Source organism: Diceros bicornis, chromosome 11 (assembly GCF_020826845.1).
Source record: "Diceros bicornis minor isolate mBicDic1 chromosome 11, mDicBic1.mat.cur, whole genome shotgun sequence".
Lineage (NCBI taxonomy): Eukaryota > Metazoa > Chordata > Mammalia > Perissodactyla > Rhinocerotidae > Diceros > Diceros bicornis.
In genome coordinates, this window is record NC_080750.1 from 41,434,747 (window position 1) to 41,542,014 (window position 107,268).

Below are 107,268 nucleotides of genomic sequence, written 5' to 3' on the forward strand. Positions count from 1 at the left end.
AGTATAGTAAGTGAAATACGAATGTGCTATGGGATTCGGAGTAAGACATTATCCTCATCAAAGGGCCGCCATTGAGCTTCATAATCAGGAACAGGCAGGATTTGGACTGAGAAAGATGTAGAAAAGGCCACACCAGGCTCAGCAGGAACAGCCACCATGAAGGTAAGAAAGTGCCGTTTAGTTGAAACTTAGGGAGCCCATAGCAGAACACTGTGGAGTTTAACCTTATGGCATAGGAGGAGGTTAGGTTCTCAAATCAGCACTTAAAAAGAGAGTCACAGTGACTACACGGCCCTTGACTATCTGGACATATGGTCTTTCAATAATTCTGATACCACCAGTTTTCCCTCCAGTGTTGCAACAGATCACAGTTTCTTTGAGCACTAGATGAAGTAGTTGGCTGTGTTAGGGATCATGTTGAGAAAAAGACAGAGGGAGCGAGAGAAGAGAGGGAAGGACAGAGAGAGAAAGAAGAAGAAGGAGGAGGGGAAGGGAGGGAGGGAGAGAGAAGAAAATTAATCAACGAGAATATATCTCTAAAAACTAAGATCACTTTTGCCATGGCAGGATGCTCACACAAAGATAGCCTTGGGGGAACCAAGACTGACTGAGAGAATTGCAGATTCTTTCCGAGTTCCCCAAAGAGAAATGGACGAAGAACATCAACTGGCAACATAAAGGAAATATTAATGGAAATGATCATATGTAAAATGTCCCACAGCACTAGTGATCACATAAATACAAAATTTAAAAACAATTAGTTACTATTTCTCCTTATCAGATGGGCAAATTTTTTAAAATAACGTGGTTGATGAAGATGTGTGTCTCAATTGTATACATTGCTAATGGGAATGTAAACTGGTGCAACCTTTCTAGAAAGTAATTGTTTTACTCTTTTGAGAGCCCTAGAAATGTTAATGCACCTTGACTTGATAATTCCACTTACAGGAATCTAGGCTGAGAATATAGAGGTGTAGACAAAGATTTGTGGTTAGCAATTTCATTGACATTTTATTTATAATAATTGGAAAGGTAGAAACAATCTAAGTGTGAACACTATGGAAACTGGTTGCATAAATATCAATTAATGAAATATTCTTTAGCTGTTTAAACATATGTTTTCAAATAATTTTATTGATATAAAATGCATATTATATGTTTTTAAAAAGTAGATTCCAAAATTATATATATAGTAAAAATATGCACAAAGGAAAAATAGAGACAATAAATGGTGATGTTATTTATTCATTTATTCATATCACAAATGATCGTTAAGCATATTATATGTCTGGCAATGTATTTTTCTGCAGATAGTGGGTGCATAGATGATTTCTATTTTATTCTTTATACTTTGCTGGGTTTTACAAATTTTCTAGGGCTTCTAATTGTTTTTTATTTAAAATATGCATTTTAATACATCCTCTCCATCTTTTAGGGCCCAAGCCCACCCTTCTATAAAGTCTTTCATGGTTACTCTAATAAAAGGTGATCTCTCACTTTTCTGTAACTCTTTCAAATCAGTCTTATCATATATGGTCTTGAATTGCAACTGCTTGAATGCATGACTTTCATCTCAACTAGTTTGGGAGCTACTGGAGAGCAGGGATTATGGCTTAGAGGTCCCAAGTTTCTAAGCAAAAGCCTAGCTGTCCTTCCCCCCCTTCTCCATAAAGCTTCTCCTACTACTTGAAAAAGTGGGTGATTTCTTCTTCCCTGGAATCCTCAAAACAGTTTTTTATGCTTCTTTTGGGGGGGGTCCATTCCACTTTGGATTATAGTTCATTGTGCTTGTCTTGTCTTGACTCCCCTGTTAATCATCCAACTCATTATAGGAAACAAATCTTGGTCCTCTCTGTGCTCAGGGCAGCGTCTTGCATAAAGTGTGTGCTCAGTAAACACTGGGTGGATTTATGACTGAATAAACACAGGCTCTCTCCAGCTATTTCAAACAGGTGCCTTTCAGTTAGCCCCGAATCTGATTTCTGTACAGACACAGGAGTGAGGAGGTGGGATAAGAGACAGCCTACGAAGACTAAGGAGACCCAAAGCATTGAGTAGTGGCGGTCATGAAGCCTAATCCACCAGGAAAACCTGGCAAGAAATGCACTCACTTTAGACTTGTGACACCCCAAGTATACCCCTTTAGCTCCTCTCTGGGTCTTGAGAACTTCATCTGTGAAGCTTTACCTTCTTTCACCATTTCACAAACTCCTCCAGTTAATTCCCAAAAGAAATCCACTCTTCCAGTCATAAGTTGAACACCAGAGGTTTGCCCTGCAACCTAATTTCAGGCTCTAATCACCCAAATGTGACGAATAAGAAAAAAGTTTAAAGTCAAGGACTGCATAAATATTATTTTAGAATAAAAAAATAAAATTAAGGAAATAGGGCACAAGATTCAACTCAATTTAACATGCATTTATTGTGCTCCAAGTTTTTGCAAAGCCCTGTGCTGTGCACTGAGGATGATCCAAAGATTAAATAGGACATTGATCTCATTCATAAGATCCCTCATGGCTATGACAAAAAGACAGAGGAAAGGGAGGTGTGGAGTGGAAGGCGTCTAGAGAGAGGGTGATCATTGCACATGACTGTCAGAGTTCTGGGTTGGGACTGGATAGAGGTGGGAAATAAATTGGAGGGCTGCTGGTAGCTGTGCTCTTAATTGTGTTAGTGGTGGCCATTGATACTTTGGGTCTCTGCCCAGAAAATGTAAGATGTGAGTGGGATAGGAAAAGCTTTAGAAAAAAAAAAATTGAAGTTCTAAGGCAATATTGGGTAGAAGATGTGATATGAGACGTGTTGTTATAGAAAAAAAATAGAAAAGGATGGTATTTAACAGATCCCAGTGCATCTGTCAGTGTTCTTGGCTACTGACAACAGAAACTAGTTAGTTTGAACATAAAAGGAATTTATTAAAAAATATTAAGACACCATCAAGAAAGTGAAAGGACAACCTACAGAATGAGAGAAAATATTCTCCAATCACATATCTGATAGGGACTTGTATCTAGAATGTAAAAATTCAACAATGAAAGACAAATTTAAAAAGACAATTACAAAGTGGGCAAAGAATGATAGTTGCACAACAATGAGAATGTATTTAATGCCACTGAACAGTAAAATGGTTAAAATGGGAAATTTTGTTATATATATTTAACCACAGTTTTAAAAAATGGGTAAAGGATTTTAATAGACATTTCTTCAAAGATACACAAATGGTCAATAAACCTATGGAACGATACTCAACATTATTAGTCATTAGGGAAATGCAAATCAAAACCACAATGAAATACCACTTCGCACACACTAGGAAGTTAGAACCCTAATACATTGCTAGCAGTAGTATAAAATGATGTAACTACTTTGGAAAATAGTCTGGCAGTTCCTCAAAATGTTATACACAGAATTACCACATGACCCAGCAATTCTACTCCTAGATATATATCCAAGAGAAATGAAAATATATGTCCATACAAAAACTTGTACACAAATATTCATAGCAGCATTCTTCTTACTAGCCAAAAAGTGAAAACAATCTACGTGTCCATCAACCAATGAACAGATAAACAAAACGTAGTATATCCATACAATGGAATATTATTTAGCAATAAAAAGGAATGAAGTACTGATACATGCTACAATATAGATAAACCTTGAAAAAATGTTGCTAAGTGAGAGAAGCCAGACACAAAAGGCCACATATTGTATGGTTCCATTTATATGAAATGTCCAGAACAGGCAAATCCACAGAGACAGAAAGTAGATTGGTGGTTGCCAGGGACTGGAAGGAGGGGGAAATGGGGAGTGACCACTAGTGTCTAGGAAGTTTCATTTTGGCGTGATGAGAATGTTCTGGAATTAGATAGTGGTGATGTTTGCACAACTTTGTGAGTATACAAAAAACTACTGAACTGTAAAGTGTAAATGAATGAATTTTATAGTATGTGAACTATATCTCAATAACGCTGTTATTTAAAAAATAAATAAATAAATATTAAGTGGCTCAGAGAATCTCCAAGAAATCCAGATAATTAGTCTTGGAGGCTACCCAGCTGAGAACAACGCCTAAATTATACCACCTGATGGTTCCAGAATGAGCCCTAGTACTGCTGCTCCAGGCACAGGCACCACAGACACTCCACAGGTCTACTAGGACCTTGCCCCTGCTGGCCCTTTCACCAGGCCCCCCCACCTCTCAGAAAATGGCTTCTCTAGAGTGTGCTTTCTCATATTGCTTTCATCCAAACTGAAGTCTAGTGTCTGTCCATCCAATTGCCAGAGTCTAGGTCACAGTTTCAAGCCCTAACTGCAAGGGAGGCTGAGAAAGCAGGCTGTGACACGGAAGACAAGACTCAAACAAGTGTCTATTCCTACACCCCATTTCTCTCAATGAGTTTGCCTGGTCAATGGTTTTAAAGTCATAACAGGTTGAAGCTAAAAGGGCCCTTTGAAGTTCATCTACTCTTCTGACCATTTGGCCCAACAACCGTCACATTGCCAAAGGCAATGAGCAATTTCTAGCTTTATCTTGCCTGACCTTTTAAGCATTTGGCAATGTGAATCACTTCTCTCTCAAACATTTCTCTCTCTTGTTTGTGGGTCACCCTCTTGTACCTTTCTAATCATTTTTCTCTCAGTTGCCATCCAGAGCTGCTCTCTTTGTCCACTTAAAGCTGGTGTTTCTCCCCATCTCCGTATTTGGTCCTGCTCTTAATAACTCAGTTCACATCGTATGAATGTTACAGGTTGGATTCTGTCCCCCCAAAATTCATATGTTGAACTCCTAACTGCCATTACCTCAGAATGTGACTTTATATGGAAATAGGGTAATTTCCAAATAGGAGGTAGAAACAAGAGCAGATGTAATTAGTTAAAATGAAATCATACTGGAGTATGATCCAATCCAATATGACTGGTGTTTTTATAGAAAGGGTAAATTTGGACACAGACTCACACAGGGAGAAAGCCATGGGAAGATTGCAGTTATGCGACCACAAGCCAAGAAATTACCAGAAGCAAGGAGAGAGTCCTGGAACAGATCCTTCCCTAACGCTGTCAGAGGAAGCATGGCCCTGTTGACATATTGATCTTGGAAATCTAGCCTCCAGAACTTTGGAGACAATAAATCTCCAATAAATCTCTTAATAACACTGTGAGACAATAAATTTCTGTTGTTTAAGCGACACAGTTTGTGCTACTTTGTTACAGCAGCCCTAGCAAACGACCTGTATTTTTCTCTACTCCTGTATTTACCTTCTACCTATAAGTGGACAGTTGCCTAATTTGTATTGCTAGCCCATAATGCCCCACATACCTTACAGATCCATGTGGCTGTCTTGCCTGCTGTGACATTTGCATTTGGATATCCCACAGAAACCACAAACTCAACTTGTCTAAACTCGACGCATCATTTCTCTGGTTCCACTTGCTTCCTCGTCTTCATTTTTCTCTCTTGGTGAGTGGCACCCTCTACCTACTCTGTGCCCATGTTGGAACCTGGGTGATAGCCTACAACTCTGCACCTCTCCTTGTTACCAGGCATCAAAACCTAAAGGTTCTCCCTCTCTAAAATCTTGGGAGTCTTTCCCATCCATCCCAGTCCCACCTCCACTTCTGTCCTGGGCTGGCCTCTGCCATATCCCTTTCACAGTAATCTCTCTGAAACACAATCGAATCAAGTCACTCCTTTGCTCAAAGTCCTTCAGAGGGTCCCCATAGCTTCCAAACAAAGGTCAAATCCCCAAGCCTAGCAGATACGACTTTTGTGGACTGACTGCCTGCCACTCTGGATAACCTCATCTCGCACCTTCGCTCCCCTCCCCTGCTTTCTGCAGCCATACAGAAGTTCATATCTTCCCCCTGCCTCTCTCTTCATTCTACCTGATGCCTGCTCAGTCTTCAGAACTCAAAGGCAGCCTCCTCTAGGAAGCCTTCCTTAATTTAAAACCTGCTTCTATGTTCCGGTAACCCTCTGGGTGTACACTCTATCATAGCAACTTCAGGATGCACTGAAATTGTTGGTCTCCTCCCCCTCCCTCCCCCCACTAGCCTGTAAGGCACTTGAGAGTAGAAACTCCATACTTTTTCCAACTTTCAGTTCTCAGTCTAGTGCCTGGCACTTAAATGTTTCTAGAAGGAAAGGAGAGTTGAAAGGGGGAAGGGGCGGGGGTGGGGAGACTCCTTGCCCCAACCTGTTTTACAGAGCAAAAAATAAGACCCTGAGAGACAGTAACATCTCATCGTTTTCACTGCTGACTGTGTCGTCGTTGACTCATTTGTCGGAATTAAAGTAAACGCAGAGATTTTTTCCTTTCACATTCAGGAGTTGCGATTACTTTTAATCATGGATTGTCCTATAATGGAGGCTGGCCCTTTTCAGGTCTCTCAGCCCCTTCAAACTGAAGTCACTTCCCCTGAAGGGACGAAGTTTGCTTTTGTGTTTACAGGACTGGCGAGGAGGACGCGTTTTCAGGAGTAGACCTGCACACCGAGCCAATTCCCTTTTTTCGGCCCCCCCCCCCCCGTCCCCCTCGTGCTGCGATTGGCCCATCCCCGGAGGCTGGCCGCAAGAGCCTTTAGTCATCGCCCCGGGAAATCCTTCTGGAACTGGGCACCAACTCGTGTGTTGTTTTCATGCTTTTTGTGTGGGGATTAGCTCCGCGCGGGGTTTGGGAAGGCTGCGAGAGCTGGGCCACATGTAATCCAGGATTTGCCTCTGCCTCGCGGCTTATGGAAAACAGATGTCTCTCTGCTCTGGGCCCGAGCACAGAATGGAAATGAACAAGCAGAGAGCCTGTTGGAACGGAGGACCCCGAGTTAAGGCCCTTCCGAATCCAGCCAGGAGGCAGCTTGTCCTCCGCTGGTCTGTGGTTACTCCCGTGTCAGCCTCGCGCTCGGGGAGCGCCAGGCGATAAGGCAGTTCCACGTTCAGGTAACACCGCGCGCCAGGACCGCGGCCGCGGGGAGGACACGGAGGCGCCGAGCAGCGGCGCGGACTCGGGGTCGCCTGCCCGCCGCCGGGGGCCGGGAGCGAGCGGACCCCGGCCCTGCGGGGGGCGCAGCCGGGCCGGAGGCGGGGTCGCCGGCCGCCCCCTCCCGCGAGCGCGCCTCTTCTCCGCCGAGCCAGTCGCCGTCTCGCAGTAAGTCAGCGCTCGGGCTGGGCGCGCGCGGCTGCCGCCAGTGGGCCCGACCCCGCCCCACTGGAACTTTCCCCTCTGGGCAAGGTCCGGGTGGACCGAGGTGTGCGGGGAGCCTGCAAAGAATCCACTTCCGGATCCTCGCTGCGGTGGTTAGGGGCAGCCTGGAGCCAGTGGTGGGGAGCCGGGCGGCTGCAGGCGCTGTCGGCTGGGGCCGCGGAAGTGCTAAGCCCTTGACTTTGCATCTCTCCCAGGCCCGGCCTGCCCCAGTCCCCTGGGAGGAGGGACCCTCCGCCGTTCCTGAAATCCGTGCGCAGAGCTTCGGAAGTCAAGCTTTTAACGTCATTTTGCAGTGAGGAGAAAAACAAAAAAAGATATTCTGCACTTTTAAAGCAATAGCTTTAATAATTGTTGAAAAGATAGGCTTCCTCCTCTCTCTTTTTTTAAAAAAATTTTGGTCGTTTCCCTAAAGCTACTGAAATAGATTTTTTCCTATTAGCCTCTGCCCAAGTTCATAGTGCAGTTCTGGCTTACTAGAGGAGGGAGATGTTGATTTTTGAAGGTTTTCCGGGCTCTTTTTGATTGATGTATTTATTCTGAAAATACATGCCCCACGTTGAAAACTGCGTGCTGCTGACAAATTAGGTAAAAGGCTGGGGATGGGGAGGGAGGTGTGTCGCATGAAATGGCTGTCAGATCCAAAGCATTCTATGAACCCCAAATTCGTTCCCACCTGTAATCCAACCTCATAGAGCAACTGGTTCCTTCTTTACTCCTCCCCCCACCCCACCCCAAGAAATCACCAGCCTTAATTTATGAGACAGAGACAGCTTTAGATTTGGATGCTTTTAAAAAATTTAATTTTAATGCACTTCGAGTTCCAGCCATCCAAAGATGAGGTTAGCCCCTAGGGTGGAGAGGTTGTTGTTCCTGGGGCAGTATGCACACAAATGCCTTTTTTCACTAAACAGTTTTAGCCTATTTTCTTCTAACAATGGAGATTAACTTTTACATCAATATTTTTAGAATATAGTTGTGGATTTATTGCATGACAACTTGTATTTCCGGGATCCTGTACCAGGGGCTGGGAAGAGGTATTGTGTTCGGTTCACTACCTCCCAGCTCTACTTGACCTCCAGTCTCAGATTTCCACTTGATTTCATCCTTGGCAGCCCTAGTACCTGCCCTTCAGCTGAAAGAAACAAAAGAGCAGGAATGCTTCAGAGCCCTTTGACTATCACAGCCTTACCCAAAGAAGCAAAGTATTTGTTTGAATTCTTTATAATGCACATTACATTATATTTCCTTCCTCTTCAAATTTAGGTACATCTAGCAATTAAAGATTAATTAAAAAACCAAACAAAAACTCCACCTCCCTCCTCCCTTAAGGTAAATACCGATTTGGTTGAGTTGGCAGGGCCACCTACAGTAATGAAATGTCTTCATGGTGACATAGTCAATTGTGTTCTGGACTGGGTCCAGAAGGGTTAACACCAGATCTCCTCACTCACCCTCATATTTGCACGTTCTTTTCCCTGTAGCCTCCCTTTTCTTTCTACTCTTTTCTATGCTATTCCATTTAGGTACATACCTTGATTCTATTTTGGATCGTGGAATATAGGATCCCATTACCTATCAGTGTCAAGATTTGTTTAGATGACAGTGTCCCCTTATCAGTATTCTCAGAACATTTTTCCAAGTCCTGCCCTGATTTTCCTGGAAAATTCTATGTCTGTTAAGTCCTCCATTGGAAATTCCATTGTATCTTTCCAAAGTAAATGTGCACCTACATCTTGAATTATTTTTCTTGCATCATCATTTTAATGTTGACTTGCATGGTTTCCTGATTGTCTGGTCAGCTTGTCTGTTTTATATTGAAACACTAACTGAAAGGAACTTCTCATAAGACATTGAGTATAAATGGATTAGGGAGTCTCCCTGAGAATTAACAGCATACACTCTGACCTTTTCTGTGGTCTGCCTTTGGGCTGAATTCTGTCCATTGAATTTCTGTCCACTGACTACTCTAGAAAGAGGTTGGCTTTTTATCTTGGGGCTCAAGAGTGATCTGTTTATTTGGCCTTTTCTGAGCAGCAGTAACTCACCACCTCTCCAGCTACTGCTTGGTGAGAATTTGGCCTGCTCAATAGAGATAACCCAAATCTGGTTTTACAGCAATGTCCAAGGAACCTTTGAAAATGCAGTGCTGAAATCCTGAAATTTGGGGAGGTAGCATTATCAAAACTTTCTCCTCTCACCACTCACTAAAAAATGACAATGCTTGGTTTACACCAAATACATCTTGGATTATAAATTTCCAAAAGACAATTTTAGCTTGATTTGTACAAGTCTAAAAGTTTATGCCGGCAGGTGCTGGCAAGATGCTTTTGATGCTACTGCTAATGATGCAGATAGGAACAATGACAATTTTTCTTTTGGGTTTCATGAGAAAATATATTCCAGGGTGTCTGAGAGGCCTCTCTGAGACTGTCATCGTAAGAGCCTTGAGTCAAGGCTGAGGTGCTATCATACTCCGTCACCGACATTATTTCTTATACTCGCATATATTAGACCTTGAGACTGACCTGCTGAGTGGGCAGGTCTGAAAAAGTCCTTGCAAGTCGTCTGTGAGTTTAGTTTATGATCTTCTCTGGAAGACAATGGTAAGTCTTTGATATGCATAGTGTTTGGTCTTAGAGTTAGGAGAATTGGCAAGTGCAACCTTTGAGGTCAGTAGGTCGAGGGGAAATGAAGGGAAGTAAATCGAGTGACACTGAGTCAATTGTTTACTAGCCACTCAGCTTTTATGTGTTTTTTGAGAGTTTAGTGGAAATTCAACCTCAGAACCTGAGCTTTTGTTGGCATATATTCTGTCTTACTAATACTGGTTCCTTCCTACGTAAAACTATTATTCTTGCATATCCTGCCTTTGAATTTCATCTTAATCCTTGAATAGAAATATCCTCTCCCTAGAATTTTCAACACATTCTTCTTTTTCATAACGTACTGGATGTCTAGATGAAATTTATTTACGCAGAAGGACTGGCCAGGAAGATTAGGATGTGTCCTTGAGTCAAACAAAAACACTGTATCTGTCAGCATTTTTATTAACTTGTGACAGTTTAGAAGTGCTCAAATAGAAGCAGTGGATACAGGTGTGCTTCTGCCTTAACTGCACGAAAATGAATCTACCTAAGACTTGCAGACTTCTGGAACCAGAGCAATTTGTAAAAATAAGCTGGAGGCAGTTGGAGTTCTGGGAGGTGCTTAACCTTTTAAATCACCATCTCCTTATTGTAAATGTCTATCGAGTTTCAGAATGTCTGCTGTTTGAGAGATGTCTGTTTTTAGTTTAAATGTAGTCATTGATTTAAATCAAAATATCAAGAGAGGCATAAAGTCTTGCTGACCTGCTTATCTCCATTAGGATCAGGGCTAGCATTTTAGGACTCTCATTGCTGACTTTCAGGGATGATGATTTTGAGGACCAGGAAGCAAACAAAATGGAGAGTCTCTCAGATTAAGACTCCTGAAAAGAGAGATCTGACATAAGACCAAAAATGTGAAAGATTAGACCCAATTTTGTTTTAGATTGTTCTGTCCAATCAGGTAGAAGAAAAGAAAGATGTTTTCCAAGCCCAGTCTGTCAGCCAACAGGATTTATTGAACAAGCATTGTGTTTCAAGCCCCCTGCTTTATGATCTGAAAAGTACAATCGAGTAAGAGGCAGAGCATAAGCCTTGAAGGAATTTTCAAGCCTTGGTGGTACCTTTAGACATTAGCGAGCATCCTTTTCCCACCTTTTCACTGGTTTCCTCACCTGGGAAACCAGGGCTAGGGCTGTGTAGGACCCTCTTCTATAGTACAGTTATAGCCACTTCCTGAAGGAGTCAAGATGGCCCCTTGATGGGAGATTGGCTTCCTTTGGCAGTGAAAGGTGTGTTCTTGGCTCTTTCAACATGACCTGAGCAAAGTGACACTTGCTACCTAACCCCAAGACCCTTATTCAGTGCTTGGCTCTATTGCTATAATCTTCCTTCCCTAGCCACCAAGCGGTTCAGCAGTGACTGGACTAGCACCAAAATGACCCATAATGGGGGTATTGCTGGAGAGTAAATAATAGATATCCTTCAGTTTCACCTTAATTATGAGGATGACATCAGGTCTCCTTAAATCATGAAAATAGCCTCTCAGACTAAACAAAGACAGAACTGTCTCTCTTGCTGACCACGTGAAATTTATTTAAATTAGTTTTGCACGTTTAACAATTGTGTCAAAGCTATATGACAAAACCGCCTAAAAGGGTGAGTTTTTCTGGGCCTTTGCTTAGGGATAAAAAAAAGCATTAGCCACATTGAATGGGATTTGCATCTTGTTAGCTTGCCTGTGTGTCCTCAACTATTGGACACAATGGGAGGGTGTACATCTATCTCTTTAGCTGGGCAGCAGTCTGCCTTAGTATGACTCTGCTGGGAATTAACATAGTGAACTAGAGGCATAGGAGGGGGAAGGGAAAGGGCAGGAACTTGTAGGATACTGAAAAGAAGGAAAGCTTGGGATCAGGTCTGATCCCTCCCATTTTTTTTGTAATTCATGGTTAATGGTACAGTTTGACTTAGCGGCAGCAAAGACTATCTCAGTGCGTAGTGATCTCACGGTGTTGGTGCGTGGATTGTCTCCTTGCAGATTTGGGGCAGCTCGCACTCCATTATTGTTCAGCTTATGTCAGGGGCTTCCTGCATTTATCCCGTGCCTTGGATTCTGCTTATGGAAGGCAAAATAATTGCCATATTAGTCAAAGAAGGCGATTATAAAAGTGAACCTCTTATGAAATGTAAGCACATAATATGGATACCCCCTTATTTAGCATGGCCAATCAGTAGTCACACCAAGAAAGTGGATGTAAAGGTACTCAAATGGGCTGAATGTTTGCTTCTTGATTGCTGCAGAAAACAGACGGCAAAGATTAGATGTCTTTCACTTCTAAATCTTAGTCCATAATGAAGCCACTGATCAAAACCAAATTTAACAAACAGTTATAGAATGAGGTCTCTGGATTCCTGGTACCATTAGAAAGAATAGTTTTTTTTACAAAGCTATTTCCGTTTTAGAGAAGCAAGGCTTCTCAGTCTGTTGTGGCACACACTCCACAACAAATGAGCCTTAAATGATAAATGCTCTCTTTTGCCTCATGTCACGTGGAAGCCACACAGTCATGTTGTACAATGAAGTGATGTGACAGGGGGCTATTTGCTTAGAGGAAGGATGAGAAGGGGCTAACTGCAATCTTTTTGCTATTTTTCCCTATTTTCAGCCATCAAATAGCAATTATCCTTCGAGTGTCCTTCATCCCCTTCCTCCCCAAACATCTCTATCCAGAAACCTAAAGTACAAAGTAATTGATGCCTGAGGCTAAAAACCACTCGAAGCTGCCAAATCACCCACCGAAACAACATGGAAAGGTCCAGAAGCCTGAAAAGGGAAGGGGTGGGAAGGAAGGGTATAGGGGCCTTGTGAAAAGTGCTTCTTTTCCTTGTGACATTTACTCTCATACCTCCGCTTCAGCTACAGGCCCTGCAGAAGAAGGTGTGTTTTATTCATTTTTAACACAATGTCATTAAAAGAACAAAAAATTGGATTTCTCAGAGACTCCTCTATAAGGCTTTCACTTGTAGTCCACATAAATTGTTTTGCTTAAACAAAGCTTCTGAATTTTTAATAAGCATCTATTATAGATCAAATTCATACTACTTTCTAAAAATCCTTTACATATCAAGAATGGAAAATAGTTAAGAATTTGATTTGAATAGTTAAAGCAGTTTCTATAATGGGAGGAAGACAGATTTGTTGGGTTATGAAATTCTGAATTCCATCTGCATGGGAGCTGGTTTTCATTTGTAATGTAGTACAAAATATTCTTGGCATGTTTGGGGCTTATTCCACACAGGATGCTCCATGCTAAAACTAAATCTAGATAAAACTAAATAGATTCCTTTTCCTAGATTTTTTTCGTAAACCATTTTCTCTTCATCAAGTCATTCACCAAATGCATTCACCAAAGTGCTGCCAGGTGTCTCTACGTGTAGTTTAGTCTTCAGTCTTCATTATTTAGCCATTCAGCTAGGATCTGTTGATGGGTGGTCAGTGGGGACCAGAGGTCACCAGCAGAGCAGAGGGAGGCAGTCGTTCCAGGTGGAGGCACTCAGACGTCCTGCTTGTGTCCCAGACCTATGTTGCAGTCCCTCCAGACCGGAGGCCCAGCTGTCTGCATTTTACACATAACGACTGCTACAATACTTATACTCTTAATGTGCGTGCTGTATTTGGTGTACACAACTTAAGAATGATCACTTGATTCACTTGAAATCATTGGCCAGAGTATAAAGTCTGTGGAACAAATACCAAAGGTAAAGTAAAAGAAAAAGTTAATTTAATCCCTTTAAAATAGAAACACTTAAAAAACAACAAGTCTAAATTCGTGTGGCTGGTTTGTAGGGAAGGTTTGGTGGTTTGGGGATGAGAATACTTACCAAACCCGTCGACTCTTATGCTCCTAAAGCTCATCTTGATTGGAAGTTGGAGTGAGGTTTTGGCTCTTCCTTGACTCAATGTGCTCATGGGATGAACCGTATTGAGATTCTCAAGTGACAAAGGTTGACTTGCTTTTTGTATTGCAGGCATATTTAGCAATTCTTGGCTGCTTTCAATCTTAAAACCAGAAAAAAAAACACGCAAAAACCCAAACATTAAACCCTTGACTCAGGCATAATGTATTACCTTGTGATTTACTGCACCAGAGCTGATTATGTGGGGCACTGTCAGTTTTTTCTTCAGAGAGCCTGGGATACTGTGTGCTATCTGTCTTTTATTTATGAAGATAACCCTGCTGACCCACCAGGATGTGCTTTGCAGTTTTCTCCATCCCTCTTCCCACTCTTTATTAGTCATGAAATTTATTGGCCCCTGTGGCACCCATCTAGAAGAACCAGCTCACTTGGTTCCAGCCCATAATTTCATCAGCACAGCAGCTAACTAGCTGAGCTAACTTGGCACTGAGATGATAATGGTTTAATCTTACATTTGAGTAAATCTTTACCTTTTAAAAATTGCTTTCACATAAATTATTCCATCTTATCTTTACACTGACTCTGAGAGGTAACATTTAGAGGTAAGGAAACTAAGGCTCCAAGAAGTCCAGTGACTTTTCTGGTAAAGGGCTGGACTCACACCTAGGACGTCCTTCTCGCAAAACCAAAATGCTCATAATGCTTGACTGGATGACATTTGGTAAAATAATACAAGAATTGTGGGAAGCTCTAGATGAAAGGATCTTTTAGGAAGAAAACAAATCTAGGAAACTGTCTGGAAAAGTTTACAATAGATATTGGTCACTTAAAATTTAGTTATAGACCCAAGAATATCACACAAGAAACCATTAGGGAACTATGTGAATAAGACGTAATCGAGTGTCAGCTTGTATGACACAGACCTTAAGTACAGTGACAGTTCAGAGAAGAGAGAGAAAAATCAGGGACAGTATAATCGAGGAAGAGGGACTAAAGTTAGAGCTTAAAGAATGTGCAAGATTTAGATGGAAGAGAGAAGTGGGTAAGGCATAATAGGCTGTTGGGAACATCCCAAGCAGAGGTGGAGAGCATATTCCAGATGGGGATTAGCAGGGAGGCCTGTCTGATTGGAGGAGGGACTGACCAGAAGGTCTAGGTAGGGAAGTCGTAAGAATTAAGGTTGAATGGGGAGGATGGGGCCAAATCAAAGAGGATCTTTAGTGCCAGACAGAGAAACATGGACTGATGTTTAGGCTGTGTAAAGTGTGTGGGCAGGATTCATTCCTTCTGAGGGCTGTGAGGGAGAATCTGTTCTATGCCTCTCTTCTGGTTTTTGATAGCCTCCAGGCGTTCCTTGGCTTGTAGATGGTATTTTTCCTGTGTCTTCACATCGTCTTCCTTCTATGCACGTCTCTGTGTCCAAATTTCCCCTTTTTATAAGGACATCAGTTATATTGCATTAGGGCCCACCCCAATGACCTCATTTTCACTTGATTACTTATGTGAAGACCTATTTCTTTCTTTTTTTTTTTAATTCTTGTTGCTTTTTTTTTTTATAATTTTATTTATTTATTTTTCCCCCAAAGCCCCAGTAGATAGTTGTATGTCATAGCTGCACATCCTTCTAGTTACTATATGTGGGACGTGGCCTCAGCATGGCCAGACAAGCGGTGTGTCGGTGCGCGCCCGGGATCCAAACCCGGGCCGCCAGTGGCAGAGCGCGAGCACTTAACTGCTAAGCCACGGGGCCGGCCCTGAAGACCTATTTCTAAATAAGGTCATATTCTGAGGTACTGGGGGACTTCAACATGTCTTTTTTGGGGGGACAGAATTCAACCCATAGCAGGAGCCTTTAAAGAGTCTTGAGCAGCAGAGTGAGAAGGGAAAAGGTTGCTTTGGTAGAGGTGGACTGAAAACAGAATGCAGAATACACTGGAGGGAAGGGAGGGAGATGTAGGCTGGGAATGGAGGATGGAACAAAAATAGGAAAGATCTATAGACATTTCAAAGGAGTAGTTGAAAAGATTTAAGTAGTGGCAATGAGAATACGTGCGTCATAAGTCTAGAACATGACAGTTTACAGAGCATTTCTGCATGTGCTGCCTCCTTTGGTCTTGCTGACTGACTACAGGGATGACACAGAAGCTGAGTGTCTGGTGTCTTCAGGGTTCCTGGTCTGGGAGAAGTACCAATGGTGACGTCATCCACACCAGTGAGGGCGGTTGGCAAAGGCAGCTGCACATGCTGAATTTGAGGTAGTGACAGAGCCCAGTGGAGACGTCCACTGGGTCACTGGAAACCTGAGCCAGCTGTCCTCGCTCTAGACATAGATTTGGGCGTCAAACCATTCAAGCAGTCCTGTAATCCGTGAGAGTGGGTGAGATCTCTGAGGGAGCGAATTTAGAAGGAGAAAGCTGTGGGCTTGGTATTTTGGCAAATTCCAGAGTTAGAGGATTGGGAATCAGTCAAAGCAGCGTTTAAAGAGGTGGAGGAGAAACAATGAAGTTCTGAAGAAAGAGCGAGTTTCTAGTAGAAGTTTCAGTGCCAGGAGCCATAGGAAGGTGGGAGGAGAATAGGAAGAGAACTGGCTGGGGATCAACTGGCGGAAGACTTTGGTTTTAGCTAAAATGAAGCCACTGGAGAGAGAAAGTGTCAGGGAAAGGAAGGAAGGAAAGAGGATGGTAATCCCAGGGTGGGAGGATTGTGAAAAGGGTCCGGGTGTGGGGAGTTAAAGTCATGTTTTTTAAAGATATAGTTTACATGCAGTGAAATTCACCCTTTCTAGTGTTCAATTCTACAAGTTTTGACAACACGTACAGTTGTATAACCACTACCACCATCAAGATAGAGAACAGTTACATCATTCCCAGCATTCCTTTGAGCTGAGGGGCTTTTTGAGAGGAAACCAATATATATTTGAAGGCAGAAGGGAAGAAAGCCATGCTAAAGGAGAAAAAGATGGCACTGAAGAGGGAAGGAAGGGTTAAGTGAGGGAGTCAGACCCTGGAGGTGGTGAGGAGGCAGCCGGGCCACGCAGAAGGGGTTAATTCTAGTGAAAAGGAACATCTTCCCTCTTCCTATGAAGGGCAAGGAAGGACGAATACATGCATTCAAGATCTATGATATGTTTTGGAGGTGGGTTCCTGAGGTCCTGCCAGCAAAACCACTTCCTACTGAGCAAGATGTTAAATGTCATATTCCATAACTTCCGCCTTGGAGGTATTATTTCCTATTGCAATTACTGTCTGCAGGAATCACATCAAAGTGGAGGGCAGGCGCAGGGCTGATTTTCTTTGGGCTGTGTGCCCCAATTCTGCTGCCATGTGATACTGTAGCAATTTTAGAACTAACAACTTTAGAATTCTCCAAAGTTCAGTGCATCTGCATCCTTTCCTATACCATACAGTGGAAAAAGTTGGCAACAAAAATGGCCTCAATCCTCATAAATGCATGTGCCGGCCGTAAATGACTCACTGCTGAAGAGCTGGCTTCCACAGACATGTCCTCGGGCATGATTGGGCCGAAGAGATTCACTTCTCATCATGTTAGACTTTTAATTCAAAATCACCCTGAAATGAAGTTCCCTCCTAACGTTGATGATGTCCCTTACATCTCTCCTCATCTTTGCAGTCCCTCTGCCATCACTCGATTCAGGTGTGGGAGGCAGGAGGATGTTGAACAGTAATTCTCAGACTGTAGGTTTCATGAGTGGGGTGGGAATCAAGTTGTGGGTTGCAACCAGCCTATTTAAAAAATGAAATAGAAAACAGCAGAGGGCTAAGCATGATCTCATGCACCTTTTGTTTCAGTGAAATATATATGTCTGTACTTGACTGCAACATAAAATATGTTTCTAGTGTGGATCACAGTTATAAACACTCGGGAAATTCAGGTGTAAAAGTGTATGGATCCTCTACTAATAGCGTGATCCTAGGCAGGTTACTGAATGTCCTTGTGTCTTGGTTAGATCCATAGTCTGTAAAATGGGGATAACAACAGTATCTATTTCATATGGTTGTTGAAAGGGTTGAAGAGAAAATGCGTGAGAAGCATTATGGGCTGCACCTGGTTACCCGTCAATGCTTATTATTATGATTTCTTCTCCTGCCTAGATCTGCAGCTCAAATCTTTGTTTCTTACCCAGACGTTTCTTCTGAGCCTAGAATTGTGAACCCATCAGTGCGCTTGACATCTCCACATGGCTGTTGCACAAGCATCTCCAGCTCAATGTATCTAAACTTGAACTCAACTCATCACCACCTTCTCTCTCCAATCCTCACCCCTCCCACTACCCTGTCCCACCCCCAAGCACAGACCCCTCTGCTGCTCCTCTTGACTTCACTTTTCTTTGAGGAGTGTCACCATTCACCTCTCACCTAGGCAGCCTGAGCATCATCTTACTAATTCTTCTAGAAAGAGAATTCTAAGCCTGGGTCACCGTCATCACTCACTGGATTAGTGAAATTTTGCCCCCAGTCTTGCCCCATCATTCACTACGTCTCAGCTGAGTATGTCCATCCCTCCAGGCTTTTATGTTTATAAGTCTTCAATGGCTCTCATAGCTTCCCTTCTGTCTACATAGCTGGTTCCCTCATAGCCTGGCCTCTGATTGCCTCTCCACACTCATCTCTCCTGCCTCCAGCCTTGTACGTCATACTCTGGTAATTCCAACCTGCTTGTAGTTGGTCTTCCCCCTGCTGACACATGTATCTTCAGGTTTCCTCTACCTAGAATGCTTGTTCCACCTTTCGTTGTATGCCTAACTCTTACTTGTCCCTCAGGGCTCAGAATTGATCTTCAAGTCAGAGAGACTTAGGTTTGAATCCTTTAATCAATAGTTAATAGCTATGTGATTCTGAGAAGCGAATTTCTGAAGCACTTCAAGTCAGTTTGTGCGTCTGTAAAATGGGAATAGTAAAGCCTACCTCATAGAGTTGTGAGAATTAAATGAATGACCAGGTTCGGATCCCAGGTGCGCACCGACGCACCACTTCTCTGGCCATGCTGAGGCGGCGTCCCATATGCAGCAACTAGATGGATGTGCAACTATGACATACAACTATCTACTTGGGCTTTGGGGAAAAAAAAGGAGGAGGATTGGCAATAGATGTTAGCTCAGAGCCGGTCTTCCTCAGCGAAAAGAGGAGGATTAGCATGGATGTTAGCTCAGGGCTGATCTTCCTCACATACACACACAAAAAATAATCAATAAATGAATGACCATGTGTAAAGAGCAGCATGTGGCACATACTAACTACTTAAATAAAGGACCATGATTGTGATTTTAGTTGTAAGGATTATTTTTAATTTTTTAAAAAGGCTCAGTTCACCTCCTTCTAGACCAGAGCTTCTTGCAGACCTGAATATGTCAGATTGTTAAAGATCAGAGTCTTTGCACCAGCTGTTCCTCCTGACCTATTACCCTTCCCACTCTTCTTCCTTTGACCAATCTCTACCCTTCCCTCAAGATTCAACCTAAGTGGCACCTCCTCGGAGACCCTCCCCAACCCCCTGGGCTCCTGGGCTCACCTCCATCGGGGTTCTTGGCCGCCTGAACTGTGACGCCTTCTTTCTCTGTGGATTCTAAGTCTCCTGAGGGTTTCATGTGTCATTCATCACTGTATCCCAAGTTCCCTCAGTGCATGCAGGTGCCCGATATATAGTACATGATAAATAACTGTTTCCTTGATGAATGAATGAATGGATGAGCAAATAGTGGTAGTAACTTCCTTACTGATGTTCCTGCCTTCTCTGTTTCAGGAAATTCATCCTATTAATTACAACCAGGTTAGTTCTCCTAAAACAGAATTGTGTCACTCACCTGTGCTTCTCAAATTGCTCTGGTCAGTGCACTCTGCTAACATTGGCAGTTAGGACCATCCATAAGGTGGCTTCTATTTAGTGTTCCACTTCTATTTCGTTTTCTTCCACTTTTCCCTGTCTTGTACCTTGTACCAAGGAAAACTAAGCTGTTTTCATTCCCTGTGTGCCTATGCATGCTGGCTCTTTCTGCTTGGAAACACCTAGCACCTTAACTGCCTAATTTTCACCCACTTATCTTCACCTGTCACAGTCCCACAACCCCTTTGAAACCGTCTCAAATGCTACCACATGACATTCCAGAACCTCTTATGATCCATTTTTTAACAAACAAAAGTAGGTTTCCTCAATCCTCCTTTGCACCCTGTACCATCTGCTATGGACTCCTCTCATGGAGAAGATTGTCCTTTATCTACCAACTTATCTACATATTTGCTTTTGATGGCAAGTTCTTTGAGTCTGAGAATCGTGTTTTAAACTTCTTTGTAAACTCAACAGCATCTAGAACATTATGTTGCTTTTCATTTCTCATAAGTTAGGAAATGAACAGAAATGAAAGTCAGCTAGATCTGGTTCTCCTTTCTGCTTGCCAATTTAACTTTTGGGGGCTGGGGTAGGAGGGGTTAGAGTTTAACTCTTGCCCTTTGATCTTAAATATATCTCATTTAACTTTACATTGGCACCACGTTATAACCACATTGTACTAGGTATTCAATAAGCACATTTGATGAATTGATGATTAATTAGTGTTTTGGTTTCTTTCAGAACTCATATACCTTCAAGTCTGATGTTTATGGTTCTTAGTTACATAGGAGTGTGCATACTAATAAAACAAAATAAGTTAAGAGTCAGCATATATAAAATGTGAAAATGTGAATACACAAACACATCAGTGGTGGTATATATACATACATACTTGCTACATTATAGAGCAAAAAACCAGAGTATTAGGACAGTCTATGAATGGTCTTACCAATATTGAAACCTAATTCATCTCTTTTTCAAAGACTAGAAGGTCCATTGGTAGTCTGTTCTCCAACTCTATCCCTCTATGCCTACAACTTCCCCAGTTGTATGGAAGCTTGAGGTGTGTGGTGGGAGATCTGCCATGATGAGTAGCAGTGGAATGACCTCAGGAGCTAGTCCTGGGTCCAGGTAGACCGGAAGCTCAGTTTCTTTAGTCCACATGAAACTGAACCTACTTCCTCCAAGAAAAAGGGCCCAGGCAGTTGGACCTTCTCCTTTATTTGTCCTTCTGCTCCTCTACCCATCTAACCCCTGAGTAAGGGTGAGCCTTAGATGGTAGTGGCAGTAGCTTGTGTGGGTCTGAGTCTACCCTCCAAGCAATACTCAGAAACAAGTCAATAAACCAAATTAACACATAGTTTTTTGGGGAAGTTTGCCAGGTCTCAGTTGTTTACATGTTTTGATGGGTACTAACCTCCAAAATGAATAAGGCGTGACATGTGGCATAACACATTTCACAATATGTACCCAAGCAAATTTCATGGAAGTAAAGATAATGAATTTTCTGTTGAGAAATATCACATCTGCCCTTATTGGACACAGAAGAGACATGTGGAATCTATTGGTGATAACCAAAAAATGACTTCTGTGTACTTTTGATGTTGGTCCTGGGAGACCACAAAATTGGGACAATTAAAGATCAATTTATCTGGCCATCTAAACACCAGAAACATCCAAACAAAGGAATTATTTTTAAAGGATTTTTTCACCCAATTCTTAAAGAGCATGCCCATGTAATAATTGAAGAACATTTGCTCCAAGGAACAATGTGAGTGGTGATGCTCTGATCCACCAGCTACAAAGGACTTGTGGGTGGTATCGCAACAGCACAATCCACTGAATACAGACAGGGTAAACTGGATCATGGTGGACCACTCCACTAACGTCATGGCAGTCGTACTGTTAATGCCAAGTTGGGTGGCTCTTGGTCATTTATATGTTTTGGTAGGTACAAGCTGTGCTGAAATATTGAATTTCAATCATACACATAACACATATTACTTGCTAAAGCACCATTTTCAATCACTGTGCTCTTATAGAGTTAAGATAACTAAGCTCCAGAAATATTATTAATCTAAAATAAATCAGGTAGGTCCCTAGTCGTTTTGGATAAATGCCCTTCTCTTATTTCTAATAAGATGGTTCTTTAATCTCTGTTATATTCAAACCAATAATTCCTATCTTGTAAAGTTGTCTTGAGAATAAAATGGGGTATTTAGCACAGAACCTGGTACGTAGTAGGTGCTAAGTAAATGTGAGTTTCCTTTCTCTTCATGTGCCATGAACTAAAATGTGTATAGGGGAAAAGTAGTATTCACAGAATACATGACTGATATTTACTGAGCACTTACTTATATTTAGACCCTGCTCTAGCCAGGGACAAAAAGATGGGTAAGGCTCAGGTCAGGAGCTCACTCTCTAGTAGCAGAGGCAAACATTTAAACCAATAATTACTGCAAAGAGTGATAAGTATAGCAATAGAAGTACCAATGTACAAAGATTGACGGTAACTCAAAGGATTTGAGATGAATACCTAGCAAGGTTGAAAGGGATATCAAGAGAGTTTTCAGAATAGAGATCATGCATCAATTGAATCTCCAGCAAGAGAAGAAAAAGACTGGATTCCAGGTAGAGGGAAAGCAGGTATAAAGGCACAAAGGTTTATAAAACAGAGGGAGGGGAATAACTCAGGACTCTCTGGAGACCTAGAATGAATGCATTTTAAATCCTTTAAAGAAGACTTGATGGAGGGCAAGCCTGGAGCCAACGAATGTAGCAAGTCCAGCTCCCATTGCATGCATTAGAGCTGCTAGGATTACATGTCCCATGGTTGGTCGTAGGATCTCAGTGTGTCCAGTGACCTGAAGTGTTTGGATGCTCTAGTCCTGACAAGGCGGCCCAGGAGATGGGGTCACAGAGGCGGAAGAGGGCCAGACCCCCTTGTACAAAAACCTAAGGGCTCCCTATAATGGACTGAATGCTTGATATCCCCCAAATTCATATATTAAAGCTCTAGCCCCCAATGTGATGGTATTCAAAGATGAAGCTTTTGGGAGGTAGCTAGGGTTAGATGAGGTCATGAGCAGGGAGCCCTCATGATGGGATTAGTGTTCAGTCTCCCTAGTTAGAAAATAACTCTGGCTTTGATAGAATTGTTTTGGAGATTTCATCATAAAGCTATCTCTCTTTTTCTTTTGTCTTTCTGTTTTCTTATTCTCTTTTTATTCCCTTCTGATCGAGAAAGAAAGTTATCCTCTTATTTTTAGTCATCAAAGAATGCAATCACCATAATACAGCTTTGAATTCCTTCCAGTGCAAAACCACCTTGGGCCTAGTAAGCATTAATATCATTGTTGCATAAAAGTTGAATGAATGAATGAATGAATGCATGTCACAAATAAGAGGCCTGCGCCTCATCCTCTCTCTTCTTTTCTCTTCTCTTTACCTTCCTCTTTTCTCTTCAACAAACGACATGACTTTTATCAGGTAATATCTCCCTTGTTCATCTTTGGCTCAATTAGAAGCAAAATTTTAGAGCAGCATAAAATGTCCATGCATGAGAGCATCTGAACTTTCTGCAATAGATAGGATCACTAAATAGAAGCTGAATATCGTACCCATAATTCCTTATTTGGCTTAAATATAAAAGATTATTACTGCCAAACTGTGCATAAGGATTTCTAGGCTATTTTTGAAAATGTTTTCTTTTAATAATACTGCAAATACTTAAGGCCAAGCAATAAAAATAATGAGACAATATCTTATTTGGTGGTGTTTTCTTTCCACTATGGTTTTGAACTCCCTATTTGAAAGAAGAGGTTTTACAGTCTAGTTTGAACTAGGCTTTCAAAACTACATATTTGCATAAGCAATAACTGTTTTTCTCTTACTTAAAAAAAAGAATATCAAATAATTTTTAATAATTAGATTACCTTCACCCACTGTGGAAGAACTTAGTCTAGAAGTAAATGGTATCCTTTCCTATGTTGCTTTATCATCAATAGAAGGTTCCTACCTATGCCTCTAAGACTCTACGTGTTAAAAGCTCGCTAATTCAGAATACGTGAAAAAGCAAGAGTGAATTACGGAATATCTAAAAAGCTGTTTATTTTTATGACTCTCAGTATTTACACTTACCCAATAACCATATAAATGTGTTAGAAAGCATACCTTAATGACTGGATAAAAACATTTTTAGTAAGTAGTATGCAAATCTTTTCCTCTGGAGTACGTGTAACTCTTAAGCAGGTTATGCTGTCCTGATAATCTTGCTCACACTGTCAACCTAAGTAAAGAGGTAAACCAAGGCAAGCTCAAATTACCAGAAATTGAGTTTATTCAGGAATAGTAGAGGAATTGCAATGTGGGAAACGCATGCTGTAGCAAGCTACAGGCGAGTCCGTTGAAGGTTTGGGGTGGGCTGTATTTATGGGCAAGGAGGGCAAAGAGGGGGAAGTCCAGCCAGAGTCCAAGTGGTAAATTCATTGGCTTGAGGACGAGGAGAGATTCTTGGCAGATGTTCACAGGTCAGGAGATAAGTCTTGGTCTTCTGTCAATCAGGCACTTGTGGTAAATCAGTCTCTCAGTTCTTAAGTTCTCTTCTTCCAAGGACGCATGTGTGAGATTCTCCATTTTATATCCTCCAGCTTCATTTTAGATTGAAATCCTTTCACACACCATTTCCCTAACGGATCCCTTCTACAACTATAGCTCACAGGTATCTTTAGCTGAAATTCAGTCTTAACACGTATTTTGGAAGGTGTCTCACATGAGAACTTGGCTAGTGAGACTGTTCTCCAGAGGAGCGTTGGTTGCACAGCCCCGAGTAATGTCCAGGCAGGCTCTACCCTCATTCATTCTTCATCACACACTATCAGAAGCCATGTGCCAAGACTGTGTGTGTGCTGCATCATCACTGGAGTATCACCCTGTCCCCATGGAGTTTACAGGTTGGTAGAAGAAGCAGCTCTAACAAAGCAAGCCAATAGAATGTCATTACAAACTGTGACAATGGTCATGGAGGATTCAAACAGGGTGAAGTGTTTAATAAGAAAGGGGAATACCCACTTAGGATAGGGGGGTCAGGGAAGACCTCAGAAAGGAGGCACCATGTGGGCAGAGAGCTACGGGAGCAGGGGCAGCCTTGCAACTGGGGGGCTGGGAGCAGCAGGACCCCTGTGGGACACAGAGTGCTCTGAAAGGAGCTCCTGCCTCCTTCGTGAAGACCCAGTAATTTTGCCATTTACTAAGGAGAGGCAGCCTCTCTTTCTGGACGTAAGATCTCAGAATTTGCACTTGAGGTAATGGGTTGACGGATTCTTGAAAAGCCAGAACTGGAGAGAGAATGATAGAGAGAAGAGCAGAAGCCAGAGGCCACAGGAAGGGTGGGTAAAGGTCCCAGAATGCTGCTAGGAGAGCCCTGACTGTCAGAATAAATAGAAAAATAGAAATAAAACCTGTTTTTATAATGAATAAGCTTTATGGGCAAGTCTAAATTAAGACTGGGTTCTTCCATTTCAGCTTCTTGGGGCAAACAAACATGTGTTAATAGCTTTTTAAAAATAGAATGGAAATTGTACCGAGGCCCATCAGGGAACAGAGAAGAGAAAAGCGCAAACACACTGGCCACCTGAGTCCAACAACCGCGGGTGTTTTGAGTAAATCTGTGTGCTTTTATCACTTTACCCTATTCTCGAATTTGACTAGATTAAAAGATTTCATGCACAGTCTGTACAACTGCTAATGATTTGACTTCCACTCCTCTGTGTTTATTTTAGTGTCAGATTTTTATTGTCAAGGTCATTCTGAAGATATGCAGCTTCTTAACTATGCAAAGTCGGTAAATACCCTGGGTCTATTATGTCTTGTATCTTGTTATTTTTTTCCTTTCTATTCCCAGGAGTCTGCCTTCTCTGTGAATCCCCCTGCAACAGGATGTCGTGGTTTATTTTTTCCCTGCCCTTTGCCATGTGGATGGCGGAGTTTTAACCTTTCAGTGCTCTCATCCTTTGTGGTGGGTTCCTGTTTCTCTGCTATCTTGGGAACTCCTGCTGTTTGATGGAGGTGTTTGTATATTCATAAACTCTAAACCATTAACTCTTCAAGCAGACCAGCTGTGGTATTAGAGCTGTTTGTTATTCCTTAATATAGTTTTCTATTCTCACTTAGCAAGACCTGTGCTTGTATTTCCAGTTGTTTCTGTTGTGGAACAGTCTCCGTTGAAGTAATATAATCATAATGGAACCCAGGCAGCCTGCAAAGACCTCCAGCTCCATGAGTCTGCCTGTACAGAGAGGGCAGTGGGGCAGATGGAGAGAAGCACGCACTCAGCGTTAGACCCAAGTCTGTGGAGGCCTTTGCCACTTGCTAGTTATATGGCGTGGAGGGGAGTCACATCACCTCCCCAGACCTGCTTCTTTGTCTACATGATGGTAACCAGACTGGATACGGCCACAGAGCTCCAGGTGTTCTGAAGAGACGCATTGCCCCAGCAAAGTGAGAGAGGAGCATGTTGGCAGGGTCTCCAGGACCAGTTCTTCAGAGAAAGAATTTTGTGGTTGTAAAACCATGGGACTGTATCATCCCCACAGTCCTTTCCAACTTTAAGTATCTCTGATTCTGTGAAAGGATGAGAGTCTGTGCCTTCCTGCTTCCAGTCACTGGTGGAGAGGCTCTGCCGGGGCAAGGAGGGAAGTGGATTAGGAGCCAGGCCTGGGGCCAGGGTAGTGAACTGAGGCCCCCATGGGATTGGAAAGTGATGGAGTTTTTTCCTTTGATTCAGCTCGTTTAGTCTGAAGATCCATATGACACAGGGGTGGCTTATATGCCTTTAGAGAATATCAATGCCACACCAGATGGTAGGGTAAAGATGCAAGAAAATGGCAGGTTCTTTGATCTCCAGTTTGTGCTTCTTGATGGGTGGGGAAGGAGCATGGGGTGCAGTTGGGTACATTTTGTCTGAGGTTCCTTGTCAGATCCCAGCCCCTCACTTTTTCCTTTCTAAAGAAGCCTTGCTTTCTTTCTACATCTGATAGCAGTTAAAACAAAGAGGCAATTCTGTAGGGAGCCAGAAGGTTATCTGTGACTTGAACTATACATATGTCTGTGCGTGGGCCACGTTCTTCCCAGAGGAGAGTCTCCACCAAGTTAGAGGGCATTATTATGACGTCCGACCTTGAGACCACTCAACACTTCAAGCAGGCTGGATTAGCAGGTTCTTTATCTAGTAATGATAGCAGGACATGGATAACACATAGGTTTTTAAAGACATGCAAGAGCAGTTTTGATTCTTGGAATGGCTTTATAAGAAGGCCTTTGCATTTCCTTTGAGTCAAGGGAAACAAGTTTAATTATTGATTGCAATGTGTCTGGAATAGGGCCTTTTTATAGCATTAGAGAAAGAATTTCTGGCCTGTGGGGAATTTGATATGAACTAGAGAGTAAAAATCTTCCTAGATTGCAGTGGAAAGTAAAGCACAATGTCCTGTTTCCATCCACAGATACTTAAGAAGGTAGAGGAGGAGGCAAGGAAAGAAGGGAATTACATGGCATTCCTTGGGGTATCTGACTGTTTCACAGCTAATTTGCAATCTGATTTCCACAGTTTTGGGACTTGGCCTGTTTTCTGGCAGGTTCCTCCTCCCCTCCCTCATTTTCCCCAGCCTTCTTCACTCACCACACATCCTGTCATCTCTCATCCTCTGTGTGTAAAATTTAGGGGTGTTGTGACCCTCTGTGACATTTCTTATGGCTGGATTTCTCTGTGCACAGTGCTGAAAAGTAAAGTACACAGACAGTTGGGGCTGCCCCGGTGGCGCAAGCGGTTAAGTGCGCGCTCTCCGCTGCGGCAGCCCAGGGTTCGCCGGTTCGGATCCCGGGCGTGCACCGAGGCACAGCTTGTCGGGCCATGCTGTGGCAGCGTCCCATATAAAGTGGAGGAAGATGGGCATGGATATTAGCCCAGAGCCAGTCTTCCTCAGCAAAAAGAGGAGGATTGGCAGATGTTAGCTCAGGGCAGATCTTCCTCACAAAAAAATAAATAAAGTACAGGGCCAGCCCCGTGGCTTAGCGGTTAAGTGCACGCGCTTGGCTGCTGGCGGCCCGGGTTCAGATCCCGGGCGCGGCCCAACGCACCGCTTCTCCGGCCATGCTGAGGCTGCGTCCCACATACAGCAACTAGAAGGATGTGCAGCTATGACGTACAACTATCTACTGGGGCTTTGGGGGAAAAAAATTAAATAAATAAAATTATATAAAAATAAATAAATAAATAAAGTAGACACAGCCAATTCTTGCACCTGTGGGGAACAGCTTGCCCTCATCTACAAAACACAGAACGATTGTGCATCTAAGGAACTGATTGTCTTTTCCATTTCTTATCTTGTGCACAAGTAAATTGTAGGTATTGTTTACTTACTTATCTTTGCTTGTACACAAATAAATTGTAGGTATTCTTTTTCTTTTGTGAGATTTTTTGCTGTCCTTGGGTTGGTTTGGAACCTTGTTAAAGTTAGTTGAGCTTCTGTCTTAATATTCGGACACTGATTTAGGGTTTTATAGACCCACCAACTGGATTTTCTTTTGAAGCAAAATCCATGAAAGGAAGTGCCACCCATTTGATTGGGCTTGAGCAGGGCTGGGCAAACTACGGCCTGCGGGCCAAATCCGGCCCACCGCCTGTTTTTGTACAGCCTGTGAGTTAAGAATGGTTTTTACATTTTTAAATGCTTGGAGAAAAAAAATCAAAAGAAAAATATTCTGGTGACATGTGAAATTTATATAAAATATATAAATATATAATTATATAAAATTATATAAATTGGAACACAGCTAAGCTCCTTCTCTTATATATTGTCTGTGGCTGCTTTCACACCAGAACAACAGAGCTGAGTAGTTGTAACAGATACCGTGTGGCCTACTAAGTCTGAAGTGTTTACTATTGGTCCCTCTACAGAGAAAGCTTGCTGACCCCTAGGCTTGAGTAATTAAAACGATAGTTGACATCTTTTGATTCTTACTTTGTACCAGGCACTGTGCTGAGCATCTTTCAGGAATTATCAATCCTCATAACAACCCTATGAGATGTGACTCTTTTATCGCCATTTTACAGATGAGAAAAAGGAGGGTCAGAGAGGTTGTGTAATTTCCCCCAAGTCACACCACTGGTCAGTGTCTGAGCTGGGATTTGCATACACCTTTGTCTGATTCCAGAGTTCAGAATATCATCCACCACAGAAAGCTATCCCAGTTGGCTGGAGCAACACCCGTGAGCATCCTTGGCGGCTCTGAGGTAGAGGCTACAGATAAAAATCGTTTATTTGAGATTGAACTTATTTTTATTTTTATTAATTTAATTTATTGTTTAATTGAGATTTTATGTGTATTTCTCTCTTAAGAGTGCACAAGTTCCTTCAAGATAGTGACCGACTGTGGACCCTAGAGCAGTGCCCAGCACATAGTAGAAGCTAAATTAAAAGCGTGTTGAACGAAGGAAGTGGGTGGGGAGTAGGGAGACGGCAGGAGAAAAGGGCAAAAAGAGAGACAGGAAGAGGAAAGACATTATTAAGGAAGAGTCGGGTTGCCCCCAGCATTGGCCCCCAGGCCATGTATGGATGCACTTGGCACCAAGGTGGCTCATCCTGTACCAGGGCCCACAGGCCTGGGCAGGACACCCTGGGGCTGGCAGGCCCGACCTGACTGGTGTGCACACGCCCTCTGCTGTGGCCTAGCTGTTCCTGTTCTCCTGCCCCTGCTCCCCTCACCTCTGGTGGCACTGTGGCTTCTTGGCACCCAGCCCAGATGCACTGCCAATCCTTGAGGGAAAGACCTAGGCAAGTCAGTATTTGCTTTAGAGCATGTCCACTCAGAGGGGGACATAAAAATGAGGCCTCCCATTCTCATGTCCAGAGACAATGACTTGCATCAAAGGGGGAAACTTTGACTCTGGAAAGGTACCGAAAGGAAGCCTTTCTTTTCTTATCTTTCCAAGGAGACCCCTTACTCTAAAGGCGAGAAGCTGGCTGATGAGGACTCATTTCCACTGGCCACTGACCAGCACAAAGGACCAGGCCTCTCTCTCACAAAAACGAGGGGCAGGTGGGCTTGAGCAGAGACCCCCTTCCTTCCTGGGGCTGCCCTTTGGGAAAAGGAGTTAGTGTGAAGACTTACCAAGAGCAACAAAGTAACGCTCCAGCCTCTTACTCAACTGTGTCAAAGCCAGAGAGGAGACACCAGCACTAAGAGAGTGAGAAGGCCAAGGGAGGCTGTCTCCAGCCCAGTGTGATAAAAGTGTATAGATGTATCTTTTCCAATTTTGCATGATTCTGCCCATTCTCATATATTGATTTATTTGGCATAAGAAAAGAATTAATGGGAATAGTGTATTATTAGTCTATTCATTCATCCAAAAAATAAATGTTTATTTAACGCTTACATGAGCCAGCCTCTAAGACTACAAAAGTGAATCATGAGTCATTCCTAAAGGAACTCATATATGTAGTATGGCAATCCTGCTAGTACTACCACTCTGCTAATACGTGTATTGACTACTTACTATATATCAGGCACTGTGGTAGGTTCTCTTCATAGACTAAACCATTTAATTCTCACAATAACCTTATGAAGTAGGTTATTATCCCCATTATATAGATGAGGAAATTGAGGCACAGAAGGGTTAAATTACTTACTCAAAGTCATAAGCAGAGCCAGGATTCAAAGCCACCCTAGCACTAGGGCCCACATTCTCCACCACTATAGCACACAGCTTCTGATTAAAGTAACTTGAGGGGCCAGCCCCGTGGCATGGTGGTTAAGTTGGGTGCACTCCACTTCAGTGGGCTGGGTTTGGATCCAGGGCATGGACAGACACCACTCCCCAGCCATGCTATGGCAGTGACTCACATAAAAAATAGAGGAAGACTGGCCACTGGTGTTAGCTCAGGGTAAATCTTCCTCAGGCAAAAAGAGGAGGATTAGCAACAGATGTTAGCTCAGGGCAAGTCTTCCTCAGCAAAAAAAAAGAATGAATATAAAGTAACTTAAGACTTGCTGTGCATTAAGCACGGTGCTAAGGCACTTACTATACCATTTAACCATTTAATCATCATGACAGACTTCTGAGGTAATATTTTACAAATGAGCTTACAGATGCAATGAGCAGCCTGAATATAGAGCAAATACACACGTGTCTCCAGAGCCTGTGCCTTAACTACAGCTTCATGCTGATATTCTAGTATGATTCTAATATTAGGATATAAGTGACCAGTGTGGTGTGGTGCCACATATGCTGCTTAGGAAAAGACTCTCTCCTGATGACATGAACGGGGAGGCAGCTCCTGCGGGTGATGGCAAGTTCCGTTATCCTCAGATTCTCTCTCTCTGCCAAGGTGCCCAGACTCCTACTTTAGTAGCACCCTCCTGGGTTAAGCACTGAGCTCCAGAAGTCCTCAGAAAACTCAGGCATGTTGACGGGAGAAAGTCCCACCTTCACTCCGTAGCCATATGGTCACGTTAGCTCAGAAGTGGAAACCTTGTAGGGCTGGAAGGCAGGAGAGCTGCAGTCCCAGGAGAGGAGAGGGCGCCACAGTTGGAGCATCAGCATTGCTAGAAGGGTCAGGGCAGGGCGATCCCCGCTGCTCACAGCTTTTATTGTTGTCACCGCAGGCCTGTCACTCCCTCCCCTCCCTCGGCGCTCCCATCGCCACCGCTTGAATTAGTTATTTTACAGAGTGGTCCTGTGTCCCGGTGAGAAATAAGGTTAGAAAAGGAAACCTACAGAGACGGAAAAAAGAGAAAGATTCATAATAGAAGCAGAGCCGTGGACCTCTGTGCAGAAGGCCGCATTCTTTTCTTCAGCCAGAGAAGAGCGCGGGGGAGGAGCCCCCTCTCCCTCCTCGGGGGAGGAGCCTGTTGCCATGGAAACCGCCGCCCCGCGGCGTGCGGAGCGGTGAATGTTCTCTGCGCTCCGCTTGGCCTGGGAAGCTAGGGTTTTCTGAGGTTGGTCCATATCTGTGATTATTACGTTAGAATAGAGTCTTAGAAATGGGATTATTCGATCAACAGATTTGAACATTTGTAAAGTTCTCTCCTGTTGGTTTCAAAATAATCCACTTTATGGGACAGAGAGGAAGGAATGTGGGGAAGAGGAAGGAAGCGTCTGGTAAGGCATTACTAGCGGCGCACCCACCTCAGCCACCTCCTCGCTCCAGCGCCTGTCGGTCAGGGCTCCGCCCCGCCCAGCTCAGGTCTGGCCTCGGCCTCGGCCAGGTCGGTCACCAAGGGAAATTTGTTTTATAGAATCCCTGACTCTAAATCCCAACCTGGTAGTCAGAACCGCTGCACTGATTAATTAAACGAGGTAAACCGCTGAGGCAAGCAGGAACTTGACATCGTCTTGAATTTAATTGTCAAAATGAAAAGTGTGATCATAAAACTGCGGAAGAGATGAAAGACACTGGATACTGATGCGCTCGTCAGTGTGGACGTCAGTGTGATTAGGAATCCAGAGGTAGGACTGTGAGGTTGTCTTCCAGGCATACTCGGGCCAGAGAGAGCCAACTGAATTAGCCAGGCCAAGCAATGGCAAAACAAAAGAGGGTTTTGTTTGTTTGCTTTTCATTTTTATTTTTGTTATAGTCTGACCAAGACAAAGAATAAGGAAGGGGTAGCATGCTGCAGGGGCATTTGATGTATCAGCAGATGGCGGAGACTTGTGCTTTGCATCAGTCTTCTCTGTGAAGGACATCTTCAGACAGAGAAGGGGCTTCTGAAGGCTAATGAGAAGGAACTCAGACCAGGCAGCACAGCTTCGGTTGTGGGTTAAAGCTACCAGTCAGACTCACAAGATACAAATAGCCTTTATAATTTAACAATATGGTTAGTAAGCATTGGCAAAGGATACAAAGCAGGAGATACAGCACCTTCATCTTTTTGGGAGGCCCGGAAGCTTCCTTTGCCCCCTTACCCACTCAAGGTATGGACCAGGGATGAGAGCCATGATGCAGTGAAGTCATGGCCCCTTTTTCCCACCAATCTTTTGTGCCATCCTAGCTATGTAGCCACGTCACAGCTCCACTAATGCACACCATAAATGAGGCAGACATAACATTCCCCATTTATCTTAACTCTCCTGTTTTCCAGAGACAGTGCTATGGGAAAACCAGGTCATTCTCAGGAGGGCCTGCATCAGCCTAGGCCTCGTATTAACCTTTTGCGCATAGTAGGTGTTGTGGGTCGAATTGTGTCTCTCAAAAAGATATGTTGAAGACCCAAAACCCAGTACCTAAGAAGGTGACCTTGTTTGGAAATAGGGTCTTTGCTGATGTAATCAAGATGAGGTCATACTGTATGAGGGGGGGCCCTAATCCAATATGGCAGGTGTCCTTATAAGAAGAAGTAACAGAGGCACAGGGAGGGGAGTGGCATATGAAGACACAGAGATGCACAAGGAGAAGATAGCCATGTAATGATGGAGGCAGAGATGGGAGTGATGCACCTACAAGCCAAGGAATGCCCGGGGCTACCAGAAACTAGAAGAGCCAAGGAAGTCTTGAGGGGGAGATTGACCCTGCTGACACCTTGATTTTTGTACTTCTAGCCTCCAGAAGTGTGAAAGAATAAATTTCTGTTGTTCTAAGCCATCTCAGTCTGTGGCACTTTGTTACTGCAGCCCTAGGAAACGAATATAGTAGCTAAAAATGGAAAACTCAGTTGCTCTAAATAAATTTTAAGTCTCTGGCTTCAACAAACAGGTTTTTGAAAGAACACATAGCTAAGATTGCCAAATCATGGACCCTGATTTTTATTAGATCTTAGGAAAAAGATGAATTTCTTAAAGACTGGAGATAGGGAAATGCACTCTTCATTTATAAAGATCAAACTCACAAATTGTAGGCTAAGGAACTCTATCAAGCATAATTTTATAGAGGAATATTAATGGGATAGTTTACAAGCACCTAGAAAAGAAAGCATCCTGGGTTCCATAAGAATAAATTATACCAGACCAACTGGAATTCTTTTTTTGATAGGGTTAGTAGACATGAATTTTAGTTATCTGTTCAATATGATTCAACATGACAAAAGTGCCAAGAAAGATAAAATGAACTCAGAGGTCATTAATAAAAGGATAGGGCCTAGATCAAGGAAAGTGATGGTCTCGCTTTATTCTGTGCTGGGCAGACCCCACCTGGATTATGTCATTGGTATTGGGCAGCACCCTGTAGGAAACACACAGGCAATCTGGAGGGGATGCTAAGATACTGGACAGGGAGCCAGGGGTGCTTGATCTGGGTCACCTTTACTGCAAATACTCCGCCTGTCTGGGAAGGGCTGTCCTGACACCTGAAACCCAGTCAACATGGCTGTGACTTGGAGCCAGGAAACTCTATCCCCCGGAGTGATTTTGAGAGGTTCTGTTCAGGTCTCATTTTATTTTTGCATCATCAGTGCCTCGTACACCATCCAGCACATAATTATTTGTGAAATGTGTAACATTAAATGGTAATCCCAAGGCCAGGCCAGTTCTGGTGTGAGTTTTTGGGTTGCAACTGGGTCAGCGGGTTCCCTAGTTAATCCATTTCTATAACCCCGCTAGGTTAAGGCCAACTTGGACCTTCTCTTTTCTTAAGGACACTTAAAAGGAAGATCCTTTCTGCTTTATCACCATTATTTTCAAACAGTCCTGTGTTGGTCTAGGACCTCCCCACAGCCACTAAAGGAAGGCCCCTGACCCTCCAACATGGGTGACCTCCCCAGGGCCACTGGCAGTAGAGAAGAAGGAGCCTCTTTGAGTCCAAGCCACACCACTCACTCAGCTGCCTGTAGAGTCTGGACTGGCTGGAAGGAGCCTGGTTTTGAGGGGCCACACCTGGAGTGCTGACCTGTGCAATCCATCATAACAGTATTTCTTCCCCAGTCGTTCATGCCTAAACTGAAGGCTGGAAATAGTTGTTCCTTACCATTCCCTTTCAGAATACAATTGGGCAATAATTTTCATAAAGGTTTTTGAAAGCAAAGATAAGAAAAACTAAATAATGATTGCATTAGGCAGAGTTTATGGGCTCCTCATTTCAGGTTGCCTCCTTTGATTGTATTTCTCTCTCACTGAGACGCATCACGTCTCTCATCAACTGGCTTTGTTCCACTGTGGAATTTCCTGATGACTGTTCCTGCCTTTGCCCATCCTTGAGGGGCAGTGTGGCACACTGAAAGAGGAACTATGCCAGTCACAAGACCTGAACTTTGATTCACCCCTACTACATAGTGGCTACTCCACCCTGGGCTGGTCATGTAACCTTTCTGAACCTCAGTTTCCACTAAAATAATAATAATACCTGCTCTGTGTTTCTGGGTTTGCTTTGCTTTGTATTATGTGGGTGCTTCCTAAATTATAAATCACCAATCAGATATGAAGAATTGCCTCTCCTTAATTGTCTCTGATCCAACTATTTTCCAATTCTGAGATGAACATTTACCTTTACATCATGTTATGTCACTCGTTCATTTGTAGAAGGACTTTTGTCATTGCTAAAAAAGCAATGGTGGCATGTCTTAGGAACTCGAGTATGACTGAGGAGGAGAGAAAGTGGGAAAAAATGGTGACGGCAGAGGCCAGATCATAAATATTCATGTATGCTATGAATATTTGCCATATCCCTGTATGCCATCCTAAGGAGTTTACTTTCTAGAAATTTCCTTGATCAGAGATAGATCAGCTGTATATAAAGGGCTTTGGATTGAGCCTGGCATGTAATACATGAGCAATAAATTTCAGATCTCTTTCTCCCAGGATCCTGCCAAACCCAATTTAGTTACCACATGTTGTGTTCTTATGCATATGCGCTGTCTGTATACTTCCCAAGTGTACATCACAGTCAAACTGATCACATTTAACTCTCCAATGTCTATTCAAATGGAGGGAAAAGACACAGCTCCAAGAAGTCAGTAAGGTGGGCAGCGGACTCAATCCCAAGTATCTGGGGCTCTTTTCTGCTCTTGTGGCCCCACAGTCTAGCTACTTGAGGTCTCAGTACAAGCAAACTCCAACTCAGAAAGAAACTGAGCCATTATATACCAACAGCCACTGCCACCACCACCTACCTGTTGCCAGGGAGTGCCAAAGGGAAGATGCTGTGGCCTGCTAACACATCCTATGGTAACTCAAGGCCCAACTTACAAACAATTGTGTTCATTTGCCAAGACATGTACTAAAAATAAGGCTGCATTTTCCTATAAGAAGCAATGTTATGTTTGTTGGATTCCTGGCTGAGCCCTCTAAACCCACCTACTCATACAGTAGTTAAGCTATAATGATGAGATATGTGGAACCCAACTATTCTGTGTAATGCTGTTTCCAAGGAAGAGGTATTCCCAATTCCAGGTAAAAGATCAGAAACACATATGACCCCGCCATTTTCTCTACCTTACCCCAGGCTCCAGCCACACTGAACTACTGCTGTCAATTCCTGTGAGCCATCTCCTGCCTCCAAGCCTTTGCCTGTGCTGTGCTCCAGGCCTGAAATGCACACTACTCCTCCCTGCCCTGGCATGTCCCTCCTGTGCGTTCCCGGATCATCTACTTCCTCTTGCAGTCAAAGCACTTATCAGTCCGAGTTGGAATTGCCTGCTTACTAATCCATCTCCCACCCTAGATTGTGACCTTCCTGAGGGCTGAGAAACTGTAACTTTCTTCTCTGTATCCTCAATGCCTACTGAGCGCCTGGCACACACTAGACATTCAGTAAGGTTCATTGGAATGAATGCTTGAATGAGTAGGGGAACCTTCTCTGACTGCACGCCCAGCAACAAGACCAAGGATCTCTCCCACTTCTCCATCACCTTCTGAGAACAGACACTTGCTCCAGTTGTATGCCCCCGAGTTTGGATTGAGAGGGGAAGAGAAGGAGAGAGATCAGGAGAGAGGATGTGCTAAGGGAGGGGACAGCATTCAATGAATTTGGCTATGGGATCTGCTCAGCAGCACAAGTGGGAAGAGGAGACTTCTGTCATAGCAAGTCAGGCATCTTTGTGATGGCCTGCCTTAGGAAGAGGACATTGTAAAATGGAGTAGGGGTAGCCTGCCTGTAGTTTCAGGAGTTGGTTGTTATTAAATTGCAAACTTCTAAAACAGAACATGTGTCCACACAAACACCTCTACACGAATGTTTATAGAGGCATTATTCACAATAGCCAAAAAGTGGAAACAACCCACCTGTCCATCAACTCACAGATGGATAAACAAAATGTGCTATATCCATACAATGGAATATTTTTCAACCATGAAAATATATAAAATACTGATCCATGCTACAACATGGATAAACCTTGAAGACGTTATGCTAAACGAGAAAAGCCAGACACATAAGACCACATATTATATGATTCCATTCATGTGACAGATCAGAATAGGGAAATCTATACAGACAGAAAGTTGATTAATGGTTGCTTAGGACTGTGGAGGATGGGGAGGTAGGGGGTGATAGCTAAAGGGCACAGCGTTTCTTTTTGAGACAATGAAAATGTTCTAAAGTTGACTGGTGGTGGTTGCCCAGATCTGTGAAAATGTTAAAAGCTATTGAATTGTACATTTTAAATGGGTGAATTGTATGGCATGTGAATTACATCTCAATAAAGCCGTTAAAAAACAGAAAACTTCTAAAGCAGGGGCTTAACCTGGGCTTTTGAGAACTGTATACCGCCTGGAATAGCATACTAAAATTGGCATCCCGTATCTGTCGATTTCACTGGATTCTCTATGACTTTCTCTTTCACTGGATTCTCTATGACTTTCTCTTTCACTGGATTCTCTATGACCTTCTCGCTCCTACCTCCGCCAAAGGTAATCACTGCTCTCCAGAGCTAAGGGCCCCTTCACAGGGCTCAGTGCAGTGCCTGACTGCGTGGAAGGGATGTGATGAATATTAATGTAATCAAATATGAAAATTCACAGTTTTAGGATTTAAATAAAAATTATTAGTGTCCACTTTTAAACAAGTAACTAACGTAGGAATAGAATGCAATATGGTTCCCTGCCTCCATTGCTGTAGAAAAGGGAATGATTGTGAATTCCATTCTGACATGTAAGTTTTTTTTATTCTAAATTATTATTCGTAATAGGATGATCTAATCATTTTTATATGGCTACTTGCTGATCATTAGTATGTTATTAAAAGCTTTTAAAAAATAAGTTTAATGACTTCATAGGAAATCAAGTTATGTATATATGTAAAGTTTGTCGTTTCTCAACATTTAGCTGAAAACTTGTGCATCATCAGAAAAACATCAGGTTCTGTTCACCCCCTGAATCAAATAAATGTACTCTATGATTTTTCTCTGAATGATTAGGACCACAAAAAGCAGAGAAACGTCATTTGCATTATTTGACTTTGAGGAGCTGTGTTTTATAGACCCTTCTCTGGGTTAATACCAAGAGGGGAAAAGGTAGTAGAGGCTTGTTGAACTGGGCTGCATTGCATTTTTAAAAATTTGCATTTGTGTTTCAAGCTATTTGAAAAGTCTAAGAAAACAGATCATCTTTTTCTCTAACTCAAGGAAGTTAAGTGTGTGCTCTCACATTCACCCAAACTCTCCTCTAAATTTGCACTTTTCAAATTGAGGTACCGTATGCCTAGTTTTCTTTCTAGAATCTATTCTCACTGCATCCCCCTTTTGCTTATCAACACATCCTCCTTCCGATTTCTAACACGGTTCCTGTCCCGGCTGCGTTGCACCGGGAGACGGGCATAGGTTGCCTCTCCCTCGGTTAATCGTGCAGTCACATTCTGGTGAGGGACCTCAGCAGCCCAGCACCAGAGCATGGAAACAGCTGACTGCTGACTCAGAGGGGAAAGCAAGCCACCCACGAATCTCATTGCAGCTCGCTACTGCATCCCTATCCCATAATCCCTTGCTTGGTTTGCTGCAGTCTTTTCAACAGACGCTGAGTGAGAAAAAGATGTCCTGTGAGATAAAGATTGATGGGTTTGAATACCGAAGGGGGTCTCCCACTTGTTAATGACCCAGAAACATTCCTGCCGACTTTCCTGAGCCTTCTCTCCTTTCCTCCATTTTTCTCTTCCTCTGTTCTGTTCATGAACTGGCACATCACTACATAGAGCAGAAGATATGCTGGGCTTCTGATGATGGCTGCACTGCATGGTAGGGAATTTTAACCAGTCTCTTTGCATGGTGCTTCCACACTTGAGATGTTAGCTGAAATGTGCGTTGTTCTTTTGGATCGTCGCGGAGCTGCAGCGATAGGCTTGGGAGGGTTTAATTCTTTGCCTCGTTTATTAGTCTGTCTGCAGAAATGGGTAGGTCCTAAATGTTCGGATTGCTTAGTATTATGCCAGGTGGATAACTAATTTCTCATACTGTCTCTGTTCTGGCTTCCCCCCAGCCCCCAACCCCCATAGTGATGCTGTATGCTCTGTAACTATAAGATAGAGGGAGACCCACTCTTTGCTTAAACAAAGGCATCAAATTAACAAGAATAGGGAGAAAGTCATGCAAGATTTTCATATCAAGTTCCTAAAGTGATCTGATGACATTTTTATAATATGTATCTCGGCTTATTTTAAACAGGAAATTTTTTTCCCCTGCATCTCTCTGTTGGGTACAAAGATGAGGATGAACTATTTAATTTGCAGGATCCCTTCCTCCATATCTCAGGGCGGAGGAAAATGTGCAATTCAACCCTTCCCCCACCCCATCCTCTGTTAGAGAACCCTGGGGTTAAGTGCCAAGGTTCCCAGTTACCATTGGAAACCCATTCATTCATAATGCATGACTCGACCCCCTGAATTCTGAATGCCATTGATGATCAGCAAATATGCAGGAGATAATTTGGGGTTTTTTTTCTGACATTTTTTCCCTGCCTTTGAAGTAGACTCAAAGCTGGGTGGAGTTCAATGGTAGCATTACACAGAAAAAAAGAAATCCTTGGGTTGGACCTTAGGTTTGCTTCCTGAAACAGTGGGTATTATTTTTGTATCAGAGAGCTTTTGCTACAAGTATGCCCCACCCTGTCACTATTCCTTATTTTGGGGGATAGGAGAGCAAGTAGGAAGGCTATTTATTTTAAACTAAGAATTGAATGTTAGTAAGTGGATTTCTGAACCAAAAGGTAAAGTGATAGTTGTCTTAAGAAAAGATGGTTTCAATGTCATAGTTTTAAAGAACAGATCTAGAGTCAGAAGGAGGCATTTTAAAAATTGTTGGTTTGTTTCTCTGGCTTAGATCATATTAGGACAGTTTTATTCCTCATGAATAAATTATTAGAGGTTTTTTTTTTTTGTTAATTAGAATATGTAAGGAGAGCCATTTGTTTGCCCAGATTCTTAAACTGATTTCTTAAATATTAGGATTCTGGTGTGAACCTATTTTCGGGTGCCTTTCATTATTTCTCAGCAGGTGCTTTGGTAGCACTGTTCCTACCCCAGTGTCATGTTAAATAATGCACGCCCCTCCCAAGCAAACACACAATGAGAAGTTTCATGTGTGCTGTGCTATGAGAAAGCAGCTTTCTGCTGCAGAGATCTGAGTAGTGGCCTTTCTCAAACCTCTAAGTATTTCTTTCCCATTTTCTCCTAGAAAGACACAAGCAATTTGTACTGAAAGGTTAGGACCCGGCTGAATGTAAAAATGTTCTCTGATAGAATGTGCTGTTTCGAGAAATAAGAATGTAGCATATATAACCCACATATTTTAAAAATGGAGAATAAAATCTATACACATTTTTCACCATAGTTAATATTATAATCCTGAGATGACTTAATTTTTTAAATTTATATGATAACAAAAGCTTAGGTGATTTTGTTGCTTGTGAAATAAAGTAAAAATACTCATTCTTTGTCTTACTAAGAAATGAAAATGTCCTTCATTTGGATATCTTTAGAGATTAATTTCTCCAAATGTATGAGTTTCTTTTATCTATCTTTATTAAGTAGAAAAAAATTCTAAATATATAGCAATTTTTAAAAATTTAAGCTTAATTTTTAAGACTCCCTTGTGCTTTTTTTTTCATTGTCTCTCCCATAAAACTAAGACTTTAACCAAACATGTGTATGTATTAGTGAAATGTACAGAAGAGAAATACTTTCAAACATTAAAAAACTTGCTACCAAATCATTTGCTATCATAATTTTTTTTTCTTTCAAAACCGTGGCTGAATTACTTCTAATTCTGGCAAAATTATAATTTCCATTCACCTGTAGTTGCTTTTAAAAAAAAATATCTGTGATGCATCTGTGCCCCTTGATTACTTATATAAGGATTTTAGTGTAAGAGTAGAATTTGTGGTCTGTAGTGGAGTTGGCTATTAGGGTTCTCTGAATATTATTATTGTGTAGGTTGTCTGAATTTAACAGATCAGGTTTCCTCCTAGAATTTGGAGGCTTAAATTAGACCAGCTACTGAGGGGAAAATGAGCCCAGTATAGTTATTCAAATAGCATCATTGAAGGCAACATTTATTACTGCTTTTTGAGTGCTAGTCTTCCTACCTTCTTCTACTTTACCCTCCTCTGCCTTCATATTCCCAATCGTTTCCATTCCTCCATTAAGTACTTTTTTTTTTTATTCTTCTTGAAAACATGTTACTTTAAGTAAACATTTATTCTCATCCACAGCGGAATTAAATAATATGCTTCCTATCCACCAGTGACTGAAAGGGGTTTGCTGTTACATAGGCCCGCGTCTTTTGAAGTTCTGATGTAGAATAAATTCTCTTCCACCTTCTTGCTAATGTCGCCCAACTCCCAGAGCTTAGGGCCCTGGCTGCCCTCTGCCTTTTTTGTGGTCCCAGAATATTCAGCCTCTTTGTGTAGTCCCCAAGGAAAGCAAGGGAGGAGACTTGGCAGGATGATGGATGTGGGGAGAGGAGACCCCACTCATCTTGACTGTCCCAGGGTGCTGTAAGATGAATGTCAATTAGCCTGACCACTTAACACCCCATCACACAGACCCAGCCTTCAGGAACTTAGAAAAACCAAAGCAAATCTTAAGAATTGACTGCAAAAGGTGAGGACTTTTAGGAAGAGGGCAATGGCAGTTATTTATACTAAGGAAAGAGGTCGGGGAAATAGGCCTAAATATCATAAAGACAAGTTGGGGGTTTGGCTTAAAAATCAACTTTCATATGGTAAAACCCAGCAATCTATGGAAGCTGTCATACATCTGACCCTGGAAATAAGGATAACCCTTGGAAAGCTTGGGCACATCCTTGCCTGAAGACAGAAGTTAAAGTGGACAGTCTCATGTATGCCCCGCACCTCTGCCCCGCCACCGCACACTCACACACACGCACTCTCACACAAACTCAACCATAAACTGTCAGGAAAGATATTGCATCTGGCCTTCTAATTTACAAAATGGCCCATTTGGGGTAGCAGCTTGATTTAACTGAAAATAGGTCAACCTGTTTTAATTTCACTGAAGATTGTCCTCTTTACTTTCTTTCAGTTGAGTCCTCAGTAACAATGCAAATTCAGTTGCAGATGAATGATAATATGCTCATAAATTTTAAAAATTAAAAATACCTTGTTTCTTTAATCATGTTTTAACCTGTGCGTTGAGCTCCAGGAACCACCTGTCCTGGCAGGTAAAAGGTAGCATATTGTGAGTTATAGATAATCCTAATGGTTCAAGATTTCTTTTCTATAAATGGACCAGAAGATTTTTAACTTCTTGGGAAGCTGATTTTAGCATGTCCACACCATTGTCATTGGCCCAAGAACAATAAAAAATGTAACCATATTAATAAGTAAATTCAGTAAATGGAAACAAAGAGAAGTAGTAACCCAGGAATGCCATAAACTTAGAAATGGAATCTATGCTTTTAGGATGTGTAATCAAATATGCTACCTCTTACCCACAAATCACATGTTAAAATTTGATTTTCCAAAGGAATCTTGACGTGATTCCCACCCATGTTTTCTAGTCCAGCCAGACAAGTTTTCACCAGCTCTCTCCCCTTCTCAAGAAGAGTGCTTCCAGTCTGGCTTTTCCCTTCCATCCTCACTTCCTTCTCTTCCTCACTCTGGTGTCAGCAATTAAGAGTTTGGATAGTTTTCTGACCTAAATGTTATAACTTGGGGTGGGAAATATGGCCTTAACTTTAGAATTGTGGACGCAGGCATTTTTCTCTCATTTCATCTCCTCCTATCAAGTTCTTCATTCCCATTTGGTCATAATTTCCACCCAGTTTTAGGAGATTTGAGACAGTGAGCCTGGAAAAATATCAGAGATGACGTGAGGAAAGAAATGCTGGGACAGGATTTTTCTGTGCCCAAGGATTTTATTTGACTGTTGCATTGTTTTTACCCACGACAAGCTGTGTCTAATTGGCAAGCTCCCACTAATAAGGAATTTATGTGTTAACCTTCTTAGACTTTTTACTTCCGTGCATGTGTGTCCTCAGTAGTTCTCAGTTTCTTTTCCTGCATTTGTGAGTGTGTTAAAATATGTCACTAAATATCTCCCCTCTGGATGATGGCTTATGTTGCTAAGCATTAGACTGTCACATGGGGAGGCAAGTAATGGCTGATGTCAAGTGAAAACATTCACAAGGCTGATAATGACCATGCTCTTCATCATGTAATTCAGCAAATACAGCTCTTTTCTGCTACTGGGCCTGAGTCCATTCCCATGTTACACTGCATTTGTTCAGTTTATTTAAAAAAAATAATAATGAATGTCTGCTACGTACCAGTCACAGTTCTAGGTGCTGGGACTACTGCAGTGAGCCATCAGACAAAAATCTCTGCCCTCATGAATCTTACATGCTAGCGGGGTGGGAAAGGAGACAATATGCAACAAAAATACAGTCCTTCCTCCTTATCTGGGGGGGATTGGTTCCAGGATCCCCAAGGATACTAAAATCCACAGGTGCTCAAGTCTCTTATATAAAATTGCATTGTATTTGCTATAAGCAAATATGCATATCCTCCTGTACACTTTAAATCATCTCTAGATTACTTATAATACGTAATACAATGTAAATGCTATGTAAGTAGTTGTTATACTCCATTGTTTGGGGAATAATGACAACAAAAAAGGTCTGTACATGTTCAGAACATACAGACGGCAGCCATCGTAGGCCTTTCCATCCGAGGTTGGTTGAATTTGCGGATGTGGAACCTCGGATATGGAGGTTATATTATTACATACTATATTGGAAAGTGACCAGTGCTATGGAGAAAAATAGAGCAAGGACAGAGGGTAACAAGTGCTAGAGAACTGGGGGCAAGTTTCAGTTTTAAACAAAATGGTCAGATTGAGAAGGTGATGTTGAGCAGAGAGCTCGATAGAGGGAGAAGGGGAGAGAACCCCTCTCTGTAAGCAGTATTGCTGTTGGTTTTCCACCCACAAGAAACTTCAGCTAGTCTCCCCACATAAGAGCTCTCATAGCGGGTTAATGTCAATATTACACTCATGTTGGCTGTTTACGTAGTTTTAAAATGGCTCTTCCTGCCTTGGTTTCTCTATCATTTCCTTTCTATTGGCCTTTCGTCAATGTGTCTGGTGCTAGTTCCTACATGCAAAAGCTTTTGGGCTCCTTCAGAGACAAAGTTCCCCCAGGCATGTTTTCACTTGCGTCTCTCCAGAAATTAGTTTTGCTGATCACCAGAAGAATAATTCTATATTCTGATCTCCTTTATTATCTATCGTGCACTTATTTCTGCCGGTTGTTTGAGTGAGAAGGATTTTTGACACTTCAGAAACCAAGATGGGGAAAGGAGACCAGCCGAGACTCTAGATAAGTATTTTATTGCTGTTCTAATGAAAGAGACCAGACACTGTGGTAGTGCCCAAACACTTTGATTAAAGGCTGTCATATATTCTGTGTATATTCCTCAAGGCATATTCAGACTGGTGGAAGGTTTCCCACAGTGCTTATTAGCACATTCTGTACATCCATTTTTCTAAGCACATTATCCCTTTAGGAGTAGTTAAATTGTCTTTCTGTTGTGGATATCCAGTTATATTCCGGGAATGATCGTTATCCTGGCAAAGTCTCAATTTGGGGATCTTTTGGGGTTGAAAACCTTTTGTGTTGATTCTGGGAGTCCTGAAAATCCAGATGGCTTCAACAGGTCGCTTGTGACAAATCTGTAATATTGTCATGATTTTAAATTAGTGTTAATGAGTAAATTTAATTTACCATTTAAATTAACAATACTAACAAAGACTTACTTTCACCCACTACATAAAATTATGTCGTAAAATTAGAATGAAAATTGCAATGAAATGTTTTTATTTCAGCTTTGGAGAATAAAAATGTTGGCTCAGGAAATTTCATTTAGTCAACATATGTCATTTGATTAAAACAAATGCTTTTTCCTTGCCCCAAATCCAAAATTCTTAAGGTTAAAAAAAGCAAAATCCAATATGATGTTTTCTCTCTGCTTTTTTCAATACTCAGCATGACCGATTATTTCAAAGGATAATCTGAAAAATTTCAAAAGCTATTAAAAAAAATTATTTTAACTGAAAAGTTCAGTATAGTTTATTTTTACATAAGGAGCACTTCACGAATTTGCATGTCATCCTTGCTCAGGAGCCATGCCCATCTTCTGTACCATTTCAGTTTTACTGCTGCTAAAGTGAGCACTCTATCAATTTTATGTCACACACCCACACACACACACACCAGTAAAGTATTAAACTTGTGCAGGATTAGGTATCATTGACTTATCAGATAAGACAGAAAACTTGAAATCTGAGTTTTCTGACTCACTGATTTTACTGGTTGACCTTGGGCAAGTCGTTTAAATCCTCGGCTTTGGTTTCCTTAAGATAAAGACAGACAAAGCCATTCCTTCCCTGTTCTGATGTCATAGGGATGTGGTTAAAAAAAAGTGGAGGATATACCAACATTTTGAGCTCCTGAGAGATGAGCTACATTTAATCCAATCAATGAATATCATTCTCTACTCTAGTTCTTGAGGGAGACACTCTGACAGTCTAGCAGACAATGCTGGCTAATTAGATAAGTCACACCCACGCTGTTGAACTAAAGCAGTGAGTTCTGTTTGAACGTCACACCCTTGTACAGCAGGTGCTTCCACGAGGTTCTGTTTATTAATCATGCTCTTTAATGAACTTATCTAGAAGGCATAGAATTGGAAAATGGGTGTGTCATGTATGTAACTGTACTCAAATATGTGTAAATAGCATTTTCTTAATAAAAGTTGACATACTTTTAAAAAATTTGGTGATTTGGTGGGGAGAAAGAACTATCATTTATATTTGGAAAAGAGTGTTTCCTTTAGAAAGTGTAGAATTGTTAATTCTGTAAATATGGTGTATTTCCCAGCTTCACACACAGGTCCCAGTCCAAGTTAAAATGTTATGTATAAACCAAGTTTCCATAGTACAGCCTTCCTGAAACACAAGGTCAAGGGAGGTGTGGGGGTTTAAGGAGTGAAAAGGCCATGGGTTTTTGCATTCTGGATAACTTCTTGTGTGTGTGTGTGTGTGTGTGTGTATGTGTGTGTGTGTGTGTGAGAGGAAGATTAGCCCTGAGCTAACATCCATTGCCAATCCTCTTTTTGCTGAGGAAGATTGGCCCTGGGCCATCTTCCTCTACTGTATATGGGACACCGCCACAGCATGGCTTGACAAACAGTGCGTCAGTCCGAGCCCGGGATCCGAACCTGCGAAGCCTGTGTCCCCGAAGCAGAACGCACAAACTTAACCAGCACGCCACCCGGCCAGCCCCCTGGCTAACTTCTTAACTGAGCTCCGGTTTTTAAAAATCTATAGAATGAGAATACCACCTAGGGTCATATTGAAGATTAACTAGTTTTTTTTACAAAGAGTTTATCTACTGGGAATTGGAGGGCTGTGGACACCTTTGCAAATATTTAGAAAATTAGGAAGTGAATTTTAGCTCAGCCTTGGTTTACCCCTTTGGTATGGAAGCCAGAAATTCTTTAAAGTGGTAAATGAGCTGTGCTGTATGTTATAACTTTTCCCTCCTTTATTCTGTCATAGGCCCTCCACTTTCTTCTGTGTTGCCTCCCCCTTCTAATTCTCCTTTTCTGGCATGATCCTTCACATTTTGAAACCTCCCCTGAATTAATTCACTTCACGTCCAATGCCCACGTATGAATACCAACAGACATTTCTTAAAATAATAGGGACTCCCTCTAGCCTTTGTCCCTGCTCCATGGAAAATACACTTTAGTATGAAATCTATGAATCTTTAGTTCTGAGGAAAACACTGTGGACCACATACAAAGTTCCTAATTAAAAAATATTAACAGTATGTAGCAGAGGAAAAACCTTTCCCCTACACATTTAAGTTCTGTAACTGAAGCCTGTGAATTAAACCGACAAAAGACAGATTATCAGGAGAAAAAGGTGTGAAAACTTTATTGATATTTTATTTTTCCAGATAAAATATATATCATATTTTATTGAACTTTATTGATATCATATTTTTAATTTTACATGCATGGGGATTTCACAGATAAGAAGTGAAAACACGAAGAGGCAGTTAGACCTGGGAGCTTACATACTATTTTAACAAAGGATGACAAATTGTGGAGAAGTGACTGGACAAAGGAAAAAGGAGTTTGGACTCCAAGGGGCAGTAAACTGTGGGAAAAGGACCAGGAAATGCATGAGAGATAAGGGTTGTTTAGTAAGGTTTATGCAGACCCACCCCCCCCCGCAAACGGGAAATTTATGCCCTGCTTTTAGGCAGATGGAAGAGGGCAGAGAGCTCCTCCCCTGTCTGCTGTGTCTCAGTTGCCTTCTGCACAAAATAATCCTTATGTCAAAGTGACATATTTTGATCCCCCTTAAGTAAAATAGTTGGGAAAACATAGTCTATCTGAATAAGACTATTTAATATAGACTATAATAAGACTATATTTTAATAATACTGTAAATATATATTCAGATATAGTCATGGCTGAAGGCGTGAACAGGCGTACCTATATAAGTATTTATCCCGTCAGCTGCCGCTGCTTTGAAACCCAGCAAGCATACCTCTTTGTACAACACACCTTCTTCTAATTTGTTTTGTTGGCATGGCAAACATGTGATTATTTTATTGATTTACAAAACAAACAGGCAGCTCACAGCGATGAGGGTTGGTTATGGTCATTTTGAGGTCACTGACATGGAATTCTACCGTATTAATAACACAATGCCGATAGTGAATGAGCCAATGATTGATTTGCACTTACAGATTATTATATATTTTTCCATCTTGGTTTTTCTGTCTGACAGCAGCAGCGTGCAGCGTCAAAGACAGTCGGCCTCCCATGTCAGTGGTCTAGGATGGCCAGTGAAGCCACCAACATCCCAAGTCCTGTGGTGCGCCAGATCGACAAGCAGTTTCTGATTTGCAGTATATGCCTGGAACGGTACAAGAATCCCAAGGTTCTCCCCTGTCTGCACACTTTCTGCGAGAGGTAAGCCTCCTCTGTGCTCGGAGAGGGAGTTTCACAGACTGACCTCCTATAACCTACCACAGGGTTCTTTCCAGAGTTCTACAGTTACCTATGGGAGACAATAAATCTTTTGTGCTTCTGATAGACATCTAGAAACATAATCATGAGTTGCCAATACCTTACTTTGTTTCAAATAATTATAAGTGGGAGCAAGCAATCCAGTAGCTACTGATTCATTTCCACAGGAGATGGAGCATTAAATATTTTAAAATTTAAAAATTTTTAAAATTTTCCTTTGGTCTTAGTGAAACAATTGTTGCCAGCCACAGTCCCCTCACAGAGGATCTTTGATTAGGGCCAATTAAAAATATATCATTTCCTCCCATGTAAAAAAAAATCAGGTAAAATACCTGTGTGTATGAGGAGTTAGTTAAAAGGAGAGCGCTTCCTTCCAAAGATACTTCAGAAGACACATACGACTGGCACATTTGAACATTGTGATGTTTCAGATGAAGAAAAAATACTGTATCTATATATAAAATAATTATAAATTACCTTAATATGTAATTTGCTATATATATGAAAATATACTTTCTTATTTATCTTTCTTGAGTAGTTTTTTATGTTGAGTTAATCGGTTATCAGAATACACATTTACTCCCTTGTTTAACTTACCGTGTAAGCAGCAATTAAGCATAAAAAGGTTGTTAATAATTAGTTTATCTGTGGCCTAATTTAAGTATTTTCCTAGTAAGGTTATATGTTTTCCTTAAAACAAATATGGTAATTATGTTTTACAGCATTCTATTGAATGTATTTTCTATTATTATTTAATACACATAATTAAAATGCTTTGCTTCCTGTCATAGAAGAGAAAATTGGTATTTCCAATGGCTTCAAATCAATGCTAATTACATTTACCATCCAATTTAACATACATTTGTTGTCTGATTGAACTTGCTTTGAGTTGATTTACTTTGGAAGGTCTCAACTGCAACAGAATAACCACATCCTTGGTGTTGATGCATGGAGGGCGAAGGTGGATTTGTTCCTGGTAGTTGTGGTTTTTTGTTTTGCTTTCTTTGTTTTCGGTTGTTGTAGGGTTTGTGTGTGTGTGTGTGTGTGTGTGTGTGTGTAGAGTTTCTGTTTGTTTTAATGGTGGTATATAGGGCACCAATACTTTTTACTTTATTCATTTTATACTTTGGCTTAAGTACTTTGTAATTCATATTCCAAAATGGCTACATGGAGAGTGATTTTTCCTCCTCACTCACTGGGCATACCAGCTAACGTCCACGTGTCCCTGGGCTCCCATGTAAGATCATTATTTGATTTGCAGCAGTCGACATAGCCTGGCACTCTATGTACAACGCCGAGAACCACTCGGTCTGAGCTCCGCAGAGCTGCCCCACTCCCCAGTGTTCAGTGCCCGGTCAATCCGTGTTTGGTTCTCTTTTCCTTGCTCTGACAAATGAGAAGCATCACTTCTGGGCTGCCCTGGGTCCTCCCCCCGCCCTCTCTGTTAGGTCTAGCCCATCCCACTTCCATTCTCCTTCCAACAGCTAGTGGTGGAGATTTTCAAGATCCTACACAGCAAGTCTGTACGGAATGCTATGTGTTAACATTGTTTTAGCATCGTGTGCATTGAATTTCCTTTTGAAGGTGCTGGTGACTTTCTTTAAAATGGGGAAATTTTGTTTATGTAGAGACAAAACTTCATGGTTTTCTCACTGTCAAGAAAGTGAGCCCTGGGATCCCTTACCCTCAGCTTCTGCTGGGCATGCACACCAGCTGCTCAGTGAACATCTTCTCATGGTCACTCTCGTACTGTCACATCTTCCAAAATGCCATCAATGGGGTTTGGAAGGAGAGTCAAACCAGACACAGTCCCTGGGCTCAGGCAGCTTGCAGCCTAGTGGAGGAGCCAGTCATTAACTACCTAATCACTCAGATTAGTGTGAAATTAAACCAGTGACAAGTGCTACATATCAGAAATACACAGGCAACCACATAATAGGGGCATTTGCTCTAATCAAGGAAGGCTTCCCTGTAGAAGTGATGATTAAGCAGAAATACCAAGGATGAGTAAAAATTAATTAAAGACACTTTGGAAGAATTTAAATAAGTCCAGTGTAGCTGGTGTGCAGCAAATGAGGGGAAGGGACAGAAAATGTGTAGGTGCCAGATCATAAATAGGTGCGTTACCCATATTACCATACGTGGATTCTTGTCTTTGTTGTAAGAGCCACGGAAGCCATAGAAAGGTTTTCATCTTAGATGTGAGAGGAAGGAGATTTAAATGGTTAGTTTTGAGTTTTAAGAAGGTCATTCTGGTTGCAATATGGAGAAAGGTTAGATGGGTACAAGAGTGGGTGACAGTATACCAGGTAAAGCTAATGCAGAAATCTAAGAAAGGGTGGTGTAATGCAGAAGAAGAGAACTGGAGAGACTGGAAAGATATTCAGGAATTTCCAGGCTTTGGTGATGGGTTGGATGCAGAAAATGAAGGACAGCAAGGGAATTATTGTTTTAAGAATGACTCCTAGTTTCTTGTTTGCTTAGATGAAAGAATGGAGGTACTGTTCAGGACACAGTTTGGGAGAAGATCGTGGGTTTAGTTTTGGACATGTGAGTCTTAGGACCTGTGAGACATCTAAGAGGAGATGTGAAGAAAGCAGTCACTGCACAGATATGGGGCTCAGAGGAGATATCTGTGGGAAGAAATACAAATGTGAAGGTGTTATGTTTATAGTCACGCACATGAATAGAATATCCCAAGGAGAGATGAGGGCTTACGATGCAGCCTTGATTAACTCCAAACTGTGTTGTCTCGGTAGGAAAGACAGAGCAGACAGAAGGAGAGCCAGGTGAGTGTGGTGTCATGAGCCCAGGGAAGATAAAGTTTCAAAAAAGGTGGGGGAGCAGGCATAGGTAAAATTTGATGAAGGCTTCTGAGAAGTCTAGTAAGATGGAATTGAAAAATGTCTATTGGGTTTAGATGTCGTTAGTGACATTAGCAAGAGCTGTTTCATTTCTGGTATTGATTCAGCCCTATTTACTTCTGTGACATAGGAAAGGTCATTTAACCTCCTTGACGTCAGTTTCCTCATCTGCAAAGTAAGGGAAATGGGGCAAAATCAGAGGTTTTCAAATTCTGTTTGGCTGAGAAACTGGGAAACATTGTATAGTGTAGTTATTTAGAGGTTAGAGTCTGGTACCAAATTACCTTGGTTTGAATTCCTGCTCTGCCCCTGACCACTTAAGTCCCTTGTGCAAGTAACTTAAGCTTTCTCTGCCTGTGCTTCCCTGTATGTCTAAAGGTGATCACAAGAGTACCTACCTCATAGCGTTATTGGAAGTACTTTGAATTGAGTGAGCGGTATATATGTTAGTCATTATTAGTGATACATTTCACTAATCAAATGAATTACATTGATGCTCGTTGAGGAGAGGCCAGAAAAGATCATGTCAGTGACACTCTGGGTGTCCTATTCCACTTCAAACAAAACTTGACCACTTTGATGTGTTTTTTAACATCTGAGATCTGTTTATGATATTGTATATAAAAAGAGTTTCAATGCTAACAAAAAAGTTTGATATGTTTCTCCCAATCGTAAAAGTCCACAAATTCGTGAACACCATGCTAGATATTCTAGACCAATGCTTCTCAGCCTTTAATGTGTATACAACTTGCCAGGGGATCTGATTCATTAGGCCTGGAGCGGGACCTGAGATTCGGCATTTCTTCCAAGCTCCCCAGTAAGGCTGGTGCTGCTCATTGGTAGACGAAACTTTGTGGGGCAAGACTCTAGAAAACACTACCAAAAGTCAATGACATTATTGCTTTTCTTGAACATAATCATTTGCCTGATCAGTTGACAGGGCTTATGTGAGTACAGGTTACCTCTTGATTTCTGAAATATATTTTCCTAGTAAAGGAGGCTATGAAGGGAGTCTCTGCAAAGTAGCCGATGTAGTCGCTGAGAACATATGTGGTACCTTTGAGAAGTGGTGGCTCTGCTCTGTGAGCCCCACTGTGCTGACAGTCCTCCTGCTTCTGCTTCTGCAACAGGTGCCTGCAGAACTACATTCCCGCCCACAGTTTAACCCTCTCCTGCCCAGTGTGCCGCCAGACCTCCATCCTGCCCGAGAAGGGGGTGGCCGCGCTCCAGAACAACTTCTTCATCACGAACCTGATGGATGTGCTGCAGCGAACTCCAGGCAGCAACGTTGAGGAGTCCTCCATCCTCGAGACGGTCACCGCAGTGGCTGCGGGAAAGCCTCTCTCTTGCCCGAACCACGATGGGAATGTAAGTGGCAGTATGTGTGCTTTGATGTGGGTAGGCTTGGGGCAATCAGAGGTTACACACTGAAACAGAACTCCACCTGCAAAACGAGGAATTAAAAAAAGATTTTTACCAGTCCTCAGACTATGTTGCCTGCTTACTTTCTCTGACGAAATTTATTTAAATAATAAAATCAGTCTTCATTGTGTCTGCTTAGCACAAATTGTTGATTTCCCCAGGAGAGCAAACCTGTGACTATTCTCAAGCAGGGCATACTCTGACCCACATAAACATCTGTGTAATAAATTACGGATAAAGATTTAATAATAGATAAGTTCTGCAAAATTGAGAATGATTATTAAAATGTTAATTAATTACAATTCTTTATTTTTCTTGTGAGGGAAATTTTTCTCATGCTCCATTAGACCCTATTCTTGAATAATAAATAGAATTTGAAGATAGGTGATTCCCTGATAATAGATTATAGATTATGGATTCCAGACATATGTCCTGCTACCAGCAAGTGCAGTAACTGTTATAAACTCAGGAAGGCCCATGTGTATGGTCAAATAACTGAGTGACAATAGCCACGTAACTCGAAGAGGCCGCATTGGGTGGTGGCTAAGAGCGCTGGCTTTGGAGTCAGACTGCCTGATTCAAATCCTGCTCTTCAACGTAGTCCCTGTGTCAATTTTGGCAAGTTTATTAAACTCTCTGTGTCTCACTTCCTCATCTGTAAAAAGTAAGTAATCATAGTATTTAGTATAAAGGATTATTGGGAGAATTAAATGTTTAAGTCATATCAAACATATAGTAAGCTCTCAATAAATGTTAGCTATTAAAATTATTTCTAATTAATGACATTTCACTTTTTTCTTTATATAATGGCCACTTCCAAAGTGTTTGAAACTGCTTATAATATAAGGCCCAGGTGTAATACAACCACTAAGGCAACAGGAGGTTGTTAGAGCAAAGCAATAACTATCAGCCATAACTACTGTTTATTTACTTCTCATTCCACTTTCTTTGCCCTCCACGCTGCAGCTTCACTGGCCTCCTAGAACCTGCCAAGTGGTGTTCCACCTTGGGGCTGGGCTGTTCTCTGTTCCTTATGCCTAGAAGGCTCTTTGCTCCCTCTGTATGTGGCTAGCTCAGTCTCACCCTTCCTGTCTCAGCTCAGATTTCTCCTACACAGAACAGCCATCTCTAACTGCACTATCTTAGGCAGACCACCTCTGACACCCAGGTACTCGCCATCTCATCACTATCTTGATTTCCTTCATGGCATGCACCATGCTCTGCCTGCCTTCATCTGTGTATTTGTTGACTTATTGATCTCTGCCTTTCCTTTTAGAAAGTGAGCTCCAGGAAGGAGGGACCATGTTCATCACTATACCCCCAGCACTAAGCACAGTATCTTGTACATGAAACTGTAGAAATAAACAGAGACCAACCAAATAAGAACAAACAAAGGCTATTTATTCAGTGTTTGCTATAACAAGGAGGCAGCCACCATCACTTGTGTTTTGGCAGAGACTCAAAGGCAGGCAGAGGAGTGAGAAAGCTCCATAGTGGAAAAAAGGAAGACTTCAGGTATGCTCTGATTGGAGGCTGTTGACGTGGGGAAGCTGGAGGTGGGCTAGCTAGAAGTGGGGCATCCCGTGTGATTGGTCAGGGGTGTATATTTGGCTTTCTCTGGTTGGTCCTAAGTTGGAAACAGGGACAAAAATTAGTTATCAGTAATCAAATCCTAGCCATTTGGGGCCAATTGTTACAGAAGTTATTGTTTAACTTTTTGGATTGTTTCTAGAGAGAGCAGTCTGATTTCCTACAAGTCTGACTTAGAGCAGCCTGGCTTCCTGGGTTGTTAATTGTAAATAAAGGGGGTGGTTTCCTGGGCAGGTTGTGGGTCAGAGTTCTATTTTTTTTTTTTTTAAATGAAAAGACCAGTGTAGTTTATTTATTTTTTTTCCCCAAAGCCCCAGCAGATAGTTGTATGTCATAGCTGCACAGCCTTCCAGTCGCTGTATGTGGGACGAGGCCCCAGCATGGCCGGAGAAGCGGTGCATCGGTGGGCACCCGGGATCCGAACCCGGGCCGCCAGCAGCGGAGCGCACGCACTTAACCGCTAAGCCACGGGCCTGCCCCAGAGTTCTATTTTTATGTGTGGTCTGGCCATTGTACTGTTTTTATTTATTTATTTTTTTTGGTGAGGAAGATTGGCCCTGAGCTCTAACACCTATTGCCAATCTTCCTCTTTTTTTTTTTGGTGAGGAAGGTTGGCCCTGAGCTATCATCTCTGCCAGTCTTCCTCCACTTTATATGTGGGATGCCGCCACAGCATGGCTTGATGAGTGGTGCGTAGGTCTGCGCCCGAACCTGCAAACCCTGGGCCGCTGAAGCCGAGTCCGCGAACTTAACCACTTTACCACCAGGCTGACCCCTGGCCATTATACATTTTCATATTCAGTCTCTCGGAAGTCAGTCAGTACATATTTGTTGAATGAATGTGCCAGACACCATGCTTGGCTTCTCACCCACCACTCTGCAAAGTAGGTGTTGGTTACCTTCATTTTACAGATGAAGAAACTGAGACTTGAACAGTTTAAGTCACAGAGCTAACTGACACATCATAAAAGCTAGACAGAAGGAAATAGCATCCTGAGCTTTTCAGTAGCCAAAACAAGAGAGACATCGTGGATTATGTATGTTTAATTTTTTAATTGACAGCACACCAGGCTATCAATAACTACAGATTTTCCACACGTTGTACTCCAAGGGAGAGTTACCATGTAAGTTTTGTAAAAGGAACTTTGGTGCCTTCAAATGCAGTTCGAGCATTCTTCTTATGACCATTTCTCACACTGGCTCTTAGTAAACGCTAAGGCTGTCTTCTCCTGGAGCTCACATTCTAAACTAGTCTGGGGAGGCACTTCTATCAGGTACATGAGTCCTCTTAAAGTGTAGTCCAAGCACGGAGCTCTCTGCAGATCTGACTTGATAGGGGAGTAAAGTTTCAGAAACATTAGAAGATCTCCTGTAGACACTGGTCTAAATTTGGGATGTAAAGGACAATCATGTGGAGGGGGAAATAATGACAACTGGAAAGATTACATCAAAAAGTAAAGGTAAGAATGTCATGGAATTCAGGAAACGGCTTGTAGCTCAGTGCAGCTGGAGCGTGGAGACAGGGGCCGTGGAGGCGGGAACACAGGTGCGCTGGAGGGATGAGTCTGGAAAGATAGATGGGGAGAGACTGTGATGAGCTATGAATATCATTAAGAAAATGTATGACCTAAATTCCATAAGCAGAGGGGAAGCATTAAAACCTTTTAAACAGGAGATGGGTATTTTAGTGGCATTATGGAGGAATGGAGTAGCAGAGACTAGAGGCTGTGACACCAATTCTGAGTTTATTGAGCTGTGCACATGAGAGATAATAAAGGGTGGAATGAGACTACCATCAACGGACTTGAGAAGAGAGGATGAATTCCAGAGAAAAGAGTACTTTCACTTGAGAATCTGCCTCCCACAAATAAAAAGGCCTATGCTAAAATCTGTTCAACTAAGCTGTTAAGATTGTGAGAATATGAGCCATTAAAATTAGTCATATACTAGGCCACACAGAAAATCAGTGTATTTTCCCATTGCGTAGACCAAGTTCCTGTACCACAATGCAATAAAATTACATTAGTGACATATGTTATAGAAGACACCCCAAATCATTTTTAAAAGCTCATTATTATGTAATCAAAGAAAAAAAATAGCAAAATTAGACTATTTACAAAATATTGAAAGTGGAAACTTTATTAAGTGTATAGGATAAAGTCAAATCTGTACTCAGGAAATTTTATAGGTTTAAGTATTTTCCTTTGTTTAAAAAGAGATCATTTCAAGAAGTTAGGAAAAGAACAACAAAATAAATATATGGAACACAAAAAAAGAAAATAATAAAGACAAACTAAGAGAGTTTGAAAATAGTAAAACAATTGAGTTGAATAAATCAAAGAGCTGAATGTTTTTTTAAAAATTAATATAATAATCTGACATCTGATAAAGCAACAAAGGGAAAATATAAATAAATCAAATCAAGGCTAATAAAGAGGGCTGGCCCCACAGCTTAGCAGTTAGGTGCGCACGCTCAGCTACTGGCGGCCCGGGTTCGGATCCTGGACGCTCACCGATGCACCGCTTCTCTGGCCATGCTAAGGCCGCATCCCACATACAGCAACTAGAAGGATGTGCAACTATGACATACAACTATCTGAAAAAAAAAGGAGGAGGATTGGCAATAGATGTTATCTCAGAGCCGGTCTTCCTCAGCAAAAAGAGGAGGATTAGCACGGATGTTAGCTCAGGGCTGATCTTCCTCACACACACACACACAAAAAAGACTAATAAAGAGACATCAGGATAGATAAAAAGAAGATTTTAAACTGAGTAAATCAATGCTATATGCTAAAAGCTAATATATTCAAAGTCTGGATGAAATGGATGATTATCTAGGAAATTACAAATGATCAAGAAAACATGAGTAGACTGATAATATTAAAAGAAACTAAGTAAAAGTTAATTTAAAACTGAATTCCTTCAAACTTTCATAAAACAGATAGGATTCATAGCATATATACTTCTTGATCATAAGAAAAGATAAAAAGCTTCCCAATTGATTTATGAAATACTCATAACGTTGATACCAAACTCTAAGAAGAATGAAGACAGAACAAGAAGAAAAGTATTAATCATTCAGTTTATGAAAGTAGCTGTAAAATTCTTAATTATAATACCCCAGCTAATTCTTACCACATAAGAGAACTTACTTACAAATGAAGAAAAATAGGAACGTCTCAAAAGGAAACGGGCAAAGAACTTAGAAGAAAATTCACAGGGGAAATATAAATGGCTAATAATTGTATGAGAAAAAAATATGTTAAGCCTCATAAATAGTTAAATCTTTTCAAATTAGCTACAATTTTTAAAAAAGATAATAACCAGTGCTGATGAGGGTATGGTGAGACATTTTCATATGCTCTGGGGATTGTAAACTGCTCTTCAGAAAGTTTACGTCAATTTGGCAAAATGTAATGAGTGTTTTACACAACTTCTTATTTTTTAATCTAGTATTTCCACTAATACAATTATTTCTAAGGAAATTGCTAGAGATGGGAATAAAGATTTGATATAAGAATGTTAATTGAAAAGTTTATATTATAGTAAAAATTGGAAATAATCTAAATGTGCATCATGAGGGAAATGGTTAAATTATGGTAAGTCCATATAACTGATTGTTGGGTAGCCATTAAAACTGATACTTTGGAAACAGATGACACATGCCAGTATATTTGAATATGCTTGTATGTTTATAGAGTTTTGTTTGTTTTTTAATTAGTAGGAATGCAGTATACATGCAGTATAGAATGGAGAAGGTATTCTGTGCAGAAAGGACAAAATGGCAGAGAGAATGGAAAAGCAGAGAGACTGTCATTCTCTACATCAGCCCAGAGTTCCCAAGAGCCAGGAAGTGGTGGGTGATGGGCTAGAGAGGAAAAAGGGCCAGGTCTTGGAGGGCACTGGATGCCATTTTAAGGAACTTGAGTCTGTCCTAAGTCATGAGGAGCTATTAAAGGATGTCAAGCAATGGAATGCCCAGGTAAGATTTGCATTTAGCTCATTTCAAAGTAGCTAGAGATGTGATGGGGGAGGGAGGTAGATTCAAAGGGGATGAACCTGAGGCTGGGAAACGACTTGAGAGCCTGCTGGAATAATCCACAGAGGGGGCCTGATCCAGAGCAGCCAGAGCAAGACTGGAGAAGTGGGCAGTGTAAGAGTTGATTGGCTGGGTGGACAGGTGGGGAGAGGATGACTCCCAGGTGTCTAGCTTGGGTCCCTGAGGAAGCAGTGGTGCTACCAACTGAAATAGAGGGTGGCTTTTTAAAATTACTATGAATTTTGATTAAAAAAACCATCAATTTAGAGAATCTTTGGAAAGAGAAATCTATTGTCAGTGCCTGAAAGACAAATAGAAAAGAATTCCTAAAAGTATACTTCCTGAGCATCTCTGGGCAATAGAGACCCTTGGATGCCACACGCTGCTAAGCAGAAACACTCTTAGAGATGCTAATTCTAGCAAAGTTAAAGAAACCTTTAGGTTAAAGCTTTCCCTTGTAAACATATCACATCAAATAATATTAAAAATTAACTCTATCTAAAGAGTTTGATCCTCCTTGAGGTGAATGAAGCTGTTTAAAGTATGTTTTGAGCACTTTCTCTAGGCTGGGTCATTAAGATTCTTTGGAATCATAAAATTTATAAACCAGCAAGAGGCCTTGGAAAATTAGCAGCGTGTGTCTTGAATCCTTCTATTGTTTCATCATAGATTGTAGGAGTTCACGGCTGCTGCTTTGAAATGGGGATCCTCATTGCATATTCAAGCCAAATGCATGCAATATTACAGATAAATTGCTGCAGTTAATTGCCATGGGTAAATCTTTAAAAACAACTCAAGCGTCTGAAGGTTAATAAAATCGGGTAATTAACAATAAAGCAGGATGTTGCAGTCATAAACTGCCTGGTGCTGATTAGCACATGTGGATGAAAGCCTGTCATTTACTTTAAGTGCTGTGACACTGTCTTCTGATTAAACTGCCATGGCTGCATTGTCCAAATACAAAGAAAAATGGGAATAATGGTCAGTGATTTAAGAGGTTCTTTGCACTTAAAGCAGACATTTGAGCTCACCCTCGCAGTCCCAGAACACAAATGATCGTTAAACCCTGTTGTTGCTTGCTTAGGCGCCTTACTATTGAGGATGTTAAGAGGTGCAAAGGAGAGATCCTCATTAAGAATGCCCTGCCACTAACAAGTCCCCACTTCCAGAAGCCTCAGGGTTGGCTGCAAGGCCCTGACCATCCTTTTCAGCATGTTAGTAATGCGTATGGCACTGCCAGCTTCTCTTCTAATGAACACAAATGGTGACTACCTGTCAACAACAGTAAGCTCATCCTGGCCTCTGGCCCACCCTCCCCTGGGAACAGCAGCATCATCTCACTCAAGATGGATGAGCTCAGCTGAGTCGCACACCTCACACAATTAACTCTCAGCTTGAGTCAAAGCTGTCAGGACCGCAGCACAAGCATTTGAGAATGCCTAGTTGTTGACACTTCAAAATGATTTCACGGCCTTTACTTCCCAAGAAACACTTAGGATACTGAACCAGGGACAATTACCCAGGTGTGCTGCTGTCTCTTCAAAGCTTCAATCCATTTTTTTTTAATTGAGGTAAAATTCACTTAACATAAAATTCAACATTTTAAGCATTTTAAAGTGTACAATTCAGTGGCTTTTAGTATACTCAAGAGGTTGTGCAAACATCACCATCATCTAATTCCAGAACTTTTTCATTATCCCGAAAAGAAACTCTATACCCGTTAAGCAGCCACTCCTCATTCCCCCCTACCGTTGACCCCAGCAGCCACCAGACTAGGTTCTATCTCTGTGGATTTGTCCATTATGGACATTTGATATAAATGGAATCCTACAATACGTGGCCTTTTGAGTTTGGCTTCTATCACTTAGCATAATGTTTTCAAGGTTCATCTATATTATAGCGTAAATCAGAACTTCATTCCTTTTTTATAGCTAAATAATATTCTATTGTCTGGATATACCACAATTTGCTTATCCATTCCTCAGTTGATGGATATTTGAGTTGTTTCCACTTTTTGGCTATTATGAATAATGCTGCTATGAACATTTGTGTACAAGTATTTGTGTGGACATGTTTTGAGCTCTCTTGGGTGTATACCTAGGAGTGGAATTGCTGGGTCATATGGTAATTCAATGTTTAACTTTTGAGGAACCACCAACTGTTTTCACAGCAGCTACACCATTCCCACTATCAAAGTATGAGTTCCAATTTTTCCACATTCTTGCCAACACTTGTTATTATCTGACTTTTTTAAAAAAAAGTCTGACTTTTTGAGTCTAGCCATCCTAGTCAGTGTGAAGTAGTATCTCACTGTGGTTTTGATTTGCATTTTCCTAGTGACTAATGATACTGAGTATATTTCCTTGTACAAATTGGCCATTTGTGTATCTTCTTTGGAGAAATGTGTATTCAAGTCCTTTGCCGATTTTGAATTGGGTTCTTGAGTTGGAGGTTCTTTATATGTTCTGAATACTACATCCTTATCAGATATTTGGCTAGCAAACATTTTTCCCCTTCTTTTCACTTTCTGAGTAGTGTCCTTTGATGCACAAGTTTTTAATTTGATGAAGTCCAATTTATCTATTTTTTTCTTTTGTTGCTTGTGTTTTCGGTGTCATATCTAGAAATCCATTGCCAAATCCAAGGTCATGAAGATTTACCCCTATGTTTTTTCCTAGGAGTTTTATAGTTTTAGCTCTTACATTTAGGTCATTAATCTATTTTGAGTTAATTTTTGTGTAAGGAGTGAGGTAAGGGTTCAACTTCATTCTTTTACATGTGGATATCCAGTGGTCTTGGCATCATTTGTTGAAAAGACTATTTTTCCCCATTGAGTGGTCTTGGCACTCTTGTCAAGAATCATTGACCATAAATGTATGATCTTATTCTGGACTCTCAATTCTATTCAGCTGATCTCTGTGCCTGTCTTTATGCTGGCTAACACACTATTTTGATTACTCTAGTTTGGTAGTAAGTTTTGAAATTGGGAAGTATGAGTCTTCCAATTTTGTTCTTTTTCAAGATTGTTTTGGCTATTCAGGGTCCCAAGCAATTCCGTGAGTTTTAGGAACAGCTTGTTCACTTCTGTGAAAAAAGAAGTTGGAATTTTGACATACATATATTTTATTGAATCTGTAGATCTATTTGGGGAATGTTGCCCTCTTAACAACATTAAATCTTCCAATTCATGAACATGGGATATCTTTCCATTTATTTCCATTATTTAGGTATTCTTTATTTTTTACCAACAATGTTTTGTAGTTTTCAGTGTACAAATCTTACACCTTCTTGGTTAAATCTATTCTTTAAGTATTTAATGTTCTTTTTGATGCTATTATAAATGGAATTGTTTTCTTATTTCATTTTTGTATTGTTCATTACTAGTGTATAGAAATACAATGGATTTTTGTTTGTTGATCTTGTATCCTACAATTTTGCTGAATTCATTTTTTAATTCTAATAGTTCATGTGTATTTTTTAGTATTTTCTCTATATAAGATCTTGTCATCTCTGGATAGAGAAATTCTTACTTCTTCTTTTCCAATTTGGATGCATTTTATTTCTTTTTCTTGCCTAGATGCCCTGGCTAGAACTTTCAGTACATTGTTGAATAGAAGTGTCAAGAGTGGACATCCTTGTCTTGTTCCTGATCTTAGAGGGTCACCATTAAGTATAATGTTAGCCTTGGGTTTTTTGTTGATGCCCTTTATCAAGTTGAGGAAGTTTACTTCTATTTTTAGTTTGATAAGTGTTTTTATCATGAAAGGGTGTTGGATATTGTCAAATGCTTTTTCTGCATCAATTGAGATGATCATGTGGGGTTTTTTTTCCTTCATTCTATTAGTGTGGTGTATTATATATATTGATTTTTGTATGTGAACTACCCTTGCATTCCTGGGATAAATCCCACTTGGTCATAGTGTATAATCTTTTTAATATGCAGCTGGATTCAGTTTACTAATATTTTGTTAAGAATTCTTGCCTCTATATTCATAAGGGGTATTAGTCTGTAATTTCATTTCTTGTGATGTCTTTGGCTTTGGTGTCAGGGTATTACACACCTAATAGAATGAGTTAGGAAATGTTCCCTCTTCTTCTGTTTTTTGAATAGTTTGGAAGGATTGATGTTAATTCTTCTTTAAATGTTTTGTAAAATTCACAGTGAAGCCCTCCGTTCCTGGGCTTTTCTTTGTTGGGAGTTTCTTTAATATTGACTCATCTCTTTACTTATTATAGTTCTATTCAGATTTTCTGTTTCTTCTTTGAGTCAGTTTTGGTAGTTTGTGTGTTTCTAGGAATTTGTCCATTTTATGTAGGTTATTCAATTTGTTGGCATACAACTGTCCATGGTATTCTGTTCGTCAATTTTGTTGATCTTTACGAAGAACCAACTTTTGGTTTCATTGATTCTCTCTATTGTTTTTCTGTTCTCTATTTTATTTATCTCCACTCTAATCTTTATTTTCTTTCTTCTGCTTGCTTTAGGTTTAGCTTGTTCTTCTTTTTTAGTTCCTTAAGGTGGAAGCTTAGGTTATTGATTTGAGATCTTCCTTCTTTTTTTTGTTTTTGGTGAGGAAGATCAGCCCTGAGCTAACATCCATGCTAATCCTCCTCTTTTTTTTGCTGAGGAAGACCGGCTCTGACCTAACATCTATTGCCAATCCTCCTCCTTTTTTTCCCCCCAAAGCCCCAGTAGATAGTTGTATGTCATAGTTGCACATCCTTCTAGTTGCTGTATGTGGGGCGTGGCCTCAGCATGGCCAGAGAAGCGGTGCATCGGTGTGCGCCTGTGATCCGAACCAGGGCCGCCAGTAGCAGAGCGCCCGCACTTAACCGCTAAGCCACGGGGCCAGCCCCGAGATCTTCCTTCTTTTTAATGTAGGCATTTACAGCTGTAAATTTTGCTCTGAGCACTGTCTCTCATAAGTTTTGATATGCTGTGTTTTCATTGTTATTCATCTCAAAGTATTTTCTAATTTCCTTTGTGATTTCTTCTTTGATCCATTATGTTACTTAATTTCCACATATTTATTAATTTTCCAGATTTCCTTCTGTTATTGATTTATAATTTCATTCCATTGTAGCCAGAAAAGATACTTTGTATGACTTCAATCTTTTTAAATTTATTGAGACTTTTGTGACCTAATGTATGATCTATTCTGGAGAATGTTCCATGTGTACTTGACAAAAATGTGTATTCTATTATTGAATAGTGTGTTCTATATATGTCTGTTAGGTCTAGTTGGTTTATAATATTGTTCAAGTTCTCTCTTTCTTTATTGATTTTCCATCTAGTTGTTCTATCATTATTGAAAGTGGAGTATATGAATATATGAAATATATGAAATCTCCAACTATTATTGTTGAACTGTCCATTTCTTCCTTCAATTCTGTCAGTTTTTGCTTCATATATTTTGGGGCTCTGTTGTTGGCTACATATTTGTTTATAATTGTTATATCTTCTTGGTGGAGTGACCATTTTATCATTATATAATGTCCTTCTTTGTCTGTTATAACAACTTTTGTCTTGAAGTCTGTTTTGTCTGATATTAGAATAGGTACTCAAGCTCTCTTTTGGTTACTATTTGCATGGAATATCTTTTTCCATCCTTTTAGTTTCAACCTATTTGTGGCTTTGGATCTAAAGTGAGTCTCTTACAGACAGCATAGAGTTCACTCATTCAGCAGTGTTACGGAATACCTACTATGTGCAAGGAATTACCTAGGCTCTGGGTGAGAGTTCCTGTGCTCGGTAACTTAAAATCTTATAAATATTTCATAAATGAGGTAGGAATAAAATTTCTTTTGTGGGTGCATTCACTTTGTGAAAATCCATCAATTTCATGGATGTATTAGGATTTATGCCATTTTCTGCATGTGTGCTATACTTCAAGAAAAAGATCCACCCAAAAAGTTCTTTGGGAATTCAAAATTGGAAGAAGTTATTTCCAGCTGAGAGAATAAGGGGAATGCCTTCACAAGGAAACTAACTTTCAGGCTTTATGTTATATTGTTACTGAGAGTTCATCACAATCAGGAAAAGGTGGTTTTATTTCCAGGTAAGCATCCTCCTCCTCCTCCTCCTCACTGCTGCTACTTATTAAGAACTTACTATGTGCCAGTGCCAGGCATCATCTAAGTTCTTTGTGCATATTAATCTACTGAATCCTCATAGCAGCCCTGTGAAGTAGGTTACTATTATTGTTGTCTCCATTTGATAGAGAAAAATCGAGACACAGTGAGTTTACACAAGTGGTGGAACCAGGCTGCAAACTGCTCAGTCCAGCTCTTAACCGAATAGCAGCAGTTCTCAAAGTGTGGTCCAGAAACCCTCATGGGTCCCAAGATCCTTTCAGGGGAGGTTCGCAAAGTCAAAACTGTATTTATAATTGTACTAAAACATTATTGACCTTTTTCACTCTCATTCTCTCAAGAGTGTACAGTGGAATTTTCCAGAAACTATACGATGTGTGCTATCGAAACAGATTGAATGCAGAAGCAAATATAAGAATCCAGCTGTCTTCTATTAAGGCAGACACTGACAAGATTTACAAAATGGAAAACAATGCCATTCTTCTCACAAAATTTTTTGTTTTGAAAAACATAGTTATTTTTCATAAAATATATTGTTCACGTTCACATTTAATGGGCTTATTGCTTTTAATAAATTAATAAATATTTAAAATTTTTCTCAGTTTCAATTTTTAATATGATAAATATTTATAGATAGAACTCGCGCAAACAAAAGCACTTTGGAATCCTCAATAATTGATGAAGAGTGTAAAGGTTTGACTAAAAAGCTTGAGCACCACATCCCCACACTGTTCTGCCTGAGTGGAGTAGCCACAGAAAAGCTGGTTGTGTGGCCATAGCAGCAGCTTTGGAGTCCAATGCATCTCTGTTTGAGATCTGGCACATAAAAGTTGATCCTTCCTTTTCTCCTGTGAAACTGGACATAATATTGCCAACGTCCTGGGGAGGCTGTGAGAATTAAACGAGAGGATGCAAGTCAAGGCCAAGTAGATAGTGAGCAGTCACTGGCACCAAACCTGGAACTGTTCTTGTGTCACCCGCAGGTGATGGACTTTTACTGCCAGTCTTGTGAGACCGCCATGTGTCGGGAGTGCACTGAGGGGGAGCACGCGGAACACCCCACAGTCCCCCTCAAGGACGTGGTGGAGCAGCACAAGGCCTCACTCCAGGTCCAGCTGGATGCTGTCAACAAAAGGTGTGCACCCCTCCCCTAGACTCCCAACTGGCCACCTGTGCATGAGGCTTGGCCTCAGGGTCTCTTGTCTCATTGCGATTGTAGGTTCATGTCACCTAATAAATTCTCCTTTGATCATGGGTCTATAGTCATAAACCAATGAGTGATGACGGTTGTCCCCTGTCCCTTGACAAACTTCCAACCCCCTTATGTGGGCTACTATTTGAGGCTTTCTCTGAGATTGTTGACAATGGGTAAAACCTAAAGTTAACCAGACAGGGGATTTCAATGCCTCTAAAGATAAAGAAAAAAACAAAATAAAATGGGAAGTTTTTTTTTTTTCTTTTTGTTTTGTTGTATTTCTAATGTAGGAGAAAATGCAAACAGGTGTATTAAAATTATTTTTCAGCTGAAGGTTTCTGTCAGTCGAAGCAGTTACCATTGGCTTCTTTTTCCCTGGTCCAAAGCAGTCTTTTCTTGCATTGGCTTCTGAGAATGTATTTAGTCTTGAGTTGTATGAGTTGTAGCATTTTTGTGGTAGTCCGTTAGTATGACTAAATGAATAAAATGTACTCAAGGAAAAGACACTTGAGGAAAATACCCTCAGGGGATCTCTGAAATTCAGGATCTATGAACAGCCTTTCTTAGCTGCTGTTCTTGACATACTTATAGGCCCATTATGTCGACTGTGACTGGCTGCTCTCTGTTCGAGCCCAGGAAAATAGTTTTGAGCGGGGATCGCTCAATTTTCCTTATGTTTCTGGGCTCTTTCTTTGGCATGGAAATGAAGGAACAGAGTAGCTCCATGATGCATGAGAAAGACCGAAGAGAGGAAATAAGTAGCCAGCTGAAAATAAATCTCTTCACCAATAGCTATAGTGACATGTGTGGTTATTCTATACTAATTAAAAGAACTTGTAAACTTTCAAGAAGTTCCCAGGAAACTCCTGAGTTTGGGTAAGTTTTTCATGTGATTGGAAAAAGATACCGCTATACATTTAGAACAGTGATTCTCAGCCATAGAAAATTATACACACACACACACACACCAGGATATTCAGCAATGCCTGGAAACAATTTGGTGTCACAACTGTGTGTGTGTGGGGGTGCTATTGGGGTCCAGTAGAGGACAGGATGCTGTTAAACATCCTACAATGTACAGGACAGTGCCTTGCAATAAGGAATTATCTGGCCCACAATATCAATAGTGTCAAGTTTGAGAAAGCCTGCTTTAGTGTGTGAGGAGAAGCCATGCAGTTCAGAGAGCTTCAAGGCTTTGTACCATCAATTATTAAAACTAGATGATTGAAGTAGATTGAAATAGACATGGACCCTCAAAGTCTCTTCTCTTAAAGGCAGTAATTATGTCATGTCTTATTCATTTTCTACTTTAGTTATTACCTTTTAAAGATGATAAAAGGCACAGAAAATATTTTTTAACAAAATATAGTGTTTAGATAGATTTTTTTTTTTACTATTTCCGGGTTGATGTTAAATAAAAATGATCTTTAACAACTGTCCTCCAGGCTCCCAGAAATAGATTCTGCTCTTCAGTTCATCTCAGAAATCATTCATCAGTTAACCAACCAAAAAGCCAGCATTGTGGAGGACATCCATTCTACCTTTGATGAGCTCCAGAAGACGTTAAACGTGCGCAAGAGTGTGCTGCTTATGGAACTGGAGGTCAACTATGGCCTCAAACACAAAGTAAGATTCCAGCCTTCCTTATCCTGTAAGAGACATGATATCCAGGGCACTTCACTGCAGTAACTTACTGTGTTCTAACAGCAGCAAAGGGACTCAAATGCCTCCTTAAGTGTCACTGTTGTGAACAGTAGTTTTCATTTAATGGCATATCCAGCTATTTTTTTTCTTCCTGTTTTGAGCAAAACTCTATGATTTCAGCAAAACTCTATGATCCAATTTATAATTTGACTCAAGGCAAGGTTGAATATAAAGTAATGCTTTCAGGATTTAGGGTTAAACTGGATTGTTTTCCTTCCTTAATGTCTAATAGTTTTAATTGCTCTCTCACCCTCACCAACCTGTGAGTCAGCTTCAAGGTAAACCCTGACTGCAGCCTTTTACTCAGCACATCGAATCACAAAACCAGGCATGAAAAGCTTCTGATATTCGTGTGTGGAGAGTTTTCATTAGTCTGGTTTCTGTTCCTTTAGGTGGTGACAGGGGAGCTTGGGACATTAGGGAAAGATACTGAATAAGGAATATTTCAGATGTCAGGCATAGCAATCTGTCTGCCAAGCTCTTAGTGGTGATGTTTCTGCTTGCGCCTATCGCAAACACGTGACCCAAGGAATACGTGTGTGGGAGAGACAGGGCGAGCTGCAAGCGAAAGAGAAGGTAGTGGGAATGCAATTGACGATTATGCAGATTATGCACTAGAAGCCGGTGCACTGGGTTAAAATAAACACCGCTTGCTGAGAGCCACCCGCGTGCGCAGGCGCAGAGCCTGGTTCTCGCCCGCGGAGGGCACTGCCCCAGCACGTCGCCGCGCAGCGTCCAATAGGCTGAGCCTGCAGGAGGCGCTCACCCCGCCCCGGTTTTTCCCGCAGGTCCTTCAGTCGCAGCTGGATACGCTGCTCCAGGGGCAGGAGAGTATTAAGAGCTGCAGCAACTTCACTGCGCAGGCCCTCAACCATGGCACGGAGACCGAGGTACTGCTGGTGAAGAAGCAGATGAGCGAGAAGCTGAACGAGCTGGCTGACCAAGATTTCCCCCTGCACCCGCGGGAAAATGATCAGCTGGATTTCATCGTGGAGACCGAAGGGCTCAAGAAGTCCATCCACAACCTCGGGACGATTTTAACCACCAACGCCGTCGCCTCCGAGACGGTGGCCACGGGCGAAGGGCTGCGGCAGACCGTCATCGGGCAGCCCATGTCCGTTACCATAACAACCAAGGACAAAGACGGGGAGCTCTGCAAAACCGGCAATGCCTACATCACCGCGGAACTGAGCACGCCCGACGGCAGTGTGGCGGACGGAGAGATACTCGACAACAAAAACGGCACGTACGAGTTTTTGTACACGGTCCAGAAGGAAGGGGACTTTACCCTCTCTCTCAGGCTTTACGACCAGCACATCCGAGGCAGCCCTTTTAAGCTGAAAGTGATCCGCTCAGCCGACGTGTCCCCCACCACCGAGGGCGTGAAGAGGCGCGTGAAGTCCCCGGGCAGCGGCCACGTGAAGCAGAAAGCTGTGAAAAGACCCGCGAGCATGTACAGCACTGGAAAACGAAAAGAGAATCCCATCGAGGACGATTTGATCTTCCGAGTGGGTAAGGAGAAGGCGTCGCTGACCAGAAGAATGAGCGGTGCTTGGGTTAAGGGTACCTGGGAAAATGTGGTTGCAAATAGGAACATTGCAGGTCTACACTTCTCCCTGGAGGTGTTGGGTGTGTTTTGTTAGGTGAGCTTATGCGTTCTCTTTCTCTGGAGATTTTATGATTTATTTTCTCTTCCCCCTTTTCCCTCCGCCTTCTTCCCTTCCCTCTCGCTCCTCCTGCCTCCGTCTCCTCCTTCCCCTTCTTCCCCATCTCCCTCCTCTCTCCCCCCTCCTCCTCCTTTTTGACACAAATTGTAGAAAATTGGAAACTGAAAATAAGCAAAAAGAGAATTAGAAAAACCACAGCACTCATAATCTGGAAATTTTAAAGGAAATGTTGGCAATCCCCCCACCGCCCCATGGGACTGTCTTTAGAGTATTCCTGCCTAACGCGAAAGCAGAGAGATCCTTATATCAGATAACTTCATGTGTTTCTCTGAAATCTGCCAGCTCGGGCTGTCCAGTGGGCAGGGGAGTCTGATGCCTCCCTCTCATTGCTTTTACATTGTAAGGGCTGGGGATGAGGGACGTGGTGCATTGCAAGTTGTGGTCACCTCCAGTTGTGTATAGCTGGAGAGCAGCCCCAAAGAAGGGAGGTGGGTGGAAATCTGGAGAATGGAATGTGGTTGGGACAGAAGCGGGAAGGCGCAGGATGAGCCAAGAGATTTGGGAATGCAAATAGCCCTTCTTTTGTCCGATTTATTGCCTCTGATTTTTAAAAACGGTTTATTTGCTCGATAGAAAGCAAACTAAGTGTAAATATCAATAGACTTTGTAATTCTTAAGAAAAAAAAGTCTGCATTTTAGTTAAGTTTCTGAAAGTAGCTCCAGCCTACTTCTCTTTCTGCTTTAGTCCTATATGGCAGTATCTCTAAAAGGATGCTACATGGTATATTAACATGTAGGGAAACATGTTGAACTATGGTTCAAATAGATTGGGGAAACCTTAAGTGAAGGAAACAGATTTTTTTTTTACTGCAGAAACTTTAGAATCTGTTGATGTGCTTTGTAAGTCTCCAAGGCAGTGGAGGGATAACAGGCAACACTTCCAAACTTTCTGACCATAGAACTTTTTCCATGGAACTCCTTGGGAAACTAAAACTCCTTGGAACGTTCTTGGGCAAAAGCTGCTCTATGTTAAAACTTTAGGCTGAATCTTGTAAAGACTGTGATGTGATATGTAACTTGTCCATTCAGAGCATGGAGGCCCTGGTACATTCACTGGCCATTTGTGCACTGTGGGTGCGGAAGTTGTTGATACACCAGCCAAAGCAGAGTGGACGAGCTAGGGCGGGTGCAGGATTGGGAGCCTCCCAGGTCTGCTGCTCCTGTTCTTCCACTTACTTGAACCTTGGACAGTTTTCCTTGGCTTCAATTTCCATGTCCATAAAATGAAAATACATAAATATCTGCTTCTCAGATCTAAGTTTCAAGCTTAGTGCCTGGCGTGTAGGAGGAGCTAAATAAATGAAAGCCATTGTTTTCTACATGCAATTAAGGCTGTTGGATTTTCCCTGCTACCTTTTCTTCTCAAAAAATTTAACTTGCTGCTGCCCGTTGATCTCCTGCCTTAAGAACAAACACAGTCTCGAATTTAAAGCCTCCGCTCCCCCAGCCAAGTGACCCCAGTCTACTTCCCTGGGCAGTGTGCAGAGTAGAGAAAAGCACAGATCTGGGTCTCAATCCTAATTCTCTTCACCAGCGGGGCAACTAGCTTACCCTTTCTGAACCTGGTTTCTCCTCTATAAAGGGAATGAAATATTACCTAGCTATTAAGGTTGCTATGGAGGTGAAATGAGAGAAAATTCTTGTACTATGCTTGGCACTTGCCTATGTACAGTAAGTGCTCAATTAATGGTAGCTATTGTTTTACTATGGTTGTTACTTTTAATCATCGTCATCTCCGCCTGTGATTCTCACCTGAGGAAAGAGACATCTCTTAGGAGTGCTTCCCTCCGAAATACTGATTTTGAATTCCAGCTCCCACCCCGGAGGAAGGGGGTATACTCTTCTCCTCTTCTACCCATTGAGAAGTGCAGCCATAGTGATTCACTGGCACTGGTGGGAGGGTGTTTAAATGTTTAAACACTCATAAAGGGCTTAGAACAGTGCCCAGTATATAGCACTGTGTCCAAGTTTATTAATGAAGTAAAGATGGCATCTTAGTTTGCTAGAGCTGCCATAAAATACCACAGAGTGGGAGGCTTAAACAACAGGAATTTATTTTCTCACAGTTCTGGAGGCTGAAAGTCCAAGATCAAGGTGGCTGCAGGGTTGATTTCTTCTGAGGCCTCTCTTCTCGGCTTGTAGATGGCCGCCCTCTTGCTGCTTTGTCCTCACATGGTTGGCCCGCTGTGCATGCACACCCCTGGTGTCTCTCCCTCTTATAAGGACATCAATCATATTGGGTTGGAACCCCCCCAATGGCCTCATTTTAACTTAATCACCTCTTTAAAGACCTTATCTCCAAATACAGTTAAATTCTGAGGTACTGGAGGTTGAGACTTCAACATATGAATTTTGGGGGGAAACAGTTCAGCCCGTAACAGATGCTATACACCTAAGGTATATAGAGGCAGAAAGAAAGGCCCGTCTCACTGGCCTATTGCTCTTTAACTTTAACTTCTAATCCAGAGTCTAGCTGAAAGACACTACACACTATGCAATAATATAACTCAAAAAAACAAAACAAAATAAAACCATTTCTAGAGCATCTAGTGCCTGCCAGGCACTATGCTACATAATGGAAATAAAGAGATGAAAGAAATGAGATCTTCCTCAAGGAGCTTACAGTTTAGGGTGACAGATGTATGACCAACTAACTCTAATACTGTGGGTTAGGTGATGAAAAGCTATAGAAATGAGAAGGAATTGAAACTAGACGTGAACAATGAGTAGGATTTATCCAAGTTGACAAGTGGAAATGACATCCCGGGCAGAGAAACCAGTGTGAAGAGGAAAAGAAAGATGAAGAGGAGTGAACATGATTGATGTTGTAGGGGGACACATCCCACGAGATTTGCAGGATGAGCAAAGGTCAGAGGAATGCAAAGTGATGAGGGCACTGGCTGGAGATGAGGCTGGACAAGTAAGTGTTGGAGCCCACTGCTCCTTGAAGGCCCTCTGTACTTTCACACCTGGGCGCCTTTGCCCATGAATTCTTTCCCCAACTTTATCCTTCCCTCAAATACCACCTACTCTTTTAGAATCCACTGTGATTATTATTATTATTTATGGCTGGGTCTTATTTTCTGATAAGATTATAAATTACTTGAGGTCAAGGATGATGTCTTTAATCGTTTAGGAACCCCAACAATACCCAGAAGACTACTTTGCATAAGAACTTTGCCCGTTTGAATAGGATCAAGTTGTGACTTACTGCATGATTTAACTTCCTGCTCACCACTTTCTCTTCCCAGTTTTGAGGCCCAGGGATGCACAGACCAGGCAACAATGCAATAAGCTCAAGGTCAGTCATTCACATGTATTCCCACACATGCAACTGTGCTGGGAATATCAGACAGAAAGTGCTGGCCTCCTGAGAACTTGTCTTCTCAACATATGTGCTGTTGGCTACAAATGGGTAGAGCTTGTATTATTAATAATTAGAAGAGTTCAACTTTCTTTCACAGTTATACTTTTGTTTTAGAACTTTAAATTTCTCCATACAATCAGGCTATTAGGTGCATGGTAATAGAACATTCATGATTTGAACAGTCCCTTCATTCGTGTGTTAAAGCCTGCCACATGTAATGCAGAATTCATTGAAATTCAGCTACACATCTAAGGTGAGTCTGAGCCGTGATTCTGCCGTTCCCTCAACTGGTCTCACACCTACTGAGCTTCTTGTGGCACTGAGTTTGTGCTTAAAGATATATAGGTTTCATAATACATGTATTAGGGTTCGTTCAACAGCTCTGAATAATGTGTTAATTTTGTGTATTCATGAGAGTAAATCATCACTTTCTGGGTGATATAAAGGATGTTCAGGAGTAGATGTGACTCATATTTTCACCTTCCCCACCGATTATCCAGCCCCCTAGTTAGATGTGCTCTACTGTTTGAGCACCTACCATGTGCCAGACACTTGGCTAGGTCATGGTATAAAGAGAGGGATGAGATTCTGACTCTGCCCTAGAGGAGGCCACAGTCTAGAATGGGACAGACATGTAAAAAATGTACCTTCAGTACGAATCGAGGCACAGAAGTTGGGTGGCAGGAGAAGGAGGCTGGCAGGCAGTGAGGAGGTAAGAAAGGTCCCTAGAGATGACAGCTAAACCTAAGCTGGCTTTGAAAGAGAAAGAGTCTGTCCGATGGAAGGAGGAAAGGGCGTTTTAGATGAAGGGAGAGTAGGTGCAAAGGCAGGAAGGTGAGAAACTGAGCAGTTCAAGGAACTGTAAGTGATTCCATCATCCTGGAGCACCACATAAAGTGAGATGGAAGCAGAGAAAAGGTTGTGTGTCCTTGATAAGGAGCTGGGACTTTGTTCTGTATGCCTGTGTTTCTCAAAGTATAGGGCATAAACCACTTGAATTCCTTGGGGCGCTTGTTAAAAATGAGAATTCCTGGATTCCAAACTATATTTACAGAATCACAATCTCTGGGGAGAGGCCAGGAATCTGCATGATGTAAACTCTGGTGCTGCTTATGCACACTGAGGTCTGGAAACCATAGCTCTGTGAGTGATAGGGAGACATTGAACAGTGTAATGTAGTGTAATGACTTACTAAGATATTGATTTCCATAGAGCTGGGGCATTATAGGAGATGTGTTGGAAATGCCTCCAGAGAAGCAGGGAGCTGCTTCCTACTGCAGTAGTCCACACAAGCTATTAAAGTGCCAGAATTAAGAGTGATGTGATGGAGTAGAGAGGAAATGGAAGATTTATAAGATGCTTAGGAGGAAGAGGGCAGGACTTGGAGACTAAGTCCAATTTCTAGCTGTTTGACTTGAGTGCTGTAGGGATGTGAGGCAGCAGAATGAATGATGGTTAAGGTTGCAGACTCTGAAGCTAGGCTGCCCTGGGTTCCAGCCCCAACACTGCCACGTTCCTATCTGTGCAGTCTTGAGTAAGTTACTTAACCTCTCAGTGCCTCAGTTTCCTCCATAAAATGGGGATAAAAAGAGCCTACCTCGTAGAGCGTTGCAAGGATTAAATGAATTAATGTACAAAAGAGCTTAGGAGTGTGCCTGGCACTGAGTAATGTTCCATACATTTTAGAGAGGCAAAGTTGGTAATACTAGTTAACATATTATTCATAGCTGTAGCATAGAAGTAATAATTAATCTAAGTGGTTACGAACATAGCAAGTAAAAAGCTCAAAAGCCTGATTGCCTCAATTTGAATCCCAGCGTGCTATTTATTAACTGTATGATTTAGGGAAAATTATTTAACTTCTCTGTACTCAGTTTCTTTATCCATAAAATGGGGATGATCTTCACACTTACCTCCTGTGGTGAGGACTAAAATAATACATGTAGAGGCTGAGAACAGTGCAGGCACATAGTATGGACTCAAGAAATGTTGACCGTTGTTGTTGTTGTCATTATCAACCAAGATAAGGAGAGTTAAAGGCAGAGCAGGTGTGTTTCAGTTTTGATCATCCAGGTTGAAGTGTACCATAGGCAGTTTGGAGTATGGGTTTGGAGCTCATCAAAGAAGTCAGGGCTAAAGATCAGTTTGGAAGTGAAAAGTGTAGAGAGGTTACTTTAAATCGTGAGCGTCAATGAAATGTCAAAGATAGGAGTTGAGGTTGAGGGAGGAATCCATGGAGAAGGGAAGCAGGGGGAAGGAACAGATATTCTCTGAGCCAGGCCTTGTGCAGTTCTCTTCTCTATGTCATCTTAATTAAATCCTTAGTAAGTATATTACACTTCCAGTTCCTAACATCCACACAGTATAATATACCAACTACAGCATGATACATGGTGAGCTGGAGCCAGCTCTTACTGGCTTGTGCACAGTGACTTCATCTTGGTAGCTTGAAATCAGCCATGATGGGAGAATTTACACCATAGAAATGGGCAAATGCTACAAATCAGAGCTCCTCCCCCCAGCCCCACAGCCTCTGCCCCTCAAGAGCCAAATTACCATGACAACATATAATTATCTTCACCCTTGAAGGAACCCAAACTGTCTGTGACTCTGATGCCTGTGCCTTTTCAATTGCACGACGATTCCTCCTTGTCTAAAATGTCCCTTAACTACTGCGGTTTTCCAAAGTTTGAGATATTTGATACCTCCCATGTCTGAAAACTTAATTATATGCCCACTGTGAATGAGCTATTGTGTTACTCTAATATTGCATTGCAAAACAATCCTGAATGAGTTTAGAGAAGTAGTTTAGAGCATCTGTTGATGATGATTCCTTGAAACATGGGATTATTTTTCCCTGCACTGTCAGAGTTTGCTGATGAGAAGTCATGAGTTGGTTTTGTCAGCTACTAAAGAAAGTCATTGAACAAAGGGGAAGCCAGAAGGTGTGGGAGGGAGTGAAAGAATTACAGATGAATTGTTTCAAATTATATAATTCATACACCATACTTTAATGAATCCGTGAGAATTGTTGAATGAGACACTCATTCGTGCTCTAGAGCAGTGTGCTTTCTTGTAATATAACGTGGATATGTAAAATCACTTAGCATGAGTCCAGAGGCTTTACAGGAAGAAATGATATTATTTTATGCCCCTCTCCCCTGCCTCACCTCTGCGAACTATCACCTTCCCTCCCTAAAATCTCTGAGGAAGGAGACCGTGCTAATTTGGCATCTAAGGTCGTTATAGGAAGCTGGCGCCCACTCTTTGAGAATCTCACCCGTGGGAACTCTTCTTGCATTTCAAGCGGAAACGGATGCCACTGTTCTTTAGCGAGCGCTAGGCACTGTGCTGGGTTACAGGATGCTCCAGCCAACAAGACAGGTGTTAGCCTTGCCTTGGGGAGCTCACAGTTTAGTGAGAGAGACGGACAGTTAAACAGTTAAAATACTGTGTGATAAGGGATGGAGTTTTCTAAAAGATTTTATGGAGAAAGTATGATCCATACGAACCCAAAGGGTGATTATCCTCACCCTCAGAAACTTGGTAAAGTCCAATTAGAAAGAAGCAATGTGTGTATTAGAAAAAATAGGACATAAAAGGTCAGGAGAACCAGGTTTTATTCTTTCCTCTGTCTCTTTACTACCTTTGTGATGTGTCTAGCTTCAATTTCTCATCTATAAAATGGGATGATAATATTTATCCTGCTAACTTATGGGGTGTGTTACAGGGAGTGCATGAGAGAAGGTATATGAAAGTGCTGTATGTGTTCCTGAACGTTTCATTTCCCCATGACGTAATGTGGGTTGTAATTTACTCAGCCATTAATATTCATTCGGGTACTCATTCATTCAGCAAACATTTGTTAAGCACCTACTTAGTTGCAGATTCTCTGTTAGACTCTATATTTGGCTCAATTTCCTCCTCTTGCATTATCCCATTTTAAGTATCTAGATTTATTTAGTATTAATTTTCTTATTAAGTTGGAGTGGGGATGGGAGGAAGTTTGCAGTTATTGATCTCCTTGATCTCCTGTTTCAGTCCAGGGGTTCATTTCCTTACTTCTGTAATCTTCCTGGAGGCATGGGTAGAAGTGACCAGGAGGAGCATGGATGAGAAGCTGTTGGCTTAAAATTTCATTTTGTGCTTCAAGGCTAGTTTAAAATCTGGGGAAAACAAGTTTAATTATCTTATGGAATTGTTGCCAAATTGTTTATAAATACTTTTTTTTTTTTTTTTTGGTGAGGAAGATTAGCCCTGAGCTAACATCTGTTGCCAATCCTCCTCTTTTTGCTGAGGAAGATTGACCCTGGGCTAACATCTGTGCCCATCTTCCTCTGCTTTATATGTGGGACGCCTGCCACAGCGTGGCTTGATGAGTGGTGTATAGGTCCACACCCGGGATCCAAACCTGCGAACTCTGGGACGCCGAAGTGGAGCACACAAACTTAACCACTATGCCACCAGGCTGGCCCCTGTATACTTTTAAAACTCCCATTACTCATTTTACTAGCTAAAATGTAACCATCAAATGAAATCTTTTATGTCAAAGTAGACAGCAAAAGATTTTATAGGTACTTTATATATTTTGTGTTACATTTATATTCGTTATGAAAGAACTAGTTTTCATTATATATTTAGAATAGGACTTTTCTATAGACTAAATAGAATTTACTAAAAATCTTGAAGAGTAAAGCATGATCTCAAATTATTTCTTTTTTTTCTTTTAATTTTTTTTTTCTTTTTTTTTTGTGAGAGAGATCAGCCCTGAGCTAACATCCATGCTAAACCTCCTCTTTTTGCTGAGGAAGACCAGCTCTGAGCTAACATCTATTGCCAATCCTCCTCCTTTTTTCCTTCCCCAAAGCCCCTGTAGACAGTTGTACGTCATAGTTTCACATCTTTCTAGTTGCTGTATGTGGGACGCGGCCTCAGCATGGCCGGAGAAGCAGTGCGTGGGTGCGCACCCGGGATCCGAACCCGGGCCACCAGCAGTGGAGCATGCGCACTTAACCGCTAAGCCACCGGGCTGGCCCTTCAAATTATTTCTAACTTCTGGGATTTCTATTTATTTTATTTTGATCCTAAGATAGTTTATAAACACTTGAACTGTGGGACTTGCAGCCTAATGATGATATGCTGTAGTTCTGCATTATTACTCAACGTCAAGATTTTCCTAGTTTAACTGCTAGTAAAAATAGTCAGCATTAGTTGTCCCTCAAGAGTATGCTGGTGGTTTCTTTTAATACTCAGGAGTAACGCTGTGATCCTGCTGTGCTTAAGAAATACAAATAGAGTTTTTTAAAAAATGATAATCAGGGGCCGCCCCCGTGGCTTAGCGGTTAAGTGCGTGCACTCTGCTGCTGGCGGCACGGGTTCGGATCCCGGGCGCGCACCGACGCACCGCTTCTCCGGCCATGCTGAGGCCACGTCCCATATACAGCAACTAGAAGGATGTGCAACTATGACGTACAACTATCTACTGCGGCTTTGGGGAAAAAAAAAAGGAGGAGGATTGGCAATAGATGTTAGCTCAGAGCCGGTCTTCCTCAGCAAAAAGAGGAGGATTAGCACGGATGTTAGCTCAGGGCTGATCTCCTTCACAAAAAAAAAAAAAAAAAATGATGATCAATAACTCTGACAAGACAAAAGATGCTCATAAGAATCAGGGGATATTACCAGGAATGCCAACCTCGGCTATTTGGAAACTAAACCATGTGACTTAAAGAAAAAGATTTTTAAACAAGTATTACAAAATTAGAATGGCAGTGCCTGTTCCATCTAGCTCTTTTAAAAATACATAAGCAATCTCGGACTAACAGATGTGCCTCCAACCCTGTGATTTTATTTATATGTTGGGCAGCAGACTTAAGCTCTAATTAACTTGAGACCAAGAATACCAGCTGGGCCAACACAGGGCCCTGGAGCTTCCTAGAGGTTAGAGAACCTCTCTCAAGCAGTGTCATCCTTTGCAACATAGTTGCATTGCTCTCAGCACCCATTGTTGGCAGGTACCAGCATCTCACATTCATTTCAGAGTGGGCGTATAGAGTCTTTCTTCTCCTTGTTATAAATGGTATTGATATAGAGTCTAACTAAATGTCTTCCCAAGTATTAAAATTATACCCCCAAATACAATTATTTCCCACTTCTACTGACATTCAAAAATGTTTATTTCTGCAAAGAAAGAAAAAGTGTTAGTATTTTTTGCTCATATATTTTCCCTCCTTCAACATTGCTTGTATATTTTCAGAAGGAAAACTAAATCTTTTTGACTAAGGCACTCTAACTTCTACTAAAGCACTGTTCTCCCCATTTTTTCCTTCCTTTCAAACATCAACTGCTGCTGCCTGCAGAGCCTTCTGGGAGTCGAACAGGCTTCATCCTTAGCAGGATGGACAAAAGGCTAAATAAAAGAGGGCGGCAAGCGGGTTTTTGTCCCTATCTAGACCAGAAGGACAGCAAACCAATGTGCGTCTCCTCTGTTCAGGTGCTTCTCATTCCCCTCCCCATTTTCAGTATTTCTTTCCCCAACGTGTATGCCCTCTAAGCCACCAGTGCACTTCCAATTTTACTTAAGCAGGGACGTAGAACAGCCTGGGCTTTCTTTACAGAGTCACTTCTTTTGTTTCTGTTCCAATCTCAGCTGTGGGACTCTTGCTTTTTTATTATGTTTCTTTACTTGGTCCTCAGTTCCTCGTTGTGCTAACTTCCATGCTTTTGTTTATCAAAGTTTTTGATAAATTAAGTTTTTATTCTTGAGAGATCCTGGCCTTGCCCCCACTAACTTTTAAAAATTATTTATAAACTAAGCATTTTAGAAGAATTATTTCTTTTCCTGGTCCTGCGGTTTTGCTGTACGTGTTAACCAGCTGTTACTTAGAGATCAGAGGGAATGACCAAGAACTAATACCACATTGGCACATACCTCCTTCAAGGGCTGACCACCCCTGCTCCTGCCCCCCACCAACAGATACCAGCATCCCAATTTTAGAATGTTAACTGATACCGCGGACATGCATATTGTAGAGATTCTGTGCAGATCCAGTATAAAGATCATCTGTTCTGGTACATTTGAAATAAAATAGAACCCTTTCCTCCACAGCATGGAAGATGTTCTTTTCAGGATCTGGATCTCAAATTTTTCTTTTGAGTTAGAAAGAGATATAGAGGTAGAGCTGGTGACTAAACTTAATAGAGTCCAGGGTTTCAATAAAACAACTACCGGGACCGGCCCAGTGGCGCAAGCGGTTAAGTGCGTGTGCTCCACTGCAGCGGCCGGGGTTCGCCGGTTCGGATCCCGGGCGCGCACCGACGCCCTGCTTGGCAAGCCATGCTGTGGCGGCGTCCCATATAAAGTGGAGGAAGATGGGCACGGATGTTAGTTAGCCGAGTGCCCATCTTCCTCAGCAAAAAAAGAGGAGGATTGGCAGATGTTAGCACAGGGCTGATCTCCTCACAAAAAAAATAAAAATAAATAAAACAACTACCACGTGGGTCTGATGAGAACCAGGTGATCCAAGATGGTTCTGCCCAGCAGTTCTGTTGTTGATTTTATTCTTCGGTTAATTCTATCACCAGTTTCACTTCCTAAACCCAAAAATCTGTTTCAGAAGAGTCTAACTCTTCCTAAGCAGTCCCTAATGTATGTTTGACGTTAGCTACCGTCCGTGGGTTTTTGTCTGCTCTTTCCGAAGGCTCGGCCTTGATGTCTAAAAACAAAATATCAAACTGCTCTTTTGAATATAAATGAAATTATAAAACTGAGGCACAGTTTTATCTCTTTAACTATGAAAATTTAAACCTCCTTCCTGGTCATTTCTGAGCAAAGTTCATTTTGTTTCCATACATTATTATTATTATTATTTACATGGTCCTATTGAAATAAGTTATAAACACTTCTTTTGAAACAAAAACAGACATCTGTTAACCCATAGATGCCTTTGCTTTTTCTACTGCCTCTTCACTCTCATTTAAAAAAATCTAAGAGGATGAGACTATTACTTGGATTAATTCATTTTCTTTTGCCTTTCTTATGTATTGAATCTAGAAAGCACTCTGTCAGGATATCATTTACATTTTCAGCAAGAATATACAGCCTATGGAGATACAGAGTCTGTGAACATAATGCATAAGTAAATCCAGGATATGAAAATCAGCCTGCCCGTTTTATAACATTTGTGTCCTAATGATTTGTTATTAAATGTACTGAAAGTCAAGTGTTCAGGTTTCTTCTAAGAGCTGCTAAGTGAGAGGGTGAGATTTTGGCAGAACTCTAAAATAAGGCCCTCTCCTATTGCGTATTCCTGATTACAATACTAGTTTTTATTATTGTGTCTTTGTGGAATCTAAATATATTTTAATCATGTTAATATGCAGTACAACTTGATAAGAGAAGATTGGCATTTGCCTAAAAAAGTGATTTTGCAAAGACTTCATTGGTCTGGAAGAGAAGTTTAATAGTATATGATTTAGGTCAATGGCGGGGGGGTCTCTTTTAAGTGTAATTTTAAACAGTCCATTTTCAGGTTACCAGTGGAAGCCCAAATAATTCTCATGCTGAAATTGATAAATCTAATTTTCTATTGCTTAATTTCTGTGGTTTTATAATTTATTTTTAGGTACCAAAGGAAGAAATAAAGGAGAATTTACAAATCTGCAGGGGGTAGCCGCATCTACAAGTGGAAAGATATTAATTGCAGACAGTAACAACCAATGTGTGCAGGTATGACCCCAAATGGTACACCTTCAACTACTTCTATTGATAAAATAGCTACAGTTGCATCTTTTCCTACTTAAGCTACACTGCACAAGGAAAGAAAAGGAAGCTTATAATGTGTGTATATAGACTCTTCTTCACATAGAGTTTGCATGTTCTGACCTGCAGTACATATGACACATTTTCTCCTCGCTAATTTTTGTGCTAGTTCACATTCCAATAAATCTAATTTGTTTTACAGATATTTTCCAATGACGGCCAGTTCAAAAGTCGTTTTGGCATACGAGGACGCTCTCCCGGGCAGCTGCAGCGGCCCACAGGGGTAGCTGTGCATCCCAGTGGGGACATAATCATTGCAGATTATGATAATAAATGGGTTAGCATTTTTTCTTCAGATGGGAAGTTTAAGGTAAGATTAACTACCAATTGGCCACTAAACAGTAGAGAGCAGGAATAGGAAATACAAGATGAAATTATCTTTTTCTTTTTTTGAGATCCAATAAAATATTCAACAATTCTTTGTACACAAAGGCATCTTGACTTGGTTACATCTAAGTTTTATCAAGCAAGAGTAACAATGATATTGTCATAAATCTACTTACAGATATCCTGAATGTGGCTTCATTTTATAAAGCAATTAGATTGCTCAATTGCTTTTTTTTAAATATACCATCTGATGCAAAGGGAAACAGTTCCTGTTATCTCAATTCAGTGAAAAACAACAACCTTTAGAAAGGGTTATTAAGAAGTAGTTTATATTTCCCAAATTAACCTACAGCTTGTCATTTGTGAAGTGCCTTCTATTTTCTCAGGCCTGTGATAGGTAATATAGGAGAAACAGCATTGTAAGACATGGTACCTACCTTTTATAGATGTACAAGCCCATTGAGGAAAAATGACTAATACACAAAAATGACAGAAGACAATTCATGTCAGCCTTTAATCAGTCATAAATTGTTCGGTACAACCTGAAAACCTAGTGTTAAAGTGTATAATATAGGAACTGGGAGGAAAAAAAAATGAGGGCTGGCTTCATGGAGAAAATGTAAATTGAGCTATACTTTGAGGGATCCCATCAGTTGACCTGTTTGCTTTTACTCCCAACATCATCTTCTGTTTCTTCAGCAAGTCACTGAAGAGTAGAGAGCCTTTTGGGTAATAAGAGAAATCTCTCTTCTAAGGTGTCATCAAAGAATATTATCATCCAGCCCATTTTCTACATTTGTGCACAAGAAGATTATGAGACACACTGTCAAAGGTGTTTTTGAAGCCATATGCACTATGCCTTATATATTCCCCCGTCCAGCGTCCTAGAGGCTTCTTTTTCAGTTGACAACATGAACTTTAACTCAGATAGATCAACCCATTGGAATCCCAGCTCTGCAGCTTATTAACTGTTTGGCCTTTGGCAAATTATATAACTTCCTCAAGCCTTTATAGCCTCATCTTTCAAATTTGAATTTAAAAAACCTGTCTCGGGCCTGCCCAGTGGCGCAAGTGGTTAAGTGCGTGTGCTCTGCTTCGGCAGCCTGGGGTTCGCAGGTTCTGATCCCGGGCGTGCACCGGCGCACAGCTTGTCAAGCCGGGCTGTGGCAGCATCCCATATAAAGTAGAGGAAAATGGGCACGGATGTTAGCTCAGGGCCAATCTTCCTCAGCAAAAAAAGAGGAGGATTGGCATCGGATGTTAGCTCAGGGATGATCTTTCTCACAAAAAAAAAAAAAAACAACCTATCTCATAGGATTTGTAAAAGTCCCCCGCTATTATTGTGCTGCTGTCAATTTCTCCTTTTATGTCTGTTAATAATTGCTTTCTATATTTAGGTGCTCCTATGTTGAGTGCATAGATATTAACAAGTGTTGCATCCTCTTATTGGATTGTTCCCTTGATCATCATGTAGTGCCCTTCTTTGTCTCTTGTACAGTTTTTGTTTTAAAGTCTGTTTTGTCTGATATGAGTATTGCTACCCCAGCTTTCTTTGCATTACCATTTGCTTGGAGTATCTTTTTCCATCCCTTCACTTTCAGTTTGTGCGTGTCTTTAGGTCTGAAGTGTGTCTTTCATATGCAGCATATATATGGGTCTTGTTGTTTTATCCAGTCAGCCACTCTGTGTCTTTTGAGTGGAGCGTTTAGTCCATTGACATTTAAAGTAGCTGTTGATAAGTATGTACTTACTGCCATTTTGTTACTTTTTTCTGGGTGTTTTTGTAGTTCTTCTCAAAAGTAGTTCCTTTCTTCTCTTGCTGTCTTCCCTTGTGATTTGATGGCTTTCTTTGATATTATATTTGGGTTCCTTTCTCTTTATTTTTTGTGTATTTATTATAGGTTTCTCATTTGTGATTACCATGAGGTTCCTATATACTAACCTATGTAAACAGCAATCTATATTAAGTTGATGGTCTCTTAAGTTTGATCTCTTACTAAAACCCTACAATTTCACCCCCCACACACACGTTTTATGTTTTTGATATCATATTTAACCTCTTTTGTGTGTGTATCCCTTAATCTCTTATCATGGAGACAGATGATTTTAGTACTTTTGTCTTTTGACCTTCATACTAGCTTTATAGTTGGTTGATCCAGAACCTTCACTGTATATTTGCCTTTACCAGTGATTTTTTTCTTTGATAATTTTCTTATTCCTATTTGTGGTTGTGTCTTTTCCACTTAAATAAGTCCCTTTAACATTTCTTGTAAAGCTGGTTTATTGGTGATAAACTCCTGTAGTTTTTTCTTGTCTGGGAAACTATCTCTTCTGAATGAAACCTTACCAGGTAGGGTATTTTTGGCTGTAGGTTTTTTCCTTTCAGCACTTTAAATATATAGTGCCACTCCCTTCTAGCCTGTAAGGTTGCCGATAGCCTTATGCAGTTTCTTTTGTATGTAACTTACTGTCTTTCTCTTGCAGCTTTTAGGATTCTCTCTTTATCTTTAATTCTCAACATTTTAATTATAAGGTGTCTGGGTGTGGGCTTCTTTGGGTTCATCTTGTTTGGTGCTCTCTGTGCTTCCTGTAAGTGGATGTCTGTTTTCTTCACCAGGTTAGGGAAGTTTTCCGCCATTATTTCTTCAAATAAATTCTCTGCCCCTTTCTCTCTCTCTACTCCTTCTGGAACACCTATAACACGATGTTAGTGCACTTGATGTTGTCCCAGAGGTCCTTTAGACTATCCTTGTTCTTTTTAATTCTTTTTTCTTTTTTCTGTTAAGCTTGGGTGATTTCCTCTACTCTTTCATCCAGGTCACTGATCCATTCTTCTATGTAATCTACTCTGCTGTTGATTCCCTTTAGTGAACTTTTCATTTCCATTATTGTGTTCTTCAGTTCTGATTGGTTCTTTTTTATATTTTCTAATTCTTTGTTGAAGTTCTCACTGTGTTCATCTATTCTTCTCCCAAGATTAGTGAGCATCCTTATGACTATTAGTTTGTACTCTTTATCAGGTAGATTACTTATCTCTGTTTCATTTAGTTCTTCTGGAGATTTGTCCTGTTCCCTTATTTGGAAGATATTCCTTTGCCTCCTCATTTTGCCTACTTCTCTGTGCTTATGTCTATGTATTAGGTAGATCAGCTATGTTTCCCGGTCTTGGAAATGTGGCTTTATGTGAGAGATGCCTTATAGGGCCCAGCAATGTGCTTCCCTCTCATCACCTGTTCCAAATATTCCAGGAGTGTCTCATATGTGGGCTACGTGTGCTCTTCTGTTGTGGCAGGGTTACTGTTGCTGTGGGCGCATGGGTAGGCTAGGCTGGCCCCAGGGCCGGCTGGTTGTAAGGCTCAGTAGTGTGCAGCTGCTGTGGTTGCTTTATTGGGCAGGGTAAGCCCCAGCAGGGCTGGCTGCAAGATCTAATATCACACAACTACTGCTGTTTTACTGTTGAGCCAGTCAGACCCCCAGTGTGGCTGGTTGCTAGGCTCAAGGGCTCACAATTGCTGTAGGCCTCTAATGCACTTCCCTGCAGCATGCAACTGTTGTTGGCGCTCTCAGGAGTGCAGATGCTTGGGGCCGGCTCCAGGCATGGCAGCACACAATTGTTTCAGGCATTGGAATGCATGGCGGATCCCCTGTGTGGCTATTCGAGATGGCCAGTGGCACAAGTCTGCTACAGCCAACACGCCCCACTGCCCACAGGCCCACGCACCTTATCAGCGCAGGCCTGCCCTGTGCACACACCCCGCTGAGGCGAGGTGGACCCACCCCACTCCCCCCACTGCAGAGGTCCCACACACCCCGCCTACAGGGGCCCCACACACCCCCATCTACAGGGACCCACAAGTTCACTGCAGCCTTGCTGGTGGGCAGAGCCAGTCCCTCAGGTGGGCTACCTGCCCTGGCTGCGCTCAATTGAATCTGTGCTCTAGTGGGTGGGGCAAACCCCTGCCCTAACAGGCTAGAGGAGGGAATCCGATAACTCTGCCAGTGTCCGTGTCAGCACGACTGAACTAGGTCACAATAATGGCTGCTGCCAGTATCTCAGTCCCTGGAGACATGGGCCCAGCCTCTTCCTGCCTCTCTGAGATGTGCTCAGACCTTAATAAGTGAGTCTCTTTTAATAATGGAATATGCACTTTTCTTGCTTTTTTGTGTTGATTTCCGGAACTGGTGAATCTGTGTGTGGGCCCTTTGAGAGTAGGTTTTTCTTCATCTGAAGTTTGATAGTTTTTCTGGGAGTACTCCACATTGGCTTTCAAAGCCAGATATTATGGGATCTTATCTGGGTTGTGCTGAATCTAAAGGCTGGGATGCCTATTGTAGATCCCCTGCTCAGATCCGCCACTCCTCTGGGAAAAGCTTTGTGCCTTTGAGATTGCTCCCAGCTGTGAAGCGCTGTGGCTAGGATGTGGGTTTTTCCTCAGCGGAGGTATATTTCTGCCTCTTCTACCCCTGTCAGTGTTGTCCCTTGTTGTGAGGGTTCTTTTTATCCAGTTTCCAGATCCCTCTCAGAGGAAATTGTTCCACAGGTAGTTGTAGATTTGTTGTGTCCATGGGAGAAGGTGAGTTCAGAGTCCTCCTATACTGCCATCTTCCCATAATCCCTCATAGGATTTGGGTAAGGATTAAATGAGATTTTATTTCTGGATTTTACATGTGTCTCATATGAAATAGGCATCTAAGAAATGTTTTTTTCCAGTGCCTCTAGTAACCTTGTCCAAAAATGAAGTCTGATCAACTGTGATTTGGGCTTCATGCCTCATGTCGGCTTCTGGTGGTCATCCTTTCCTTGTCTAAATGTTCAGAGATGATGATCTTCATAATCCATTCTGGAATCCTGACGATCACAAGAAGTTCACTCAGTCTCTTATTGGAGGAATTTATATTTTCCTGTTTAAAGTTATTCGATCACTACAGTCACCTTATCATTTTTATTAAAACAAGGTACTTACATAATTATTAACCCTCGGATTGGAGCCTCTGTCTTGTGTGGGGCAGCATCTAGAAGAATAAAAGTCATTTTTAAATATTTATTTATTTTGTGTGTGTGTGTGTGTGTGTGTATGTGCGCGAGGAAGATCAGCCCTGAGCTAACATCCATGCCAATCTTCCTCTTTTTGATGAGGGAAGACTGGCTCTCAGCTAACATCCGTGCCGATCTTCCTCCACTTTATATGGGACACCGCCACAGCATGGCCTGACAAGCGGTCGTGTCGGTGCGTGCCAGCATCTGAACCTGGGCCGCCAGCAGCGGAGCACGCACACTTAACCACTACGCCACGGGCCCGGCCCCTAGGCAGTCATTTTTAATTCCACCATGTTGCATACAATTCTTCAGTTGCCCTTCATTTTTTTGTTCTGCTAGAAATTTGATGACTCCGTGTGATGGCCGTGTACACAGAAAGGTCTCTTGCCTTTCTGTATGTCTAAGTTCCTCCCCTTCTTTTGTGTTTTCATAATGGTATTTGTAGTAAGACATACCCAAATATGACGACTTTAGCATCAATAGAATGAAAATTGTTCAGCGACCTTTTGAAAATATCTGTTTGGAGACAACCCATTTGTTTCTGTTTCATACTGTAGCAAAACCATGACCTGCCTTTTTAAATTCAGGATCTAATACTAAAATTGGTATTGAAATAGGAGTTTCATATCTAATGTATTGAAATATTTTATATCTAATACATTAAAACATATTGAAATAGAAGTTTTATATCTAAGAGAGAAGGGTTTCCTGAATTAGGCATTTTTCATTCAGTGGTTCAATATTCTATATGTGATAGACACTCTTCCTGGAAGACTGACTTCTCATAGTTGGAATACTGTGTGTAATCATTGGAATAGACACTAAAGAACATTCATGCCCCCTAGAAGATGTGGTATAGTTTCAACATACCCTTTTCTTAAGCAATAGGTATTGATCAAATCCCAAAGGGTAAAAGGATAGCCAGAGAAAGCAATGGGAGTTCATCCAAGGCTGATGTCCATGACCAGATATTGAGAGATACTTATTTTCTTCCTTGGTGGGATTCAGTAAAATTAAATGGGTGCTCAGAAAGACAAACCTTTAACACAAATGTGGGTTCTTTGTATTTATTCCTAATAGTTCTAGGGATATAACATCTTAACTCCTTCTCTTTCTTCTGTTCACCAGCTTCTTAGTCCTAATTTTCATTCCTCTCTGTCGCTAATTTTTTCCTCTCTATCTTTTTTCCTAACATATCTTCTGGCCTATCTGGGAACCTTTTGTGACCCCAGAACAGATACAGAGGCCCCTGGCCACCATATTCTAAAATATCCCATCTCTTCCCTCTTCAATTTAAGGACCGATTTGTTGAGTTAAATAATTTCATTTAACTGTTCCAAAGCCGGGGTCTAAAATATCTTTGCTTACTATTCTGTTTAAGATGGGGGACACATTGTCAAGCCAAATGCAGTAATTCTTATTTCACTTGGTACCATCTAGTGCAGCTAAACTGGGAGTGATGAAGGGAAGTGGAAGGAAAAGAGGTTTGGGTTCAACATTTAAGTTTTTTTTTTTAGACCTGCACTAGTTCTCACTCCATGATAGAATGGCAATAATCCTTTATTTTCTGTTTTTATTCTACATAATTATCATCCACTTGGTATGATATGGTTGATTCATTCTAAGTAGCAACTAGTGTTCATAATGTTAGGTAGTAATAATGTTCTTGTTTTAATTATCAGAGTCTCCTCTCTTCCTTTTGATCTCTACTGACATATCTTCCATTCAGACATGAAAGAAAGTGTACAATTTCTTAGCCAGCTATTATGTCATAGTCTTTGATCTTTGGGCTAGATTGCAGACTCAGAATCAAATTTATACAACAGATTCCCTTGACAGAATGCCATTGTTTCCTTCCTAATTAAATGTGTCTCTTTGTTCTAAAGAGATCACATCTGAATCTCAGTCATTTATTAACTTACAAGATTAAAAGATCATACAAAGTCTGAAGCCTCAGTATGGGAAAGTCCTCATCCCTCTCTCCATACTGTCTACACATATCTTCATGTTTCTGTTGGGAAAGAAGATAATCCTATGGGTCCAGTATGATGTTAGCTGAATAGGATGAGGAGAAGTAGATTGTGCACCATATGCATCGCTTGGCACTTTTATCCTTCAGAATCTGCACGACTCAGGAGGTAAATACTATAGCTGCCGTTTTACAGATGAGAGCACTGAGGTTCAAACTGGTGAAAGAAAGAAGAAATTTTGCTCTGAAATTTTGATACTGGGTGACTGGACGAACTGGGGTATTATAAAAGGAATTAGGAGATCCGGAAGTGCTAGTTTGGGCTTCCTTTTTTTTAAATGGTGGAAATGAAGAAGATAAATTTGATTTGACACTGGTTGAGTTTAAGGTGATAACTTGTAAAATAGGCCAAGACTAAAGATATGGATTTGAGAGTCTTACGTATAGAGGTGAAAGTTGATGCCAAAGCATAAATGAGATCTTAGAAGAAGTGTATAGAGTTGCACTGTCCAATATGCTAGCCACTAGCCACATATGGATACTGAGTTCTTGAAATGAGACTGGTCTGAACTGAGGTGTGCTATGTGTGTGAAATACACACTGGATTTTAAAGACTTAGTCAAAAAAAAAAGAATGTAAACTATTTCATTAATAATTTTAATATTGATTACATGTTGAAATGATAGCTTTTGGATATATTATGTTAAATAAAATATATAATTAAAAATAATTGTTCCTAGATCTTTTTATTTTTTGTATGTGGCCACTAGAAGATTTTAAATTACATATGTGGCTCGCATTATATTTCTTCTATCATACAGCTCTAATATAAAGAGAAAATAAGAGGACTAAAACAGAATCTATGGGAATGTAACTTTTTTGGAGTTTAAATTTTTAATTTAAAAAGTAATACATGCAAACAGATTTTTAAAAATAAGCCTACAGAGGAGTATAAAATGCAAAGTAAGAATTTTTCCTACCAGCATTAATATCCCTGGTTTCTTACTTTCTCTTGCAGGAATATGTATACATATATAAACACATTTAATACAAGTGCGCTCAGACTGTACTCCCTGTTCTGTACCTTCCTTTGTTCAGTGGTATATCTGAGAGAGCGTTCATAAAAACACACAGAAATCTACTTCGCTCTGACATCGTTAGCCTGGGTGCCTGGGAGAACTGTGGTTTTCACCAGCCTGCTCGCTTACCAGGCACTCTTTCCAGCTGTTCCCTCACCTCAGATGCTCTTTCTCGTTCCTTGTCTATAGTGACTTGTCTCACTAAGTTATTGTTCCACATGGCTTCTGAGATAACCTATTTGAATTCTCCCAAATCTACCAAATCGAACACTCAGTACCAGGCACTTCGAAAGGGCACAGTAGAGGGGTCGGCCCCATGGCCGAGTGGTTAAAGGTCTCAGTGCTCCGCTTCGGCGGCCCGGTTCCAATCCCGGGTGTGGACCTACTCCACTCATCAGCCATGCTGTGGAGGCATCCCACATGCAAAATAGAGGAAGATTGGCATGGACGTTAGCTCAGGGCTAATCTTCCTCAAGCAAAAAAGAAGAAGCTTGCCAACGAATGTTAGCTCAGGGCCAATCTTTGTCACCAAAAAAAAACGGGGGGGGGGGCACAGTAGACATGTTTGTCTCTGCAATGCAGACAAATGAATAAGATTTAAAATGCTTATGGTATATGTTTGATAGAAGTCTAATGCTTTTCTCCCATTTTAAAATACTGAAAACTAGAACCATTTATTCATCATGATTACCCTAAATAATGATAAACTTTTTAAATTAATATAATCAACAAATACTTGTTGAGTACCCATTAGGCAGCAAGAAGTATGCTAGGACTGAGTACACAGTGCTGGATGAAACAGACATGACTCCTGCTCGTGTGGATATATTTCCACGTGGATTTTGTGGAATTTATATATCCCAATTCCAATATTAATTGGGATATATAATAATGACAGTGACTGCTTCCCTTTAATGACTACTTAATATCTACTATACTCTACACTAAGCACTTTACCTACATTATTTTACTTAGTACCTATTCCAAAAATACCATGGGAAGTTATTGAAGTCATTTTTTTCACATTTTTTGAATATATGGAATCTGAAGCTTAAGGAAATTAAATCCATTTGTGCTATACCAGATGTGTCCACAGCAAGTGACAGGTGTAGGACAGTCTTTCTACTCCTAATCCAGTGATGTTTTGCTATATCACACTGCCCCTTTAGAAGGGAACTGTGACCCCAGTTAAGAGGATTCTAGAACATTTTTGGTGGTGATCCCTTTAAAAAATAAGAATTTCATATCAATATGAGTAGCAGATAATGAATGTGACAGATAGTTTTCCAAGACACAAGATCATTGTGACATATGAGTAGCTATGCACCTGTATTTGAACTTTAAAGTAAATGTTTACTAAAACAAATGTCTATCTTCATGTTCTGTAGTGTTTTAAACTTCACTTTCTGTACTTGTTTCTAACAGACAAAAATTGGATCGGGAAAGTTGATGGGGCCCAAAGGAGTTTCTGTGGACCGCAATGGGCACATCATTGTGGTGGATAACAAGGCGTGCTGCGTATTTATCTTCCAGCCAAATGGGAAAATAGTCACCAGGTTTGGTAGCCGAGGAAATGGGGACAGGCAGTTTGCAGGTACACTCGATGGTAATATGTAAACCCCCTTTTTTACGCTTCTTCTGCTCACATTTGCATGATGTTGGAGCATGTTGAAGACACCTCATCCCCAGTGTGTTTGCTGGCTTTTGGAAAGATACTGGGGATGAAATCTAAGCGAAAGCATGGTTAGATGCTTCTCAGTTACTCCACCCACAGTAAGTTGAACTGCAATCCACGTGTGGTTTTTATTGGTGGCAGTTTACAACTCAGAAGTCTAATCTTCAAATATTAATAGTAAATAAAATAGAAATTTTAAAATAAAATATTTTTTGATGTTTGAGGAACAATGGAGTAACTCCTGTTTCCATCTAGCTGTAGCTTTATTTAAAGAGCTTCTCGAATAAGAATTTTTTTCACCTTTTTAGGTGATTATAAGAGAGCAGGAGTTTAGAATATTTGCTGAGTATGGGAAGGGCAGTCTCTCTCACTTCCCTTTTTGGCTTACCACTTTGCAATCACCAGCTTACTTATTTTTCATATCTGCAAGAAGAGGCTGAAAAAAGTTTATTAAATTTTCTTTTGGAAAGGATGCTTTTGGCATTTAACATTACTGCATAATTTTTCTTTGTGCTTTGTCTCCAGTTCTGCCAGGTTCTGAATGTCACCCAAAATTATAAAGTGTGGGTTTCTGCTCTGCTTTTTAAACAGTATTACATACTGGAGTCTTTTTCCCAGTGCTAAGAGTTACCATGTCTTTCCTCACTGGGAGCTGAGGGCCCTAAAATGACCAATACGTACTCAGGGAAGCTGGTAGATGTGACTTTCAGATGGTGTACGGAGAATGAATTCTGATGCTTCTTGCTCATTCCACTTCATTAGGGCTGCTGATAACGTGATCTGGAAAATGTCAGAGTAGACAGTTACAAGTGTAGAAATGATATAGGATCCATGTTATCTGGACCCAGAGGTCTGGCTGAATTATCTTTCAAGGACTGGGCCTACAATTCTTCGTTCTTTCTTAAATAACTAGGTTACTATGTTAAGCTTTGTAACTGCTGTGTTGTTGTAATTATTTTTGTTGTTATGGTCATCACGTATTTTTTTTCCATCTTTATTGCAGGTCCCCATTTTGCAGCTGTAAATAGCAATAATGAGATCATTGTTACAGATTTCCATAATCATTCTGTCAAGGTACTACAAACACATCAATTGTTGTTAACTTTTCACTGCTTTTATTGAGAAATCAGTCTGGGAGAAAATAACATGATACTCACATATACACAGGACCTAAAGGAATTAACCTAAAAGAATAGATTTTGCTTCTCCTTAAAGATGCAGGTTTTAATTTAGACATACAGACTTTGGAGATTCAGAAAATTGAACAAAATATAGTGGCAATAAGTTTCATAATTTGAAACTGGTGTAAATGGAGATGACCTGAAAATTAAATTTGAGAAAGCAATCGCTTGAACTTAGAGAGGCAGAACTTTTCTGAAGGTTAATATTTTGTGACTATTCAATAAATTAAAACAAGATCATTTTTTCAATTTTCTGCATCATAAGGCCTTTCAAACAAAATTAGATATTAGAACTTTGCTACAGCAACAGATTTTGGGAGGGAAATAGCCCTAGCATACATTCGTATAGCATAGTTCATATTTTTTAGAATGCTTTCACACACTTGATGTTCCTTAGAAAGCAATGCCCATCCCCTTCTCTCAAATAGTATAATGCATCTTTCTCACTGGGTATAGGGGAAGGAAAGATATGACCTTTATTATGAGCAAATCAGGAAATAATAAAGTGGTTCAAAACAAATTTCTCACATACTAAGACGAGAAAATGTTTGGTAACATTCTAGACCATGCTTCTCAAGGTGAGATGCGTGTTCCACTGAAGGTATGCCTGGTGGTCATGGGCAGGGCACTGGCAGAGATTTTTATTTTAAGAGTTATGTATTTGTTTTTACGATTGCCTTCTGTTTACATCAAATGATACTAGTTTGTACTTATAGAAGTGATACAAAGTTTTCCTTGTAAGTAAATTTATTGAAATTTTTTAAAGTGAGGCATTTCAAAGGAAGGATAAGGAAACAGCGTAGGTTTTATGCCAATAACTAAAGTTTGCACTTAGAGACAACCACTGAGGAACCAAAATTAAAAACGATTTGTCAGTGTTGATAATGGGAATAGCTAGATAGGGATAGGATTTTAACACCCAAAGGTGCTCTCTTTTGTCTCCTCACTGCTTCATTTCCCCAGCTTGTCGTCGAAGATATCTTTAACCTGAGTAAATGCCAAGGTCTTGAGCTTTTTTGATGGGTACCAAGTCCCTATTTAAAGAGTAGAGCACAATGGGCTGTGGCGATGGGGCGAGATGGCAGAAAAGGATGCCCACTGTTACTTACTTCTAAGGCTCTTCCTGCAATGTTGTCTCTCTAGAGTTGCTTCCAGAGTGGTAGAGCTCCGTCTCCACTCCTCCGACCTCCCTCAGTGCCCATAAGCTGCATCCTCTCTCTCTCTACAGGAGGTGTCTTGGTAAAAGGAAGAGGACAGTGGGAAAAGTCTATGGAGGAGGAGGAGGGAAACAGAGCAAAGAGGCAGCAGGGACTGGGCTCTTGACCAGCCTCCCAGGGGACTCTAACAGTCCTGTCTAATGAGCATAACTATAAAAGGATAACACAGGCTGTTATCACATTTCCTACCCTTCAGTCACTTTATAGAGGAATCGTTCATTTAACTACGGGGCATTCAACAAGAAGAAAACCCATAGAAATCCTAACGGTGCAGAGGCCAGCAAAGCCTGCCATAGATGCTGCCCACCGCCCACCTAGAAGATGGTAACATTAATCAAGTTGCTCTTTTCTACTAAGCGCAACTGTGGCCTCAGAGCCTTTCCTGTCCCAGTGCTCCAGGCAGCCTCTAAGGAATCAACTGGCATTGGTATGTGGGACGACTCCTATTTACCAGCCCTGCTGACACTGTAGAAGGAAATAAAACATATGTAAGTAACTAAAATGCAAGGCAGATAGCAATAAATGATTTCTTAAAAATAGGTACATCTACAATTCTACAAGTATCCAGAAAAAAAGAGAATATTTCCTTAGCTAAGACTATCAGGGAAGTCTTCCAAGTGGAGGTGGTATTTGAGGTGAGCAGAATTTTGAAATCAGAAAAGGATTATCATCAAAGTTATAAAAACTTGTTATAAAAAGCAAAGCTGTAAAAACGACTTCAGCTCATATGTCTGCCTCTTAATATGTTTTCATCTGAATAGTTTATAAGCAATTAAATGACATTTTAGATGGGAAAAATAGAAAATATGAGAAATTTATAATTATTAAGATTCTGAAAACACTTCGAGTTTTCAGTACAGTACAGGAAAATTTAGACTCAATTTTCCTCTTATTTAAGAAAAGCAGTCATTTTGTTTTTCCTCTTCTCTTTGATAGCTGTTGCCATGTAGCTTTTATGGAATAGTTGGGCTTTTGTTTCCCGTGTAACACAGGGCAGTTAGCAAGAGTTGTGGATTCAGGTCATTTCTCTATTGGTAAATGTAAAAACTGTACCTGTAGGTCAGGGCTAATAAGTGGTCTAGTTAGTTCTTTAGCTACCTTCGGTATATATTTTCTTTTCATTGCAAAACGAGTAAGACTTAATTTGGCATTGTCCATTATTCCAAAATGGAGCAGAAGCACCTAAGCCATTTGGATTATGCCAAGGAAAACAGTGACTCAGAGAGAGAAATACAAACAAACAAGAAGATTATTTGCACGACTTAATAAGAGAGAGATCAGAGAATAATCAGTTGTGTCCTCACCAGCATACAAACACTCCCTTTGGTCTTTAAAACTAGAATGTTTTGTGTGAAAGGAGATAAAAAGAGTCAGGAAAGATTTTTAAAACATCACATCTCATAAAAGCTGCTTCTTGTCTCTGTCCTTTCCAAAGAACCAAAGAGGTAGGTTGCTTTCTTGGCAAGTATGTAATTAATTCAAGAAGTGGTCATGACTCTTATGTCTTAAAGTAAGTTTAGCCTATAGAGATGGAAGTGTCTCATTTTCCCAATGTACATAACTAAAAGAAACAGAGTCATTTTAATCTTTCATGATCACAGAGATGGCAATAGGAGAATCTCTAAAAGGTCCTGAGATCATCCTCAAATTAAATCTGTGCTCAGATACAATGAACTCTTCTCAGGTCTGCATTTTAGGAACTCTTACTCTCATGGTGCCTTGCATGGAATACTTTTTGATTTGTTAATGAGTATTTCTACATGTGTAGGCTGGATGATAATGAAGGCTCCAAATAATATCCTGGAGAACCATTTCAGAACCATTAAGTATCATCTGAATCATCAAGATAAAATTATGCTTACCATAATCTTACCGTTAAACACGTTAAAATTTTAATTCGTTCAAAATTAGCAATCTGTATTTGATACATATACAGTAACACTTTATTAATAAGAATATTTAATTGACCACAACAACTCATTGCTTGACTACATCAGATATTAGAGAATATGCTTAAGAGTTCTGTTTGGCCCCCCACTTCTGTCAGCCTCCCTTCTCTCAGTAGGCTCTATTTATGAAAGTGTTAGGATCGTATAAACTCTCTAACTGAAATATATTCTGAAAAAATATATATAAAAAAGTCCTTTTCTTTTTCCTCACTCACTGCCATCACACGCACACACACACACACACACACACGCTCACCTGCACACACACAATGACAATGAATTTCCCCTGTTATAAGTGTGAAGTCCAGCCTACTCTTTCTTGTTATGTTGACTTAGTAAAATGGTAATAAATGCTGAGCATCTGGCCCAACAAAAGCTCCTACTTTCTGATCCAACCTTGACTCATCATCCATCCTGTTAAAAACATAATGTCCATTCTTGAAATTAGCTATTTATTTAAAGGCAGAAAGAATAATAGTGTTGAAAATTATAGCTCTACTTACTCATACTACCTTGTATATATTTTATAATTTATAACAAAAGTATTTTTCACATAAGTATTTAATAACCAGATATAAGCTAGAAAAAAGAAGTGATTTAACAAATGCTAAATCAGATTTATACAGTAAATTGGGTAACCACGAGTGATAAGGGGGTCTAGTTTATAGATATTTTTTACTTTGTTTAGAATGTCTTAAATTATAGGTCTTGTTATAAATAACCTGCTCAGATAGATATTTTTAAAATCTATAATGTTTGCTCAACTATTTTAATTTAAGATAAAATAATTTTAAAATATTTCATACAGGTGTTTAATCAGGAAGGAGAATTCATATTGAAGTTTGGATCAAATGGAGAAGGAAATGGGCAGTTTAATGCTCCAACGGGTGTGGCAGTGGATTCAAATGGGAACATCATTGTAGCAGACTGGGGAAACAGCAGGATCCAGGTAGATTAAAAATGCTGATTTATTTGTTTAGTGTGATTGGTATTTGTTAAAAGTGAAGAATTGGCTGTCCCCCAACGTGGAATGTTTTCCATTTTTCATTGGTTAGGTAATAAGACCACAGATAATCTTACTAGAAGCACCAAACTAAGGAAGGGGGAGTAGAAAAAATATATTGGACTGAATGAAAATGCAAATATACCCTATCAAAATTTGTGGAATGCAGCTAAAACAGTGCTAGGAGATTTTTTTCGCCAGCTATACTGAGATATAATTGACATATAACACTGTAAGTTTGAGGTGTACAGAGTGTTAATTTGGTACACTTATGTATTGCAAAATGATTACCACTATAGTATTAGCTAACACCTCCATATCATACATAACTACCATTTGTTTTTTGTGGTGAGAACATTTAGTTCTGCTGTGTTAGCAACTTTCAAGTACATAATACAGTATTGTTAACTGTAATCAATACAGTATTGTTAACTATAATCACCATGCTCTGCATTGGATCCCCAGGTTTTACTCATCTTCTAACTGGACGTTTGTACCCTTTGACCAACCTCTCTATATTTCCCCCACCCCCTATTCCCTGATAACCACTGTTCTACCTGCAACGGAAATTAATAGTACTAAATGCTTGCATTAGAAAAGAAGAAAAAAGTCTCAAATCAATAATCTAAGCTCCCACCTCAAGAAGCTAGAAAGAGAGGAGCAAAACAAACTGAAAGTGACCAGAAGGAAGGAAATAGTGAAGATAGTATCAGAAATCAGTGAAATTCAAGACAGAAAAATAGAGAAAATCAATGAAACAGAAGTTGATTCTTTGAAAAGATCAATAAAATTGACAAACCTCTAGCAAGACAATGAAAAAGAGAAAAGACACAAAATTCTAGTTTTATTACAGACCCTTCAGGCATCAAAAGGATAATAAGGAGATTCTATGGACAGTTGGACAACTTAGATGAAATGGACCAATTCCTCAGAAAGTGCACACTCCACAACTCACCCAATATAAATAAATAATTTGAATATCCCTATAACTATTAAGGAAATTTAGTTTATAATTTTGAAACTCCCCAAAAAGAAATCTCTAGACTCCTATGGTTTCACTGGAGAATTCTACCAAATGTTTAAAGAATTAGCAGTTCTACATAATTTTTTCCAGAAAATAAAAGACAAGGGAACCCTTCACAATTCACTTGCCAACTCAGCTTCTGATGCCCTACTACCAAAACCAGACTAAGACAGTACAAAAAAGAAAACTACAGGCCATATTTTCATGACTATAGATGCAAAAATACTTAACAAAATATTTGCAAATAGAATTCAGCAATATATAAAAATCCTTCCATGACCAAGTGGGGTTTATTCTATCGATGCAAGGCTGATTCAGTATTCAAAAAACAATCAGTGTAATCCACCATATTAAAGGCTAAAGAATAAAAGTCATATGATTGTATCAATTGATGCAGAAAAAGCATTTGACAAAATTCAATACTAATTCATGATAAAAAATCTCGGAAAATTAGGAATATACAAGAACTTTCTCAATTTGATAAAGAACATCTACGAAAACCTACAGATAGCATCATACTTAATGGTGAAAGACTGAAGGCTTCTCTAAGATCAGGAACAAGGCAAGGATGTCTGCTCTCACCATTCTTATTCAACATAGTAATGGAAGTTCTACAAGCACGAAAAGGAAATAAGAAGCTTACAAATTAGAAAGGAAGAATAAAAACTTTCTCTATTTGCAGATGACGTGATTGTTTACATAGAAAATTGCAAGGAATCTACAGATTCCTAGAACTGATAAGCAAGTTCAGCAAGGTCACAGGGTAGAAGATCAACATAAAAAAATCAATTGTATTTCTATATAATAGCAACAAACACGTGGAAGCCAAAATTAAAAATACAATACCACTTACAATTGCTGAAAAAAATGAAATATTTAGATATACTGACAAAGCATGTCTAGTATCTATATGCTAAAAACTATAAAAATGCTAGTGAAAGAAATAAAAGAAGATCTAAATAAATGGAAAGACATACTGTGTTCATGGATTGCAAGACTCAACAAAAATGTCACTTCTTCCCAAATTGATATACAGGCTTAAGACAAAATCCAGGCAGGAATTTTTGTAGATATAGACAAGATTATTTTAAAATTTGTGTGGAAAGGCAAAGGGACTGAAGTAGCTAAAACAATTTTGAAAAATAAGAATAAAGTGAGAGGAATCACTCTACCTGATTTCATGACCTATCATATAACTGTTTTATAGCTACAGGAATCAAGACTGTGTGATATTAGTGGAGGGATAGACACATAGATCAATGGAACAGAATAGAGAATCCAGAACAGAATAGAGAATCCAGCCCCTACACATGTGCAGCCAACTGATTTTTGACAAAGGTCCAAAAGCAATTCAATGGAGGAATAATAGCCTTTCAACAAACGATGCTGGAGCAATTAAGATATCCATAGAGGAAAAAAATGAACCTCACCTTATGTAAAAAATTAACTCAAAATAGATCACAGATTTAAATGAGAAATGTAAAACTATAAAACTTTTAGACAATATTTTAGAAGATAAACTTTTAGAAAGTTTTAAGAGAAATCTTTGGGACCTAGGGCCTGGTGAAGAGTTTTTAGACATGATACCAAAAGTACAATCCATAAAAGAAAAAAATCCATAAATTGGACTTCATCAAAATTAAAAACTTTTGTTCTATGAAAGACTCTGTTAAGAAGATAAAAAGATAAGTAAACGGGGCCAGCCTGGTGGCATAGTGGTTAAGTTCATGAGCTCCGCTTCCGTGGCCTGGGGTTCGCAGGTTTGGATCCCGGGCGTGGACCTACACACAGCTCATCAAGCCATGCTGTGTCAGCATCCTACAAACAAAATAGGGGAAGATTGGCACAGATGTTAGCTCAGCGACAATCTTCCTCAAGCAAAAAGAGGAAGATTGGCAACAGATGTTAGCTCAGGGCCAATCTTCCTCACCAAAAAAAGATAAGCAACAGAATGGGAGAAAACATTTACAAACCACATATCTGACAAAGGACTTGAACCTAGAATATATAGACTTTCAGACCCAATGGTAAAATAACCAAACAATCCAATTAGAAAATGGGCAAAAAACACGAAGAGCAATTTCACTGAAGTGGATATACACATGGAAAGATGTGTCATATCAGTAGACATTGGGGAAGTGCCAGTTAAGATCATTGCTACACAGTTATTACAGTAGCTAAAATTAAAAATATTGATAATGCCAAATGCTAGTGAGCATGCAGAAAAACTGGATCTCTCTTACATTGCTAGTGGGAATGTAAAATGACAGCCAGCCTTGAAAATAGTTTGGCAGTTTCTTAAAAAACTAAACATACACTTACCATGCAACCCAGCAATTGCACCCCTGGGCGTTTATTCCAGAGAAATAAGAACTTATATCCACACAAAAACCTGTACATTTTTGTTCATAGAAACTTACTTGTGATAGCCAAAAACTGAAAATAACCAAGATGTCCTTCAATAGGTTAATGGCTAAGCAAACTGTGGTATATCCATACTCTGGAATCCTACTCAGCAGTAAAAAGGAACAGACTAATTATACACTCAACAACTTAGATGCATCTCAAAGGCATCATGCTGAGTGAACAAAGCCACTTCAAAGGTCACATACTGTATGATTCCATTTATGTAACATTCTTGAAATGACAAAATTATAGAAAAGGAAAACAAATTAGTGGTTGGCAAGAGTTAAAGATGGAGGGGAAAGGGACATGAGTGTGACTATAAAGAGGCAGCATGAGGAAGACTTTTGTGATAATGGAATAGTTCTGTGTGCTGATTGTGGTGGTGGTTACATGAATCTACACTTGTGATAACATGACATACAACTATACACACATGTCCCAATGTCTGTTTGCTGGGTTTTGTATTGTACTATAATTAGAGAAGATGTAACCATTGGGGAAACTGGGTGAAGGGTACACAGGATCTTTCTGTACTATCTTTGCAACTTCCTCTGGATCTATAATTATTTCAAAATAAAAAGTTAACAAAAACAAATTTAAAAGAATAATAATGAATTTAAATGTGTTTTCATGGTATAGGAATAATGGTATCATGAATGGCATTTGGCATTTTGATTGGGTATAAAAAATAATAAAACTGGTTACATTCTAGGAAAAATAAAAATTAAAACATTATTCTGAGACAAGATCTGTAGTCTTTGCTGTACTGCCAAGGGGGCCATGACACACATAAAAGTTTGATTTTTCTCTAAATTAAGAAGAAAGCTTTTAAATCCTCAAATTAAAGAAAGACTATTCTTTTTTCCCATTTCTCTGTGTAGACACCTGCATGGATCTAACATGCATTTACGGACAGGGCTATTCATCCTTGCCGATGTGGCCCTGTGCAGTGCATCTGACAACCCAGAGTGCACTGGTTAAATCTATATTCAGATGTCTCTGAGTACAGCAGCGGTCAGCAGTTTGAATCTGACATAGGTGTCTGCTTCCTAGAAAAAGAATTGAGACCGTAAATGTAACACTAAATGCTTTTATTTCTCCAATATATTCATCTTGCTTAATTATCCCAATGGAGATCTACGTTTGACAGAGGAATTCTATATCTGCTGAGAAGCCAGAAGCCAGACAGAGAACTAAGTTCACAAACGAGTTCTGTATAGGACCACAGATACTAAGCTGTTGTATTGTGGCTCTCGTAGTACCTGCCTGTTATAATGCCCTTTAAAACACCCTATGGGCCAAACAGAATGGTCAAAAGAAACCAGCCTAGGCCTGGTGAAGGAGAAGTGTTTCTTTTGTCTCGTCATAGCACAAGCTTACAGACCAAAAGAAGACCACTTCATAGCCAAGTGTACATGTTGAACCATTGACTTTTTTTTTTTTTTTTTTGTGGGAAAGATCAGCCCTAAGCTAACATCCATGCTAATCCTCCCGTTTTTGCTGAGGAAGACCGGCTCTGAGCTAACATCTATTGCCAATCCTCCTCCTTTTTTTTTCTCCCCAAAGCCCCAGTAGATAGTTGTATGTCATAGTTGCACATCCTGCTAGTTGCTGTATGTGGGACACGGCCTCAGCATGGCCGGACAAGCGGTGCGTCAGTGCGCGCCCAGGATGCAAACCCAGGCCGCCAGTAGCGGAGTGCGCACACTTAACCGCTAAGCCACAGGGCCAGCCCACCATTGACTTCTTATAACTCACTCTTTTCTGAAAAGGAAAAAAAAAATCTGTTTTCCCATTGCATGTTAATAACTCAGGACCTTCTTCTGTGGTCTACTTGCTGATTGTTTTCTCTTATGTTTGGGGATAAAAGAGGGATGTGAGACTGGAAGGGGAAAAAGTGAAAGCTTAGAGTGAGAAATGAGGGTCGTTCATTTTTCAAGCACCATCGGGCCATTCTCATCAAATATGACCACTGTATGAATATATGTGAGATCTGGCGGCCAGTGGCATGTTCTATGTCAGTGACTATGGGGCATAGAGAATGCGAGGAGAAAAAGCAAGGTAGGTGGAGGGATTGTATATGTGATAGAGACCTAAACAAACCTTTGGGGTTACACACCTGCTTTTATATTAAAAACATAAGCATCGAGGATTTTAGGACTCATATTCTGTCATATTACTCTAACTTTTTCTATAACACTCTGACTTGATTTTTTTACAGGTTTTTGATGGAAGTGGTTCATTTTTGTCCTACATTAACACATCTGCTGACCCACTCTATGGCCCCCAAGGCCTGGCCCTCACTTCAGACGGCCACGTCGTGGTTGCAGACTCTGGAAACCACTGTTTCAAGGTCTATCGGTACTTACAGTAACGGTGGCCAGCTGGAGACCCCTTACAAAGGTCTTGCACTATAAACTGGAATGGATTTCTCAACGCAGGACCAGGTTATACTAGACATTTCATGCTAGAAGGAATCATTGGTGAACTTTCCAAGGTTATTTCTGAATGTAACAATTTCCTTAAAAACTGCATATCTGATTTCTGTAATTCACCTTTAGGGTTTAAAAAAAGAAATCTCTTCTACTGAATCTATAAAAAACTGCAAAGTTTTACACCTGTGAACTATGGCATATAGGACAGGGATTTATGTAGTTAAACTAATTTTGCAAATCAAACAAGCATTAAAAAAAAAGTAGAATATTTAAAGGTATTTGTTAATCTTGTGAATGGTAGCTTTTGTGTAGAGCTTCCAAAAACAAACAAAATCTGTTGTAGTTATATACTTTATTTATCCCCGGTCACAAGACCCGGGGATCTTCTAACCTCACTTTTACAGTAGGTATTACTCTTGTGACATTTTTTGGTTGTCAGTGACTACATATAAATTACTTTAGGAAAAAGTAAGACTGTCTTACAAAGTCTTCCCAGCTGTGATTATTGATTAGCAGGTCTCTTAAGTTGAGCACTTAAGAATCAATGCAAATTTCCCATCCTTTCTGGGTTAAATCAAAGATCCTTTTTGTGTGTTCTTTCACCTTCTCTTTCCTGCTCACCTTGTATCAAAAAACAAAATACATTTTCAGGGAAACCTGAAATTTCTAATGGTTTGAAAAGCATATTACAATAGTAATGCTACCTTTTGGTAAACAGCCCCGTTAACTCCAGATTAATGCACTGGAATATAATCACGACAAAGTCACATTTTAGTGCCACGTTCTCACGTGTGTCTCTCCTCTTCCACTTTATGAAAGCGAAAGCTTTACCTCCTGCAAAATGTCAGCACATGTAGTAGGACACCAGTATCCTAGGACAGAGAGCCATAAGTAACCCTTTGGAGGACAGATGGTGTCAACCAAAGGCATGTGATTGATTAATGGTTTCCCCTTAGAAAGCAAGTGGTACCAAAGTTGTGTTATCTCGAAAGCATTACAGGTAAGGGCATGTTATGGTTATTTATCATTGTCTAATGAATAGTAGAGGCATTAAAGGACTATGTATACATGATTAGGGTAAGGTAGAATGTATCATATATATATATATATAGCTGAATCTTTGGTATATCGAAATAGGCAGCACTCAAAGACAGAAGCATCATCCAGCTCTTCCTCAGCACGTTCCTTGACTGCGCAGTTTCAAGCCGTCCTAGTAGAGCAAGCCCTAAAACAGATTTAAGTTTCGCCATTTTCCAGGAATGATAGTATCGGCTGACTTTTAGTCAGAAAATGGCCTTCTGTGCTTTCGAAAGCTAAACAAAAACAATTCAAAAGAAAAAGTTGAACTTGTTACATTTAATTTAAACTAAGTACAAATGCATTTGGAGAAATGTTAAGAATAATTTAGTCAATCGTTAATCTGTCATTGATACTATAAAATAAGATGTGGTCTGTTTCCACTGTTTAATTTTCTACTCAGTTCTACCAAATAGGATGTCATGTTTGGCATTTTCAATACTGACTGGGATCTTTTTCACAGAAAGCACCTTAGAAGTGTACTGTAAGAAAACATTTCCCACATGTATAATTATATAAACGTGATGTTTATTGCTTATTAATTTATAATTCAGTCATTCTCTTATATAGGACTTTTTTAAATTTAGAAGGGAAATCTAGGTACTTCCAATTGTCTATCAAAGTTATTACGCCCAAATCAACCTCTGAAAAAGATATTTTTCAGGAAGGTTTACATTTAGGTTTAGTATTTTTTCAGTTAGGTAGAGTTTTCAAAATACCTGAGACTGTGAGAAAGTTATACAATTCAATAACATTTTTAGAATGTTAAACCAAGACACTGTTTCCTAACATTAGTGAAATAAGTCTTTGAATTTAAACATTCATATTTAATGAGTGCCTCCTAGGTGCCAGGCACTATTGTAGGCACTGGGGATATAGTGATGGATGAAACAGACAAAAATCCCTGCCCCCTTGGGGCTTACACACTGAGGAGGGAATTCCATTTTGCCGTTTACTAGCATTCTGCATAAAAGATAAGCTAGCCTCTTGATAGCTCCTAGACTGTTTAAAAGAAAACTTTTTACATTGGTTACATTAATTTTAGTTTATTTTCACAAAAATGGCTTCCTATTTAGATTCTGTCACAGGCTATTGATCTTAAGACTAGTTTACTTAAAGGATTTTTTTGTACAACATTTCAGTTATATTTGTGAATTTCAAAATTAACCAGCCATCATACCGTATCAGGCTGGGTATCTCAAGAGTAGATTGAATACAAAGCTAATTTTTTTACATGTCAGTTTTGGCACAAACTGGAGTGAAAGAATAGATACTTTGATTCAGACCTGTTCCACTCTCTATTACTAAAACTCATGCTATGGGCACTCCAGGAAACACTTTATTTTTCCCCAAAAATATGTAATCATAGATGTTAAAGTGTAGATAATATTTCACATTTGGAATATATGTGTGTATTTACTGTATCTCTTGGTAGGAATATTTTAGGGGGAAAAGTGCTGCTGATAAGATAGGAATAGACAAGATTTAAATGAAATTTTGTCACATTCTGTGAAAAATGGTTTCTGGTAAACTGAGAAGGATATTAAAATAAGTGACTTTTTTCTGGGCTACCACTATGGTTTGATTTCTCTTTGTCAAGTGTACAGAACCTGTCATACATTCATGATAAGTAGCACTGAAAAATTACCCATTCAAATTTCCCCTGGGCACTTATGGCAGAATACTGCCAGGTAGAATGTAATGGTCAGTGGCAATGCATTCCCTCCCAATACAGACCTCCCCTGCTGGACACGGGGAGGCAGAGAGTCACTTGACCATCCAGAAATACGTGAATAAAAAGCCTTTCTGACTGTTCGCCGTTTTTTTAATCATATTTAGTATCTTGATCAAGCTTTAGTCTCCAGTAACTAAACAAGTCGCCAAGTTTCCTCATTTTAGTTACTCTTTGATTAGATTTGAGGCAAATAAATACTACAGGTCCATGCAGCTAGAACACACTTGTTTGTACTACTGAATATACAGGGTATGTCCTAACACAGAGTTGACTGAAGAGCAGTACACTAGCAAGTGTCTAGGGATCCTTATCATTGAAGGGGCCACATAAATGCTTTGGTAATACCTACTGAGTGAACTGGAGGAAAGAGCAAATAAACATTATCTGCAAATTACTTCAGATGGGAAAAATCTTTTTGTACGTTTGGACTCTATCATATCCTCCCTATTCACCAGCTTCTGAAAAGGGAGGAGTATTTTTAGTTTAATAATTTAAAAACAGGACATTTCCAGGTAGGGTAAAATTGAAGCTATTTGATGCAAACATCATTTAATTTTGCTTAAAATCGAAAATCATAATACTGTTGCATTCTGTAAATGTTGCAGGGTATTAAACTTTACAATTATTTTAATATTTTTGATAACTAGGAATCTAGTATTGCCATAAAGGAAACTAAGTGCCCATTAAAGATTTGTTTGGTATAAATAAATAATTTTTTGTTTTGTTTTAAATGACAGTAAGCTACAAATCATGACGTTAATCTTAAACTTTCTGAAGATGAATTGTGTGGCAGTGATTGTATGGTCTGTTTGTGGAGAATGTGTGGAAGCTATTAATGTTCTAAAATGATTAATAAATTGGCTATGTTGTTCCAATGAATGTACAGCACTTCCATTAACTTTTGAAAGCAACACAGCCTTAAACTCAATGCTTTTGCTTTATGACATGGGAATGTTCTGTCATCAACAGAGTGTATTCTTGTAATAGAATTCTGTATATCATTCTCAATTCTATAGCCTTTCAATCCTATGTATGAGTATGAAGGTTTTTTGCTTCCTTTTTTTTTTCTTTTTAAATTTTGTACATTCCATCTTTATAGGTCTGTTTCATATGTTTTGTGTATAGAACACTAAGTCTTGCGCTCTCTGACACTGATACTGATATATTCTCATCATTTGTTCTTTTATGAATCAAAATGCTGACTGCCTATTTAAAGAATGAACGCTGTGCATCAAAGTGTTTGTATGTTCGTAGCTACATACGTACCACAGTATTTTGGATGCTTTAGTCTACAATAAAACTTTAAATTAATTCTGTCTTGAAACGTAGGAGAAACAAGATTCATGTGTATATCTTAACCATGCAGAAAATCTCGAATCATTATAATAAAGCTTGTTTTCTCCATTCCCAGGGTGAATGTTTATTTAACATATTGTTCTATTTTTTAGTGAAGGGAAATGAGGGAATGTTCTAGAATATGTGGAAGATATGAATACCTCAACCAAACTGTTTATCTTACTGATAAAAAAAATTGCTTAGTAAAATTTTTGTTCTTTATGATGCTAATAATCTGTTAGCTTTTAGGATGTATCTTAAAGAGGAATTTGGAAAATCATGACATGTATGTACAGCACATACATTTAGAAGGTCAAATAGATCAAAATCACTATCTTTATAATGCTTAGAGAATCACAAGATGAAGAGACCTTCTGGCAGTCATGGCAGTCACATTTCTAGGGGGTGAAGGACTAGAAAGGAACCTCACTATAAACATTGTCTTTATGGTCCAGAATTTAATTAGAATGAAATTCATTACAATAAAAATTTCTATATTACATCAAGCTAATGGCCACACATTTCAAGCAGTACTCAAGCCATCTAAAGGACACATCTGGACAGTCCTCTGGAGGTACTCAGGAGGTAAACAAACCTGATGGTAAATGTACAAATAATAAGGTATCACTCTGTCATATTCTTTCAAAGGAGTTAGTTTCCACCATCTGTCTTAAATGGAATAAAACATTTCTTAAATGTTGATCTCTCTTCATAATGTCAAAGTTGTCATTTTAATGCCGCTTATCTACAGGCCAGTATCTTCCCCACAAGATTTAAGAATAGGTAAGCTCTCAATCGAGTGGTGTGTGGACTTGATGCTTGTTCTTTTGTTCTCTTATAAAGAACTCGTCTTTCTTCATTGATTGTAAACAAGTCATTGCCTTACACATATGCATACCACTTTTTTTCCTGATGTATTTGTAGGCTTTTTCATTTTTCATTGTCTCTGATTTCTATTTTACTGTGATGG

At 40.5% G+C, this 107,268-nt stretch overlaps 1 protein-coding gene and 1 non-coding gene across 9 annotated transcripts; one reads left to right on the plus strand and one right to left on the minus strand.

Annotated features, from left to right (window-relative positions):
• The first annotated feature begins 7,123 nt into the window (after positions 1-7,123).
• On the plus strand, positions 7,124-102,591 carry TRIM2 (tripartite motif containing 2). Of its 8 annotated transcripts, none has more exons than XM_058550221.1 (12): positions 7,124-7,142; positions 47,788-47,972; positions 52,024-52,261; positions 65,021-65,172; positions 66,678-66,858; positions 67,725-68,448; positions 80,652-80,755; positions 80,991-81,158; positions 90,687-90,855; positions 91,940-92,010; positions 96,092-96,232; positions 101,938-102,591. In XM_058550221.1, exons 2-12 carry the CDS (start codon positions 47,839-47,841, stop codon positions 102,088-102,090), a joined length of 2,235 nt encoding a protein of 744 aa, XP_058406204.1. In that variant the 5' UTR covers positions 7,124-7,142; positions 47,788-47,838; the 3' UTR covers positions 102,091-102,591. The 8 variants fall into 8 exon arrangements, with proteins under 8 accessions (XP_058406204.1, XP_058406208.1, XP_058406201.1 ...); XM_058550218.1 differs by lacking the exon at positions 7,124-7,142 and adding an exon at positions 38,490-38,704; XM_058550219.1 differs by lacking the exon at positions 7,124-7,142 and adding an exon at positions 38,490-38,704 and having other exon boundaries at positions 47,791-47,972.
• LOC131411633 (U6 spliceosomal RNA) lies at positions 45,059-45,162 on the minus strand. The gene has a single exon (XR_009221616.1). It is a non-coding gene; the product is annotated as a U6 spliceosomal RNA (small nuclear RNA).
• Positions 102,592-107,268: the final 4,677 nt, after the last annotated feature.

Coding starts and splice junctions, on each gene's coding strand:
- TRIM2 (XM_058550218.1), top strand. Junction 68,449..80,651: donor CGATTTGATCTTCCGAGTGG/GTAAGGAGAAGG, acceptor ATTTATTTTTAG/GTACCAAAGGAAGAAATAAA. Junction 92,011..96,091: donor TCCATAATCATTCTGTCAAG/GTACTACAAACA, acceptor TATTTCATACAG/GTGTTTAATCAGGAAGGAGA.